The sequence below is a fragment of the Ceratotherium simum genome, chromosome 31 (genome assembly GCF_057802395.1).
Source record: "Ceratotherium simum simum isolate JZ-2026a chromosome 31, ASM5780239v1, whole genome shotgun sequence".
Lineage (NCBI taxonomy): Eukaryota > Metazoa > Chordata > Mammalia > Perissodactyla > Rhinocerotidae > Ceratotherium > Ceratotherium simum.
In genome coordinates this window covers 20,142,108-20,286,286 of record NC_141930.1, presented here as the reverse complement: position 1 = coordinate 20,286,286, position 144,179 = coordinate 20,142,108, and the positions used below count along the sequence as shown (strand labels likewise).

The following is a 144,179-nucleotide window of genomic DNA, read 5'->3' as shown; positions in this document are numbered from 1 at the left end:
AGCGGGTCCAATCCTCCCAGACCACATTTACTAAAGTTAGGCTGTCTAGCCTTATATAACACCGCATGTGGGCCACCAAGGATCCAGCCTGGAAGCACTACCACAAGCCAAATACAATTCCTTTACAGCCTTGTCCCCAGCATGCGGTGAAGAGTAGAATGCTCTTTCACACCTTACTACAGCCGGGTCTTCATTCCTGATTTCATATAAACAAATGCTTGGGCAAGAACCCATTAACACATCTCCCAAGAACAACCAGCAATTTTCAGACATAAGAAATTCTAAATCTAGATTGAGGAAAAAATTATAACTCTGCAGGAACATAATTGAGCTTAAGATACACCCAATTTCCATTACTAACTAGGCTGTTCAAAGCCTTTGCATTTGGGTTACTTCATTGCATTTTGGCCTTCTTTAAGAAAAACAGTGAGTGCTTACTTGCCCTTATACCTACACAATAAAAGGCCCATTGAAGTCATGTTTACAAAAACTGATTTAGCTGTTCGGCCCCAAAGGTAAATTCCAGTCTCTATCCCAGAGGGTGAAACTGCTTATAACTTCAAGACTGGAAGGTTTTCCAGCCTCAACCATTTTTACTATTTTAAGGCAGATTTTCAGCTTCTTCAAATATGCACTACTTTTCCAGCCTTGTCACCCAAAGTCCTCCCTCAACATCCTGTGCTCCTATCAAACAAGAGCTCTCTGCTGATCTCTGATTCTACTCCTTACTTTCTTATGTCCACTTGCGTTTGTGGGTCTCCCGTCTTGAATAGTCTCCTCATCATCCCGAGCTCTCAAAATTCTACTTAGTATTCAAAGACCTACTCAAACACCATTTCCCAATCTTCTCAACTGGGTATGATCAATCTTTCCTCTTAAAATCCCATAGCATAATAGTTGTACCTTTTTCTTTCTTATGGCAGTTATGTTCTATCTCATGTTACAGTTATTGGATTCATGTCTTATCTGTCCTACTAGGCTTTCTCGAGGTCACTGACAGAGCCATACTCATCTCGGTATCTCTTCCATCATCTGGCATGGTGCCTTGCAAATAGCAGGCATTCAAAATATGTGTAGATGTGAAATGAACTAAAACCTAGTGAATACAAGATCTCCCAGGAAACGGATAGCTCTGACTTAAATTACATCACATGGCAAATCTGAAAATATTAGTTCGAGAATGAGAGATGACATGTTTCAATCTGTTGTTAATTTGCCAACCACTGCTTTGGTTCAACATTAACACAGACAGTCGTTGTAAATAAAGACTCCCTTAAGTCAAAACTAAGGGAAATTTGATGACACAGAGTAGAACAACTGGATAAAATGATTCCTGGGTTGTAGAGCTTGAGGTTTATGAGAAAAGTCCAATCCCAGCTAAATGAAAAATAAGAAATTGCTACTGTTCTCTCTACCATTTGGTTGGCTATACTGAAAGAAAAATTAAAAGTAGAAAACAAGAATGTGGGCCGGCCCCGTGGCTTAGCAGTTAAGTGCACGCGCTCTGCTGCTGGCGGCCCGGGGTTTGGATCCCGGGCGCACACCAACGCACCACTTCTCCGGCCATGCTGAGGCCGTGTCCCACATACAGCAACTAGAACGATGTGCAGCTATGGCATACAACAATCTACTGGGGCTTTGGGGGAAATAATAATAAATAAATAAAAATTATAAAAAAAAAGAAAACAAGAATGTAATAGACTAAACAAAGATCTTTAGTGGCACATTTCTGGTGACGTTTTGGTCATTATGTCACTGTCATCAAATATAGTCAATGAAGGCCTATTAGAATGGGCTGCTGATCAGCTAATTCTATCACAATATAATGAGATGGAAAAAGTATTATATAACAAATGGTCATGGATTCCTCTTGGAGGAGAATCACTTTTCTTACGGATAAAGCCTTGAGAAGCCTGTAAAGAGTGAATACTTCCCTGTACAGTATAGGTGTCAGATGATTTGGAGTTCTCTGAGGAAAGAAGAGAGACAAAAAGAAGAATTTGTTTGCAATTAGGGTGGGGCAGAGGGAGAAGGGAGAGAGAGAAAAAGGAGGACCACGGACATAAGCAAATGCCATGTGTGGAGGAATACTATCAACTAAGCAAAGTGACTCCTCTCTGTGATCGCATGCACATTCAGGAAATTTTACAAAATCACAAAAAGCTTGAGGTGATTGGATTTCTTGTGAAAACCAATAAAGTGGGCAAGTTCTGCAGCATGGTTTTTGTGGGAAATAAAATAGACAGTCAGCTCTGGTGCAGGGGCCTGAGTCAGAGGGGATCTGGAGACCTTGAGTTGGTGAGAGTCCCCAGAAATTCTGGGGACTTCCCCACCCCTGGAAATTAGAGGCTTTGAAAAAATTTCCCCCAGAGCACAGAAATAGAGAGGCCTTTAGATAAAATCAGCATTACAGCAAGTTTAGTGGTCACAGGCTTATAATCTAATATTCTAGGGATATTAACCCATGACTTATTTACATAAACATTGCCTCTATTTATAAGAAAAGCAAATAATGCTTGAGGCAGTATAATGTAGCGTTTGTGAGCATAGACTGTGGAGCCAGATGCCTGAGTCTGATTCTTGGCTCCACTTTTTACCAGTTATGTGATCTTGGATAAGTTACTTGACCCTCTGTGCCTCGGTTTCTTCACTTGAAAAATGGGGGAAATGAAGGTACCTATCTGTGAGCAAAGGATTTAACAAAACCTATTATTTCTCTGCGAGACTTAAACATTGGTTGACCATCCAGCTCTGTTCTCCTAGCAGCCTGGAAAAAGTAGAAATGTCAACTGTGTTACTAGATATTGTTGTTTAAGGTAAAATGAACCCTGGGTGGCAAATTGCATCTGGACTGGGAGGAATTAGAAAAGAACTATAAATACCTGATGGAGACACCATGCTTTGGGCTTCCCTGAGTGTGGTGACCCTTAGAACTAGGCTTGTACCTTGCAGGATCCTTGTAGCTATGCCTATGAAAATCCTACAGGAGATATTAACATGTGATCCAGCAATCATGCTCTTTGGTATTTACCCAAATGAATTGAAAACTTATGTCCACACAAAAAACTGTACATGAATGTGTACAGCAGCTTTATTCATAATGTGAATTATGAATTATTCCAAAACTTGGAAAGCAACCAAGATGTCCTTCAGTAAGTAAATGGATAAACAAACTGTGATACATCCATGTTACGGAATATTATTTCTCCATGAAAAGAAATGAGCTATCAGGAAAAGACATGGAGGGATATCAAAAGCATATTGCTAAGTGAAAGAAGCCAGACTGAAAAGGCTACATACTGTATGATTGCAACTATATGACATTCTGGGAAAGGCAAAACTATGGAAACAGTAAAAAGATCAGTGGTTGCCAGGGGTTTGGGGGATGGAGGATGAATACATGGAATACATGGGATTTTCAAGGTAGTGAAACTACTCTGTATGATACTACAGTGGTGGATACATGATATTATGCATTTGTCAAAACCCATAGAATGCACAACACCAAGCATGAACCCTAGTATAAACTATGGACTTTAGTTAATAATAATGTATCAACACTGGTTCAGCAAGTATAATAAAGGCACCACACTAACACAAGAGGTTAATAATAAGAGAAACTGTGTGTATAAGTATAGAGAGCTGAAGGGGTATATAGGAACTCTCTGTACTTTCCGCTCAATTTTTCTGAAACCTAAAACTCCTCTAAAACATAACACCTGTTAATTAAAAGAAGAAAAATCTTACAGGAGGTATTGGCTCTGGTGGAAGCTTCTAAGCCAGGCAGATCCTGCACTTACACCATGTGGGTCTTGTTTCCTGCCCCCGAGCTGTTGGAAAGCTTCAAAAATTGCCATTGAAGAGAAATGTCTGAAGCTACCCTGCTGGAGAGCTCTCCTATGTCCTTCTGAAGTGGTTGGTGACCAGCGGTTACTTGCTGAGTCAGAGCATTTGGTTGAGCCTAAGAAGATCTCTTGGTGGGCTATGCACTATCTCCTAGAATTGTCATGAGAATTAAATAAGGTAATATTGGCAAAGCACTCAGAATAGGACTTGGGACATGTAAATGCCATATTATATATTATTATTAGTTATTATATTAGTTATTGTTATATATAGTATATATTATTTAGTTATAATTATCGCAGGAGTAGTTGTAGTTAAACATTTTAATAATTATATCTCAAAAAATTGAGTGATATGCCATCTGCAAAGTCAGATCAATATATGATGTATATATGAATATACCCATAGATATAGATATAACATACATATCATATGTATATCCACAGACATAGGTATATCATATGTAGTCATTATATAATAAAGTCTTGCACATAATTTGGTGTTTGTTTTGTATCCTTTTCCGAGAGGGTCAGTCGGGTGCGGCCACGAGAGGAGAAATAGGAAAGGCTCAGTTTATTGTACCCACAGGTCCTAAAGGCAGGAGGCATGGCACACCACACAGGGCCACGTGGGAAAACACCAATGGTGGTCAGGAGGGAGAAGACAGGAGCCAGGGGAAGGTTTAGGCCCGAACCTTCAATGGGATTTCCCTGAAAAAAGCAAGGCAAGACAGGGGATACAGTTTAGGACTAGCTAGTCTAAATAGTTTTGTGGGACTTTGGGCTATAGGAATGGTCCCTAGTTTCCTGGTACCTGGCCTTGGGATGGGTAAGGCAGAGGAATATTGCTTCCTGGGGTGGACAGACAGATAGATGGGGTCTGGCTCTGGACCAGTCAGTTTGTTTATAAAAGGCATGCTCCTGGCTGGGCCCTATGCTCTCTAAGAATTGGCTAGCCCATGGAGGGGCATTCTCTCCCCTGCTAGAAGCATTTTGTAAGATATCAAAACATCATAATAAACAGAAACCAAAAAAACATATATACAATACAGTGTTCCTCAGGAAATCCCCAAAATTCCATTATACGAAAATATTTCAGTGATTACAGATGGAATCCAAGTCAGGACTGCATCTTTAAAAAGTCCAGCCTGCTCTCAGCACAGCTGAGCTCCCCGCAAAATGAACTAACTGACCTTTTTCGGTGAATTATCTGCCTGAAATCAAAAATACAATACATTGCTATTGTATCCCAAGCACCTAACATAATGCTTTGCACATAGTCGCTTATTCATTTATCCACATGTATCGTGGGCCTTCAATGTGCCAAACACTGGGCTCGTAGTTGTTAAAACAAAAAATCCTAATTAAAAATATGAACCCTGTATTGAATGCCTTCTGTGTGCTGCCTCAGATTTTCTTGGCCTCCCTCAGCTCCTGGGCCCTCTGCTGCTCCTTCTCCTCAGCCATTTCTGCAGCAATCAGCTGCCTGCCTGAGTTCTACTCAGTTCTACACTGTTCTACTGCCTGAGGCCGATGCCCTAGTCTGGCGCCTCCCACTACTTCCTCACACGCACTTGGATGAAACACCCTGCCCTTTATCTAACCTAACACCCAGGTTAGATAAAGCTGGTTTCACACACTGAAGGTGCCAGACAGCGTCACAGATGTTTGGGGGAGTTAAGTCCGTGGGGGCACACTTTGGTCAGTGGTGACGGCCAATAAATTTCTTCTCCGTCCCTCCCTACAATGAACTGTTCTGAGGTAATGTGTTCCAGCACAGTATAGAGGAGATGGCCCCTTTATAGAAGAGGCCCTCTGTGTCCCTTCACGAAGGAGTGACACTGTCTTGTGTTTGCTTCCAGCCTCACTTCCTTTTTCCCTCACTTTTGTTGCCCTGGAATTGTACCTCCCAATGAAGCATTAGTAATTAAGTGTTGCCTCAGGCTCTGTTTTCTAGTGAACGTGGGCTAAGCCTTGCTCATAGATTCACACCCCTAATAAGCCCCATTACCAACCTTCCTGCATAGTGTACCTTGGTCCTCTCTTTGCCCCTTTCATTCAGTTCACATTCCAATTCCACTCAGCTCAGTATCGTGACTCTCCTGATTACATCTCTATTTTGACTCTGTGTACTCACATCCACCTTGGTTTATCCCAGTCCCCTTATTATCTCATGTTTGCTTTTCCAGCTTCTGTTCCTCCTTCTTACTACAGTTAACAATATTTTTATTTTTCTTGGGGAAATTACTCTTTTCTTAGCCTTAGTCCATGTGGTTCAGGGGGAGCTGAACTTCCTTCCTACACTACATAGGGATTAGTTTGGAGATAGGCATATGACTAAGCCAGTCCAATCAGAGCCAGTCCTGAGATCTTGTTGGAACTATGAGAAATAAAAGCTCTTTTTCCTTTGGAAAGAGAAAGAAAGTGAGCCTGGACATGGAGTCAGCCTGAGAATGAAGCCAGACCCAAGGGAGAGAGGAAGAGGCTGGCTTTTGATAGGGAGGTTTGAGCTACTGAATTCATTCATGCCTGATGTTTTTTACCCTCAAGCCTTTCAGTTTTCTGAGTGAATATTTTTGTACTGTAATTTTGCCTTTCTGCCCTTGCAATTGAAGGTATACACACTAATGTGATTCTCTTTCTCGGTAAATCCCAGCCTCCTGAGCATTAATATGAAAACCTGGGATACCCAACATGATACAATAGCAGAGTTCCCTAGAACCTTGTGATTTTCTATACCTTTCCACTACAGCATTGTGGAATGAGCTTAAATGAGTCATTTAGTAGAGACAAGGATTGAGTTATTGGCCCTGAGGGCAGACACTCCACATCTGGTACTCAAGTAGCCATTCTATAGTACACTCTGTCTTGTCACATCTTGCCTCTTCTCTTTTCCTCCTGACCCGTGTTTCTGTCTGAGTGCCTTGCCAGCAATCTGATGCAACTTCTTAAATTCTTAAAACTGCAGGGGAATTTTATGGCCATTCAGGCACACAGTTCTTAGGTAGAGCAGAGCAGGTGGAATTTCTGGCACCCTACCAGACTAGAGAGACAAAAGCAGGTCTCTGGCCCCAGCATGTGGGGGCAACTCTAGGAGGAACTTCCCAGCCTGACCACTCTGTGCCTTCCAAGGTTGGCTCCTGTTTATCATTTCTACTTGACTCATGTTCCTGTCTCTCCTAACTCTTGATTGATCATGCCTCTCCTCCTAATATGGTTTTACTTCTACACTTGGGCACACACTCTCACACTGCCCTGGAGAACGCTTCTTTAGCCTTGCTTGATGCTTTAGACCCTCTTCCTTCCTTTAAGATGCCCCTCTAAGAAGGCGGGTCTTATCAATTCTGTTCCAGCCTGGTACGTGGGACCTGGACACTGGTGAAGTCTAATTCCTGTGAAACAGAGCTGTTTACTCTACTCTGATTCAAGCTCAGGGTGTCCCGGTGTGTCCCCGACCAGCACTAAAGGACAACTTGGGAACTCTTCCCCCACCGTGCCAGGCTTCCAGGAGACCTCTAAAGTTTATGCGTATCCTGCTGTGTTCTCAGAGGAGTGTCCTCATGCAGTGATCAGATGTGTATTGGGCAAGGCCTATAGTTCATGCAGGGGATTTCTCCTGCTTCCATGATAAGTGAACTGCTGGTGAGTGAGGTCTTGAAGCACAGACTGAAAAATATTCCCACTCATGTAACGGGGCAATTTTCTCTGACATGTTAACCCCTTTATTCCAGGACAATTTCTGGAAATTTGCTTGGTAACCTTTGCAGCAGCCATACCCCAGTCTACTGGACATACTCTCTCGGCAACTGGTTGACTTTCAGGTAACTATGACCGCAGAATTCAGGTGTAAGATAAACGGACCAAACAAGAGCAGCAAAACATATTGAGTATCTTCTATATGCGAGGCACAGGCTAAGTGCTAGTGGCTCAAACAGCAAAACATTGAACTAAACATCATCACAAATTGTGAAATGTGCCTTGAGCAAAATGAGCAGGAGGCAGAGACAGAATAACAGGGAAGGGTGACCGTTCAGGGAAGGCCTTTCTGAGGAGGTGACATGAGGGAAGACAAAAAGATTGAGAAGGCAGTGATCATGCAAGAAGTTGAAGGAAAGGAGTGTTACAGCCAGAAAGAATAGCATATACAAACTCCCTGAGGTAGGTATGTTAAAGAAATGGGAAGAAAATCAGGGAGCTGATGGGTAATGAGAAGGGGGAGAACGGTAGAAGGTGAGAACTGAGGCATGATCAGTGGCAAGATGGAGAGCTTTAGAGAGCTTGGATGCAATTCTATGTGAACAATGAAGCCACTGAAGTGAGAGAATAACATGAAAAAGTTGAAATTCCAAGGTCATTCTTCCTTCAAAGTGCATGGAGAATGTGTTGTAAGAGGCAGAAGAGAAAGCAAGGAAACTAGTAAGGAGGCTGCTGCCCAGTGCGGTGGCCTTGGGGAGGAAGGAGGGTTTCTCCATTCATCTGGTGAGTGAATCAATATGACTCCCTGTCGGATTCAATGTGAGAAGTGAGAAAAAGAAGAAGCAGGTATGATTCTTAGATTTCTCTCTCAAGAGACTGGTGTATGGTGGTGTCACTAACTAAGATGGGGAAATCTGAGGGGAGAATGTATTTGTGAGTGCGCGGGAATCCGTTTAAGTTTTGGGATTAAGTTTCAGCTGTTTGTGAGACAGACAAATGGGGACATCCCATGGGAAGCTGGAATACACACTTGGAACCTGGGAGTCAGGGGTTGGGGAGTGCCTGATCTGGAGGCAGGGATTTGGGGGTCTTCAGCATACAGATGGCATTTAAAGCCACAGGAAAGAATGAAGTCCCCAGGAGAGGATGTGTGGTAGGAAAAAAGGAGGGCAGAGGGTCCTTGGCCCCAGTCCCTCTCCTCAAGTCTTCTCTATAAGTCCTAGCCCTTCCTTCTTTAGGCTTCATAAGCAAAAGATATAGCTCTCTTCTTTCCTCTCGTTAAGGAGCCCAATGGCCTCTAAACAAGTGAGCCAACTCGGTCATCCTCTCAGAAAGCCCAGTCCTTACGCTGTCCCCACGTTTCTTCTACTCCCTTAAGAGGAGTTTTCTCCCCTGACTCCCAAGGTAGACAAATGATCTTCATGCTAAGAGAAAAAAAGGAAGGAAGGAAGAAACCCCAAACAACACTACCATCACCACCCAGCCAAGCAACTAAACAAACAAATAAAAGTACAACATGAGATCTCAGAAAGGAGACTACCCCCTGGCCAAGTCTCGGGAGATAATTTGCTGTACAGCTGTCATCCTTGGGGTGAATCATGTTTCCAGACTGCTCTGCTTTGTCTTGGCAATCAGTTTATCCGTGTGTAGCACAGATCACGTGGAAGGCTGAAACAAGATAATCTGACAGGCTCTAGGCCAACCACAACCACTCCTGGATGAGCATATGCTCCATCAAAAATGGGTCATGAAGCTCACATGCACCTGCAAAGACATCACATGTCTTTCCATGTGGTGTATGAGCTTCAAAGACCCTATTGTGTAATTATCTGCTCTTTTTGTGTGAAATAGTCAGGATCTTCTCTTATCTCTCTGTGAATACTCTCTACTCCTGGCAGATTCACCCTCTTATCTTCTCCCACCAACAGCTCCCAGACTTGGTAGGCCAGGAACTAATTCCTGTACCAGAAAGAAGCAAACAGGAAGTGTCCTCGTTGTGGCTGTAGATTACCCACAACATTGAGGTTTCCTTTGGGGGTTTTTCACCTCTGCTTTTGTTCATTTTGCCCTGCCCCTTTCCTTCCGGCGCAGTGTCAGGCCACTTTCCTGGCCTTTCTCTGAAGTGCTTAAGACCACTTGTTTCTTACCTTCCTAACTGGTTCTTAAACCACTATTTTCCCTGACCAGTCATTGGGGTGCTGCTCAGACTGGTGACCTGATACACGACTTAACCCTGATGCTTGTTTTGTACTTGCATCTGGGCGCCTGGCTTCCTATCAGGTTGCAGACCTGCTTTGCAACCCAGATCCACAACTTCTGCATGTTCTTCACTCTTTCAGCCCCAGCTTCCTGCCTGTCGTTTTGCTGAGCCACCACCCCCACAGTTCCTCTGCTGACATATGATGCACACGTGCAGACTGCTTTAAACACCGGCACGCTGTGGTTGTGCATCCTGATTTTTATGTTGGGTGACATTTTGGCTCACTAATAACTACTCCATCTCTGATTCCTCCCCACCAAGAAGGTCTGCTTCCTGCAGCTTTCCCCTGGAGGTCAGCGTTGCTGTGTATCACTGCTCCTAAGCAGGGTTGCCACTGATTCTCAAAAGTATTTCTTTTTCCTGTCCCAGGAATGTCTGCTTCATATTAGCTCATCATTCAGAGCTCCTTGGGAAATCTGCATTCAGCCAGCATGTGCAAAGAGTAAGGCAAGGGTTAGGAATAATGAACTGATGGGGTTTCAGCCTTCATTGATGTTTAATATTGTCTGTCTTATAGGTGGCATTAACGAAATTGTTTAAGGAAAGAATGTGTGGTTGTCCTTAGTGCTGTAGACTAAATTGTTCTGGGTCTCCTGAGTCCATATGGTTTGATTATACTTCCTTTCCCCTAAAAAAAGTTAGGCATGCCCATGTGGCATGTTTTGGACAAAGAAATATGAGCATAAGTTATATGTCTTACTTCTAGGTGGAAACTTGAAGAACCAGTGTGCACTTTGGCACATCTCCTTTTTTGTGCCAAGGCCAGCACTGTCTAATAGAAACATAATGCAAGCCATCTCTGTAAGTTTAAATTTTTTAGTAGTCACATTTTTAAACAAGTAAAAAGAAAAACTTAAAATTAATTTTAATGATATATTTCATTTAACTCAATATGTGAAAATTATCATTTCCACGGGTAATCAATATTAAAAATTATTCATGAGATATTTTACATTCCTTTTTTTTCATATTAAGTCTTTGCAATCTGGTGTGTATTTTGTACTTACATTTCAATGGAGACTAGCCACATTTCAAGGGATCGATAGTCACGTATTGATACACAGTGACTACCATGTTGGACAGCACAGGCCTCAGCAATCATATATAACTCCTACTAAGATTTAAATTTTACCACCAAAAAGAATGTGAGCCAGAACTTTAAAAGTCTGTGACTTTCAAGCCTTAAAAAGACTTTGGGTCTCCACCTTTTGATGGGCAGGAGGCTAGTCCACAAGGAAGGCATATTCTCCAATGCTCACTTAAGATGTGGTCAAAGAGGATATTGAAACAGAGAATCAAATACATTCTTTGCCCCTGAATAGGAGGCCCTTACAACACTTACCCAGTGGGATTCCAGAATTCTAAGTGACTGCTCTGTGTCTATCATACTTTCCCAAATTTTAGTGGAAGGATAATATTAAGGCATGAAGAGAGAATATTGGAGCAGCTAAGGGATGGTACAGATATTGAAAACAAAGGGAATAAGAAGTTATGGATAAGCAGTTAGATTCTCTTTGGAATTATTTAAGGAATCAAGTTTGGAATTACTCTTAGATACACTGGCTACTGGGCTGATTTCCACAACATAATTCATTACAGATACTTCTCTCACGGAGGCCATGGCACTATGCGAGTTACAGTAAAACAAATGAAACCTCATTAGGACCTGCCATATCTATCCTCCACACCAGCCAGACCGATCTTCATATATGTAGATCAGACTGTGCTACTCCCCATCAAGACAGTTCAGTGGCTTCCCACTCACTCAAAGACAAAATTTAAGCTCCTTTAACGTGGTATTCAAGGCTCTTCATGACAAGACTCCTATTTTCTTTTGCAGCCTCATTTCTTTCCACTCACTTCCTAACATTTTATGCTTCAGGAACACCAGACTGTTTTGAGTTTCTTGCTCATGGCTTGATGCTTCTCTTTATTTATACTTTCCTGAAATCCTCTCCTTCCTTTCTGCCTAGCTAAATCCTACTAATTATTTAAGACTTAATTTAAGTGCCATCTCAAAGAAGCCTGTGCTGATTGCCAGGACAATTAAATGTTCATATTTGACCCACCCCAAGACCTTGCACATCTATCATTGAACTTAATCACTTTGCATTAAAATTATTTATTATGTGTAGCTTGTTCTTGGGGGCTTGGTAGATACTCAATAAATGTTTCTTGAATAAATATTTCTGGAAGACAGAGCCAGTGCCAACAGAGAAGAATGGATGAGGGAATCCTTCCTAGAAAGCAGGGTTACCAGAGGCTTAATAAATGTCTCTTGAATAAGTGGCAGTTGAACAGTTGGTTGCCGAAATAGCAGAATTAGACTATAGTTTATAGTCCTTCCCTGCATGACAGTGGTATTTCTATGCCAATAATGGGTCATAATTTCCAGAACTTCTTATTTTTTACCTGATAGGTCACTGAAATTCTGATGGTATAAGCTAGTCAGCTTTTCCTTGCCAGCATATCAGAGAAGAATCCCAAATGCCTGATCTTTTACCATAGCTTGCTGACTTCCTAGCCTGGAGACAGAGAGATTAGAAGTCAACACAATAGCTCCTGTGGTGGAGGGAGCTAGTTATGTGGTAACTGATAATGTCTTATCCTATTGTACAACCATGGCTAAGGCCTTAATGGCCCTCAACACAGCTATGACATTTAGAGTCTATTTTTGGACTACGATATGAAATAACAGACACTTGTTAAGCAATTTTTTATCAAATGCCAATATTATTAGAAATTCTGGGGACTGCCTGCCCAGGAACCCACCTCCATACCTTCTTCTTATCTTATAATTTACATTGTCTCTTCTTTGTGGCTACCTTGGAATCTTGCTACACTTTTCCATGACTCCATTGACCATAGTGGATTGATTTATGAATGGAAACATGAAGCCAGCCGAAACAATTATAAAACTCCTCAACTCCAAATCATGTTTGATTGCTACAGAGATTGTCACCTGACCTAAGACTGACAAATAAAAGCAGATTGTTGTGCTTGGGGAAAGGTTGAACGCTGTAAGATGTAAGACTTGGAAGAAAAATGTAACCAAATTGCAAAGAGAAAAGAAATGAAAGACATAGCTCCTGGTAGATTTGAGGAATACTTCCAGCTATTCCTTTGATCCAACTGCTCTTCCTACAGTTTTATCACTGTCTTTGATACAGTGAGATAACAAATTCCTAGTTTTGCTTATGTTTATTTGAATTGGATTTCTGCCAATTGCAATTGGAAAAATGTAAACTAATATATGTCAGGCACTGTGCTATGTACTAAAGACATGAAGACAAATATGCTATGATCCTTATCCTCAAGAACCCACGTTCCAGTGAACCAATAGTGTTTTAAGTCAACTCATTAATTTTACATACAATATCTCATTTATTATTTTAGCAATTCTGTGAAATAAATATTATCATTATAGTAGACTTGCACAATAGATACATGTAGAAACCTTGGGAATCCCAAAGTTGAAAATATAGTGGAAAAGTAGACTCTTCATTATATGTTTTAAATTAACAAATGGAATATTGAATTTCATGGTATACTCATTCCTGTCACAGTGTTAAGGACAGTACCAAATTAAACATCCTTATATTTTATTTATCCAAAATTTTTGTTGAAAGCTACATCTTTAGTTTTCTTTGTTTTTTTATTCCATCACTAGTAATAGCAGATAGCTTTTCTATTGAATTTTTTTCCCCTAAGAAATAAAAATTTTAAATAAACGATGAAAATTACTGCTTATGTGACATCAAGGAGAAAACAAAGCTCTACTGAGTGGTATGTAAATGTTGGTAAGTTGACTAGGCGCAGCAGCCTCACAACAAACGTGATTTAAACAGACGCCTCAGCCAAATGACAAATTATTTCATGTCGTGGACCTTCAGGATTCTAATAGAAACATAGACATGAATCTTAAATTATGGAACACTCGTATTCTTTTGTATTTACAGAGGAGGAAACGGAGAATAAGAGAAGGAAAGTGACACCAAGATAATAAATACATCTGTGAAAGAGGCTAGACTTAAGCTGCGATCATACTGGCTTGTCTTCTGATTCCAAATCCCCTGATCTGTTAAAGTATGGAGAATCTATGGTGGATTAAAGATGGCCAAAAAATCTTTGACACTTCTTCCATTGAAGGTGGAGTCTGTGTTTCCTCTACTTGAACCTAGGTGGGCTCCGTGACTGCCCTAATGGATAGAATATGGTGGAAATCACACTCCGCCAGTTTTTGGGTCCAGGCCTTAAGAGATTGACAGGTTCCACTTCCTGTGATCTGGAACACTCACTCTTGGAAGCCAGCCTCCGTGAAGAAGTATGACTACCCCAACAGTACCATCTTCTGAGAAGCCAAAGCCATGTGAAGAGGACCTGGAGGATGAGACACCATGTTGAGCAAGAGAGAGACCAAGGAGTGCTGAGATGCTAGACATATGATCCATCTTAGAAGTGGGTACCCAGCTCCAGTGACTCCAGCTGATGACAAATGGATTAGACACAAGTTGTCCAGCTGAGGTCATCCTGAATTCCCAACCTCCAAATTTTGAGCAAATAAAATAGTTGTTTAAGATACTTAATTTTGTGGTAGTTTGCTATGCAGCAATAGATTGTAGGAACAGATACAGGTGGTGCCATTACAAAGACCTAAAATATGTGGCATTGATTTTGAGACTGGACAATGGGCAAAGACTGAGAAGGCCTCAAAGAGACTGTTAATGGAGGCTAGAAGGACAGGAGGTTATTATTGAGGCTTGGCAGGAGGGCAATCCATATTGTGTAGTTGCAGAAGGTTTAGCAAAACTGTCACCTGACATATTTTGGGAATATAAAATGGACTTAATAAACTGGCAAATCTCAATAAGTTGATTTCCAGGCAGAATGTTAAAGGTGCCAGCTAGTTCTTGTATCTGCAGATGATAAAGTATAGATAGGGAGAAATAACCTGAAGAAGTTATTCAATTTTTTAGCAGAATTTAGAGGAAATATATAGGAAACAGGACTTTCTGGCTTCAAAAATAGAATTATTTCTCTTTTGTTTTCCAGCTAAGAAAACATTTTTAAAGCAAGAAATAGCCTCCAAATAAAGATCAAAACCAGGGCAATAAAACAAAAACTCAGGGCAAAGATGAAGTCAAACTACAAGCATAAATCCCCATGATAAGATCTCAGAAACATTTAAGTTGATGCCCCATGGGCCCCATCAGCCAGACAAAAGATTTTAAGAGTGTGCCTTATAATCTCTGTTAAGCAATAGAGATACTAATAATCTTAAGGATATTGTCCCATCCTTAAGCAGCTTTGCAGAGGGTCAAAGGCAGAAAACAGACTAGCTCAAAAAGATCTGTGGGCATAACTTTTATCTAACAGAATGGATTATAGTTTGATACACAGGAATCCTACAATGTTTTTAAAGGAATTATACCACCTTGGAGTGAAAGGATCAGAGGCAATATCAAATTAAAAAGAAGGCTTCGAACCTCTAAACTAATACAGGAAGAATTCAGGCTGAGAAATTTACTTAGCAGAAAACACAGGCTATTTCTTATGGAAAATGAAGAATAACTTAGCTGGCAGAACCAAGAGCCCAGTGGTCAGAACCAAGGACCACAGAGAATCATACGAAGGATGCAGGACTAGGGCTTAATCGAGGAACTGGTAACATGTGCCTAGCTGGATGTCATATTATTATGCAACAGTAACTGCTCTGCGCCTCCTGTTTTCCTCTTTTTTTTTTTTTTTTTTTTTTGTGAGGAGATCAGCCCTGTGCTAACATCCGCCAATCCTCCTCTTTTTTTTGCTGAGGAAGAGGGCCCTGGGCTAACGTCTGCGCCCATCTTCCTCCACTTTTTATATGGGAAACCGCCACAGCACGGCCTGCCAAGCAGTGCGTCAGTGTGCGCCCGGGATCTGAACCAGCGAACCCCGGGCCGCCGCAGCGGAGCGCGCGCACCCAACCGCTTGCGCCACCGGGCCGGCCCCCTGTTTTCCTCTTTTTTGAAAGGGCATATGTCTACATATGCCTGTTCCAGCATTGTATGTTAGTCTGTGTGTGTGTGTGTGCATGTGTGTGTGTGTGTGTGTGTGTGTGTGTGTCAGGGGGCAAGTAACTTATATCTTTTTATCACAAAACTTCAGATTGAGAGGACATATACCTGGGGAACCACACCCAAGGAGGTTTATCTGCACCTGGCCCTGAGATCTGCAACCTTAAGCCTAAACCTAATGACATCATGGGGTGAGACTTTTGAGGACTGCAGAAGGGGATTAGCACATTTTGCATGTGAGAAGAATATAGTTTGTGACTACAGGGCAGAGGGTCACAAATTCTTTGACTCTCCTGTCATTGATTAGTGAGGAGTCTGTGTCCACACCTTGAATCTGGTTAGATTCTGTGACTATTTCGATCAATTGAATATGGCCAAAGTGAAGCTGCACCAGTTTCTCAATCTAGGTTTTAGAAAATTGGCATCTTTCACTTCCTGTTTCTTGGAAGCCAGCCACTACTTGAGAACTACAACTCTCCTGACATCACCATGCCGTGAGAAGCCCAACCACATGGAGAGGCCCTGGAGGATGAGAATCAAGTGTGGGAAGAGAGAGGCCAAAGAGAACTGATGTGCCACATATGAGTGGAAGCGTCATCTTAGAAGCAGATCCTAGCCACCACAGCTGATGCCTCACGGATCAGAAACAAACCCTTCCAGAATTCATGATGTATAAAAATTATGAGCTAAATAAACTTGTTGTTCTAAGCCACTAAGTTTGGAGTAGTTTGTTATGCAGCCATAGTTAACCAGAACAACTTCTACTTTGAGTTCACTATTTAATCAAAAGCACTTGCTCTTTCCATTCATAGAAATTGTTTTAGTTATACAAAATTTGAATCTGTCTGACTCTATGATTTCTGGCCAATAGGCATGACAGGAGTGATAACATCTCAGTTCTGAGCCTGGGCCTCAAGAGGCTTGTGTGCTTCTGCTCTTTCTCTTGGAAACTTTGGAGCCCGAAGCAATGAATCACCCCAGCTGATCCCTGGCTGACCCCTCAGCTGACCACAGACTTATGAGCGAGCCCAGCTGAGATCAGCTGAGTCCAGCCCAGACTAGAAGAACCCACCCAGTTGGACCCAGCCTAAATTGCCAACTTGAATAATCATGGACTAAAAGATGGCTTTGTTGTTGTTTTAAGTTGTAAGTTTTGAAGTGGTTTGTTAAACATCAGTAGCTAATGGTACAACAGCCTTCTATTTGATTTATCGCTGACCAAAAAAAAAAGTGGAGAAGTATTGGTTGTTCTGTCCAGTTTTAGGTAATTTGTTTACTTTTGTTTCTTTATAAATTTGAGGATGAAACCAATAAACTAACTTTTAGCGTTTCTCTGTGGCAGGATACAATGAGAAGACAGCAGCACTGTGATATTCCTGTCCCAAATTCAAAACCTGAATCCAATTATAAGAAACATCAAAGAAACCCAAATTGAGGGACACTCTTCAAAAGTGTCAAGGTCACGAAAGACAAGGAAACATTGAGAAACTATTACAGTTTGAAGAAGACTAAAGAGACATGAGAAAAAAATGCAACACATGATTCTGGACTAGATCCTTTTACTATAAAGAGCATTTTTGGGATAATGGACAAAATTTATGTGGAGTGTCTGGATTAGATGGTAGTAGTGTATCAGTGTTAATTTACCAATTTTGAGGGTTGTAGGGCAGTTATGTAGGAAATGTCTTTGTTTACAGGAATTATGTACTAAAGTATTTGGAGGTTTGGAGGCATCATGTAGACAATTTATTCTCAATGGTTCAGTTTTTTAAAAATTAAAAGAAAAGAAAAGAAATATTACAAAAAGAATACTAATGGTAAGGCCGTTCTAGTCCCACAAGATAATAAAGAGCAGGTATCTCCCGCTTAAGTCAATAGTTTGTTTTTGATAATCAGACTTACTGCCCAAAAAGTGCTGACAAGGAACCTATTTCCCATTACTTTAAATGGGAAAAATTATATGGCTGGTACATCAATCCAAAACACCCAAGTAATTTCCCTAACATAGAATCAAAACACAGAAAAATGCTTATACATCAGAAACATCATGTTAGTACATAATATGTTTAAAACATCACTTTCTGATTACCAAGCAATTAATAAGGTTATTAACAAACTTTTGCTTTGTATGTAAAATCCCAGAGATAATCCTCCTTGCTGTTACTTAGTATGCTGTTCAAACTGGTCTACACATTATAATATCAATATGATTATGATATGCTACTAATTTTACTTGATTCAAGACTTATTATTTATCTTTATTATTCTTTATCAACTCAAGACTTAGTCTATCCGTAGTTTTGTTTAAAATGTGGTATTGAGTTTTAGGGAAAAACATAAAATTTTTCTATATAAGCAGTGGTGAAAAAATACTGTACTGAAAAATAAGTATATTCAATCAAGTGTGTGTGGTACAACCCGAGTCATTCTAATGACAAAACGTTAGCTGTGGGTAACATATGGGTTGTGCCTGTATATTATAAAACTACAATCATTTCAGCTATAAGTCTTAAACAGAAAACTCAGTAAAACAGCACAGATCGACCCTCCAATGTAAGACTTGACATCTACGCTATACAACATTATAAATATTCAGCAAATGAATGAGATTTCTGGCTAGCAATTGAGAAAATAGTCTAGACCGACACATCGTTATGAACACTAATTCCAGATAACTTAAAGAATTAAACAGAAAATCTAGAAGAAAAAATGGAATTGAATTTGTCTATTTTATGCATGGAGAAGAGTTTCCTAAGTTTAGAAGCAACAGAAGTCAATAAGGGAAAAATACACAGATATGATTACAGTGAAATTTTAAAACTCTGTGTGTATGAGTTTAAAAGTAAAATGAATACTTACAGCAAATAGGAGGCTAAAATATTAAATAGTAAGAGCTGTCACAAATCCATAAGAAAAACACTAACACACTGATAGATATGTGGAAAAGAGCACAAAAAGACAGTTTATAAGAGAAGACATACAAATAATGAACCAAATTATGGGAAAAAATAACTTTGCTAATAGTCAAAGAAATGAAAATCATAACTGGGAGCTATGATAGCCATCTATTAAATTATAGAAGTCATTAAGAATATCACAACTCCAATGACATGAAGGGTATGGTAAACTAACTGGGAACTCTGTATATAATCAGTGTCTATATAAAATAACAGAACCCTTTTGGAAAGTAATTTGGCATGCCAACCCAAGGGCTATAAATATTAATACTTTTTGACCCATTATGTTTTTGGAATTCACTATTCTTTTTGCACAGAGATGATCATTACAAAGTTGCTTATAATAGCAGAAGAAAGTGTCTGTGTTAGAGTTGGAGTGCAAACTAAATAGCTAATGGTTAAGTAGGCGTGGTGCCAACACTTTATATCATAGTATGCAGTCATTAAAATTACTCTAAAAGTGAACAAGAGTCATGATACAATGTTTAAAAAAAAAGTAGAACACAAAATTGTATACCCTGTGTAATTACCCAGCTTTGTCACTTAAGATCCAATGTGTACATATAAGTGGTGAGATTATATACCAGGATATAAACAGTGGATGTAAGAAGTGATGAGGTGATACAAGATTCTCTAAAAAAATTTTTTTCTCGGGGAATCCTCATATACTGCTGGCAGGAATGCAAACTAGTGCAGCCACTGTGGAAAACAGTATGGAGATTTCTCAAAAAATTAAAAATAGAAATACCATATGATCCAGCTATTCCACTACTGGGTATTTATTCTAAGAACATGAAATCAACAATTCAAAGAGATTTATGCACCCCTATGTTCATCACAGTATTATTCACAATAGCCAAGACGTGGAAGTACCCCAAGTGCCTGTCAATGGATGAATGGATAAAGAAAATGTGATATATTTATATATATACACAATGGAATTCTACTCAGCCATAAAAAAGACAAAATCGTGCCATTTGCAACAACATGGATGGACCTAGAGGGTATTATGTTAAGTGAAGTAAGTCAGACAGAGAAAGACAAATACTATATGATTTCACTCATATGTGGAAGATAAACAAACACATAGATAAGGAGAACCGATTAGTGGTCACCAGAGGAGGAAGGGGTGGAGGGAGGGTGAAAAGGATAAAGGGGCACATGTGTAGGGTGATGGATAAAAACTAGACTATTGGTGGTGAACACGATGCAGTCTATATAGAAACTGAAATATAATAATGTACATCTGAAATTAACACAATGTTATAAGCCAATATCACTTCAATAAAAAAATAAAAATAAACAAAAAGTTGGGGGGAAAATACGTGGCCTTGATTGGCTGTGAGGACAGAGAAAAAAGGGCTAAGTTTTATTTCCTGATGTATCACAAGTGTCTGACACATGGTCAATACGAATAAATAATTTTTAAACTTACAAAAAAAATCTTTTCTCTGTTTTTCAAATTAAACAAGAACATATATTGCCTTTATAATTAAAAAAAAATAAGGAAAGAAGAGAAGAAAGATGATGTTCCAGTGCTTATAGTCAAATGGGAAATTTTTCCTATACAACTATTCAGTGAGCATCACCCAAAGTCCATGAAACAATCATACAGATGCTGGTGACTGCACTCTGGAAAGCACATCGGGACCACAGAGCACTGTAAAAAACCGATATCCGGGGGCCGGCCCCGTGGCTTAGCGGTTAAGTGCATACTCTCCACTTCTGGCTGCCCAGGTTCGAATCCCGGGCACACACTGACGCACCGCTTCTCCAGCCATGCTGAGGCGGCGTCCCACATACAGCAACTAAAAGGATGTGCACCTATGACCTACAACTATCTACTGGGGCTTTGGGGGAAAAAAAGGAGGAAGATTGGCAATGGATGTTAGCTGAGAGCCAGTCTTCCTCAGCAAAAAGAGGAGGATTGGCACGGATGTTACTTCAGGGCTGATCTTCCTCACACACACACACACACACACAAAAATGGTATCCTACATGGAACTGATGACAACTCTAAATAAGACTGAGGTCATGTATCAGCCTGCCCAAGGAGACTTTCCATATAGTCATAGCTGCTGTAATACTTTACAGGCTTCATAAACACATCAAATGTTTACCGGCCAGGAAATAAACCTGGTAGTTAGGATTTTTGTTTATGCTCAACATAAATTGTGTCAGTGTTTTTTAACTTTTCATAAGGTTAAGGTCACAGTGTTTTTCCATTATAAAATTGCTCTTGGAGGAAAAATAATCAGCAGTGTGTTTCTAATGTAGGAGCAATCAATGGAAGGATCCCTTTTTGTTTTCTCAAAGATCATTTAAAAAGTTCAAATTGGATTTGTGCTGGTAGTATTTTAAATCAAGGAAGTACGTTGGTGATATCATTTTACTTGGAGTTTTGCTGCTTCTTAGAGTGTAGGATGTTGAACGTAAATGTAATACAGTAGGGGGTAACCGTCCATTTAGCTTTACAATTCTATCAGCAAAACGCCAGGGGAGAAGGAATAGCATGTTCTCTTTGAATTGCGTTTTTGCAACTTGAGATTCAGGTTCCGGTTTCTTGACGCACCCCTGGGCGTTGAATCTGAATTAATTGTTGTGTCCAATTTCCTCCACCTAGCCCCTAAGACAAGAGCAAACAAGCCAGCAATGGTTACCCTTATGGCCACTAAAGATCATATCAAAGCAAAGTGCAGAGCAGTACAATGTTCTGCTGGTAAGAATCTATCCATTGAGAAAGATAGAAGGGAAAATCAGAGTGGTACAAATTGAAGGCTATTGGATACACTTAATATCTTCTAGTTTAATTCACACCTTCGAGGTATGGATTAAAACACATCACAAAGAGCTTTGCTATAATGATTGAAGGAGATGGGGATTTTTTCTCTCTTTTTGTACTCTAACAGAAATTAGCCCGGCACTGTCTACAATGCGGACGCCAGGCCTCGTGCCAGGTTACGTGTGTTCTAGTTGAGTTGTCACCCATTCTTATGGGGAAAATGGCTCTTTTTGATGGGTCTGAGATTTGTCCTCCTCAAAGAATGATTCGTGAAAACAAAAAGCAGACCTAGACTTTTTTGAAGTTCCTGCTTCTTCGAAGATTTGAAAGGACTGGTATCAACTTTCAAAATGTCTTATTTCCTGTGACGTAAAGTTTCCAATAAATAATGAGTGGATTAACAGGGGAATTTCATTATTTTGCCCTCTAAAAAGCATGTACTTACTCTCAGATTATCTTTTTGTCTTGGCTGTAATTCTCCATAAAATCTATTAATGAAACACTCCTAAGGCTGGTCCTAGAGGAAGAAAAAGAGAATAGCTTTTCTTATTCTCTTTATTAGAGATATAAAGAAGAATTCCCTCCTTTTAATTCGTTTTTGGGCAGAAATTTGAGAATGACTTTGCAAATCACCTATGAGGTGACGAGAATGCCAACTGAGTTTAATTTTGTACAAGGAGTGTTTTTAAAATAAAAATAATAAATAATATGTATTACTATTAACAATAACAAATAAAATGATAAAGCTAACTGCTGGTTGTAGGGAAGTTAGGCCTTGAATATAAGTCTCTGGGTATTGCATTTTTCTGCCACAAAACATTGTGTCTGTCAGTTGTGAGATAATTCTTACAATATTTCCTTTTAAAAAATTAGAGCAGATTCAAGATTATCTCTACACTAACATAACCCTTGGTTGCCTTCCAACGTTACCTTCTTGAATCAGAAAGAAAGTTTTAGGCTTTTGGCTAACATTCTGGGGAGTTGTGGCCCATCTCATATACACCTATTGTTATGGGTTGAATTGTTTCCCCCAGAAAAGATGTGGAGAAGTTCTAACCTCCAGTACCTCATAACGTGACCCTATTTGGAAATAGTTCACTAATAGTAATTAGTTCAGATGAGATCATACTGGAGTAGGGTGGCCCCCTAACTCAATACAACTGGTGGCCTTATAAGAAAGAATGTCACGTGAAGAGGCAGAGACACACAAAAGAAGACCACCGTGTAAAGATGGAGGCAGAGATTGGAGTTATGCCTCCACAAGCCAAGGAATGCCTGGGACCACCAGAAGCTAGGAAGAGGCAAGGAAAGATCACCCCTTTAGAGGCTTTGGAGGGAGCATGGCCCTGCTGATGCCTTAATTTCAACTTCTAGACTCCAGAACTGCAAGACAATAAATTTCTGTTGTTTTAACACACTCAATCTGTGGTACTTCATTATGGCAGCCCTGGGAGACTAAGAAACCAGTGGAGGTGTGCTGTGCCTGGGTGAGTGTCATTCAGTATCATGTATGAGATACTTCTGCAGAAAGAAAACGGAGATAAAGAAAAAAACCGTTTCTTCAAAGCTGCATAGAAGTTTGTGGTTGCTGCTTAAGAAATTTTGTGCCTGGCTACACCGGAAAATTCATCACTAAGTTCTCTAATATTCACTGAGGGTCGCGATGTCTCTCACATGTAATCCGTGTCTTGATAAGGTTGTTTAAGATGGCATAAATGACTGAGGGACCAAGGCACTCAGACAGTGACCGAGGGCCTGAACCAGGAGTCCACCTCCAGAAATTGCTCCCAGAAAATCAAGATTGGGCCCTTGTAGGGCAAATGATCCTGTCTTAGCTCTGGCCTAAGGATTCTCAGTTGGAAGTGGGACCCAGGTGCGGCTTTGGGATTCTTGACTGTCCCTGTGTCGTGAGGATGTATCCTGGGCATGGCGGATGTCAGGACAAAGCACAGGATTGACAGATTGGTTCTGCTTTGGGGTTAATGCTGGAAAGGCACACGGTGGACTGATGCTGGCTGCTGAGAGCTGGGCTGTGTTGAGAAAGATTCTGATGCTGTGCCTGGGCCCAGGGAACAGAGCCGTGATGGATGGACTCTTTCATTAGTGAACTCATACAAGGGTATGGGAATGGAGAATGCTGGAGCCTCAGCCATGGATTTGCTGACTCTGGGCTAAGGCAGGTCTCCTATAGGCTAAAATAACTGATGACGGAAAATTGAAAATTACTGTTTCAATGCTGAATAATCCAAGATATTTAGCAGCTTGTTTACGATTTAGATCCCAAGAGTCCTGGTCTAGGAAAGACTCACAGCTCCCACTTGGGAACCTATAGCAGTCAGAGTCCTGAGAGGAAGGGCTCTTTCACGCTGAGTAATTGAGATAATTTTAGTACAAGAACTATTTGCAAAGGTGTGGGCAGGGTTTAGTGAAAGCAACAAAGGACATGGCTTACTTTAGGCTAGTCAGAGCAGAAAGTCATGTCTACACGTCAGTGGGAAAGGACAGGGGAAAGGGGCAGTTACCAAAGCTGGAAGATTGCTGTGTGGACAGGGCTCCTGATAGGAGCTGTGCATTTAGGAGAGGCTTGCAGGCAGACTGCGGGGGCCTGGCCAGAACAGAACCAGGGTATTAAACACCCAGCCTCACTCTCCTCCCTTCCTCCATCTCCTGCTAGTGACTCCTGTTGGAAGCAGGAGGGCAAGGGAGCCCGTGGATGCAATCCACACAGTAAGCCTTTAGGGGCACAGAGCAGGGTGGGGACATGGATGGAGGGACTGCTGAGCAAATGAGAGGTAACCAGCATAGGCATATTTTATTCAGGATCCTTCTAATTGTGAGTAACAGAACTCTATCCTAATCTAACTGAGACAAAAAAGGAGATTTATTGGAAGTCTCAGTGGAAAGTGCACGAATTCATTTGAACCTCAGGAAAAGTTAACTGGGACTTCAGCATTGCCATCTTGAGTTCTCATCTCTGCTCTTTTCCTATTTCAGCTTTATTCTGTTAAATCAGTTATTCCGTCAGCAGCTTCTACCTTTATACCTTCAATACCAAAGAGAGACTGAATCCCTTTGCCTGTGTCCAGTGTGAAAAATCTCAGGACTGGCTTGAGTCTCACACCTGCTGACTTCTAACAAGCCAGCTGTGTCCAGGGCTTCAGGATGCTGGGACCGGCGACCCACTAGACCCATGCGCTTGGAGTGGAGGGAGGAAGAGCTCCCAAAAGAAAGAGGACCAATCCCAGGAAAAGGGAAGGGTCCTGGGCAGAATAAGAGACTAGGTGTCCACTGCAGGAGGGACATGGAAGCAGGGATGAGGATAGGGAAATCAAGGGGGTGGAGGGGCATTCTGTACTATTTGCTGTGACAGGGGCTCGGGCTGAGACCTGTGGAGAAAGGCCAGGGTCGGGCTGACCCAGAAGCTGTGATCTTTGCTCAAATCATTCTCCTTCCTGCTGCTATGGCAGACAACTTACTACCTTTCAGGCAGACAAAAAGGGTGAAATTCTCAGCTAGTGTCTGCCCCTAGCCTGGCCTTCCCATTTGATCATCATCACGCCCATGCAAACTGTGGTCCTGCCTGCCAGTTTATTTACTGTTCCTCGGGAATGACCCTGCCACCATGTCTGGCTGACTCCTTTCCATGCATCTCCGTCTGTCATGATCCTACTCATGGTTCAAGACCCTGCTCCAATCTCACCATCTCCATCAGAACATCCCTGCTCCCACCTGCGGGAAAGAAGCTTTCTGTCTCTTGTTCTGCTGTTACTGTCAGAGAGCTATTTAAATATTTATCAAGGCTGGTTTTCCATCAGACATCTTTATGTATGTCAGGTTCCCTCACCATCTGGGAAAGGAAGGGGGCATGACTTCTGTGAATACCCCACACCCCCACGGCCACACCCCCACATGTACTTGTGCTTGGCACAAAACTTGTGTGTTTTTAAGTTCTTGAAAGAGCCCTGGGAGCAGCAGGAAGGAATGGGGATCTGACCCCTGTCTTGCACCCTTCCCTCCCACTTTACATTCTCCCAGTTGCTTTCTCCTTCCTCCCATTCCCCCTTTCTGCTCTTTGTTCTTCATTTGTTAGTTATAAATATGGTCACTCTTTTTATAACATTGAGATGTATTTAGGATCAGAGTTCAGCTTTCAAAAGCACGCGCCTAAAACATTGCACTCCTAACTCTACCGTGGTTAAACATGTGACAAGTGTTGTAAAGCAAATGTGACTGTACTTCCTTTTAGAAACCGATGTGCCTCATAAATGCCAGGGTTGAAATTCTTTAGGGAATGATATTTTTATAAGAACTTTTAGAAAAGTATTGATTATTAGGCCAAATTGGTCAAATGTGCAAAGGCGTCAAGCATCATTTGCCCGTACAAGGGGAGAGCTTGATCTGACCTCTGCAGCTGTTGCTACATTGTAACTCTTCTGTTCAGACTTATTGCTTGAAAACTGATCTATACTTTACTGTTGAGAAAGAGAAGTAAAACTGTTCGAGTGGATTGAAAGTCGATGGGCTTTCCTTCTTTCTTTTTTGGTGTTAACCACAGGTGTCTTTAACTCTACGTAGCCTCTCTAAATGACCCTTTCTGTTTCTATAGCTATTACTTTGTGGACTAAAGTTCAGCAGTTTGTGGGTTGGACAATTTGACTTGGTAACCCCCTAAGCACATTCTGAAAGAAAAAAAAAAAAACCTTACCATCCCTGTGAAGAGATCTGCTGAAATTTAAGTAAACAAGAAATCTTGAGTTTTATGACTACTAGTTAATAGCACATCTGTGCCGAGCCATAGTAATCAATTAAATAAAATATAGCTTCTAGTTATTAAATAAAGTTGCCATTTGTTTTTAATCAGAAGAGGTAAATGAGAGGACTTAAACATTTCTGTTACTTCTAGGACTTCAAGGCAATCCCACCTCGCTCCTCTTTTATCCATCAAACTAAAGAAAGAGGAAGGAAGGAAGAAAGGAAGGAAGGAAGGGAAAACATCCAAACATTATCAACAATCAAACAAGGAAAAATTTAATAACTTCTCAAGAATAGGTGCTATGTTTCTCAGATGAAAATTTTTAATTTAGCAGAGCAAACCAGAAACTATAACACTACTCCTCTTTTGGCTCTAAGCCCCCTTCATGACATTTTATTGAATTTCTACACTAATTACCATAATTTTTCTAGAAACAAAACAGAACTCAGTACAACAGATGTGATGACATTCAAAGTGTTCAACTGTGATGCAGGATTGACCTAAGTTACAAAGGAGGTTGGGAAAGAGGATATATAGCGTTTCCAGCATCTATAGTAGAAGATGGCAAGAGAAAAAAGGAAGTTAAGAATGACAACTAGGTTAGCCAACCAGGTGAAATAGATGGCTTGGGCACAGGCAAAGGAGTGGAATGGTCAAGGTATGTTGGAGGAAGGGCAGGTGGATGATGTCACACTGGAGCTGAGGGCAGGTCAGAACTAAGAGATGAGATTAGAGAGATAGCTTGGTACTGGTAAGGTCCTGGACCTTACCTGCCAAATAAAGAAGTTTGGAATTTATCCTTTCAGCAATGGGGACCCATTGGAAATTTGTGAGTGGAAGAGTGACATGATTAAAGCAAGTTTTAAAGCTTTAAAGTTTTAATGATTAATGCAGTGTTTGAGCATTAATAATCTGGCCAGAGCATAGAATGTATTGAAGAAGGGTGAGCCTGAGGAGGGGGCAAGGAGACCATTGCAGTGGTCCCCCCATGAAGTAACAAGACATGAATTGGAATAGTGGCAGTGTTATGGAATAAAAATTAGGACTATGGAAGAGGTTATAGAGTTTTATAGGTCAGGATTTTTTGACTAACAGAGGACCAAGGAGAGGAAGCATCAAAGATATCTAAGCAGCTTTAAGCCTGGGTAACTGAGAAAATATGTAACAGAAATAGGAAATCAAGAGCGGAGCTGGTTTTAGGAAGAAATTGACTAGTTCAAGTTTAGATGTTGAATTAGAGGTACAGGCAGCAGGATGTGCAATGGAAATACATAGCAGGCAGATCACACGCAGTCACAAGATGTTGGACGTTAAGAATAATGCTGCCCCTGGCGCTGCTCCCCAGAATATATTAGGTACAGGAAGTGTGATGGTGTTTCCTAGAGGAGAATTTACAGTGTTTCAAAGAGAGGCAAATAATTCCATATATAGTCTGTACTTGGTACAAGTGAAGCCTGAAACGTTTTTGAGATTAGTAACAATGGCCCCCAAACAAGAAGCAGTCATTCCATGGCAAGTAAGAAGAAATATCCACAAATATATCCCAAAAGCTGAGAGAAGAGACTCCAGGCTGTACAATAGCTGAGACAACCATATTAAGTGTTTTGCCACCAATTTCCGAGTGAGAAAGAGCTAGAGGGTATTCAGAATCACCTGTATGCTTATATCCAAGTTATTGTTTAGTAAACTTTAGGCGTAGTTCTCTTTCTAAAGGGTGCTGTCATTCTAACAGATCCTTTGTCAGGTCCCTAAGTTAAAGAACCTCCATAGATAATCTGCATAGATGGTAACTAACTAACGCAGTAGAGATGCTGTGCCAGCACTGACAAAATCAGGACAGGCATTTCAGAATGCTGTCTTTACAAGGCCTGTTTTGGTCTGATCATGCCTGTTGTCATAGAGCTGATATTCTCTGCAGTTTGAGTTGAGCTAAGGGTGAACTCCACGCATACAGTCATTTGTCTTGAGGTGGAGAGGACTCAATTTTAAGAAGCAGAAGAGATAAACGTTTTCTTCAAATTTTCTGCATGGAGTAGGACCACCTTTTTCCTTAGGAAAAAAAAAAGTTAGTAACCAAGAAAAACTTCTGAACCCAGAAAATAAAAATATTCTTAAAAAAATTTTTTTGAAGGAGATAGAGCAAGGTGAATGCAATTGTCCTTATAATAGTGTAGTTTTGTTAATTCAGTTTGAGTATCTGACATTCTTTCCAGGGTTTTCATCTTCTGTACACTGGATTGCCAAGGTAACCAAGAAAACATGCAGCAGAACTCAAACACCTAAACTAATTTTATGAATGCCAGCTACCAGGTTTCTTTTACCTTGTGTTATATAAAGCCCAGAGCCCAGCCTTCACATTCCACTTTGGTTTATATTTTGAACATCGTTTTCATTTCATGGATAAGAATGGTTATGAACGTATATTAGAGATCACCATATGTGGGGTTACCTGAAGCACTGTTTATGTAAGAGATGTAAGACGTACATATCCAACGTGTGGGGAAGGAAGTGTAAGTGTGCCTGTTTTTGTTTTGTTTTGTTGTTTTAGGAAGTTTAGCCCTGAGCTAACATCTGTTGCCAATCCTCCTCTTTTTCACTCAGGAAGATTGGCCCTGGGCTAATATCCATGCCCATCTTCCTCTACTTTATATGGGATGGCACCACAGCATGGCTTTGATAAACGGTGTGTATGTCCACGCCTGGGATCCGAACCTGCGAACCCCGGGGCACCAAAGCGGAGCGCGCAAACTTAACCACTAGCCACCGGGCTAGCCCCTAAGTGTGCTTGTTTTATTTGTTTATTTATTTTTTGTGAGGAAGATCAGCCCTGAGCTAACATCTATTGCCAATCTTCCTTTTTTTTCCCTTTTCCTCCCCAAAGCCCCAGTAGATAGTTGTATGTCATAGTTGCACATCCTTCTAGTTGCTGTATGTGGGACGCCACCTCAGCATGGCCCTGGCCCTACAAGCGGTGCATTGGTGTGCACCCGGGTTGTGCCTGTTTTAAAATGTAAATGAGGAAACAGCTACCGAAGAAAAAAGATCCCATAGAACAAACAATAACGACAAAAAATCTTGATTATCCACATGTGAATTAAAATTAAAGGCTAACTTTTCTGGATATTTTTCCAGAAGAAATAGACATGTCAAAAAGTCCACTCGATATCAGAGTTTTATTGGAAATGCCATTTTTCTGTGCTCTGGCACTTTCTACAATGAGAGTCCTTGTCAGTCAGGGGCATGGGGAAGGAGAGACACTGGGAAAGAGGGTGCAAATGTGAGCAACGACTGACAGAGGCTGGCCAGGAGACCCTGGGGGGTCCAGAGACGCCAATGCTGGAAAGCAGATGGGTCCTCTTCTGGTAATCAGTCAGGAACCGGGCAACTCAAGTCAACCAACCTGAGTCAACTCAAACGGTGTTGAACAATGCACATTGCCTTCGCCCTTTCAACTCATGGCCTAGCCACAACAGAAAAATGGAGATCTTTTCCTTTGGCCCTGACAAGAATGCTTAAAAACTCTCCATGCCAAGCCTTCAGTCCTAGTGACAGACGGGCTGTTTCAGCTCCTTTCTTGCTATGGGCGCCTGCTGCCTTTTACACAGATTCCTCATACTGTCTGAGATGCTTGGCTAGGATCCCTGCCTCCCAGTGCCCAAACACTTTGCCTGGTGGCTCCCTGGCCCCTCGGTTTCTTCACCTGATTCTTCCCCTTTCTCTCTCAGAGTCTGGAACTTGTCTGCCTACAAGACCTTCCTGATCCTCTCTACCATCTGGCCTTTGCCTTCTTTCTTAGCGCTCCCCCATCCCTCTTCCTAGTGTAATTCCTGGTTCTGGCCCTAAGGCCCCCCACGTAGTATCAGGAAAATGAAGAACTCAAGGAATACAAGTTCTTTAACACTATATGCTTCATCAAGGCTGGACTATGTCTGCAGTGCCCACTGTTGCTTGCCCAGCACCTGACAGAATCCACAAACGCCAGCCACACAATAGACATGAACAAAAGAAGAAAAAATTAAAATAAGTTGATTATGTTTTATTTACCCAAAGTAGGAAACTTAGGAAAATTTTTATTATGGATTGAAACAAAAAGATGTTTCTGCTTAATCACCAGTTTATTAGGAAATTAAAATAATGAAAAAGTTTATATATTTATGGTTAATTGAGATGTAAATGCTGAGTATTTCACCTCGGCCTTCTCAATGTCCCTCAAACATGCCAAGGAGTCTCCCACTTCAGGACCTTTGTATTTGCTATTCTCTCTGTCTTGGACATTCTTCTCTCAGTTACTGCAGGGCTCATGTGTTCTGGAATGTTCTTCCCTCAGTTCATTACATGGTTCATGTGTTCACTTCCTCTAGTTCTCTGCTCAAATGTCACCACAGCACAGAGGCCTTTCCCTGACCCCCCGTCTAAAATAACACCACCTCACCACTCTCTAGATCTTTTGCCTTGTTGCATTTTCTCCCCACCTGACACATCATGTATTTATGGGTCCATTTCTTCCTCCTCCCTCTAGAATTTGTAAGCTTCGTGTGGGAACACCTTTCTTTTCTTCACTGGTGTATTCTCACTCCCTGGAATGGTGCTTGGTATAAGGTAAGTGCTCAGTAACCATTTCAATGAACGAATGATTGAAGGTAGAAACTTAAATATGAAGTTTTAAATCTGATGCTTAAAACTACCTTCTCAATCAGTACTTCAGTTCAACTGAGTAACCATTATTTTGGGACCATATAATAAATTATAAATGAAAATAGTCTATTTATTACATTTAACTACAGACTAAGCTTATGTTTATAAACATTGTGACATGGGAGTACATTTTCCTCATTTTTATTTCCTCATTTGATCCTCGTTAATCTATTTTAAAATATGTCACTGCTTACTCAGCAATATTTTATCTGCAGGCTAAATTAGATAGAACATCTGTCTCCTAGATACACATAATGAATCATAAAAGTACAGACCTAGGTTAGGTATAGCAAAAGCAGACCTCTTCAAACACGTGCATGCTTAATCTGTAAATGGATCTTCTGGTAGGGCTTTTGACAATCTGATAGCCAAAGTGCATTTGTGAATTAATGTTTTTAAAGCCACTCACTACTCATTCATGGATAATTCTACAGAAAAAAATTTTTCTCGTATCAAAATGGGAAGTCCCAAGCCTTCACCATGGGAAAGTATACATCAAATGTGGGCATTTGTCATGATACCATATATTAGACACCAGATTCTAATCTTTGGTTTCCCTGCTAAGTCAGAGCACCCAGAAAGGTATACATGCACTCCTCATTCCTGGGAAGTTGATGATCAAAATGCATGTAAAAGGATTATAAACAAAGACCAGGATAATCAAGGGGGGCAGGGGACAGAGAAGAGGAGGTGATAATGGTGATCCAGAATGTCCAGAGAAAATTGTGTGGGTCCTTGAATGGTGGCCAGGTCCATAGATATTTTTTAAGCCTCTCAAGCATGATTTAAACTTTATTCTTTAGTTACTGAAACATAAGGCAGAATCTTCTGCTGCTCTTTCTCAAGTGTGAACTGATACTAAAGCTTCTACAGGGAAGCCCCGAGGGCTCTCCCTCTCTTACCAGAAGCTAGAATTAATAAAAACCCTGGTCTGGAAGCAGAAAACCACTCCCCTTGCCTTAGGAAAGGTACTCAACTTCTCCGAGCCTCAGTCGCCTCACTTGTTAAATAAAGATAATAATAATGTATCTCATAGGTCATTATAAATATTAAGTGAGACAAAAGCCTCCTGGTGGCATAGCGGTTAAGTGCATGCGCTCTGCTTCGGCTGCCCAGGGTTTGAGGGTTCGGATCCCAGGCACACACCAGCGCACTGCTTGTCAAGCCATGCTGTGGCGGCGTCCCATATAAAGTAGAGGAAGATGGGCACGGATCTTAGCCCAGGGCCAGTCTTCCTCAGCAAAAAAGGGAGGATTGGCATCGGATGTTGGCTCAGGGCTGATCTTCCTCACACACACACACAAATAATATTAAATGAGATAACGTACATAAGTGTTAAGCTGGAGAGTTGTGATTTACTAAGTACCCAATAAATTAATGTTAATGTTACTTCTTCCACATTCTTTCTGCATCCTCCTTTTTCTCTCTGCTCCATTTCCTTTTCCTTTGTTTTTCCCTCACCACAGAGCCCAATTGTAATTACTATTTGTAAATATTTATTGAGCATCAATCAATTACCATTAAACAATAGTTCAAAAGAGTCAATACGTATGTAAGGATTTACTAAGCAATTATCAGAAGCAATGAGCTGGGAGAGGCTAATGTCCTGAGTCCCTGACCAGTGGATACACAATCACACAGGCATGAATGTGGGTTGCTATCCCACAGTCTGGGGCAACACTGCTGTTGAATTGCTGATGGCAGTTGGTATTGACAGAGAGTAAAGACCTGTAGTATTTGGATTCTTAGGAAGCCCATTCCTATTTGGGAGCAAGAGGCTCTGGGTAAGCGCTTCCTGGGCTTGTTTCCCTTCTTAGAATCCCTGAGTTCAGGGGAACAGGCTCTGTGAACTCTGGGTAACGACTCTCTTGGAGCTGTTTCTGAGAAGTGAGCATATCTAGAAAAATGCTGTGTCCCACCAGAGATGTTTGGCTCAACTATAGCTAGATAGGGAGCTGCAGAAGATGTTTCATGGAACCCTTCTCTGCTCTTTCCCTGCTCCTACCTTTGGCCTGCCTGATCTGCTCCCCAGTCCTTACCACGCCCTTCACAGGAGTACCACTCCCAGCCTCCAACTTTCTACTTCAGCCATTCTGAAATCCTTACAATTTCCTGAAGGAACCTGTCTTCTCTCCTTCGTTTATTGAAGGCAGAGCTGCTTCCTCTGCCTTTAATATTCTTCTTGGTCTATCTCCTATTTGTCCTCAAGACCCAGCCCAGGTGCCACCTCTGTGCAGTCTTCTTTCATCCCCATTCTACAACAAGGTGCCCCTCAATGTGTTCCTGGGGTCTCAATGCTTGCAGCCTTCAGGCCTTCATCAGTCAGTATGTAATTGCCATGACTGTCTGCTCTTCTGTAAGTGCCTTGAGAAAAGAGACCAGATTTGTTTGTTTAATCTCTGTGTCCCTAACACATAACGTAGTGCCTGATGCTTAGAAATTGCTTACTAAATGTTGGTGGGACAAATTAATAAGAATCTCCATTACGTTCCTCCCTCCATAATCCATCTGCAAGTGAGCTGCCGACTCCTCTCCTTAAATAGTTCAATAAAATAGTGCTGCAAGAGTGTATGCTTTCACCTGCTTCCTTGGGTATTGGAATTTGGCAATGAAAGTTTTGTAAGGAGCCTTAAGTTTCTTAGAGGAAAGGGGCCATGTATGTTTTAAAATTCAATAATGACTGATTCGTGGTTATTGCCACGTCTCTTCCTGTGCTCCACTTATAGAGAATATAGGTGCACTGAACTATTTAGGAAAGTGGTACAATTTTTAAATGACAAATAATAACCATATATTACCCCACATTCTTGTCAGATAAAAGAGATATTTTTTTTTGAATGAGCAAAAAAAAAAAAAAAAAAAACCCACAACACACCAAAAACAACCATTGATTTGATTCACATACTCTCTACCCTCCAACTGGGGAAAACCAACTGGTTTTTTTTTTAAAAAAAGAGAGTGACTGCCAAACCTTTTATTTTCTTTCCTGAGATAAGACATCCAGACATCACATGCCACGTTGCCATAGGCAGCAATTACAGAAGATGAGTAGGAGACAGATTCAGAAAAGAATCCAGAATAAGGATACTCACTGGGCATCAGTGGCTGCTCTACTCGGCCTCTGAGAAATCCATAGGGAGGTCCTTGCTGAGTCACAGTCAGGGTTTATTGAACACAAAACCCTTCCCCGCAAACAACTAGCTCTACTATGTCCCTTAATTCTCTTCAAAATAAACGCTTCCATCCACCTTGCTTCAAGGTGTGCTTGGCACTGATGACTGGCCTTCCATGAGGGACAGTGGGTAGAGCTGGGGGATTCCAACTCTGGCCTACTTTCCAACAATATCACCACCTAGGATTTGTCAAATAAATGTAGAAGAAAAGCCTTTAAAAGCATGAATTTTCTGGGAAAACTTCAAAGATGAGCATACAAATAGGCAATGAAAAGAGAACGGTTGAAATGCTTCTTGCATCCCTGAGACACCTCCAAGAAAATGCCCTAAAAATGTCACCATAAGGAGAGACAACATTATCACTATCAGCAAAGAAAGTTTATGCATAACTTCTAAAGAGTGAGAAGAGCTTTGACCAGCTAGGAGGTGGTGTGATGGTTGTGAAAAAAGGTATGGGCTTTGTAGTAACAGACCAGGTTCAAACCTGCTCTGTCACTTAGCAGCTGTGTAACTTTGGGCAAATTACTTAACTTCATGAAGCCTATCTTTCCTATCTTTAATTTGGATTCCTGACTACCTCATAAATTTATTGTTCATTCATTCAAGTAATTAATAAATATTCATTTATTGAGCAATTACTAGAAACCAGACACCATGCTGGGTGCTAGAGATTCAATAATAAGATACAATGTTTTCCTTAAGGATTTCACTGTCTAGGAGCAGAAACAGTTGAATAAATAAAATAATTGCAATACATCGTGATAACTGCTTTAATTTCGGTAAGTTCAAGAAAGTACAAGGGAGAAAGTGATCAAGTTCACTTGGGACAATCAAGGAAGACTTCGAAGAAGAGATGCAGTTGAAGCATCATCTAATGTTGAGCAGAGGTGGTGAATGAAAAGACATTGAGTGCAAAAACAATAGAATGCTCAATGGCATAATGTGAAAAATCTAGAAACATCAAGAGTTCAGGCAACGTCAAGTGGCTCAGCATGTCGATATATTCAAGAAGTAGGAGAGGATTGGTAGCCATCTAGATGAGAAAGTTTAGCAAAGGGAAAGATGACACTCAGGTTTCTGATTTGAGTGACTCAGTTGAGGTTCTGATGTCCTTTATTGAAGGACATGAGAGGAGGGATATTAAGAAGAACGGATGACAAAGATAAAGAGGCAACTTTGGGACAAGTTGATTGCAAAGGTTCTGTGAAATGTCTAGATGAAATGTCTTGTGAGCAGTTCGAGGTACTGATCTGGAGCTCAGGAGAGAGAACCGACCTGGAGATTCAGGTTGGGAACCCAGAGCCTCGTGTGTAAGACCAGATGAGCACTTGGATCTTTCCTCCCACACAGGCTCGCCTCACAGCAAAGGAGGAAGTCCAGGCTGTGGGAGTGGTGTCCCAAGGGGAATCTGTGGTTCAGTTCAAGTCTTGGGGGGAGGAGTATGCTTGGGAAACCCCGTGGTCCATCCTTAGAGCAAAATTGCCATCAAAGAAAACTTTCTATAAACCAAAAAGTACTGTCAGAATTATTCAAGTTTTTATTTGCTTTCTTTAACATTTTGAGTGAATACGTAGACCACAGCAATACTTCTTAAAACTCCAGTCTCTTCCCATTTCCTTCCCTCTCATCACAAACTGCTCCTCCAACCTTTCTGCATGTCCTAAAAAGCCTTCTCCTACTTCTAGCTCTCACATCTCGTGTTTCTAGCTCCCTCCCACTTCTTCCTTATTCTACATCACAAAATCCCAAACGATGAGTCTAGTAAGACAGGAAGAGGCTCCTCTGGGGGGTAGGGGAGGAGAAGAAATGAAACCTGCAAAGTCAGGATCCTTTTAGAGGCCAGGAGGAGGGGAAAGGTTGGAAAGACTCATGCATTAATACTTCTATTCTTGTTACAGTAGACTCAAAAGCCAGGTTGAATATCTAAATAAGTCATGCATGCAAAGAGGCTTAGCAGGGAGCAAAGATCCTCTTTCCAGGAAGTGGGATGGAAACCAAACAGAGAAGAAGGTTCTAAGCCATGAGTAAAAGATTTTGCCTAAAGAAATTCCCTGGGTTGCAGGGAACTGCTGCAGCAAATCGTATAGGTTCTAGTGGTCTCTGGCACTGGGAGAAAGGAGCCATTAAAGGTCCTGGTAAGGCCTGGACATCATTGAATCATTGGAAGGAGGTATAGAGTGAGAAGAAAACAAGAGTCAGGATAGAAGCTTAGGGAACAGGTCAAAGGAGAAAGTCAATGAAGGATTCTGATGAGAATCTGTCAGGAGGTGGAAGAGAACCAGGAGTGTGTGGTGTTCTGGAAATCAGGAAACATTTCAAGGAGACAGTGTCAAATGTCCCATAATCATCAAGTTTGAGAAGGAATGAAAGATATCCATTGGATTCGGCATTTGGGAGGTCACTGGTAACCTTGGCAAAAGTATCTTTAGTGAAATGGTGAGGCAAAAGGCAAATTGCAATGTGTTCATAGAGAGTGAAAGACGAGAAACTCAGGATATAAGGACAATTGTCTTGAGAAGCCTGTCTGAAGATAAGAGACAAGACAATAGCTATAGCAGTTTGCCCCGTCCGTTCCTCTTTTCTTCTTCTCCCCTTCCCTCCCTTCCTTCCTTCCTGATAGGCAAGACTTGAACCTCTTTAAAGGCTGTTGGGTACGATCTTGTGAAAAAGAGTGTAAAAGTCCAGAAAGGAAATGATAGAAAATGGAGGGAAGGGGATAGATGGAGGGATTCAACTGGAATAAGAGAAGATGCAATAACTCTTCTGAGAAGGGAGGAAAGGAAGTAAGAATATTGGCAGATGCGGAAAGGTTTTAGTGGGAAAGCAGGAGGTGATCAATCAGGAAGTTGAGGAAGTTTCTGTCTGCTAGCCTTCAAGTTCTCTGCAAGGGAGTTGGCAAGGTCATCTGCTAAGAGTAAGGTAAGGAGGCAGAAGTTGGGTAGGGGGACACAGGGAGAGATTTGGAATAGTGACAGTAGAGAATGGGAGGGGGGACAAGATAAATAACACAAAGGGCTCATGTGTGTAGGAGCACATGTTGGAGACACCTAGTTTATTTGAGACTCATAGTATATTTTTCCCCAGCTGCAGCTGGATGAGGTACAGAGATGCCATCATGAGATGTATTCAGGGATGGTAGGTTGAGGCAGGTGAGGCATTCAACAAATATCTCCTCCCCCACTAGGAAGTGCAGGTTGGTAGTATAGAGAAACATGCAGTTGTGACTTTCCAGTGGGAAGAAATGTTTTCATTTGGTGAAGTTAAAGTCAAGGCCATGAAGGTCTTCTAAAACTGCTGGTTTCAAGTTTGGGCAGATAAACTGCAAAATATCAGGTAGTGCCACTTTGTTATTGGCCCTGGGGTTGTGACTGCCCTTATCTTGAGAATAGAACAGGAGTAATCAACTCCCTTTTTGCCCTGCTCAAGTCGGGAGACAAAAGAATTCCAACAGATCCAATCCTCTTGCCCTTGCAGACAACCTTCAACATTCCAGGAAATATTAAGGCAATGACTTTTGTGAACATGCTCACGAAGTGTCCACACACATGAGATCATTTCTTACAATTATTGCATGAAGGCAGAGATACTCTTTTCTTAGAAAAGAGACCTGAATTCAGACAAGCCAGAAGCAAATGTAAAAGAGCAAGAGTCAGAATCAAACAATCTGTCCTCTTTTGCTTGACTAAGAAAGCAAGCCAATCTTCCAGCGGAGATAGGAGTCAAAGCAGGAAAGGGAGATGGGGTAAATCAGAAAGAACATCCAAGGATTCATGGAGAAGGTCACAGCTATGCTACTCCTTGAAATTGCAATAGTTGTATGGTATTTCAGAAAGAAAGCCACACCTGAGCCAGGGCCCATCTTGTGGCATTAATTTGAGTATGAACTGGGAGCACAGTTCACATGTGTATGTGAGTGTGAGTATGAGTGTGTGATGTAGTGCAAAGGGAAAGGAAAGGAAGCTAACATTTGTTGAATACTTACTATGTGCTAACAACTCACTTTTTCTCCTTTAATTCACATATCAACCCTGTGCTGTAGATATGATTTTCTCCAGTTCATAGGGGAAAGAATGGGCCTCAGAGCAGTGTGAGAACTTGCTCAAGTCTGCATGCAGGGACCACACCCTACATGCCTCAGGCATGGAACACTGAGATAGGCACAATGGGTCTGGGGTCTTGGCTCTACCACTAACCAGCCCTGTAATTTGGGGAAACAGTTAAGTATAATAGTATCTTTATACTATCAGTTTTATAGGTTAGTTTTATGTGTAAACTTGTGAAGGCTACAGTCTCCAATTATTCAGTCAAACACTATTCCAGGTGTTGCTGTGAAGGTGTTTTGTAGGTGTGATTAAAGTCCATAATCAGTTGACTTTAAGTAAGGGAGATTATCCTGGATCACTTGGGTGGGTCTGATTTAATCAGTTGAAAGGCTTAAAAGTAGAGCTGAGGCTTCTCTGAAGAAGAAACTCTACCTGTGGACAGCAGTTCACCCTGTTCCCAAAATCCCAGCCTCCCCTTCTCTATGGATTTCTGACTTTCCTAGTCAGCCCCCTCAATCATGTAAACTTTGCAATAAATCTCTTAATATATATCTCCTACTGGTTCTGTTTCTCTGGTAGAACCCTGACTGATACAATACCTCCCTCAGATGCGTTGTGACGATTAAATGAAGTAACGTATCACTGTACAGGAAGCACCTGACACAGTACCAGGAACACTAAATAGGGTTCAAAAAATGGTAGTTACTATTATGAGAACTTGGCAAACACAAGATTGAGCCTACAACTAGTCGACTCACAACTTGACTCTTCAGTCAACAACTTGGTCAGAAACTGTAGTTACTAGTCTGGACTCTATCACTAATTCAATGTTACCTTGAGCAAGCTACCACCTCTAAGGGCTGTGGTGTCCTTTTTTTAAAATGAGGGGCTATGCACCAAATGATTTTTGTGTAAACTAACTCTTCCAGTTCTGACGTTCTCTGGGTCTGTTTTGGCCTAATTTTTTAGATTTTTATTAGGCCTGGTCTGCTTCCTCCAGCCACCAGACAATATCTATTCCATTACTGGTACAAGGCTGCTCCTACACAAATGGCCCTCTAATTACTAAGTGGTTTATGGCTCGAGAATGCAAATTAAGTTTAATATTAACCTGAGCAAAGCATTCATATTCATTTAGTCAGTGCTTATAGAACTGCTGCTCTGCCCCAGACTACAGGTCGTGGAGGACATAAAAAGCATTAAATCTGGTCCCTGCCCTCAAGGAGCATAGGAAGACATCTAAAAATCAGATACCACTAAGAAAGAGTATATAATTAAGTCTAAGCACTACAGGAGTCGAGAGAAAGGGGACAATAAGATTATTCTGAGCTGAAATGATCAGATAGACTTAGTAAAAGAAACTAGGATTTAGAGAGATGAGATGTCTATGTAAGAGATGAGAAAGAAGTTAAATCTTTCACTCTTACTGTGCGTCATGTATTCCAAAATTGAATGGGTGAAATTTGGGGAGCTCTTTACATTGCTGCTTGCCTTTGTTGGCACAGACGATAGAAAAATGGATGCTTCATTACTCCAGGCTTTCTCTCCTATCCTTCCTGGCGTGTTCTGTGCAACGATGAATGGACAGCTGGTCTAACTCCTATAATCCACGCATTTGGGGACCGCCCACAGGAGAATAAGTTCCATTAAGGTGGGGTCCATGCTTGTCTTGTCCACTGAATAGATATTTAGGGAATAAATCAATGAAATCATCATTGCTCTCCAGGATGTGGGAGACATAAAGAGGTTTCCCTATCTGAAGCTTTCAATGGCATTAAAACCCTAAAAATCACCGATTCTTAAACTTTGGAGATTCTTTGATTTTTAGTGTCAGCCCAATTTGACTCCCTGCTCCCACTCTCTGCAAAATGTTGCTTAAATCTTACTGGCAGGGTTTCTTATCCAAAGAGCCATCGATAGAACCGATGCCAAAAACTTGCTGGAGCTGAACAAAAAAACCAGTGGGTGTGGGTAGAAGAAAAGTTATGCTTGAATGACAGGCAAACACCAGAAGGATTAATTTTACAAGCTTACCTTTGAAATCAGATAAAGGCAGCTTGACTTTTTAAAGACAATATTCATTTTTATCAGTTTAATAAACAGCTCTTAGCAACATTGATAGTCATCTTTAATGGGCAGAAACAAAGAAGCCTTATGAACAGTTAAATTTAAATTGTTCACTAACCTTACTTCAGCTTATTGCTTCTTTCATGACGATCTTTTGCTAAATTAGTCTAAAAAAATAGTTGGTGATGTGTGTAAACAAGCCAGAAATTCTCAAGACTGTGGTCTAATGAAAGCAAATAAATAGGGTTTACAAAATAATTCAGAACACTGAAAGAGGCAGTGTTTGGGTATAAATATAGATTTCTACAAACAAGAAGTTAATAATCATAAGTCAACATTCATAAGCATCACTGAAAAGATTAGAAATGGAAAAAATATCCTCTAGTTTCAGAAAAGTCTAGTCAACTGTAAGAAAATTCTGTCTGTGGGTTATCAACATTTATGTTCAAAAGTTTTTGCAAACGTTTATTGAGCTCCAACTATGTGCAACAAATGCTTATCAAAACATGCTGCATCCAATCAATGCAATCAGTCATTACATATTTACCAAGGACTGGACTATAAGTAGTCTGAGTCATGTAGTGTACATATGCTGTTTTTGCCTGTCTAGCCTCTATGCGTTCCCCCTTCTTCTTTTAACAACACCTGAATTTTCCTTTGGGGAGCCACTCTGCCCCATTTCATGCTATGTATTTCTATGGGACTGATTCCACCCTCCTAACTCCAAGTGTACTCAGGTGATAATGACCTGCTCAGTTACTCTTTGGCCATAGTGATTGATTTAGAGATGGGCATTCATATACATTGAAATCGAGATGAGTTTGGTGATATAAGCCAGGCCAATGAGACTAAGTTCTGGGGTTTTGTTGGAAAAACTTGGGCAAGAAAACTTCTTTTCTCAGATTACAAGCTGTAAGGGTGAGACCCTGCTTAGAAAGACATCAACACAGAAGATGGAGAGTGAGACCAAGTCTTAATGGTGGTGATGGGTATTTTCCACTTGTCCCCAGATCTACTCTCACCTCTCTATCAACTGACTAAATGGAGCCTATCAATCTCTCTTCCCCTCTGGCTTCCAGGTGGGGATGCTGTCAGATCAGAGACATTGGATTATTTGTTTCCCAATCTCTTTCTATGAGGTCTCCTCAGGCTGTCTGTCTCTCTACTCAACACTACAGCTCCTATCAGGGGACCCTCTCCACACAACTCTCTGTCTTCAAGTTCCAGTAACCACTCTTGTTTTGCTCCTTTAGGTCTAGAGATGGAAACGATGTCCCACTGTTACTTGCTCTGATGCTTCAATATCCCTTGTAATTTTCCTAAACCCTGCTATCACCTTTGTAAGTAGTCCTCTTCTTGAAACACAGTTGGATAGAGAAATCTATTTCCTGCCAGGACTCTGACAGATAAAATGACATTGTTTGAGTTCTGGATCCAGACTTGCCTAAATACAGTGATACTCCTGAATTTTCAGTTACTTGAGCCAATAAATGCCCTTTTTCTTAAAGGCTGGTTGAATTGGGTTTTCTGCAGTTAACAACAGAGAGTCCTAATGCAGTTTGTTATGTTCTTTTGTTTGCAGAGATTCACACAAGAAACTTAAAAAAAGGGAGGGGGCACTGTTGTCGACTGAATTGGGTCCCCTCAAATTCAAATGTTGAAGTTCTAATACCCAGTACCTCAGAATGTGATTGTATTTGGAGATAGGGTCTTTAAAGAGGTAATTAAGTTAAAATGAGGCCATTAGCATGGGTCCCAATTGTGACTGGTGTCTAAATAAGAAGAGGAAATTAGGACATAGATATGCACAGAGGGAAGACACTGTGAAAACACAGGGAGAAGATGACCAACTATGAGCCGAGGAGAAACCAACTCTGCAAACACCTTGATATCAGACTTCTAGCCTGATGAGATTATGAGAAAATGTAAGAACTATGAGAAAATAAATTTACGTTGTTTTAGCCCCCTCATTTATGGTACTTTGCTATAGCAGCCCTAGCAAACTAATACAGACATTTATAAACTATAACTGAGAAAGACACTTCTAGAGACCAGCGACTCTCTCCAGCTCTCTGAGCCAGCATGGTCTCTTAGCTATGGCATCTGTGTCTCTCTGTAAATTGGTTCCATTTACCTTTATTACTCACTGGACAATCCTTCCATATTTCCCAATCCAAAGAAACCTAAACCAATTGGCTTGGCTAACTACCATCGATGCTATGGGTGTAAGACCTGTGCACTGACCCACCTCACGGGTTTCTGGCCAGCAATGGATAAACTGCCTTTGGATCACATGCCCTTGTCTGGTTCCACCAGTGGCCGCCATGTGTAAGGAAAAATTATATGCTGATTCCCTGCATAGAAGGTGGTGGGAGGGTCAGTTTCAGGGAGAAAGAGAGCCTGGAGACAGTGGGCATTTGACAAGTTCTTCATTTGGTCTCCTGGGCTAGTGGTATTAATAATTACATGGAAACATCAATACCCACACATACTGCTCAGATTTGGCTTCAATTTTTACTCTAGTAGCCAGTTCCTCAATTCAGTTGCTCACAAGGCCCACTTTCTTGATCTTGAGTTTTATGAGATACCTCAGAATCCTTACAATAACCGCACTGTTTTGCTTGAGTTAGTTTGATGTGTGTTTGTTACTGGAAAACAAAAAAGCATTGATTAAAATAGTTTCAAAAGAGAACAGCAATTTTGTCCGGGGAAGAGAGATCTGTTTATGAGTAAACATGATTTTTCTGGATTAGTCCTGACGGTGCTGTCAACTTCACGATGATGTTGGGGTCACTTCACCTCATCATGTGCAATATGAGAAATGGAAGGAATACCAAAGGATGTCTTCTACCTCCCAGGAACGCTGCCAGAGATCTTAAGAGGGTACCTCGTGAGGTCATCTACTCCTACCTCAGATAGGAATTGTTTTCTTCTAGTTTCTGGAACTCTAAAGAAGAAAATTATTTCAAATTTCTTGAAATGTTAATTTTTTTTCTCCTTCTCCACTGACTTCCCAGCAGCTCTTTCTTTGCTTGTTTCCTGATACCACAGAGACAGGATTGAGTGGGCGCAGGACCTAAGTTTCACAATGTGTGGAGCTGATATCATGTGTCTGGCAGTTTGATCACATTTTTGTCAGTAGTCACTTCCCCTTTCCGGGAGGTCAAGTGTGGTGTGTGGAGGTGCTGGGCTGGGGTGAGGGAAAGCTTGTGGGGCTCTGAGACTTTCAGGCCTACTCTGTTGCCCAGTAGGCCCGTCCAGCAGAAGGGCCAGGGCCATTTCACTTGCATCTAGGAGCCTGGAGGTGTGGGAGTCTGAGTGGGTGGGAATATTTTGGGGCAAGTAGGGGGCACATGGAAAGTCACCTTTTATTTACTAGAGACAAAATGTAAAAACATTGAAAGATTTAAGTCAAGAGAGCCACAAGATCAAATTTTCACCCTAAAAAGATCACTCTGGATTACTTTGAAAGGAGAGTGGTTTGGAGGTGGGTGGGCTGGGAGGTAGAGCTGGGCTGGAAGGCTGTTGCAGGAAGCCAGGCTAGAAGTGATGGTGGCCCAAATGAACTGGAGCCAGTGGGGACGAGGAGAGGAGGGCACTGAGAAAAATGTAGGGATTACAAGTGTGGCTAGGGCCTGCTGTCCAATACCCCAGAGGAGCAAGTGCAAAGGTACGCCTGTGGTGCTAGGACCCTTGGCTTTGGCGTTGGGGAATGGATGGGATGGTCAGGACCATGCCTGAGCAACTCTGCCTTCAGTTCTCCTCCCTGCCCAAGGCCAGGAAAGAACTTAGAGATCTATCAGGACATTGTAAACTCCTTAAAAACTCAAAAGGATCATCCCACTTAGAAGAGAGTGGTAAAAGAGAACTCTCAACTGCAGCAGAGTTACCAAGGCTGGAAAGAGGAATCTCCAGGGCATTTGGAGCTGGACACAACTGGTGATGAGCAAGACAGCAGCCCTTGGGGAGCACCAGGGAGCATTCAGGTATGGAGCTGAAAAGTCTTGTACTCCTCAGAAATTAAGTATTGATGCAGCTCAGTCCTGCTGGTCTTTTAAGGAAAGGAGTTATTTAAGGGGGAGGAAAAAGGGGATTAGAATTTTGAGTGGCAGCATATTAGAAATTTTTTTCCCTAACCATATATGCATCCTTACCCTTCCTGCTCCCTGTACATTTTAGCGACCATCTGAATGACAAATAACAGAGGCCAGACCTTTGTCTAATGAGGTAGATTGTATTATTGCCGTGTAAGTATATGTTCGCGCCTCTCCTTCTTCCATTGATGTTGAATCTAGCCATGTGACTTGCTTTGGCCAATAAAATGTGAGCAGAGGCTTAAAATGTGCTTGTGGGGTTTGGCTTGCCCTTTTGCATTCCTGCCCTCCGCCATAAAAAGAGCCCTCTCCTTCAGCCTGGATTCAGAGTGAGATCAGAGAAGCAGACCTGAACCAGTTGCAGGCTGGAGCAGAGTCACTGTAGGCAACCTCAGACCAATGAGCACCATATCTTCATTTTAGAAGTCACAGAGATCTAGGAGTTGTTAATTGCTCAGTAGTATTGCAGCAAAAGCTGACTAATAGAAATTAGTCCCCAAAAAGGCGTTGCTGCTGTGATAAAAACTTAAAATATGTGTCGTTGGCCTTGGGACTGAACAACAGGTAGCAAGAAAGTGTTGGAGACTGGAAAAATGATGATCTATCTATGTGGTAGCAAATATTTGGTAAAACTATCACCTGTGACAACTTGAAGATAGAAAATACACCTCATGAATGTGTGGTTTTCGGTGAAGAGATTTCAAGACAGACTGTTACTATCATGAGTTGGTTGCCGCCTTTCGTAAGGTCTTTCAAGCAAGAATTGACCTGCTTTCAAGAAAGCAGGGATGAAAGGGTAAAGAGTGACTCCAGAAATTCCGGGACTCGCAAATTTGAAAATAGAACTGTTTCTCATCTTCAAAGAGAAAAAGAAAAAATTGAGAAATACTTAGAGCCACAAAGGTTGATTAAGATGCTAATTAAGACCCAGTCTCAGGACAAATATCAAATAAAAATCACCATCACACTCTTTGTTAAACCTTTGAATGAATTAAGGTGGCACCGAGCAAATTCTTTCATCTCAATAAAATGGCTCATAGAAAAGAGATAAGGACAAGGTTCCACAAAGCCTGATAAGCTCAAACTATCTGTAATTAGGTATAGAGAGAGGGAGGCATGACTTGAAAATTATTGTGAATATGGCTGTTGTCTCATGGAGCTAACGTGAATCATGAAAAATTTTTTAAAATAGTTTTTGAGAGAAATTTAAGTCCTAAAGCACCCTTGCCTGGATTAAAAGAGACCGTGGCTTTTTTTCTTTTCTTTTCTTTTCTTTTTTTTGTGAGGATGATCAGCCCTGAGCTAACATCCGTGCTAATCCTCCTCTTTTTGCTGAGGAAGACCGGCTCTGAGCTAACATCTATTGCCAATCCTCCTCCCTTTTTTCCCCAAAGCCCCAGTAGATAGTTGTATGCCATAGTTGCACATCCTTTCAGTTGCTGCACGTGGGATGTGGCCTCAGCATGGCTGGAGAAGCGGTGCGTCGGTGCGCGCCCGGATCCGAACCCGGGCCGCTAGTAGCAGAGCGTGCGCACTTAACCGCCGAGTGTGGCTTTTTTTCTAAATGAGACTGTGACTCTTTGAGCCATGAAAATAGATCTTAGGATAATAATAATGTATCAATATTGGTTCATTAATTGTAACAAATATCGCGTACTAATATAAGATGTTAATAATAGGAGAAACTAGGTGTGGGGTATATGGAAACTCTCTGTACTATCTTAGCAACTTTTGTGTAATTCTAAAACTATTATCAACTAAAATTTTATTTAAAAAAAAGACCTTAGGGTCCCCAACTTTTCTTCTACAGGCAAGTAGTAGGACGAGGAAGCTGCTGGGCTGCCGAGGAGGACATATTCTCCTTCAGATGCGGCCAAGAAGGATGATGGAAAATTACCTCCCAGAAGGTGGAGCCAAGTGTCCAGAGAACAACGGAAAGAAGAGCTATTCCCAGGGAACAGAACTGGAGCCTCATCAAGGAACATTCCCTACGTCCAGGTTGGGGACTTGGCAATGTTTGCCCAGTGAGATTTCAGAATTGCTACAGACCAGTGACTGCTTCCCTGTCTGCAATGGGCTGTTTATTCTTGTTATCCTGTCTCTGTTCCACTATGGTATGTTGACTGAGGGTACTATTCAGCATATACTCACTTTTATCTCCCCTTCCTCACCTATATAAAGAGTGTCTTACCCTCTCCATTGATGTGGGGTCTGGCCATATCAGTTGTTTTGGCCAATGAATGGGAGCAGAGGTTTTGAATGTACTTGCACCATTTGACTTGACCTCTCAGCCTTTTGTGTTCCCACCCTCTACAGCAAGAAGAGTTTACCCCGGGAGCCACTGTTCCTTCAACCTGGGTCCCAGAATGAAAGACTCATACCTGTACCTGACCTACAGCTCAGAGCACGGCTGCCGCCGCTGTCCAGCCAACCTGTAGGCAACATGTACATGTTTTGTTATTGCAAACCACTGAGAATGTTTGGTACCCAGCAAAAGCCAATTAATACATCTGGCAAAGGTTCCCAAGGAACTGAGGAATGACTCTGGATGGAATTTGAGCCCAATAAACGTGAAGGAGTAGGTAGAGGAGAAAGTTGTGGAGCCTCTCCAGATGACAATCAGCAATATCTCCAAAACCAGGTTAGAGTATTCCAAACATCACATCCATAAGAGATACTAGAAATGTTCCCACATGACCAGAGTCCATAATTTTATATCAAACTTTAATAATTAGTGATACTATTAAAACCCAGACAATTATAGTCCTGAACAAGGTTCTATAATAAACTCCTTAGGAATGAGTTTGAGATATAGAATGCTAATGAATATTAGAACCTCTTAGATCATTTTTATGCAGAATACACAAATCTTAATGACACAATCTCAACTGTGTTTTTCTGATAAATATCTTGAAGGCAATTATTAAAACAGATACCTGAGACAGAAATTAACTTCTATATTTATAGAACAAGATTAAAAAAATCACTCGTTCATTTTTTGAGCCATAAATTTACACTTGTTAAAATGAACATGGGTAGAATTAAAATTCTTTTATTGCAAAATTATTTGTCTGCCAACAATGGCTTAATTAATAATAATATTGATATTTATTTTGCTGTGATACAAACTTTATATATTTAATTTCATGCTAAGCAATATTTGATATAAAATACCAACATAACAAAATAATTCAGAGTTATCCACAGAGCTGGTTTTAATAGGAATTGACCTATGTTCAATGACTGCAAACTACTTTAGCAGGTTTTACTTGTTTATCTAAGAGACATTTTTAAAAAGACATTTATTTTTCATTTTTCCTGGCATTAACTAGGGACAATCTTGCCACAATTCTACTTTACAAAACTACTAGGAAGGAACACTCAATTTGATGTTCATTTGAAATATAATTACCCACTTTTCTTCCTTTACAACATGTACTCCACAGACAAGATGACAAGCCAAGAAGTACATAATACACTGCCTGTCATTAATAACAAGTATGCTCTTTTGAAATTATTTCACAATAACGTTTATTCAAAATATACTTTACTTGCTTTTTTGAGTATTATGAATATTATAGCACCTCGACAAGTATTGCCTGTTTCAAATCAAAGATATAAATAGGAATTTATTGAATAATTGAATTGACCAGGTGCAATCGTAAATAAGTATTGTAAATTTTAACAGGTACAAAGTTTCATCTCTGCCCATGACTCTTAAGGTGGTTATACTGGCAGGCTCAGGGTCCCTATGCCAGGATTGTAGAGAGATGAGCTCCTCCATCTTGCCCTGAAGAAATATCGCACGTTCTTCAAGGTTCTTCACAAAGGCCACCTACTTAATGAAATATTTCTTGAGTCTCCCAAGCATATGTGATCTCTTCTTCCTTTAAATCTATAGATTATCTGGTTTGTCTCTCTATAATAATAATAAAGCTAAATATAGTCAAAATCACACTGACATCATTGAGAACTTCCAGTGTACTTCAACCATGCTAAACTTTACATTCATCATCTCATTTCTTCTTTGCAGCACTCCTGCAAGTTAGGTATCACTAGTCCCTTATAGATGAGGAAACTGGGCAGGGATTTGAACTCAGGATCTACCTCCAAAAATGTAGTATTACCAACTCTGCTGGAACACTGGGTTTATATTTGAATTGTGTGTGACTGCTGTCTCCCTACTCATTAGGGGAGCTCCTTCGGGCAAGTACCATATGTACCATCTCTCTAGCCCTTTATAACCCATCACAGTGTTTTGTACAGTAAGTAGGCAAAAAATATGGTATATCCTATATTCCAAAAAGCAACTCCTTTTTCTGCATTTAAATGTCTCTTAAATTGAAATGTATGCTCAATTGATGTCTTGATTTACATGGTAGTCTTTTCCTTCTTTCTTTTCCTAAAAAGCTATTATTAGCCCTTAGCTATCTCCTACCAATGCAATCTTAGGATCAAGGAGTAGTTATGGAAATAGACTTGGGTAGAGTTCAGCCCAAACTACAAAAAGAAAAAGATTAGATCACTGTAGAGGTAAATTCCTTTAGATTTCTGAATGCCACCTGAGTATTAAGCAGAAGATGAATTCAGAGGGAAATTCATTTGAGAGTGAGAGGGAAGGTAAGCAGAGGTGGCTTAATAGAAATAAAAAATTGTGAGTTCAATGATTTCAAGGGAACATACAGATTACCAAGATCTCATGAGGAGGAGGAAACTGCTGAATGCTTACATCTTTGTGATTCCCAAACCAAGGTAAGCGAAAAACACAGCTGGTGGGTAACCAGAAGTCCAGGTTCATCTGACTCTGAACTGCACATACTCCATTCCCAGTTGTCCTGGCAATGGCATTAGAAGAAGAAAAATCACATGAAAATACTATCAACAGTCTTTGAGGCAGGGACATGAGTAGTCTGTCTATGGGCTGTACCTTGAAGTAAATCCTGGGAGAATTTGGGAGTGATGTCATGAAGGAAGTCATTAAGTATAAAATATCAAGCCTGGGTACTTTTGTATCCTCCTTGTCTTGCTTTGGACATTGGCACTGTGTTTTGAAAGAAAACATAGTAGATTATTCTTTTCGTTAGCTTGGCTTGGAAAAGGAGGAAAGAGAACTGAAAGTAGCTGTGTTGGGGAAAGGGGTCTGGGGTTAAGGGAGGTTTGTGTTTTTATAAATAGAAGAGACTTGAGAAAGTTTTTATACTGAGAAGAGAGAGCTAGCAGAGAGAGACTGAGGTGGAAATTAGTTAAAGGGGATGATTAATTAAAGGAGTAAGTTCCTTGAAGTAGCAGTGTTGAATGGGGCTTGGGGTATGAAGGAAGGCATGAGCAATGGTCTGGAAGAGGGATGCCTTTTCCACTGAGCTGAAGGAGGGAGTTAAGAGAGGGTGCAGATGTGAACACCATGTTCAACGTGGTGTTGGATTGGAGTTGGAAGAAGTAATACTTAATGACTTCTGAGTTCTTTGCAGAAGAGATAAGGCTCACCTGCTAAGACTGACAGTGAAATAGGTAAGCGAGAGGACTTCAAGAGATTGGAGGAGGTTTACAATGACTGTGTAGTGGACAGTGGGAGAGCTGCCTTGTGTTGAGGGCATAATTGAGGTTGGAGACCATTCGTAGCGGCGGCAGTCTGCATGGTGTTATCAATTTCTTCAGCTGTGATAACTACTTGGGTTAAAGAAAGGGAAGAAGAGGCAGATTTATCAAGGGCTCAGCTGTTGCTGGGAGAGTTCAACAGGACAATAGAGCAAGGCATCTACAGTGTGCATGAGAGGGTGGTTGATGGCGTGATGGCATCCTAAGCTAAATAGGGTAAATTGGGAAACTTGGTATGGTCTATGGAATGTAGGCCTCTGTAAGGTTCAAAGAGAAATTTAATAGGAGTTTAATAGGAAATGGCGGTTTCAGAAGCACAGGAAGAGATGGTCAGAGAGCACCTGGATTTTAAGAATTTAGAACTGAGTGATAGCAAGATCTGGTGGACTCCACAGATGTGAATGGAACCAGCAAAGTTGAGTTGAAGGACTCTGAAGTTGAAGAGGACGGAATATTGGATTGAATCATCCATAAGACAATGAAAGCCACCTGTGACAATGGCAGGCATTAGGCATTGAGGATGACTTTTCCTTAATTTTTAAAAATGTTTAATTGAAGTATAACATAGTCTACCTTTATTTTTTTAAATAATAGACTTTAACTTTTTTTAGATCAGTTTTAGGTTTATAGAAAAATTGAGCAGAAAGTACACGCATTCCCATATAATCTTTATTTTTAACTATCCTGTTATATGTGTGGTTTAATTATACACCCTCTTAAAACCTTGGAGTGGATTACAAATAAATGCATATCTTGATTGCATTTTGTAGCACCAAGATTTTGATTTGATTAGAATTATCAATAATAGATAAATTCTAACCCAGCTGTGCCCAGAAATTCCTTCTCACCTGTCAATCTCATCTTCGTTTGCCAAAAAGTACCATCCTTCCACTCATTTCATACACCTTCCACTTCATGAAGATTTCCCTGATTGCCACAGCTGGAGGTCAGTTCTCTCTCCTTTAATATTTCATAGCACTTTGATGAGAATTCTTTTATGATACTTATACACTGCCTTCTGATAGACGTTTTTTGGTATTTAACCTATGCACCATTAGGGTCTAAACTCGCTGAGGACAACGTCTTTGTTCTGCTCATCTCCTGTAGCACCTGGCATGGACTCTTGCACAGGGTAGGTTTGCAATCAACATTTGTGGAAGTGAATGAATTATGAAGTGGAAACCTCAAATTTACAAAGGAGGCAAGCTAGGATGCTTATCTTTTCTTTCAACAAAGGGCCTGACTTTGTTTTTGTTAAATAATTAGTTCCCTTAACACATTAATATATAATTTACAAAATTTCAACTGAACTAGGAACAGTTCAGTTCTGAAACAGTTTCTTTGCAAAGAATAAAGTACGTGTATTAACCACTTACTTTGGATTTTTTGAAGCAAATCTTGCTTTCATGTTCTTGTTAACAGAAAGACTCTATGCCAAAGACCTTTGTTCAGACTTTTCACCGTCTCTTGTTTATTTGGACTCCTTCCAGAAACTCTAGCCCAGGTTTTAAGCCCAAACAGATTACCTTCTCTGATGTAGGGGAAAGTGTAAGTAACATGGCTCATTCTAGGATGATTCAGTCCGAGAGAGAGAGTACAATCTTTGAAGTCAGACATTCCTCGGGCTCAGTCTTGTCTCCCCCATTCACTCCTATGGAGCACAAGACAAATTTTACTTCTCTGAACTATGTCCTTACAGGTGAAATGGCAATCATGGTACATCTACCTTGCAAGAGGCGATGAGGACAAAATATAATATATGTCCAGTCCCTAATCACAGTACATAATATATTCCCTTATTCCTGAGACATGACCGTGTCTGCCTCTGTCATGCGTGTAAGAAATAGAAAAACTTTATGACAAGGTGGCTTGGTGGGAAAGTCAGACCACATCAGCTCCAGTTTTTGGGAAGGTAGATCTTCACAGTGTGTCTTTGTTTGGTTTAAAACACTTCCAAAAGACCAAGCAGTCATGTCCAAACGGAATTACACAAATGGATTACAAAGACAAATATAAATATTTTTTTTTGTTTCCTAAATTGTTTGTGTTATTGGTCCTATATAAAACTTTCTGATCTTCAGAGAGGAGCCACATAGCAAAGGTGGTCCTACAAGGATCACCTTACAGGATCTAAACCGAGAAGTTCCTGAGACTTTAATTATAATACAGCATAAAATATCTCTGCTAATGACTTGAGGGTTGTATTTCTTGGATCAGTGATCACTTATTATTTTAACCTTTCAAAGCCAATAATTTTAAAACATTCAACTCAAACTACTTTTATTGGGCTGGAAATGTTTTATTGCAGCGTGGCTGACATTTTCTTTTACTAATGTCATTAGCACTACTTAAAAACAAATTATGTTGGGGTATACAGTACCATCTTTGTTTTGAGAAAAATATTATGATTTTATGAGTGTGTGAGGTGGGTCTCATGGGAACAAATGTTAGCAATATATATCTTTCTGATTCTCCAGGCATGTTTACATTTCTATTAAGCATAAGTAGTTTGGGTTGGAAAAAGGCCTGGATTATGATGAATTCTCATAACATCCTTTAAAGGAGAATCTAGCTTTAGAGTCACTAAGCATTGATTAAAGTCTCTAGCACATAGTCTGTCCATATCCCCTACCTGTTTTGTAGCTTTAGCTCCTGGTAACTCTTGTTATGCTAACACTGGTGTTCAATGAGTCATTGAAATCAAATTAACGCAGGCATCTGAAAAGTCAGACATCAATGGTGTTCATTCATCAACATTCTCACATATAAAAGGTACAAAAGAAAGGAAAAGTGGTTCTGTTTAACCTTGGAGAATCCTCAGTGGATGAACATAGACTGCAAGCATTGTTGTGGAAAAAAATCCTGATTAAAGAAAATAAAAAACAAAGAACAAAATTCCTTGATACACCAATTCTTTTCTGAGTCTTTAATAGGTAAGGACTCAGGGTTCCAAAGTGCATTTCCTAGGTCTTTGGAAATGCCTTTAGAATCTCCCTAGTTTCTTAGGCTGAGCGCAGTGGTTCTCGAAGTATGGTCCCAACCCTCAGCCTCATCATCATCTGGAAACTTGTGAAAAATCTAGTTTTTGCCCTCCCCCAAGGCTTCCAGAGCCAGAAACTTGAGGCTGGGGCCAGCAATCTGTGTTTTAACAAGCCTTCCAGACACTCTGGCGTTCTCTAAATTTGGGGAACCTCTAGCCTACAGCAGTTGTTCTCAAACATTTCTGTGTAGCAGAATCCCCTGCAGGGTTTGCCTCCACATGGGTCCCTAACTCTGTCCCTGAGATTCACTGGCAGTAAATCCAGGAGTTGTGTGGGAATCTGCGTTAATTTTTTTTTTTTTTTAATAAAGTAGGTGGTTCTGGTATAGTGGTCTGTAGACCACAATGAGAAATTCTGGCTTGAAGTGGAATTTAAGTCTTGACAAGATTAATATTTTTTCCCAGAAAATTCCTCACCACAACTGAGCAAAAACTTTTGAGCTCTGACTTCTAAATGTCTGTGAGTTTCATCTAGCCTGAAGAATGCCTGCGTATGGAGATATTCCCTCACCGCAGGCCTCCCTCATCCCACTGCCAGCGGGACCTGAAAATTCTATGGGCTCCAGCTGTGAGGCTCTGCCCACCTCTTCCACAGGTGTGGCATGTGTTTCATTACAGAAGCCTACACTAAAGGAGAAGTGATGTAATCCACACATCCACAGAATGTAAAGTGTTAAGTACATGCTCGGCAAGATAAAACACAAGTGAGGATCCATTTTTCTTTTTCCTGAGATGATAGCTGGAGGAAGACCACGTTGGGAAAAGGAACCATGATCCCTGTGTATTCTACCATGAGAATACTCTGTTCTAAGCAAGGTGACATTTAAAGGAAATTTTGGGAATTATTTATTTAATCCACTGATACTACTAAAAACACTAATGAAAGTAAGGAAATTGTTGGTTCATTTTATGCTTCTTCTAATGAATCTCTGCTTGCTTTATAAGTCTTTGCACTTTGTGTGGTAGAAGGAATACGATAATGAATATTTTTGGATACCAAATAAATGAAAAGAGAACTGCACGCTGTACACTGGTCTGACACTATGCTGTTTAGCTAGTTATGATATAAAAATCTACTGTTATAATATTTCTGGTTCCACTGAGAAAGAATTGATACTCATTCACTATATTTACAAGTATATTCCTTTCAACATTTTTGTGTTTAATTTTCTACTTTATTAGACTTTTTAATAGCAAAAGTAGTAATGCTTGTTCAAGAAGTCAAACACTACAGAGATATACGTATGAATATAAATGTCCCATGCCTCTTTCCAATTTTGTCTCCTAAGTATATATATATTTCAAATAGCCTTTTTTTCTTAATTTAAGAACAAAACATGGCCATTCTAAAACATTTAGAAAAGTAGACAAGCAAAAGTGAATCACATATAGTCTCCCATTCTGATGTAAACACTTATTTTGGTGTAGATCTTTCAAATTTTTCCCGATATGTGTATTTATTAAAAATGGTACCGATTTTCTTGCAACTTATCTTTTTTGCTCACTAATACCTTGTGGGCATTCTTCTGTATCATTAAAATGGAAAATGTTGTATTTCCTAAAGTATGCTATGTAATATGTGCCACAGTTGATGCGTGAGATGATTTTTTGGTGTTATATGAACACAATTTAAACATTTCTAACAGCTGTGTTTTTTTGTTTGTGAGTAATTGAAAAAATATAACTAGTACATTAAGCTTGTAATTTTTCGGATACTGTTGCTTGTAACAAGGCTGAAGAAGGTAGCACTGTAATAATCAACGTTATGAAGAATGCATGGATTACAGTGGGATCCTCAGTTGTGCCCGTGAATGTCTCAGATAACATTGATAATTCTTGGAATTGATGAGCGGTGCTCAACCCTCTCAGATCCAGTGTTCCCTTTTAATGACAAAGTTTTAACTCCCCTTGTCCAATCCCTAACTGATAGTCATAGATAGCCTACCTATGTACATAATTTAATAAAAATCAATATAATGCCCTATCCTAGATAAAAAGGAGAAACAAAAGAAAACAACGCGTTTAAAAGAATATACATTTCAATAAGTTAAGTGCTTGGGCTTGACTACCATGGAGGACATAACAGGAGTTTTGTCGAGAATGTGAAGCTGCAAGTACAGGCAGATACAGGTGAGTTTCATGGTGACTCAGATACCACCAGCAGCATGGCCATTGGTGATGTTGATTTTCCAAAATTATGAACAACTTTTAGTAAGTTTCCAAATAAAATAAAATATGGTTTTCCCTGATGTACAAAGCAGCTGTATTTCTGGAAAAATCGACATATATTAAAGCTGTGCAAAAATTTTGCATTTAGATGTTAAATGGATTTAGGTTTGGCTTGGGTAATTATGAATTATGAATATATTTGTGTCTGGCTCAGTAGGTTTTTCACCGACTTGGATTTTCTGTAAGACATATAAAGTTACTTGGAATTACCGGTCAATTCCTGGTCATATAGGACCATGTCTGGCACTGCAGGCTGTCTAACATTTTTGGCCCCTGCCCAAAAAAGCCAGTGGTACTTCCCATCCCTAGTTATTGCAACAACCAAAAACACCCACAAATTTCTAAAATGATTCCTAGGGAGTAGCACAGTTCCTGAGAACCATTAGTGAAAATCGCTCAGAGGGCTAGTGTGGATTCTCATACACTGACTGTCTATGCGACAGCTATGCTGTTTTCTTTTTGAGGAAGATTGGCTCTGCGCTAAACCTGTTGCCAATATTCCTCTTTTTCTTTTTTCTCCCCAAAGTCTCAGTAGATAGTTGTATGTCATAGTTGTACATCCTTCTAGTTGCTCAAGTGGGATGCCACCTCAGCATGGCTTGATGAGCGGTGAGTAGGTCTGTGCCTAGGATCTGAACCAGTGAACCCTGGGCCACCGAAGCGGAGCGCACGAACTTAACGGCTACACCACCAGGCCGGGCCCTCTATGCTCTTTTCTGAGGTACATCAAAGGATCATTTTTGGAAGCTGACAATTATTTAGTACGCAAGGTATGTATAAATATACATAACTGCGATTTGGAATCAAGCACGCACTTCATTTCTTTTCCTTATAGAGCCTGTTGTACATTAGTCAATGAAAAAAGAGATTTTTAATGCAGAAAGGTGAAGTTTGTGACAGAAATAAAGAGTATTAATTGTGATTTGACTAAATCAACCATGTTCTTTGCTAGATATCAGGACTAAATCAATGCATTAATGTCATTACTCTGTTTTCTTTCTATTTGTTTTTATGGTTATCTGACACAAGATAATTATACTGTATTTTCACTTATGCAGTGATAAAAAATTACCTTTGAATACTCTTATTTCAGTAAAATGTGTGAATTAATTTAAAGGAAGTTAAGTAGATATTTGTGCAGATGGCAATATTCCAAAGATGGCACATAAATGATTGAAGTTTGGGAAATCCTCACCTACAACATTATTTTCATGAGTTAAGCATAATTCATTTTACCTCTTTTCTGATGTTGAGCTTTTAATTTGTTTTCTATTATAAACAATGCTTCAAAGAACCTCTTGTAGCTAAATATTGTTCATAGCCATGATGATTCCCTTAGGAAAATTCACAGATGTGGAATTGTCTGCTGGAAGGGCAATGGTTACATTATTTTAAAGTTTGAAATTAGTGTTCATTAACCATTTCTCTAAGTTTTTATGAAGACATTTAGGAGGTTAGTAAAGCAGTATTTATGACACTTGCAAATAATTTCTTCTTTGTTACTCAAAGGGTTTCTTAATGCATTTGCCTTCAAGCGTGTTCTGGGACCAAATGACAATTCCTCCCACCCTGGGGAAGTCCTGTGCTGGGCAAAATGCTTGGTTGGAAGATCTGGTTTGTAGTTGTTACCGTTTCCACTTAATTAGCTTTGTGATCTTGTGCAAGTCACAACCTCTCTAAGCTATAATTTTCTACACTGTTTACTTCACTGAGCTGTGAAGATTGAATGAAGTGATATATGTGAAAATGGCTTGTAAATGCTAAAGCATGATATAAAATGTTAGTTGTTGGTATCATAAAAGTGCAATATATGTTCCTCTCTTGAGGGTTTCTGAAAGCATGATTCTCTGGCTTCCCAGATACAAATCGTCTCATGAAATGCAGATAATTCTTTAATATCACATGGGGACAGTGTCTAGAGAAAGTGAAGGGTATGAAGGAGGAAAGAACTAAATTCCAGTGAGAATCTATTTCTTTACTGATTATTCCTTCTCATTCCCTCCTCAACAAACACTGGAACCTCATATGACGTTGCAGTCAACACTAATCCCAGGCTTTTGAGCTTTTCTCCTTATTGTCAAATCTCACTGAAAATGTCGTTTACTCAGAAATCATATTATTTGTTAATTTAGAATTGATCTGATAGCTCAGGATTTCTGAGTTTGGGCTGGGACCAGAGTTAGCTATTTGCTGGCACCTATAGATTGTTGGAAAAACTAATGATCTTCACTGAGACTCTGTTCTCTTCCTATAATGCAGATTATCCAAATTGTCTCTTGTTGTGGGTGGGTTCAGGTAAAAATTGTCCAAAGAGCAGCCTACCAGAAAATGATGATGTTGACAAAATCCAGAAAGAAGAGCCTGGCATGAGTACAGTGTGTTCTAGAAGGGTAGGGGGGTTAAGACTGAGGGCACCTGATTTAGCTCTGCCACTTAACCACCAGGGCCTCAATTTCCTCACCTGCAAAATAAGGGAGTTTGACTAGAATCTAGTCCCTAGGTCTCCAAGGTTTCTGCCTGCAATAATATTCTACAATTCTGTGGGTCAGTTTAGAAATTAGGAGGTTGACCCCTCACCGTCGGCAGGAGAGGAAGTGCTACAGCCAGAGGGTCTCAGCTGGGCCTTTGGGCAGAGCAATGATTCCACTCTGTGACATCACAATATCCAGCCCAGGCTCAGCCTTGGCTACTGAGAAGGTTCAGGAGGTTCAGCTATTGATATATTAGAGGCGAGACGCCACCTGACGGAGCTAGAAGGAATCAGCCAGCCATGCCTCCGGTTCAGGTACGTGACATTTGCTAAGCTCAGAACAGAAATTGCTGGAGTCTGAAGGAACAGGAGGAGAGGACCACAGGATGAGTGTGTCTCCAGGCTTAGGAATAACAGTATAAGCACAGATACTCTAGGGTAACGCAAAGATTCCAAACGCGCAGACGAAAGGCCAAAGGCGGTCCACCAGAAACAGAGCTGGGGTGCGTCCTCCCAACAGCCAGACTTATTGTTATGAAGCCAGACCACAAGGACATTTCCAAGACTGTCAGCCCCTCACTGCCCTCTCCCCAATGACTGGGAAAATGCAAAAGGCACAGGTACTTCAAGAGGTTAGTGTAAAATTACTTTCTAAAGTAGTCTACATTTGTTGCCTGCTGATGTTTATTCTTTTATCTAGGTGTTCTTCTTTTAAGAGCCTCTCCCCAGAATGACAGGGAAGAAAAACTAAGCAAAAAATAAGTTAACTGCAACAAGTATTTTAATAGAAGATAGTACAAAAAGATACAAACAAAAGTAATAAAAGGAGGAGAAAAAAATTTCTTATGGGTTAGCAACTGAAATTGATTCTAAAGTCTACTTTTGAAATTTCAAGGCTTAAAATGCAAAAGGCCACCCCCTATAAACAGTGAAAGAGAAGGGCCTTATGGTTGGGAAGCAAGTAAAACAGTTCAGCTGGAACCAGCTATAGCTCCTCCCCCTCTAAGGAACTCATGCCAGTGGAATCATCGTTGGGGATGAGGACAGTTCTGTTTTCTTTACCTTGCCTTGGGGTTTTGGCTTCTAAAGTATTTGTTTCTTCCTGGAGTCTTGGGGCCCTGAGAGGCTCCGAGTGACGGCAAATAGCTGTTCTGTTTACCAGTAGGGCGGAGTGTGGGGTGGGTGCCAGGCCCTGACTCATCTCCATTGGCCTCCCTCCGGGTCTCAGCACACTGCGACCCCAGAGCCCAGTACAGGACTGCTCTGGCAGGCACGCTGAGATTCGCCTGCAAGATCCAAGTGTTTTGCTGCGTTCCCTCAGTGGAAGCAGCAGTCCAATGTTCTGACAGGTAGATTAGTTACCCACAGGAGACCCCAATAGCAATAGGAGGGGAGACCCAATCTCTATCCACAGAACACAATTTTAAAGATTTTATTTATTTTATTTTTTCCCCCCAAAGCCCCAGTGGATAGTTGTATGTCGTAGCTGCACATCCTTCTAGTTGCTGTATGCGGGACTCGGCCTCAGGATGAACGGAGAAGTGGTGCCTCGATGCGCACCCGGGATCCGAACCCGGGCCACCAGCATCGCAGCGCGCGCACTTAACCACCAAGCCACGGGGCCGGCCCCACAGAACACAATTTTAACACTCCTTGGCCTCCAACACATCAGAAACAAATATATCTCAGCAGTAAGGCCAATACTCTCACACTATAAAAGTAGTAATAACCCAAAGCATGTAAATAAATCTAGAGGTCCAGATAAAAATAAAAAGTACTTACACATTAACTCTAGCACATATTCAACTTCCATCTAGGGAAGCCACTGTGATTTTCACAATTAGATTATGATCTAGCCTCTTAAGTCCTTGAAAATTAAAACCTTATTGGTCCAGTTTATAGACTTCATTCATTTTATAGTCATTGAAAAGTAAGTTAAACCTAAAACAATATCCACAAAACACAGAATGTTCTAACTTGCCGCATTTATATTTATTGACTATAATGCTCTCTGACCGTTGTGTTAGTCACATACCACAGAATTTTAGAGTTGGAGGGGAACGAAGAGATCATCCATTCAAATGTCCTCATTTCCAGAAGAGGAAACCAGCACAGAGAGGTTAAGTGTCTTGGCTTGGGTCATTGAGCTAGTTAGTGCTGGCCTGGGGACTAAAGCTTAAGTCCTCTCGTTCTCAGCCTGGTGGCCTCTCCAATTCTCCCTGCCCCTAATTTATGCTGAATGAACTTAATTGGTTCATATTTGAGCTATTTCAACTTCCAAGTTAGAATATTCTAAGATGAGGAAATCTCGTTTTCTCACCTTGGTGTGGTTATTGGTAAATTCATGTGCTCTATGTAGGTGACACTATTTACCAAAGATCTCACAGCTTTCACAGCTCCAAAGGAGCTTTGGTCAAGGTCAAGAAAAGGCACTCAAGACCCCGTCCGAAAGGCTGAGATGATAACGAAAAGAAAGCCAGGGAAATTGACAGGCTACTCTGCCTTGGGGCCTGATTAGAGGTAGTCCATTAAAAAAAAAACATTTATACAATTAACAAGCATTTTGCTTTATAATAAATATACAGACTTCCTACGGCCTTGCCTTTTCTAGTTTAGGTAGATCACTTTGTTGATGAGTATGTGTGTGTATCCTCTGTGATATGTATATGTGTACTCCATTAATGTCCATGTGAGTAAACACTTTATCTGGCAGGTATCAGGCTATTATACCACCTGTGGTAATTGACCCATCCATATTACCTATGTCTCCTATAAAAGCATTTCCTGACTTATCTCATGAATTAATAGTTTGTTTGGAATTATCTTGACAATTTAGGAGCTGCCTTCGATTTGTCCCGGGTTTGTTTTATGTAGAGCTGTATATGTCTTGCATCTCCAATTTGTAAGTTTGAGCCCAGACACTCCCTGGATACAGATACTCAGAGCTTTTTCCGATTGAATTCATTGCAAATATATTAATACCAGCTTAAAGTCCCCAAATCTGAAAGAAAATGAAATGAAATGAAGAATTGTTGAATTCAAGTATAGACCTCATTTTTATAATCATCAGCTCCAAAGGTCTGGTGAATATTTTCTAGGCCACTAGACTGTTTTTTAACCAACTGAAAAGTGTATATCCTGTAAGGATCTTCCATATGTTTTTGGTTTTCCACATAGATTGTCTTTAATAAAAGAGAATTATGAAATGGTTACCAACAGGAAAAAACATTCCATTATGGCGTAGGGTTTAAACACAGCTGTGGTAATATCTTTCAGCTTCCATATTAATTTCAAAAGTTGTGTAATATATTGAGTAATTTTGCACACGCTACAGCATAAAACTGCAGGAGAAAACTGATTGTGAAAAATGGAGGGATAAAAGGAGCTTTAGTTTCAGATTCTTCATCATGGGTTTTGAATTCTCAAATCTCTCCAGTAAACTGAAAAACAGGCATGCCAAGCAAACTTTTGAAACGTTTTCCGTCAGATTACCCAAGAAGATGCATCCTGACGAGTCTTATTTAACAGTCTTGGGAGAAAAAAAAGTAAAAGAAAGCTGCCTTGCCAGAGATCCTGAGTTATTTGATTCTCTCTCTTGCTGCCACCACCTGGGGTGCCTTGGCATCTGGCCACACCAGGATCTCTGACACATGCAGGACACTCCCCTTCATCCCAGCCCAGCCCCTGTGCCCACTTCCCTAAGGATTGTGCAACAAGGCCTTTGTAACCCACGGCCTGTGAAGTCTGGAAAGGAATGTGACCCAGAGCCAACAGGCGTTGCTGCCACCAGGGCTGAGAAGGAGCTCTCCTGCTGTTTACCCAGTGCCTAGGGGAACCTCAGAAGGGGAAAGGTATGCTCTAAAAGGAGAGGAAATCAAGCACTTGGCAGGATGGTGAAGCAAGCACTCCAGTGCCTTTCCCCCCTCATCTTGCCAGCCTCCAAAGGCATACTTCATGCTGCTCTCAAGAACAGATGTGGATCCACTTTTGAGCCACTTCCCTTCCTACTCCTAACGGCTCCCCCTATAGAAAGCTATGAGTTGGGGCTCCCATTCTTTCAGTGCCCCTGTACAGCGTGAAGGGTGATCCTAATGGGGGTTTCCACATTAAATAGTGATGTTAATGGGGGAGTGCCAGGTGCTAGTGGCAGAACAGCTGGAGAGATCTTTGTGATCAGAGGCCTATTGGTACTCATCAACGGACAACACAAAACAAGCTTTCTACCACTTCTCCCCACCTCCCCCACAGACATTTTCTTCCGTCATGACAAGCGCACAGTCTGGCCACTGGCAATACTTAGGGTTGTCCCTCCTCTTCTGCCCAGGGAATGGTGTCATGAGCTGAGTCATGAATACCTTTCTTTTAAGTTGCCCAAACAGCATGATGGCCACACAAGTGGACCACTAACTAAAAGGAAGTGAAAGACTTAACCCTCAGTCTTGCCATTTGAGCAGGACTGTACGGTTTAGTACAACTGAGTATAATTAACTGTAAATGACAAATTCTGTATTTTATTTCACTGATATTGCTTATAAATGAAAGGTGGTTCCAGGAAAACAGGCTTTTTAGCCAGTTGAGAAGACAACTTAATTGATGATTACAATGCCAGTATTCTCCTCCTTTCAAGCATATTTATAAAGCAAAGTCATTGTTATTAGATGAGGGGGAAAGCATTCCTTTTATGTTAGAATATATTCCTTTGTATGTTAGGAGCTGATACTCCTCCAATCATTGTCTTGTCTCTTGTTGTACCCTGTCCTTTCAAGGTGGTTATTATCCTTTCTCCTTTCTACCCCAAATGAATTCAGTGTCAGTTTCAATCCAATTTGTATTTTTTGAAAACTTAATATGTACCAGGCACTGTGACAATAACAAAATGAAACCTTTGGAATAAATTGGGCTCTTTAAGAATTAAGAATTTATTTATGGAGAAGATATACACCTGTGAAGAGTTCACAAGCAAAGAAGGAACTGCATCACTGTGTGAAAAATGTTCGCATATGGACTTGAAAGTGTCCCAGAGGCCCCATGCAGAGCAGAGGCGAAGTTGTCTCAATTGTTCAAAGTTGCTCATCACGGCAGAATTGGGACTTGAGAGGAATCTTGAAGGGAGACAAACAGAATAGTGACTGACACAAGCTTGGGGAGAAAAACAATTTTCTAGTGCAAATTTTGGCCCTTGCACAACAGGTCTTCTCCCATTCACAGACCTCATCTCCACTCTCCCTGTGCTTGTACAACTCCTTTGCATGCAAGGCAAACAACTTACATGGCTTAGCTGGGATATGGAAAACAGGAGTCATGGAAACATGCACCGCGCCAGGAAGGATGAAACAACTCTAACAGGTGGTTTCTGTGAATCGTCTTGCATGCCGTAACCAGAGTTGTGTCTGATTTTAATTATGGACAAGGGCTTCCTGACCTTACACCCTAAAGTCAACATCCTCCAAACCTAATTTATGATCTTCCTCCAAATCTGCTCTGCTCTTATAATTCCCATCTCAGCCAAGACCTCACCATATTCAGTTATTCTGGCTAGAATCGCAAGACATCTCTGACTCCAGTGTCTCTCCTCCCCTGCATTTGCTCATCAAACCCAGGTTATATCTCCACATTTCCTTTGAATCTATCACTTCCTGCAAGTTCTGCCAGCTGCTGCCCTGGGCCAGGCTCTCATCACCTTTCCCTAAGATCACCCATCTCCCCGGCTTTATTCCTCCGCACTCTGTTGGTCACGTATTTTTAAAATAAATAGTAGAGATGGTCACTCGCCAGGTTAAATACAGTTCAAGTTTTCCCATTGTTTAAAAAATGAGGACTAAACTTATTTTGGCTTTCAAGGTTGTTCACCTTCTCTAGCCTCTGCAACCCTTTCAGCCAGTCCTCCCCCATCCTTATGCACAGAGTGGATCCCTCTCCTTTCCATTCTCCCACCTGCCCAACACTTTCTTGCCTCTGTGGTTTTACTCATGCAACTCTCTTCTGACAATTGAATTCCTGCAGGATTCCTCCTCAAAGGAGTGACGGCTTTCTTCCTCCATTATTTATGATTTTCTCATGACGTTCTTATTATTTATGACCCTTTATGCTGAAGGCTTGAGCCAGATGGGGTTGGGAAACCAGAGAGAAGGGAGTAGAAGAATGTTTTAAGACAGGAAATAGAGTGTAAAGAGACTCACAAGAAAGAGAGAATGGTGTGTTCAAGGAACTGAGTAGTGTACGGTAGTTGGTGGAAATTGAGTCCGAGTGGAAAGGAAGGAATTGGGAATAGATGGCACTGGAGAAAGAGGCAGAGGCTGGCCCTGCTAAGGAGCTGGGATTTTAGCTTAAGATCAGTAGGCAGCTTTAAAGGGTTGTAAGCTGGGAAGTGATGGGATACTGTTTGCATTTTAAAAGAATGTAGTGTATGGAGAACAGATGGGAGTGGATGAAGGGCTATCAGTTAGGAGGCTGGCAGGGTAAACCAAGGAATATGAACTTGGTCTAGGGTAGTGACAGTGGGAAGAGAGGAAGGCAGCAGACTTCAGAGAGCTTTAGAAAGCAGAATTGATTAGTCCTGGTTGATTGACCAGGCAGGGATCAAGTGGAGAAAGAAAAGTGAAGGAAACAGCCATATTTCTGGCTGGGCTCAGAAATGATACCACGTGCAGTATCACTTCCCACTAATGATGCCCCACTCAGGAGACTGGACTTTATCTTACAGGAAACAAGAGGCAAGAAGGATTTCTTGGCTTAGGTGAACCTACATTTTTGAAAGACATTTTTGAAAGAGAACACTGGAAATGGTGTGGAGGATGGCCAGAAGGGAAAGACTGCTCACAGATGGACGAGAAGGCAATGCCGTTGAGATGGGGTGTGAAACGCTGACAGTGCACAGATGCTCAAAACAGTGGGCTCCTCTTAGCACTGTTGATCCTGCCCCAAACATAGTTTAATTAAAAAAAATAGTGTTTTAATTGAAAACTTATACAGTAGTCACCCCTTATCCACAGAGGATATGTTCCAAGGCCCCAAGTGGATGCCTGAAACCACAGATAGCACCAAACCCTATATATACTATGGTTTTTCCTATGCATACATACTTATGTAAAGTGTACTTTACAAATTAGGCACAGTAAGATGGTGCTTTGAGACCATTATTAAGTAAAATAAGGGTTACTTGAACACAACCCCTGTGATACCGTGACAGTCAATCTGATAACCGAGTTGGCTACTAAGTGACTAATGGGCGGGTACGGCGTGGATATGCTGGACAAAGGGATGATTCACGGCCAGGAAGACGGAGTGGGACGGTGGGAGATTTCATCATGCTACTCAGAATGGTGCTGCAATTTAAAACTTATGAATTGTTTCTTTCTGGAATTTTCCTCTTAATATTTTTGGACCACGGTTGACCGTGGATAACTGAAACTGTGGAAAGGGACACTGCAGACAAGTGGGGACTACTGTATGTGCATGTAGTAAAAAAATTTAAACAGTATAAAAAGGTTATGCTCAGAAAATCAATTTTCCCTCCCATCCCAGTCCCCAGTCCTTTTCCTCCATGGAACTTTACAAGTTCTATATACTTTCCGGAAATATTCTATGCATACACAAACGATGTCTGAGTATGTATCATGCACATGCTCTCTCCATATATGTATATCCACATATAGATCTCTTTTATGAGATTACTACACGTACTCTTTTATGGCTTGCTTTTTTTTAACTATGAAACAGTTTTGTTATACCATTTTTATATCAGCTCATGTAGATCTGCTTCATTCGTTTTGATGTCTACAAATGGATATACACCTACAGTTTTCTCACAAGCTTCCTATTGATGCACATTTAAGTCAAACATGGTTTTACAGTGCTCTTGCCTGTCCTTATCCTTATCTACCATCCTCAGCTTCTGATGTGCTCGCTGCTTTAAACCACTCATGGGCTCATCCTGGGTCACTTTCTTTTTCCACCTTTTCACACAGATCTCTTTTCAAATCAGAAGTAAGAGAATTCGCTTTGCAGCCACGTGAATTGAACGCATCCTACCTCCTTTCTTCCAAGCTGGAATCATCTATGATGGGATCGTCAATTTGGCTTATCAGATTCATATTCGTTGAGCAAGAAATCAACGAATCTTTTCTCTAAATTTGTGAAATATGCTTTGAAAGTACTGGAAAGTCCTTATCCAGCCACACCAAGGGTGTTTTAAATTCTAAAATGTCACAGTCCTGCTGCCAGTCAGCGACTAGTTCTTTTTGAGTCAGAATTAAGCTCAGAGTAACAGGGAATTTTCTTCCTTCTCAGAGGTGAAACTTTCAACAAGCTGGTCGAGAGTTCTTCACTGTGCTTTTAGAGGACACTTCAGTTGGTACCGGGCCTGGATCTCATTCATTTGTTAAACTTCCCAGGACACCTAGGTATAATTCAATAAACCTTGGTGAATAGACGTCTGTGCCTAAGTATTGTTCCCGATAGCCTTCCTACTATTTTTTTCTAAGAATTGTTGGGCATTTTATCCTGTAATCCTTTCATAGTATAAACTGTAATCGGATCCTTTCTTCCTTCCCAACTCAGATTTCAGTTGAGAGCCTTGATTGGGAGAAAGTCTCCTGCCTGCCAAGTCATTGATGGTCCGTCCTCGAAGGCCTCATACCATTTGCCAAGTCACTGATGGTCCTTGAAGGCCTCATGGCATTTGCCAAGTCATTGATGGTCCTCGAAGGCCTCATGGCATTTGCCAAGTCACTGATGGTCCTCGAAGGCCTCATGGCATTTGCCAAGTCACTGATGGTCCTCGAAGGCCTCATGGTATTTGCCAAGTCATTGACAGTCCTTGAAAGCCTCATGGCATTTGCCAGGTCATTGACAGTCCTCAAAGGCCTCATGGCATTTGCCAAGTCACTGATGGTCCTCGAAGGCCTCATGGCATTTGCCAAGTCACTGATGGTCCTCGAAGGCCTCATGGTATTTGCCAAGTCATTGATCGTCCTTGAAGGCTTCATGGCATTCCTTGCAGGGTGTCTATTGTCTGGTAGCCAAGGTCATCACCAGAAAATCAAATCGTGTCCTTTGAGACCATCCTGAGCTAGCTGTCTGCTTCCTACATTTTCCTTTCTCAAAGTCATGGCCTGTACAGAAGAGATATAATATCCCCTGGAGCCCTATGTCCTTTAGTCCCATCTGGAACAAAGTCACTGAACATATAGTTTCTTCTGACTGCATCTTTTCTTTCCTTATGAATCATTTTAAGGCCCCTTATGTCATCAGGAAGGAGCACATCTCCAGACTGACCAGCCAAGGCAGATTTGCTCTGTCCTCTCCTGCCACCATTGCTGTCCTCCTCTGTGCCTGGAATCTATGTGTGATGGTTTTCTCTGGGTCCGTGCTTGTCTTTATGTGAGAGCCCTTCACCACCTCTGCAAGCTGCGGAGAAAGAGGCAGCCATTGAGGGCTTTCTTCACCCTCTTTAGATGAAAGTCAAATTTGCATTTCAATGATTTCATCATAGTTATGATTCCTTAGTACAAATAATATATTAGGACAATAATATAATTCTTAAATTTTAGAGAGTCATACGAACAGAAGATACTTATCAATACAAATCTAAAATGTCTTTCCCAGAGTATAAGGTGATAATATTTTCAAAATTATATATATAACCATATGTAATATATAATGAACATCATAATATATACACATTATATAATATACACATGTGTATATACATATAAAATATATATGTACATATATAATGTGTATACACACATATAATATACATGTGTATATTATATAAGGTGTATATATCTTGATACACACACACACACATTGTTATAAGTGCTTGTTTTAGAAGATCAAATACATCTTCTAAACAGCACATGAATAGCAAGTGCTATTTAGGCCATTATTGGCAATTCTCCCTGTCTCTTAAACAACATAATTTCAATCAGCATTACATATAGACAACATTCTTTGCTAAGTTTTGAAATAACAGAAATAGCAATCATGAAAATAACATTTTTGGTTTCTTTAACACCTACTATATTAGGGTTCTCCAGAGAAACAGAACTAATAGGATATATATATACACACACGTATATGTATCTAGAAAGATAGATAGATACATATTTATATACAGTCACGCGTTGCTTAACAATGCGGATATGTTCTGGCGAATGTGTAGTTAGGTCATTTCGTCATTGTGTGAATATCGTAGATTGTACTTACACAAACCTAGATGGTACAGCCTACTACATACCTAGGCTATACTGTCCTAATCTTATGGGAACACCATCATTATGGGTCCATTATTGACTGAGATATTGTTCTGCAGTACATGACTGTATCTATAGATAGATAGATCTATATGAATATCTATATTTCTGATTTATTATAAGGAATTGGCTCACACAATTATGGAGGCTGACAAGTCCCAAGATCTTCAGCCAGCATGTTGGAGACCTAGGAGAGCTGACGGTGTAGTTCCAGTCCTAATGCCAGCAGGCTAGAGACCCAGGAAACGCCAATGTTTCAGTTAAAGTGTGAAGGCAGGAAAAAAATGATGTCCCAGCCCAAGGCAGTCTGGCAGAAAATTTCCTCTTACTTACAAGAAGGTCAATCTTTTTGTTTGATTCGGGCCCTCAACTGATTTGATGAGGCCCACCCACTTAGAGAGGGCAATCTGCTTTACTCAGCCTACTGATTCAAATGTTAATATCACAAAAACATCCTCACAGACACATCCAGAATAATATTTGACCAAATATCGAGGCACCTCATGGCACAGTTGACACATAAAATTAACCATAACATCTATTATGTCACCAGTAGGCTTAATAATTATCTCATTTAATTGCCACAAAGACCCATGTGGAAAGTAGACTTATTCCCATTTGCTTAATAGATGTTCATTCAACAAATGTTTGTACATTTTAGAGATGAGGAAACTGAGGTTCAGATAGTTGAAGTAACTTGTCTAAGATGGCATAGCAAGTAAATGGCAGAGCCAGGATTCTAACTTAGCTCTAAATGACTTCATCTGGTACTCAACCTGCGTGGTCACTGCCTCCCAGCACTGGTGCTGCATTCCCCACAGGTCCTGAGGCTGCCCCTTTGGGTAGGACAGGTCTGAAGGCATTAGCTGTTTGTCGGTCAAAACTCAGGGGCAGCAGTGGGGAGGACGGCTCATTTTCGTCTTCACGTCTGAATGTGTTGGACTTGAGTGCAACTTGGAGCTACTAGAAGGGGTCTGCTTTCCTTTGCCTTTGAGGTAATTCACAGAACATTAATAGTTGCTATTCTTTATTGAAAGCTACATGCTTGTGCTTTGCATGGATAATATCACTTAATGTTCACAATGACCCTGTGTTCTTCCCACCACCCTACTCTGCCGTGGGAGGGTGAGGATCACAGGGTCACCATGGGCTGCCAAGGGTGGGGACAGTGAGACATCTCTCTTAAACAACTGTCCTCAGAGCCACCAAGAGTGCCCTACATTGCCTTAAATGTCCCCGTGGACCAGTCCAATCCTGTTCCACCCCTCCCCAAAATATGCCCATAAAAACAGCCTAAAATGTGTGTGAATCAATAATTCTGCAGGTGTGTGCTGTCTGCTGATTCACCCATGGAACAGGCCTGGGCTTTCCCTTCGCTTGGTTTGCTCCTCATGGCCTGACATGTTGGTGCTCCTCACTTTCCGTCTCCACTGGCACTTTCAGGAAACGTCGTCCAGTGGCAAAGTTACTGTAAGCCCCTAAATCACTCTCATTTGAAGGAGACTCCTCTGTCCCCTCTCCCTGCAGCACTCCCTGGGCTGCTCCCGAGGAGTCCCCTTTGTCGTGACAACATAAGCAGTCATTACAGTGTTGCTGAGTCACCTTCGGCCACAGCAAACCTCTTGTCTTTGAGAGGAGGAATCCAAGATTCACAAGGGCATGTGTCTTACCCAAGCTCATGGTTAGAAGCCAACTCCTCCGTTTTCCAGTCCAGTGCTTCTGGTACACCCCATAGACATCAGTTCTGAGGGGGTGGGGGCAGGGCAGCTCCCCAGTCTGACTCAGTGGATGCAGGCTGAACAGCAGCATCTCTCAAAGGCGGCATTTGAGGAGCAGCCGTGCAGGCTGCACCAGATGACTAGGGAAGTCGGCACATCCTTTCACACGTCTGCCTCCATGTCCAACGATGTACGATGATGTAGATGCAGCACAACAAAGCAAGGTACTGTTAGAGAAACTTGGATAGGGTGGTCCTTTTTTACGAACAGAAGCAGATTCCCTTTGGTCTGCATGCTTCACTGGAAGGCCCAGGAAAGAGCTGAGATTCCTATCTGTCTGAAATTGCAGCAAGTGACTCTCTACGGCCCCTATTCCCAATGGAAGTGACTTTGGCTTGTATCATGTGTTTAGGGAAAATCAGCTCGTCTGTAAGTCCATGTGGATCTACCCAGTGGATTCTCCATGGCACCTTGTAGGCCAAAAAGGATGCATCTGGGCTCCGTGGGATGATGTTTCTAGATCAGATCCCTGGTCTGGCTCCCTCTCTCTCATTGCTGGTGTTGTTTCCAGAGCCTGCGAACCAGACGACAGGAGCTGAGGGCAAACAGGATTGTTTTAGCCAAGGCTGTGAGAACACTCTATCAGATAAACACTTTTACACAAGGAAACAATCATTGGTGGTAACCACTCTCAGAAGAAAGGAAAATAAAACTGCTTATTGCTTTCAAGACCATTCTACTTTTTAATTTTTTTAACATAAAGGGTAAATGAATTTCAGATGCCTTGAGAGCAATAGAGCCATTGTTGAGAAGGCAGCACACTCTAGAGGTGGATAAAGAATTTGGAAGGTGCCCAGAGACATGGGTGCTCATCCAGGCTGCCAAGGACTCGCTGGTGCCCTTACAAAATCATCTACTTCACTGCTTGACCCAGGATTCTTGGGACTGGGAGACCTGTGTTCCTACCCAGGCTCTATTAATAACTGTCTGATGTTGATATGAAACTCCGTTTCTTGATTTGTAAAATGGGAATCATAACATTTGCCCTGCCTACCTGTCCCGGTTGTTGTGTAGGTCAAATGAACCTATGTGGAAATACTTTGTTAAAAATAGAGTACTCTCTCTATTTTCTTTCCTGTGATGTAGGACATAAAGTCTTTCGCTGGAAGTGAGGTAGGAGATTGGAGGAGACTGGTGGAGAATGGTAAAAGAACTAGGGTCCCCCTGGACACACAGAAGTGTGTGGGGCAGGGTTGCAGCTGGGATTGGAGACCATGGGTCTGTTGTGGCAACATTCACCTCACCACTGGGTGTACGATTGAATGTTGGCTGGCGTGGTGGAAGGAATGAGGTGTACTGACAAAGGAATAGTTACAATGGTGATGCCAGAGTCTAAGCTGAAGAGGGAAAGGGTTGAAGAAAGGGACATGGCTGATGATTCGGGGAGCTGGGAAGTGTCAGTGAGATGCGAATGCCATGTGCACAGGGGAGTTAGCTGGCAAGACAGGCAACAGTGGGCAGAGAGTGCAAGGCTGGAATTCAAGGTTTGAGAGCTGGAGGACATCCAGGTAACCAAGTAGGGCAAGGAGCTGTGAGGAAGAGGATGCTGGCTGTGAGGAAGAGGACCACATGGGAGCTAAAGAGCCCAGGTCAGTGACAGGACTTGGGGTAGGAAGAGTGAGAGTTAAGTGCCAGGGTCCTGAGAGAAGATGGGTAAGTTTTCAGACCTGGGGATGGCCATGGTGACAACAGGGAACCTGTGGATGGTAGGGACATTAAAGGTGGGGGTGGGCAAAGCATCTGGAAGGACTGGGAGAATGCTGATGCTACTTCAGGGTAAGAGAGGCCCAGAAAACAGAACGGCCTGGAGGCATGCTCAGATTTAAAATTTGATATGAATTATATACAAATTGGTCATTTTACATACAGATAATCATAAGTTGTAGAGGCATCTTGGCCTCAATACGCAAATATATAAAACAAATTACGATGGATAGCTCCTTTCAGCTATTGACATTTTTATTAATATGATAGGCCCAATGGCAGGCTGGAGGCAGCTGATACCAGTGGATGAGGGCCACATATTGTTAAATTTTCTGGAATTTTGCAAGCTAGGTGTCATGTTGGTAACTTGAAATAGACCTGAGAGGGAAAAGTTAAACACCATGGAAATCTACAAACTAGGACTTTTTCTCCCCTGGAAATCTAGTTATTAAACATTTCCCAGCACACTACTGAATAGGCCTAAATATAACCTCCAAATCTGCCCAACTTTACAGTCCTGTTGTTGTGGGTTTACTTGTGTCACTAAAAGAGATTTGTCCTAACTCCTGGTACCTGTGAATGTAACCTTATTTGGAAGTAAGGTCTTTGCTGATGTAATTAAGATGTAAGTTAAGATGAGGTCGTACTAGAGTAGGGGGCGCCCTTAATCCAATACGACTGGTGTCTTTATAAGAAGAGGAGACACAGAAACAGACGCACACAGAGAGGAGAACACCATGTGAAGACACAGACACAGGGGAGATTGCCATGGCAATGGAGGCAGAGACTAAAGGATGCCAAGGGTTGCCAGCAACACTAGAAGCTAAAAGGAAGTCGTGAAACAGACTGTCCCTCAGAGCCACCAGAAGGAACCAACCCTGCTGACACCTTGATTTCAGACTTCTAGCCTCCAGAACTGTGAAAAAATACACTTCTGTTGTTTTCAGTCACCCAGTTTGTCCTCCCTTGTCACAGCAGTGTTAGGAAACTGATACGCCCATCATGCTGTCTAGTGGAAGTTCCCAATGTGAACCTCGAAGGGAAGGTCCCTGTTTCCTGTGCTCTGGCTCCCAGGGGGAACCTTTCCACCTACCTCCTCCAGCATGGGTTTTCTGTACCATCATCTGTTCCTTCTTGCTGGCTGCCTTGTATTGTGGATTATGGTTTTAAGTGTAGACATGTTGCCTCCTCTTCTAGGTGGTAACCAGAGGTTGTGAACTCAGATGCCTCATGGGTCAAAGTTGCTGAGTGTGACTCTGGGGGAACCATTTCAGACTGGAATGTGTGTTCGCCTTTAAATAAAACACTTACCCCACCCTGTTGGCCAAGGAAAACCTGACTAAGACCTGTCATTTTGGGACCTCTGCAATGTGCCCGAGAGGAGGGAACATTTCTTGGCCTTTGCCTCCCCGCCAGCAGCAGCCAGCAGGCATTTGTTCACTTTTTGTGAATTGGCTACCTGGATCTCTCAGGTCTTCTGTCCTGGCCCAGCCAACAAGTGGTTGGGTCTGAGACCTCAGAAGTTTAACAGTTGCCTCAAAGTTTCTCCCTTCAGACAGAAGCTTCAAAAACAGATTTTTGTAAGGTTATAATGTAGATCCCCAACTAACTAGCTACTCAACATGATTGCAAAACTTCAGCTTCAGAAGAATGCAACAAAAGGGCGGTGTCCCCTCCAGACGTGGCTTACCCCACCCTGATGTTTCTGCGTGTGTTTTTCTTGGCAATTCTCCTCAGGTGGCTGGGGGATAGGCGTCAGGGATACTGAAAATCAAGGGTGATTTGGTGTGAGGAGTATTTTGAAGTTGAAACTACTGTTTACAGTTCATTTCTTTTTGAACACCAGAGGGCGATACAGTCATATTGAATAGCAGGTGCACCTTCCTTTAAGACTCAAATCCTGGGAACCAATAAATTAAAAAAAATTTTTTTTCTGAACAAATGCTGAGTTGAGTATTTGTTCATTTGACTATATTGCTCAAGCCTCTAAGAAAGTTACAGAGAAGGTTTTTTAGACCACTTGTTGGATGTCCAAGCCCTGGGACCTGCAGCAGGGAGACCCACAGAAGGGTGCTGGGCAGAGTCACAGCTTCCTCTGTGGGGAAGCACTTGTCACTCACCCTCCCCCCTGTCCTGAGACTGTCCAGTTCTGGTCAGCTCTGTGAGAGGATTTGGACTGTGTCTCAGGTAAGAGCTACCTTGTGTAGGGACCCAGTTTGTTGCTTCCAGGACCAGTCCTCTTAAGCTGGTTCCATGAGACTGTTCCACTTCGTATCTGGAGGTGAGGCCTGGCCCTCAGAGAGCGGAGAGGACAGAGAGGAGACCCCTGTGAGGAGGGTAGAGGGACTGCAGAGGTCCCAACAGTTATTACCCCAACAGTAGTGAGGCTCTGGTGACAGTGGCCAGCTGACCAGTCTGTGTGTCTATGGTCTTGGCCAGCTCCTGTTAACGCCCTCTGGGAGTGAGGACTGTCTGGCAGAATGTTCATGGTTTCTGGAGAAATTCTGAAAACTCTGTACAGCTCATGGAAGAGTCTGGAAGAAGCAGGAGTAGAGCAGTTGGGTATGCCTATGGGAGGCTAGAGAGTGATGGTGAAGGCCCTGGGAAGGGGCAACTGGGCTGACATCCAGGAGAGGGCTCAGCTTTAGAGCTCCAAGGCCTGTGAGGAGAGCCCTTGTTGGACAGGTACCTGCCTAGGTGTGGGCAGCAGGAGACACCACAGCACCAGAGCCCATCTAATCTTGCATGTCTGGACCCCACAGTTGTATGTGTACAGTTGTGGAAGAATCTGTACCTGATTACACAACCAATTCAGAAAGGGGTCTGTCCACCTTGTCAAATTAATAAACAGAAAACTCATTAAATTGGAATCAAAATTCTCACACCCTATGTCTATAGCAGAGCCCAACAGGAACAAGAAAGACTTCCTCTTCTTGACTGGGAAGATGCTCAGCCAATGAGAGACTGTCACAACTCAGCCAATGAAAAGCCACTACACATTGAACTCTCAATTCTTCCAATGGACTCTTTGTTTATAATAGCCCACTCATCTTCCTCTTCTCCTCTATAAAAGAGTTTCTCCTCCCTTGCTGCTGGGGGACTTGCTCATGGCTGGCCATGGTTGCAGACCCCGAATTGAAATTCTTTGCTGATCCCAAATAAACCCATTTTCGCTGGAGAAATAACTGACTGTCTATTTGTTTTTTGTTTTTGTTTTTTGCAAAGAATATTAGCCTTGAGCTAACATTTGTTGCCAATCCTCTTTTTGCTGAGGAATATAGGCCCTGGGCTAACATCCATGCCCATCTTCCTTTACTTTATATGGGACACTGCCACAGCATGGCTTGATAAGTGGTGTGTCAGTCTGTGCCCAGATCCAAAACTGCGAACCCCAGGCCACCAAAGCGGAGCGTCCGAACTTAACCGCTACCCTACTGGGCCAGCCCCTGGCTGTCTATTTCTTCACCCCTGGGAGAGGCAGCTCAGCTTTAGCCATATAGTTCTGGGTAACTTCCAATGGCACTCGGCAGAGACCAAGACTGTTCTTAGCAAAGGTATGTTGTCAGTAGCAGAGCACCACTTACTATGCAAGATAGAAGAAGGCCTTGCAGAGCAAAAGTTGTGCTAATGGGTTGATTACAATTTAGTGGGCCTCAGCTGTTCATTGGAAAGAGAAAACTTTGACAAAATGAGAGGAGAGTGTATATCTATAATAGAGTGCACAAGGTCATTGCCATTATCCTGATGAGAAAATAGAAGTGTACCACTGACAAGATCCACTGTGGACACTAGAATTGGTGCAAGGCCATGATACCTGCTTGGTGAGGTGGGCCCAGAAGGCAGGCAGAGGACTGCTCTGCTTACCAGGCCCATCACCATTGTGGGGACTGTCTGGTCATGTACAGTAATAAGAAAGGATTCTCGTTGTCATTTACAATTTTATTGCTCAATTCAGCCTTTTTATTTAATAAGGATATAGAAGAACAAAATTTTGAAGCACAGCACTTAGATTGGACTCCAGTTCCAGCTTTTTGCCACTCATTATTGATGTTCATGTTTGGGGGAAGTCACATGACCACACTTAGCCAGCTCTCTCTCTCTCAAAATGGGCACTGAGTATCAAATAATGTATATGACATGTGAAAATGATACTGAACCTCTTAATCTCAAATTCGTGTTCCTGATGTGCAATAAGGCAATTACTGAGACACCAGTGCCTGGAGATGGAGAAAGGTCTTTTTGAATTGTCCAAAATGATACGGTGCGAGGATAGGTTCTCTCAAATCCACCTTCACAAAAGAAGAAAGCAGGGGATTTTATAGAGCTAAGGGGCTTGGGAGGAGGAGTTTTGGAGAAACAAAGGGGAAATCTGTTTCTTTCACTCCAGATAAGACTTTGGGCACTCAGACTTCTGGGCACCAATGGCAGCTGGGGACTGGTTATCTGGTGATTATAACTTCCTTGAAGGCATTCTTGCTCTTCTGCAAAACAAGCTCATAAATCCTTGTGACCCTTGAGTCACCCCTCAGGTTAAACAAGAAAACAGCAAATTAACAAGATTGAATATTGAATATTTAGAGTAACCCTCAGGTACCCAGTTTCAAAAACACTTAAGAAATTATCAAATGTGATATAAGTGCAGTTGCTAATCTCTAGAGGGAATCTTTAGCATTTCCTTCTCTTTTAAATATATGTCTGTTACCTGGGCTGGGTGAGGCTTCATTTGAAAGGGGGCTTAATTAGAGTTAAAGATATCTCTTTCGGCCAGTCCTGTTAAACTACCACTTAATGCCAAACAAATGGGAATGAAAACTATTTTGGTTTCTGTGTACTCCGTTGGTTTTGTAGGCTGCTTAGCCATATTCATGACGATTTGCAGAACAATCACTGTTTGTATTGGAAACCCTATTGAAAAGGACTTTTGCCCCGAGCAAAAGTTTTTATCTTCCATCTTTTTTTAGCTAACTAACATAAGAGACATCTTGGGCTAATGTGAACAGGGAAAACTATTGGCAAAATCAAGAATAAAGGTTCTGTTTACAGACGTTTTGCCAAATAAACAGTTCTATTGGACCTGAAGCCTCCTTGGTTTATTACAGCAATTGCTTACTGTAAGGAAGAGACAAAGTGTTTAAATTTCACACCTGTGAAATACATATTACATTTCCTAGCAGGGGATAAGACTCAGTCAATAATTTTTCGGTGACGTAGGTCTCAGATTCAGAGCTTTATTTAATCAAATAGATATTGTCCTTGATACTGAATTACAAGTTGGATCTCATTAATGAATGTGCTTATTGGTAGTTCTTTGTTTAAAGCCATTTCTCCAATTTTTTTCTTGAGCTTTAATACATATACCATCCGGCTCAGTCACAGATAGGTAAGTAAGGGAATATAAGGCAGTAGTGCCCTGGAATTAGACTGTAAAGTCCTGAAGCAAAGCTTTGTAGTAAGTTAGAGGTTGGGCAATGGAATCAGTCAGCCTGGTTTCAAAGCCTGGGTCCACTGCTTACAGGCTGGTGACCTTGAGCAACTCATTTCACCTCTCCAATCTTATATTCCTCTGTAAAATAAGGATATGAAAGTACCCACCCTATAGTTTTCTAGGATTTCAATGTAAGCTAGGTAACGTGTTAGTTACTACCAACATCATCACCATCATCACCACCTCTGAGTCCCTCACAGCCCCCAACATGGTGCCTTGCACTCTATGATGATAGGGGAACAATTTCCATTGGTTGTATACTCATTCTACCTACTGATGAATTATAGATTTGGGATGAAATCTGCCAGGACTGCACATTCAAATTCTTAAAGCGCTTCCAGTGTACTCTGTTCTGATTTTGGGAGGTAGGGAGAGAGTAACCTCTTAAAATTGCCCAAACCCCAACCCTAGAAAATAATTGTTAGATCTGTGTTTATAAAAAGTTCTAGTATAATTCTTGGCGCATTGTAGTAGACATTTGATAAAAGGTCTGAGAGATAAAAAGGGTTCATATTTTATTATTGTTTTACAGAGAAGACATAGGCTTAAAGGGACTTGCCCAAAGTCTAAGAAACAGGAGTGTTGTTTTTGGATATTCCTTCCTGAGTTAAATTATGCAAAGCCAAATTTTATTTTGTGTTTAATCACACAAATGCCAGTATCTTCAGTAAATGTTTTCTTAGGAAATCCAAGCAATGGAAAATTCTTCCAGAAGGCTGCTTGGTCCCAGGTGTTTTCCATGTTACTTAACTGAAGAGTCTCTGCCCGTCAGATCTGGTGAACAGGGAAGTGGTGAACAGTGTCTCTCAGCCCAGGCAGTTGTTTAGAACCACCCAGAGCCCTAAAAGTGCCTAAGCCTGGCCTCACTCTGAGAGATTCTGCTTTGGGATAATCTGGGTAGGGCCTAGGCTTCAGAATTCTTAAAATCTCTCCAAGTGATTCTAGAGAGAGTTTCCATCTAGTTCTTCCTCGCTAGCCTTCCAGGATTCTATGCTTTCTACATATTCACAGACTTAGGCATATTAAAATTCCATCCCCTTTGTAACTTCTCTTTATTTATTTATTTATTTTTTTGTGAGGAAGATCAGCCCTGAGCTAACACCTGCCAATCCTCCTCTTTTTTTGCTGAGGAAGACTGGCCCTGGGCTAAGATCCGTGCCCATCTTCCTCCACTTTATATGGGACGCTGCCACAGCATGGCTTGCCAAGCAGTGCATCGGTGCACGCCCGGGATCCGAACTGGGAAACCCCGGGCCACCGCAGCGGAGAGCACGCACTTAACCAATTGCGCCACTGGGCTGGCCCCTGTAACTTCTCTGTAAAAGGGACATTTTTTAACTTTAGAAAATTATGAAACATAATAGGAATTAACTAATTTGCTCTTCTGAAATGTATGAACACTTGATTTCATAAGCCAGGATTGTTCTGATTGCTCTGTCTGAGATACCACTGGCCTGGTAGCCAACAGCCTCTTCATTTTACACAATCAAAGCAATCACCTGTCTTTTTCTTTTCTAAATTCACTTAACAGAATGAAGCTTGCCCAGATGACTTTTTCCCTTTGAAATTTACAAAGTGGTGGCCTGAATTCCACATATTGTAATAATAATAACATAAACAATGTAGGGTAGGGAGGTAATAAAATTAGTAACAACGATAGCAATAATAATACCTTTGTTCATCATGTTGGGCTCTTTAGATAAGGATTTATTTGTTGGGGCTGTGTGCCCTTGCACACTGCATGTTCAAAATGAGTGGTGTTTACACCTCTCATTTGAATGAAATTTGAACGAAAGATCATGTACTCTAATTTTGATGATTGTTAGATTATTTTGGTTGAATATTCAAATTCATCTGGTACCTACTGCAGATTCTGTGCTGATGTACTAGTCATTTCCTATAATAACCTTAAGCCTACACGGTAATTGAGAGAAGGATATAAAAGATCTAGGAACACCTAAAGGAATGGCGAAGACCCCATAAATAGAATAAACAAGGAAAATTAGCATGTAAACACCCCCCCCGACACACACACACGGTTCTGTCTCCAATTTTCTACCTCACAGGCCACTGCGGTTCAATCTTCTAAGCTCTCCTCTTCAAACTTGAATGATTCAATCGGCAATGCTTTTACAATACATTCAGTGAATTTTTCATCAGGGTATTATTTATGTGCTTGCCATGAGTTATTTCCTTTTAGAAACATCAGTTGAAACTCACAACTTCTAGAAAGCCTCACCTGGTTAAGTGGAATATGATCCCATTAATCTCTGGCTATATCTTTAGATGATATATCAGAAGCCATATAGGTACAGGCATGTGCTGACATCCTATGTATAAGAGCACATGTCAGCGTGTCTTTTTTATTTCTCCAATTTAAGCGCCCAGAGCCATTGAACACGTTCTTCCACCTGCCTAGAATATATTTTGCTTCTACGAGCAACCCCTTCATCTAGGTCTTTTCAGATCTCTGCTCAGTTATTTTAGTTCGGGGAAACTTTCTCTGATCTCCCTCTGTCCCACTGATTTACATGGTCTTGTAACATCTCTCCAAAGCCTCACATTTATACTTATTTGAGTGATCATTTAGCTACTCTCTCTCTTTCTTGGGAGGTTGTAACTCTGTGACCCACAAACCCATAGTCTGTGTTTGGTTTTGTTTACCAGTATATCCTAATATTTACCCGGTGCCTGGATCCAGTAGGGGACTAATTGTTGAACGACTAGATGAATAGGAAACTGTGTTTTCTCTTTGAAATGCAGCTACAGTTCTACTTCACCCAAGAATTCTGCCATACTTAAAAAATTTTAAAACTCATGGTTTAGTCAATATTTTAAAAAAATCAAAAAATATTTAAGAAAGATGTTAATTGTACAAAAATAATGGATTTTTACTAAAAATATTTATTAAACTGATTTGAAACAAACTATAATTCTTTTTAAAAGTCACTCGTAATCTTGGGATATTAATATAGCAACTATTTTCATTTCACCAATGGACATTGTCCTTAAGCTGAAGTGATGCTGGAACTTAGTACTTAGCTCTAAATGTCTTTAGTTTCCTCCCCACCCCCTATTTCTCTGCATGATGATGGGCTGCTTGCTAAGCTCTGGCAAGAAGTCAGGATCTATGAGAAACAGCCTTTTATTCCTTTGTATCTAAAAAAACCAATGCCATCTAGAGGCGAGAGTGCTCTGAAAAGTTCACACAAAACAGCCGTAAGCTTTGCTACCTGTCATGCTAAGCAGCACACTTCAACTCCGCCTTCAGCCTCAGGAGCCAGACCCCACTGTGCCAAATTCAGGAGTAACACCTGTCTCATTTAAGGCTTCTTCAGTCTGTAGGATCTTACTCGAAATCATAAGAACTATTCTCTCATGTGACCTTTTATTTTATATGAGAGTTTGGGCATTGTTTCAACAAGAGATCTCTTAATTCTTAAAACCACCTCAGTCACCACTGTGACTCAGTGCCTCTTGACTAAAATTAAGGTAAAATGTACAGATATGAAAATAGTTGGATTAACATAATAAGCAATTACAGTTTCCCCCTTATTAATGTTACATAGTCTTTCCAGCAATTTTAAAGCAATTGATTAGTACTAGCCTTAGAACAAGAAGAAAATAAAATTTAAAAGAACCCACTTTGACACTGAATAGCCAAAGCAAGCTTGAGAAAGAAGAACAAAGCTGGAGGCATCACACTCCCTGATTTTAAACTATATTACAAAGCTATAGTAATCAAAACAGTGTGGTATTGGCCTAAAAGCAGACACACAGATCAGTGGAATAGAGTAGAAAGCCCAGAAATAAACCCACACATCTATGTTAATTAATTTACGAGAAAGAAGCCAAAAATATACAATAGGGAAAAGACAGTCTCTTCAATAAATGGCATTGGGAAAACTGGACAGCCACATGCAAAAGAATGAACTTGGACCTCCATCTTACACCGTAAGTGAAAATCAACTCAAAATGGATTAAAGATTTGAACATAAGACCTGAAACTGTAAAACTCCTAGAAGAAAATATAGGCAGTAAGCTCCTTGACATCCATCTTGGCTATGATATTTTGGATTTAACACCAAAAGCAAAGGCAACTAAAGCAAAAATAAAGTGAGACTACATCAAACTAAAAAGCTTCTGCACAGCAAAGAAAACCATCAACAAAATGAAAAGGCAACCTACCAAATGGGAGAAAATATTTGCAAATCATATATCTGATAAAGGGTTAATATCCAAAATATAAAAAGAACTTATACAACTCAATAGCAAAAATTCTCCAAACAATATGCTTAAAAAATGGGCAGATCTGAATAGACATTTTTCCGAAGAAGATATATAATGGCCAACAGGTACATGAAAAGGTGCTCAACATCGCTGATCATTAGGGAAATGCAAATCAAAACCACAATGAGATATGACCTCATACCTGTGAGAATGGCTATTATCAAAAAGACAAGAAACAAGTGTTGGTGAGGATGTGGAAAAAAGGGAACCCTTTGTCTACTGATGGTGGGAATGTAAATTGGTGCAGCCACTATGGGAAACAGTGTGGAGGTTCCTTAAAAAAATAAAAATAGAAATACCATATGATTCAGCAATTCCACTTCCGATATTTATCCAAAGAAAATGAAAACATTAACTCAAAAAGATATCTGCATCACCATGTTCATTGCAGCATTCTTTACAATAGCTAAGATATGGAAACAACCTAATTGTCCACCAGTGGATGAAAGGATAAAACAAATGGGGTATATATATACAACGGAACATCATTCAGCCGTAAAAAAGAAGGAAATCTTGCCATTTATGACAACATGGGATGGACCTTGAAGGCATTATGCTATGTGAAATAAATCAGACAAAGACAAATACCATATAATCTCACTTATATGCAGAATTTAAAAAAAACCTGAACTCATAGATACAGAGAACAGATTGGTGGTTGCCAGAGCAGGGAGTAGGGGCTGGATGAAGGTGGTAAAAAGGTACAAACTTTCAGTTTTAAAATAAATAAGTCCTGGAGATGTAATGTACAGCATGGTGAATATAGTTAATAATACTGTATTGCATATTTGAATGTTGCTAAGAAAGTAGATCTTAAAAGTTCTCATCACAGGAAAAGAATTTTGAAACTATATACAGCGATGGATGTTAACTAGATTTATTGTGGTGATCATTTAGCAGTATATACAAATATCAAATCATTGTATTGTACACCTGAAACTAATATAATGTTATATGTCAATTATATCTCAATTAAAAAAAATAAAATAACCCAGTTTGCGTGTCAGAGATTAGTATATTTTCTTAATTGAAAGTTCTGGTGGAAATGTGGAGGCAGTTCCATAGTAGTGTTTGGTTGAGCCAAGCACTAGTTGACTAACGATCAAATTAGATGTAGCGTGTATTTGGGTATCACTGGATGCTTTGTAATGGCAACCTTTATGGTCATGCATGTTTTATTCTTTCTTTGTTATGTTTTCCAGAGGGATAACCAATTGGCTGATAGAGTAACAAATGAAAAGTAACTTGAATCCACTGACCCGCTTAACCCTGCATGTGAACAATGGAAAGGAGTAGCCGTTCACTTTGAAACAGTGGAACAGGTATGAAACAGCTCATTTTGTTGTTGCCTTCTTTTATTGCTTTGCACACCTATTTCCAGACCAGTTGAAAACAGCAAGTTGTTCCTGTCTGAGAACACAGAATCGGAGGTACAGAACAGGTAGTGTGGGTTCTTTGTAACATTTGAGAGTTGCCCCCATCTTCGGGTTGCTCTTTATAAAAGTACTAGGGCAATTGAGAGACAATTGTTTTTCAATAGCAAATAAGTAATCGTGCTAGGGACAATTATTACTTTAAAACATAGGCTTAGCATTTTGGATGTATGTTTAGCTTTAAGATACAATGCTATTTGAATAAAGAGATTTTGCTCCAATAAATAGATTTCTACTAAGGAATTACAGAAGTAATAACAAAATAGTAAAGCATGTTACTGGTTTCCCCAACCACAGCCATCTAAAGTGTTTTTGCTGTGTTTAATGATATAATCTCGCCTGTCCACATTCATTTTCTCAGCCATGAAGGGACCCTGCCAAGAAAGGCATAGTTTGATTTATTCCATTTTTCAGAATTCATGTAAATAGATAAAGGTGAAGCTTCTTTTGCTTTGAAAGGAACATTTCACGTCAACGTGAAAAATTTAGAAGAGCATTTGTACGACTCCTGGTATTAGAACCTTTAAAATACATGTTTATTTTGAATCAGATGCCCATCATTGGAGTGCTGAACCTTCTGTCAATTACATCTATTTTCAAGAGACAGGTGAGCCTATGTGGTTTGGTAGTGACTGTAAATGGTCAATGCTTTAAGAAATTATGATATTAATGGGTTGTAATGCAGCTAGAAAGTAATTTAAGTTCAAAAGATTAAGTATCATGTAGTAGATGATCAAAATAAAATTACTTAACTTTGCATGACATTTTTTTCTCCATTTAATGGCTTATAGATGAGGGACTATGAATAAATAATAAAGACTTGAATTTTGCACAGGAATATTAGAATTCAAAAGTCTACTGGAAAAGAACTCATAAAAATTATATTTTATAAAAAGAATTAAATTAGGGTATAGCTCCATTATTTAAGATTATTTAAGGCGAGTTTTTAGGGGATGTTTTGACTATTACTCTGTAATTAGTATGTTCTCAGGGCATAATTTTATTTTTACACATTAAAACAACTAAAGGTTTCAATGTATTACTCTATTGAATTTGAAACTAAATGTCATCTACATCAATAATATATGAAGAGTCTGGTTTCTAGCTTAGCAAGGAGACAGAAAAAGTAGCAGGTTATTGCTACTTCATGCACAGAGAGCAAGCATGCAGTCCTTTGCTTCCTTTATGTTTCAGTTTGTAGAGTCAGTCAACTACTAACCACATTGACCAACTATTGATGAACTATCTTTCTCTTGTGTTCCAATACTGATGTAAATTGTAAATGGGCTTTTTTTTTTTTTTTTTAGTACCTTGATTAAGAGATGTTATCTGTCTGAAAGAAAATCTTTTGGGAATAGGGCAAAGACGGTGAACTAGGTAATAATTTCCAAACTCTCTATAACAACCCATTCTGAATATTGTTAATCCACACAATAAAGCAAGTCAGCTACCAGATTTCACTTAGCTGGAATAGATTACAGTGTGGTTAGATTTCTAAATGAAGAGATGATTTGAAAAAATACATAAACCAAAGGAATAGCCAGTTACCATGTCTACTTGGATGTGAGTTTCTATGTATGAAACTGTTTGAGAGATGGAACCTGCCTTCCTTTTTTTCACTGGGAAGAGGAGTGTGTAGAAGGATGGTCATGGGACAGGGAATGATGAATCCTAGGCTGTTTCCAGGATTATTCTCTGGAAGAACTATTCTCTCCAACTGACCCCGTCTCTCTTGTTCCACACCTGGGATAACTTAGAAGGAGGCAGCCTTGGGAAAAAAAAGTCCCAATCAAAAAGTCAAAATGCCATTGTGAAATGCCCCCCTCTTTCAGCCCCCAAATTCAGAAGTCCTCTTTCATGTTGATATATGCAAATAGATGACCAAGAGAGTCACTGGCCACCAAGTCCACGCAGATCCAAGATTAGGCTTAGATATGAGGGTTGTAATAGGAATATGTACCAAGCTCTACAGAAAAACGGGTGGTAGTATTGTTATCAGCTCAGACTTCATCCTCTCTGTGAAGTTCTCCCCAACATTCCCATCCAAATTAACCACTTGTTTTTTGTTTAGTTACCCATCAAACATTTATTGTGTACCTAATATGAGCCAGGTACAATGCTAGGCCTCTGGTGGCACAAAGCAGAGTCCTTGTCCTCCAGAAGATTCCTTCTTTTTCTTTTCTGCCTCTATACCCAGTACTTGTTTAAGCTCTGAACACTAGTTTCATTATTGGCTTACAGTTTTGTATCCCATATTAGTCTCCAACTTCCCTAAAGACTTGGCCTGCATTGCAGGCTTTGAATAAATAACTCAATTGTCTGCTGTGGGTGTTATCATCATCTTTTTAGCAGATTATCTTCAGTAAACTATACATCTTTTTCCTAGATTAGTGACAGCAAGACCCAAGTAGGAAGGAACCAAAGCTGGTCATGGAGCATGATGCTCACAACTGTGGAAATTGTGCATGTCTGCGCCTTGTTAAAATTGACTTCAGGACTATCTGTTGATTTATGGGAGAGCCATGATATCTCTCTTATTTCACGAGATAATGAAGAGTGAATACATTTTTCCCTCTCAAATTGAAACTGTTTCTTTTGAATGCTAAATATACAGAAAAATAGGTAAAGCAGAGATAATGATTTGCCATACTTTTATTTCTTCTTAGTTCTCTTGAACAGCTCTCCACAAACTTTCTTAACCAAAGTGTCTTGACCCAGATTTATCACTGCTCCCTTTATCCGTACTAGTAATATCTACATAATATGTCTGAATCTGTTTGGTTTGAATATCTCAGAATATCATTGTTATTTCCCTGAAATATTCATTCCCAAGTACCTGGAAGCCACATTCAGTTTAAGGAAGAGTAGGTACAGTGATTTAAGAGAAATCCACGATGGATTAGCCTGGTTTGGAGGTGCTCAGTGAACCACTACTGATGTTTAATTGAGAGAGTACATGATGCTAAGGAATCTTGTTGACAGTGATCAAAATCTAGCTAAAACATGCTCAAAAGAAAAGAATGTGTGTAAATTTGTGTATGGGGAGGAATTTTATTGGCTCAATCCAAGGAAGGGTTGATTGACAAACTGTGAGAGGGGAAGAGTTGCAAGCACACCCAGAAACAACTGGAACCAGGAGGCTGAACCCCACTGGGGTTCTCTCTCCCTCTCCTGCTGCTGCTCCTCTTCTGTGGGTTAGTTTCAATCTCTCATTTCAGGCCAGCCAACAATACTCAAATTTTAGATTTTACAGGTTTCACCATCTGAGACATTGTATGCATAACCTTCATGGCTATTTCCCCCCCTTTGGTTTTGCAGCTTGAGAAAATGGCGTGTAACATACCTAACCAAAGACAGCGGACTATGTCGACATGTGGAGAAGCTCTATATGAAATTCTTGGTCTGCAGAAGGGAGCGTCAAATGAAGAAATTAGGAAAACCTACAGGTACAGAGGAAGCTCAGTGATGACATTTTCTGTACTACTAGTGATAGTTATTTTGTGATTGGCCTCCAATTAAAGACATAAGCTTCCTGCTAAGATCAGATAATCGGAGTTTTGGAACTTGTGGTCCCTGTTCTACAATATCAGCAGTTAGGAATAGACAGGCATGATATTGATTTTATGAAAGAACTCTCTGATGATGCTGGGCCTTAGGAAAAGGGCAGCCTGTGGTCTAAGCCTGCAGTGTCAGAGAGAGAGAGAAAGAGAGAGATCACTGTGAATAACCAGGAGTTGTGATTTAACCCATATGATATAGCATCACCAAATCTCGTAGAGAGATTTTTAAAAAAAATAAACGGGGGCTTGTCACAATTGCTGTATTGTATGTTATACTTTTTAAGTCTTTAGTTTTGAGCTTTCATATCTGATCTAGTTCCAAGATAGCTATTTTCAGGAAAAATTTAAATACCCTTTTCTTTAAAGCTCCAAGGAATCTTTTTTTAAAAGGATCAAGTATAAAAATAATTTATTTATTGTAGAAAATTTGGAAATTACTAAAAATGAGGACAAGAACATTTATCCGTAATTCTACCTCTAGTGATAATTACCACTGATATTTTTTCTTCTATTTTTTTTGTCTAGATTAAACATTTTAAAATAAAATTGGATACATCTATATTCTCTACCTTTCTTTTTAACAAGGTCCTATCATGAAAATATCTCGGTGTTAAATATTCGGATTTTTAATGCCTCTAGCCTATGGCTATTCTGTAATTTAATTACTTTATGAGCCATTTTTTAACATGTAAGTTCTTTTAATTTTTCCCTATACTTAATAACTTTGTGTGTAAATCATGAGGCATATTTCTACTTATTTCCTTATTTTTTGAGGAGTAAAGAGGAAAATGAATCAAAATATAGATGAAAGGTTCAGATTTTAATCAGTCACTTCTTGATTTGGCCTTGAATTCGATTTTTAAAACTTATGGCTTTTTGTGGGGTTTTTTTATGTAAGTTTAGAATGTTTAAGTAGGCAAATTTGATAGTCATTTCCTTTATGGCTTTTGTTTTATCTGTCATGGTTTAAAAGCCTCTCCTGATAACAATATTATAAAAATATTAACCCATGTCTTCTTTTGGTACATTTATGATTTTGCTTTTATAGTAAATCTTCGATCTATTTGGAGTTACTTTGATATGAGGAGTGAAAGGAGGATTCCAGATTTATTTTTTCTCAAATCACTAACCCATCAAAATTTACTGAATTCTCCATTTTTACCTACCCATACAAAATTTTTTGGCTTCAGACTAGAACCCTCATCATGTAATAAACTGTGGGACCTAAAATGCCTTCAAGAAGCATGTGTGGAAGAATAAAGGACAGTGGTGAAATTGTCATTTGGATCCAAATAGTTCTGTGAAAATGGTAGAGTTTGATCAAAGTCAATACCAATCTTCTAGTTTATATTTCACTTAAGGTACTGGGGAGAAAGCAAGTCTTTGCTGTTTTCTTGGCCCTAGAGCTATCCAAGAGTGTGCCTGGGAGCTGCCCAGCACGCTGTGGGTGGACGTTCTTGGCTGAAGGTCACTAAACTTGAATCTTGAGGCTTTGGGCTGAGACACTGTGCTGGGGGTGGGTGGTGGGAATCAAAAGTAATTGCATTGTAAGCTTAATACCTACAAAGATGCTTCCCAAAATAAGGGGAAAAAATGATATCTAAATAACTTGTAAGTTTTAAAAGCCACTTTACTTTACAAATATGACTTTTAATTGCCTTTATTAATTTTGTAAGCTAAAATTTCAGGTCATATCCTAATTAAAGCACTAATTATGTGAGTTGTTTGCAAGTTTAATAATTACAACATGAAGTCTTTTCATGTAATCAGTGTATTGCTATTAATTTTGTTTTAATATCATACAAATATTATTTTTTCAGCTGATTAGGGTACTAGTATGCTGCCAAAAGCATCTACTTCTATCTAAATTACACATTTGTATTCTGCAAGTTGTTCAAAATGTATGAGCAGGCTGAAAATCCACTGAGAATATTATTCTTATATTCAGGGATCTGGATCAAAGCAGTCACAATATAGTGAAATTAAAAGTCGGTGAAATTTAATAAAATTACCAACTGTTGAATCCATACGCCACTTGACCTATGTTGTAATCCTTGGTTGTGCTCTTGAAAACAAGGCTGATTTAGAAGACATCTTTCTTCTTTTATATTTTATTTTTAATTTTGAATAGATAATATATTCAGCTCATTAAAATGAGAAGATACAAACAGGTATACAAAAAAAGTCTCCCTCCTACCTCATATCCCCCAGGTTCTTCCTCAGGGAAAGCAATTCCTTGTATACCCTTCTAGAGAGATATTATGCCTATATAAACATATATAGAGACCTTCTAGTATGGGCAAGATGGTGTAGGCTTCTCTTTCCATGTTCCTCCCTGCTAAGCATGACTAAAGCTTGGAAATAACACAAGAGACAACTAAAACAGAACCCTGAAAGACCAAAAGAGGGAATGAATTGGTTAGGGACCACAGGACCAAAGAAACAACACAGTAGCAGGGCACCCAAGAGAAGGTAACCCAGGCCTGGCCTTTCCCAACACCCACTCTAGCAATGGAAGGCAGCCAGGTAGCCTATTCTTCCTCCAAATTGAGTAGGAGTCCTGCTAAAAACTCTAGGCAAGCCCAACAGAAACAGCAAAGGGGCCCAACCGGATGTTCCCCTAACAATAGCTGGTCAGAGGACTTTCCCACCAGCCTGAGACTCCCCTCTCCCACCCAGAGACCTCACTTGACAGTGGACATTAACAAGAGGGATTCTGCTGCAACAAACATCCAGCCCAGGAGGTGCTTTTTGTCCTCACAGCCTGGAGATTCCCTTCCCCCACCTAAAGGCACCGGGCAACCCAGCCTGGGAAAGCTCCTTTCACTTTCTCAGCTGGTACCAACAAACACCAGTGGGGGCTCCAGAGGCAAGAGACAAACCAAACAGACCAAAATAGCCCCATAGAGGCCCTGAAAATTAGATTGTGATTGGAACCACAGCCCACAAAAGTAGGCTAGGACCCAAACAGAGTGACTGCCTGTTAAAATAAAAAATTCAAAAAGGGCCCAGAGTCTCCTAATGTAACGGCCAAATTGTCCAGATTAAAATCACTCATTGTACAAAGAACCAAGAAAATCACAATTTGCACGAGGAAAGATAATCCTCTGACTCCCACATTGAGATAACCAGATGATGGATTATCTGATAAGTATTTTAAAGTAACCATCATAAAAAAGATTCAACAAGCAATTATAATTTCTCTTTAAACAAGTGAAAGAAATAGAAATTTCAACAAAGAAATAGAAGTTATAAAAAAGAACCAAAAGAAAATTATAGAACCAAAAAATAACAGAAATAATACAACTAACTGGATAAGCTCAGTAGTAGAGATGACGGAGGATAGAACCAGCGAAGCTGAAGACAGATCAATAGAATTTACCCAATCTGAACAACGGAGAGAAGATAAACTGAAAACAACCAAGCCTCAGGAACCTGTGAGACCATAACAAAAGATCCAACATTTATAGGATTGGAGTCCTAAAGGGGGAGGAGGAAGAGAGTAGGACTGAAAGAGTATTCAATGAAATAATGACTGAAAATTCCCCAAACTTGGCAAGACATGTAAACCTACAGATCAAGAAGCTGAGTGAATCCCCAAATAGGATAAATCTAAAGAAATCCATGCTAAGACACATCATAATTAAACTTCTGAAAACTGAAAACAAAGAAAATGTCTTGAAAGCAGACCAAGAAACACTACATTACCTATATGGGAATACCAATTCAAATGACAGCAGATTTCTCATCTTGAAACAACAGAGGCCAGAAAGAAGTGACACAACGGTTTTCAAGTGCTAAAAGAAAAGAACTGTCAACTGTGAATTCTATATCTGATGAAACTATACTTCAGGAATTAAGAGGAAATAAAGATATTATCAGATGAAAAATAACTAAAAGGATTCATCACTAGCAGATCTTCTTTTAAAGAATGACTAAAGGACATTCTTCAAAAAAAGGGAAATGATAGGGAAAGGAATCTTGGATCATCAGGAAGGAAGAAAGAACAATGAAGAATGCAGAAATTTGGGTAAATACAATGGACTATCCTTCTTCTCATGAGTTTCCTAAATTATATATGATGATTGGTATAAAAATTATCATCTAATACTCAAGATAATGATATTTAAAAGTGGGAAAGATAATGGGAACTAACCGGGAGTAAGGTTTCTGCACTTCACTCAAATGGTGAAACGTTGATGTCAGTAGATTGTGATAAGTCCTATATACATATACCCAACCACTAAGAAGACTATACAGAGTAATATACTCCAAAAAACTACAAGTAAATCAAGATGGAATTTTTTTAAGTGTTCAAATAACCCACAGGAAGATAAGAAAAGGGAAATGGGGGAATGAGAAACAGAAGAAACAAACAGAAAACAAATAAAATGATAGACTTATGCCCTTACATATTAATAATTATATTAAATGTAAGTAGTCTCAGAATATGATATATTTTTCCTTTCTTGTTATGCAAATGGCATTGCACTATCACTTCTATCCTATACTTTGCATTCTTCTCTTAGCAATATATCTAGGAGATCATTCTAAAGAATGATCAGTTCATAAAAAGTTTCATTCTTTTCACACTGTTGTGTAGTATTCCAGGACATAGAAGTCCCATGATTTAATCAGTTCCCTGTTAGATATTTAGATTGTTTTCCATCAAAGCTGCCTTTCTAAACCAACTCAGAGTTTCTCAGAGAGGGAAACCCCGAGGTCCCAGAAAGGTAAATAGAGATGGGAAGAGGGACACTATCTTGGTTCCTATCCACTTTCCAGTTTTTGCTAAGTCCCAATTCCAAATTCCTGAAGCAAGAATCTAACGGATCCAGCTGGATCAGATGCTCACCCAAGTCTAGCTGGCTCTGACTAGGGATCTGGAATCACAAACCCCCACTACCACTTAGCAAGTACTGTGGGATCCAACTCTACAGGAAGGAAAAGGGACAATGTTCTCTAAGAGGGGATACCAAGTTGGGAAGGAAATTATTAGCATCTCTAGTTCTTTATTCCTTTAGATAATTACCATAAATAGCAGCCTTACAGACCTATCTCAGTCTCTTCCTATGTCTATTTATAAATTTTTTTCATAGAATCTTTCTGTGAATAAAGCATCTTTTTTCCTACATCATTGTTTTTCCTACATTAGTACAACCATACTTCATTAGTCAGCCGATAAATTGGAATCCCCAGCTACCTCAAAGCCCAGCTGGGAAGAATGACAAGGGGAAGGTTTCTACTGTGTCAATCTATCATGTACTGAAGCTCTTGCCTCATTGAGATTTTGTAAAGAGAAATGAGATCATTTTTTAAAACTGTGTGGAGCCCTTTGTGGAAAAGCACAATGAAATACCAGGTACTGTTGTGAATGGACAGATATCCTCATCACCCTTAGAAGTCTAAAATTATCCTGCCATTTGGTGTTACTGTTCAAAAACCTTTTATCTAGCATAAGGTGAGCTTTTGCTCCATGTCAACAGGGCCATATCGTAGAGTGAGACTCATCCAGGCCTTCATTATGGAATAAATCTGTCTTTGGTATTACAGAGCATAATCATCCCAAGGAGTTTAAGTCTAAGCCTCATTTAATCTAATTTGCTCATTGCTAGGTCATGTCACTTAATCCTACCAGTGTTTGCATGAGATGAGCAAATATTTTTTCCTATTCTCCCATAGCCTAAAAGTCTTTACTCCTCCTTTCCATGCTGTCTGAAGGAGACTCCAATTTGAGTTAATCTTTTAAAGTTCAGATATACCTGGAATGGCTAAAAAGTTACCCATATTTCACATGTTTGTGTAACTTTAAGCTCTCATGTTTTCCCCTCTTACCTAAGCAGTCTCTTTGAGCCAACAGGAATTTTGAGTTAGGAAGCTGGTGAGGGAGGATAGGAGGAGAGAGACACCAGAGAATGGTGAGACAATTGGGGAGATGACAGGCTGTTGAAATGAGAGATTCGAAGATTGTTCTCACATAACCCCCAATATCAGGCTTTGGCGCCTTTTAAATGACTCAAGAACTTAGGTTCCCTCCAAAGTCTCCACCACCCACGTCCTTCTAGGAGTCTCCCCTGGGAAAGTCTCCTAAGACCCAGGAGCCAGTTCATTCCCATGTAGTAGCATTGCTCCACCAATGCAAGTTTCCACCCTGTCGTTGATATCTGCTTTTCCATCCACTCAGTGGGCATGTCCACAGCCACTGCTAGGCACAATTCTAGGCATGCTAGGCTCTGCTGCTGCAGCTCCACTGGTTCTCAGCTGGGTATAGCTGCTCTGCTGCTATTCTGTGCCATCTTACCAGGCCTGGCAGGCGTAGCAGGTTGTCCTTGCTAAGTACTCGATGCCCAAGTCGTCTGATCACTCCTCTAGGCCAAGAAGCTGCCTCTGCTATTTATTTTGAGACTTGAGGGAGTCGCCAATGCCTGCTGGGCTGTGCCACTGGGAGGCTGGATGTAGGGAATGGTCCCTCCTTTTTGTGATACCCTCTGTTAGAGGCCCCAGTGAGTGTCAAAGTTTGGTGGAAAAGCTCCTTCCATCTTTTCTTATAGATCTCTTTTTCTACAGGACCCAGACATGTGCTCAGGGGTGAGCCAGAGACTAGCAGTAATGATGCTATATTTAGAATCTCCATCCTCTCTGACAGATAAAGCTTTGCTCCCAGATCAAGCTCATCATGCCTAGCTCTTTCTTCCCTAAGATGCATTCTTTTCCAGAAGACCCTGGAGTTTCCATACCACCCCCAGATAGGCTTCTGTCAAGCTGCCCTACCAGTTTGTCAAATTTACCCAGCTGTGGCTATGCCAGCAGGGTATACTGTTTGAATTCCTTTCTGGAAGGCTCTTTGGCCCTGGGGGACTTCTGGGAGGCTGTAGCCACCAGGCTTCCAATCATGCCCAGATGTGCTCAAACTCCCAGGCCTGAATGGTAGGCTGTGATGGCTCAGGAGGCATCCCTATCATAGCCCGACAACAAGGCTACCTGAATCCATGTTCTCCTTAGTAACTTGAATGAAGTAAATATAGTTTGCCATTTTACTGCTGCTTAGTACACACTTTAGGTGTGTGATTAGATTTTTCTTTTCTTGATACCGACTGGCACATAAAAACACTTCACTCCAAAATCAAATGGTTGATCTGTACCTTATACTGCTACCCAATTAAAGCATAAGTCAGGGAGGCTGATCAGAGCACTTAGCAACCACTCGTATGACTAGCTCTCACAGTCTTAATGGCTTTATGGAAGCAAGTCTTGTTCATTATTCAACAAGTATTTATTGAGCACCTACTAGGTGTTGAGCACTGTTTTAGGAACTGAGAAAATAGCATCGAAAAAAACAGAGAAAATCCCTGTACTCTGGAAGGCTACATTCTGGGGTAGGGGAGGGGGGAGGCTTAACAATAAATAAATGAGAAAACAGGCAGTCCATCAGATGTTGGTAAGTGCTGTGGAGAAAAGCAAGGCAGGTAGGAGGGTAGGGAATGTAATAACATCCAGAGGGTGCTGGAAGTTATTCTCTTTGGGTGTTCCACACAGATTTAACACTAAAATCCCTCGGTTGCAGTGAAGTCTAAGTATAAAGTAGCAGGTAAGAGTGCAGAGTATAAAGTCAGAAACACCCAGACCCAAACCCCTTCTCTTAGCTTCATTTTCTTCATAAGTAAAATGCAGATAATGATACTGACGTCGGAGGGTTGCTGAGGATTAAATGAGATGACACATGTAAAGTGTTCAGCCAAGGTCTGGCACATGGGTACTAGGTGCATCGGGATACATCAGGAGTCAGAGAAACAGCCCTGTGGAGCAGCATTCTTCAAATTTTGCTGAGGCATGGGCACAAGGAGACTCTCCAAGAAATGTGTATGTGTGAGAGTGAGTATGTATGGGAGTATTTAGATTCTGTGACATTTAAATTCTACTGAATACATTTAAAATAGTGTTATGTTTTATTTCAACATGCCAATGTTTGTAATACACTGAAAATTACACCTTTGCATCTGTTCACTCTTAACATAAAAAAATTTTAGATACCAAATTAAGAACGTGGAGAGTACAACTTCTCAAAATTATTTTAAGGGACATCTAAGCCAAAACTTAGAATCTAATTGAGGGAGAGAAGAAACCCAAACATCACACCCCAAAGGACTACAAGGGGCCATTTAGGTGGGTTGGGGGGTGACCTGTGGGGGGCCTTCCTTGAGGCCCTCTATGTGCTCCATGGTCCCTTGTGCTGTCCCATAAGAGCATCAAGTCCTCACAGGTTGTAATCCCTCTTTTCTTTTCCGCCCCTCCCACTCCATCAATTCCCTGAGGGCAGGCACTGTGCTTCTTCTTTTTTTTTTTTTTCCCCCATTGCACTTCCAGCTCTAGCACCATGCTAATATTTACCAAATGCAAGAATGAATTGGTCAGCAAATAGATTTTGCCTGTGGGTTTTCCCTTTGATTATATTCTCAGCTTCTTCAGGATCATTTCTCAAATGTTTGGTCACCTAGCTGAATGGGGAGTCATTTGCTAACCAGTAAATAGAGAGGGGCCCATCAGCAAGGAAAGATCATAGTTTGAGTTTGGAACATGGCGCATTTTGTATAGTTGTGGGACCTTCACGTTAGAAGTAGCTAGGGGATAAGGAAGGGAAAACTCTGTAGAAAATAGAGCCAGTTATGCAATTTAGAGAACGTGAGTCTTGAGTATTCAAAATCTCATACGTAACTTAAATGTTAGTTTATTTATTTACACTGATGTGTACATTTTTGAAGTTAGGTAGAAACAAGATTAATGATGCCCAAAAGGAGGCTGACTGGTTTCCCAAGTGTTCTAGGTACAAGAGCCTAACAAAATGCTGGCCTACTGCATGAGAAATCAGATAAAGATCTAGCTCTTAGCTCTTCAGAGAACCACAAAATCAGAGTGAACCAGTTTTGTACATCAGCACCTGGGTCTTTGTGCCTTATTTGTTGTTAGTGCCATCAGGTCCATTCCAACTCCTAGCACCCTGTGTACAGCAGAGTGGAACCCTGCCAGATCTTTTTGCACCATCCTCTCCCCTTACTGCCAATACGTTGTCTGTATGAGACAATGCTCTGCTGCTATTCATAGGATTTTCACAGCCAATTTTTCAGGAAGTGGGTGGCCAGTTCCTTCTTCCCAGCCAATTTTAGTCTGGAAGCTTCACTGAAACCTGCCCTCCATGGGTGATCCTGCTGGTGGCATAGCTTTCAGCATCACAGTAACACGCAGTCACCACAGTATGACAAACAACAGACAGGAGGTGTGGTTCCCTGACTGGGAAATGAACCTGGGCTGTGGTGGTGAGAACACAGAATCTTAACCACTAGACCACAAGGACTGGCTCTGTACCTTGTGGATGAGCTTAATTTCTCCTTGTTGACAAGGCACCAAATATCCTGGTTCACAAGCCAGCAGGGACTCAATCGATTCTCCTATTTCATTCAATTTTACATGGAACTTTCTGGAAATCATCTTCCATCTCTGAAGAGGTGAGTTGCCTCAGAGTAGATCAAAGTGAGGCAAATGCTGTTTTCACAAGGAGCAGGAAAGAGTGTCATTTCCATAGTGATCTGTGGCAACCCCGATCTGTGGTGCTTTTACCCATCTTTATTAGCAATTACAGGTCATAACAGAGGCTGCTTATGAATAAAGTGTAAATGTCAGGGGAATGCATAGCTAATAGAAGAATTGTAAATATTTACAAGGCAAAGTGATGATTCAAGCTCACAAGATAAATTGAAATTAATCTCTATCAAGCACTAATTTGCTTCCTGAATTCTAAAACCTTCCACTAAAAAGAAGAGTATATGAGGCTATGTCACAGTTATCTACCAGGTTAGCGGCATAACCTCCCTTCTCCCGTGCAAATCTTCCACTTGATCCTCTTAGTTCTTCATGCAGCTTCAACTTCAGTCTTTCCTGGACACTAGAATCATTATGATCAATGACTTTTTTTTTTCACTCGTTCACTCAATATATGTTTAGTATTGGATGCTTATTTATATTATACTGTGGGAGATGAATATACATATCTATCTCTATCTATGTCTATCGATATCTATTTATATTTATATATAAATATATCTATATATATTTTATAGATATATTTTATATATTTTATATAATAATATATATATTATTAAAAATAAATATATATTTATATATAAATTTATATATAAATGGTACATCTATATCTGTACCATTTAAAGAGCTTACCTTATGAAGACTTAGATTTAGTAAAGTTTAAAAGATACATACTGAAAGACAAGCAAAACATGGGAGACTGTGGTGAGTGGAATACACTAACTTGACCATAGGATTCATGTTAATCATTTAAATGAAAGTGAATGCTTCATTCCATCATTCACTCCTGTCCCAGGCACTATGCTGGATTCTGGGGATATAATTACAAGCAAACCATGGTCACTGATCTCATGTAACTTGAGGTCTAGTGGAGGAAACAGAAATTAATCAAATGATGACAAAAATGAGTATATAATTACCAATGAGATAAAGTGCTCTGGAGGAGAAAGTATGGTTCCATGAGAGTATATAACAAAGACAACTGATCTGGACTAGAGATTAGAGAGCTCTTTCCCCAAGAAAGTGAATGCAGTTTTAATTTTATTACAGTTTACGCTAAATCATATTGAAGGTAATCAAAGAAAAGCCAGAAGAACAAGTCCAAGAACCCCAATGAGTGATTAAGAATAAGAATAATAAAAATAACCAACATATATGGAATGCTTACTATGTGCCAGGCACTATGCTTAGTGATTTGTATTCATTACTCTATTTAATTCTCACATCTCTGTATTGTAGGTATTATTATTATCTTCATTTTACACTTGAGGAAACTGAGGCTTAGAAAGGTAGGTTAAGCAGCTGTCCAAAGTCACACAGCAGTAAGTGGTGGAGTTAATACTGGCACTTGGGTTGCCATACTCCAGAGCCCACTGCTCTTAACCATTATATCTCTAATTTTAGAACAGCTACCATGAGTCCACAGGATTCAAAGAGCAGAATCTGAGTGATGGGCCATCCTGGAGGATGGAGCAAAGGTCAATGTCTGAGAAGGAGGCTGGGGATGAAATTCAGGTTTCTTAGGCCCAAGTTGGGATTTAAAGACAGAAGAACTAGGGAGAGGCATCCAAAATGAGCATAGAGCTTTAAGTTCCAGACAGTGTGGGGAAGTGGGTCCACCATCAGCACACCCAGGAGACGAGTACACATCCCAGCTAATATCACGTCTGTCGTTGCACTGGGTAGAAGTAGCTTTTTGTATTTACTAGAAAGATTCTATACATCTGATAGCTGAAAGAGCAAGATGTGCAAAGATGTCATAGGTCCTAAGGTAATGTAATGTACCTCTTTGTGGCAATACTAACTGTTAAGTTCAACTAGACTAGTTCTTAAGTCATCTGTTGATAAAATAAAATCATGGTATCATTCAGCTTATGTTACCTGCTACATACCCTGCACCTATAGCTATATTGATGGACTAGGTGCTTAATAAATAATTTGTGAACAAATGCATGTATAAAAGCATGAATGAATAAAGCAGTGAGAAAAGGCAATGATTGTCTTCCTAGGTGCTTTAGCAATGGGCATCAAGCCAAATAATCTAATACAGTAATTGAAAGAAATTATGTAAATATAAATTTAAAAGCAAGAGTATGAAGGTACAACACTATCTGATCTCATTGAAAATTATTACATCTATTACGTACCAATATGTTTCTTAAGTCTGCTTTATGTCTATCAGTATTCTTGAAACAAAGCATAAATAATTTAAGTATACTTTCAAAGGGATATGTTTTCTATAAACTTTAACACATTTTACTGAAATTGGTATAGATATTAAAAGCAATGATAGGTGATGATGTTAGTGAAAATGGTGGGGTAAGGAAGTCTAAAAGTCTGTTCCTCCATAAAAGCAACTAAAAATCTAAAAACAACTGTCAGAATCAACCTTTTCGGAATCTGAAAACTAGCCAAAAGCTTGTGGCAATTGGAGTGCAGTCATTTTTTTTTTTAAAGTTAGATCTTGTTAACAACAGTGAACTTCATGGCATTTTAAGTTGCCCTAGTCCTATACCTACTTCTCAGCTCAGTGGTAACCTTGAAAATAACTTCCTTCATTCCCAGTACCAGTACCATTACTGGTATCAGAGGGAGCAGAAAAGATCTCATTTGCAAATAATTGTCATTGGTTGATCTGTCTGATGGCTCCCTGGAAGATCTGCTCAAAAGACTTGTTTTATCTCACCTAAATAAAAATTTATCCAGTGCTAAAGCTTCTATGAAAGGAACGGGAGCATTTGTTGAAAACATTTATAGGCAAATGTTTTAGTCATTGCTGTCTGAGGTAAGGGATAACAGCTGGGGCAACAGTAGATTCACTAAAAAAATTTGGGAGGAAAGGCTGGGGAATGAGATTCTTTGGGGAAGAAGGGCTTTGACATATTCCTGGAAATCGAGAAGCTATTCACATGCCCAGTGCTATGTGCATGCTCAGAAAAGACTTGAGAAAGCCCTAAGTTCTCACTTCTAGCTGACCTTGAAGAGCTGTGCAAGCAGGAAATGAAGGCTAAGGCAGAATTGTAAACTGCCAGACTGAGTGTTGAAGATGTGCCCTAACACACACACAGAACCCATCTGCAAGGACCAGGAGATTTTTGGTTCCAGGTATGTATGAAAATCTCTGTCTAATCCTTAGCTTGCTTTTAAGCTAATGGAACAGAGACTTTAGTGGCCACACATGACTATGAATACTGACTTTACAAAATTAGTTCAGAAAAGTCACTAAACAAATGACAGTTACATCAGGCAGCAACTAAAAACCATGGGGAAAGGGGAGAATCTGATTTGTAGAGTTGCCAAATTATAACATTCAAAATGTCCAGTTTTAAAAAAATGAGGCAGGGGCCGGCCCCGTGGCTTAGAAGTTAAGTGCGCACGCTCCGCTACTGGCGGCCAGGGTTCGGATCCCAGGTGCGCACTGATGCACCGCTTCTCCAGCCATGCTGAGGCCTCGTCCCACATACAGCAACTAGAAGGATGTGCAACTATGACATACAACTATATACTGGGGCTTTGGGGAAAAAAAAAGTAGGAGGAGGATTGGCAATAAATGTTAGCTCAGAGCCAGTCTTCCTCAGCAAAAAAAGAGGAGGATTAGCATGGATGTTAGCTCAGGGCTGATCTTCCTCACAAAAAAAAAAAAAAATGAGGCATGCAAAGAAACAAGAAAGTAAGCCCTGTATGGAGGGAAAAAATCAATAGAAACTGTTCCTGAGGAAGCTCCAAATTTGGACATACTAGACAAAGACTTTAAATAAGCTAAATATGTTCTAAGCCTAAAGGAAACCATGTCTAAAGAACTAAAAGAGAGGATGTAAATGATGTCTCACCAAATAGGGTATATGAATTAAAAAGTAGAAATTATATAAAGGAACCAAAATAGAGATTCTGGAGTTGAAAAGTACAATAACTGAAAGGAAAATTTCACTAGAGGGGCTCAATAGGAGATTTGAGCACACAGAAGGAAGAATCAGTAGAATTGAAAATAAGCCAATTAAGATTATACAGTCTGAGTAACAGAGAGATTAAAAAAGAAGAAAAATGAACAGAGTCTGAGAGACCTGCAAACACCACCATGCATATCAACATATACATAATAGGAGTCCCAGAGGAGAGGGGAAAGAGAGAGAAAGGGGTAGAAAGAATATTTAAAGAAATAATGGCTGAAACTTCCCAAATTTGATGAAAAATATTAATCTACACCTCCAAGAAGTTCCATGAACTCCAAGTAGCATAAATTCAAGAAAATCCTCACTGAGACACATCATAATCAACTGTTCAAAGCCAACGAATATATTGAAAGCAGCAAGAGAGAAGCAACTCATCATGTATAAGGGATCCTCAATAAGATTACAGCTGATTTCTCATTAGAAACCATGAGGCCAGAAGGCAGTAAGATGATATACTTAAAGTGCTGAATAAATATGTCAATCAAGAATTCTATATTTAGCAAAACTATCCTTCAAAAATGAAGGAGAAATCAAGACATTTTTAGATAAATAAATAACAGAGTCATTAGCAGACCTTCTCAATAAGAAATGCTAAAAGGAGTCCTTCAGGCTGAAATGAAAACACACTAGACAGACAGTAACTTGAATCTGCATGAAGAATTAGAGAACAGCAGTAAAAGTAACTTCATAAGTAAATATAAAACAATTAATGTATTAATTCTGTTTATTTGTAACTCCTCTTTTTTCTTATCTGATTTAAAAGACAACTGCATAAAGCAATAATTATAAATCTATGTTGATGTTGAACACACACGATGTATAAGGATGTAATTTGTGACAATAGCAGCATAAATGGGGAGGTGGAACTATATAGAAGCAAAATTTTTATATACTTTTGACAGTAAATTATATTAATCTGAACTAGACTAAGAAGTTAATTGTAATACCAAGGGCAACCATAAAAAAAATCCTTCAAAAATATATAGTAAAAGAAATGATAAGGGAATTATAACATCACAAAAAAGGCAGTAATGAGTAATGGAGGAATTGAGGAACAAAAAAGATATAAGACATAAGAATACAAATAGCAAAATGGCAGAGGTCCTTCGTTATCAGTAATTACCCTAAATACAAATGGATTAAACTCTCACACTAAAAGGCAGATATTGGTAAATGGATTTAAAAGAAAATCAACTATGTGCTGTCTACAAAAAAAAAAAAAAAACCTCACTTTAGATTCAAAGACAAATAGGATGAAAGTAAAAGGATAGAAAAAGATATTTTATGGAAACAGTAACCTAAAGAGAGCTGGAGTGGCTATACTAGTATCAGACAAAATAGACTTTAAGGCAAAGTTACCAGAGACAAAGAAGGGCATTTTATAATGAAAAAAAGGCCAATCTTTCAAGAAGATATAGCAATTAGAAACATATATGTGCCTAACAACAGAACCCCAAAATAATGCAGCAAAAACTGATGGAATTGACAAGAGAAATAGATGATTCAACAATACTAACTGAAAACTTCAATGCCTCACTTTTAACAGTGAATAGAACAACTAGACAGAAGATGAGCAAGGAAACAGAAGGTTTTTGCAACACTATAAACCAACTAGAACTAATGGACATCTGTAGAACTTACTACCCAATAACACAAGTGCATATGGAATATTCTCTGTGTTAGACCATATGTTAGACCACAAAACAAGTATCAATAAATTCAGAAACACTGAAATCATACAAAATATGTGCTCTAGTCACAATGGAATGAAATTTGAAATCAATAAATAGAGAGAAATGTGGAAAATTCAGAAACCTGTAGAAATTAAACAACACACTCCTAAGTAATCAATGGGTCAAAGAAGAAATCACAAGGGAAATTGGAAAATACTTAGAGATCAATGAAAGCAAAAATACAACATATCAAAACTTATGGGGTGCAGTGAAAACAATGTTCAGAAGGGAATTTAAAATGGCAAAAGCCTACATTAAAAAAGGAAGAAAGATCTCAAATTAATAGTCTAAACTTCCACCTTAAGAAACTAGAAAAAGAAAAGCAAACTAGACCAAAAGCAAGAGAAATAAAAGGAATAGTAAATATCTGAGTGGAAATAAATGAAATTGAGAATAGAAAAATAATACAGAAAATCCACAAAACCAAAAGTTGATTCTTTGAAGGATATCAACAAGATTGTCAAACCTTTAGCTAGACTGACTAAGAAAAAGAGAAAGCTCAAATTACTAAAATAATAAATAAAAGCAGGGACATCACAACTGACCTTACAGAAAAAAGAATTATAAAAGAATACTACAAACATTTATTTACGCAAAAAATTAGACAACCTAGATAAAGTGGAAAAAATCTTAGAAACACACCAACTACCAAAATTGACTTGATTAACACTAATCCTTCTCAAACTATTCCAAAAAAAGTAGAGGAGGGGACACTCCCTAACTCTTTCTATGAGGTCAAATTTACCCTGATATCAAAGTCAGACAAAGACACCATAAGAAAATAAAACTACAGAACAATAGATCTTATGAATATAGATGCAAAAATCCTCAAAATACTAGCAAACTGAATTCAACAACATATTAAAAAGATTATACCCCATGACAAGTAAGATTTATTCCACGAATGCAAGGTTGGTTCAATATATGAACATCCATGTAATACATTATATTATTAGAATAAAGGAAAAAACTGTATATTCATCTTGATAGATGTAGAAAAGGCATTTGACAAAATCCAACACCCTCTTGTGACAAAAATACTCAACAAACTAGCAAGAGAAGAGAACTTCCTCAACTCAATAAAAGGCATCTATGAAAAATCCATATCTATCACCATACTTAAGAGGTAAAGGCTTAAAACATTCCTCATAAGATCTGGAACTAGACAAGGATGTCTACTCTTACTGCTTCCTTCGACATTGTATTGGAAGTTCTACTAGGGCAATTAGGCAAGAATAAGAAAGAGAAAGCATCCAAATTGGAAAGAAATAAAACTCTCTATTCACAGATGACATCATCTTATACATTAAAAAACCTAATTAATACACACACACACGTGATTAGAGTTAATAAATGGATTTAGCAAAGTTTTAGGACTTAAGTTCAATATGCAAAAATCTATACACTAGCACATTCTGAAAATAAAATTAAGAAAACAATTCTATGCATAATAGCATCAAAAAGAATAAAATACTTAGGAATAAATTTAACCAAGGAGGCAAAAGACTTGTTCACTGAAAGCTACAAAACACTGCTGAAAGAAATTAAAGGCCTAAATAAATGGGAAAACATTCCATGTTCACGGATTAAGACTAAGTATTATTAAGATGAATCTATAGATTTGATGCAATCCTATCAAAATTCCAACCACTTTTTTCACAGGATTAGATAAAGTAATCCTAAAATTCATATGGAAATGCAATGCAAAGGACCCCAAATAGCAAAAAAAAAAAAAAAAATTCTTGAAAAAGGTGAACAAAGTTGAAGGTCTCAACACTTCCTGATTTCAAAACTCATTACAAATATATGGTAATCAAAATAGTGTCGTACTGACATAAAGATAGACATATAGAAAAATAGAATAGAATTAAGAGCCCAGAAACTAACCCATACAGCTACAGTCAAGTGAAACTCAACAAGGTTGTCCCAGACCATCCAATGAGAGAGAGAAAAATCATTTCAACAAATGGTGTTGGGACAAGTGGATATCCACATGCAAAAGAGTGAATTTGGACCCCTACCTCACACTGTATACAAAATTAATTCAAAATGGATCAAAGATCTAACTGTAAGAGTTAAAACTATAGAATTCAGAAGGAAACATAGGTGTAAATCTTCATGACCTTGGATTAAGCAATTGTTTCTTAAATATGACGGAAAAGTACAAGCAACAAAAGAAAAAATAGATAAATTGAACTTCATCAAAATTAAAAACTTTTGTGCACCAAAGGACACCATCAGGAAAGTAAAAAGACAACTTACAGAATGGAAGAAAATATTTCCAAATCAAACATCTGATAAGTGTCTAGTATCCAGAACATATAAAGAATACCTACAACTCAGCAACAAAAAGACAACCCAATTGAAAATGGGCAAAGAGTTTGAATAGATATTTTTCCAAAGAAGATATAAAAATGGCTAATAATCACCTGAAAAAAATCATTAGTCATCAGGAAAATGCACATCAAAATCACAATAAGATACCACTTCACTTTTAGTAGGTTGGCTATCATAAAAAAAATGGTGGGAAGGATGTGGAGAAATTGGACCCCTCATACATTTCTTGTGGGAATGTAAAATGCTGCATCAACTGTGAAAAAGTCTAGCAGTTTCTTAAAAAGTTAAAGATACATTACATATTACCCCACAATTCTTCACCTAGGTATATTCTCAAGAGAATTGAAAACATATGTTCACACAAACCTGTCATGAATATTCATATCAGCATTATTCATAATAGCCAAAACACAGAAACAACTCAAATGTCAATTACACTAATGAAAGTGTAAACAAAATATGGTACAGCCATATAATGGTATATTATTCAGCCACAAGAAGAAATGAAGTGCTCTTACTTGTTATGACATGGATAAACCTTGGAAACATGCTAAATAAAAGAAGCCAGACACAAAAGAGCACATATTGTATGATTCCATTCATGTGAAATGTCCATAGAGTAAATCAGTAGAGACAGAAAGTAGATTACTGGTTGCCAGGGAATGGAGATGTGAGGGGATTAGGAGGCAAAGAGTTTCTTTTTAGCATAATGAAAATAATCTGGAATTAAATTGTGATGTTTGCACAACATTGTGAACATACTAAAAACCACTGAATTGTATGCTTCAAAATGGTCAAAATAGATAAAATTTACATAATATAAATAATTGTTTACATTATGTTTATTTTATCTCAATTAAAAAAAACTATCGGAAGTTTATTGGATGAATGTTTGTTTCTGATCATGATCTTAAAATAAATTGAGCATATTACCTAGATTAGAATATTCACTCAATTTAAAAAGCCATTCACATATAAATGCTGTTCAATGAGCATCATTTATCTTTTTATTCCTGAGTAAGGTATAAAGTTCAAAGAATTGTGAATTGTCAGCTAGAGTCAGTATTAGCATTCTGTAGCAGGGGAAACTATAAGATGTCAAAGACTAGACCTAAACAGATACTCCTACTACTCTGTTCGGGTTGGGGAAACAATGGGAGCTCATTGGAGATTTTGCTAGTTCAGTTTAGACAATTCCAGAATCTAGGGAATATGAATGCTTCCCTTGAGCAAAAGACATGATTGTTTTTTCCTCTTCAGGATATCTCAAAAGGGAACTGTGGAGGTAGATAGAAACATCACGCTGTGTTGTTTTGCTAGTTCAGTTATTTATTCATTCATTCCACACAATATTTCATGAGTACTGACTTTGTGGCAGCCTTATGCTAAGCTTGGGGACACAATAAGGAATAAAATATGTCTTCATTTAGGAAGGTATAAAACAGATAATACAGCACAATCCAGATACAAAGATAGAAGAAGTACCACGAGAGAAGACAAGAAGTTCAGGGTAAGTTTTCCCATAGAAGTAGATGCTTTGAGATGGCTATTTGATCATGAGTAAAGATACATAGCTGGCCAAAAAAATGTAGAAGTTAGGGAAAGAATGTAAGGTTAGCAAGGATAGGCGTGCCAGACAGAGGGGATAGACTAATCAAAGATGGGGAGCAAAAGCCATAGAGTCTGTTTGAAAAACTACCAATAATGTGGTCATATCAGAGCACAATATACAAGCTGTGAGTGGAGGACATGAGACACAAGGCAGCCCATGGTGTGATTGTGGGAGTTTTGTAACCATATTGAGAACCCTAGACTTTTGTAGGCAGGTAGATCAATGTGTTTCAGATTTGACTAACATGTCATTGGACCCTACAGAAGAGAAAACAAGTCTTGTGAACTCTCAATATTAGGGTGAAAGAGCTTTATGTTACAAACATAAATCTGAAGATAAATCTTGAATGCAAACATAAAACAAACCAAATTCAACAAAATAAAGAATAAAAATCATATGATCATCTCAATAGATGCAGAAAAAACATGTGACAAAATTCAACATCCATTTATGATAAAAACTCTGAACAAAGTGCATATAGAAGGAATGTACCTCAACATAAAAAAGACCATATATGACAAGCCAACAGCTAACATCATACTCAACAGTGAAAAGCTGAAACCTTTTCTTCTAAAATCGGGAACAAGACAAGGATGAGCACTCTCACCACTTTTATTCGACATAGTATTGGAAGTCCTAGCCAGAGCAATTAGGCAAGAAAAATAAATAGAAGGCATCCAAATTGGAAAGGAAGAAATAAAATCATCATTATTTGCAGATGACATGATTTTATATGTGGAAAACACTAAAGACTCCACCAAAAAACTGTTAGAACTAATAAAAAAATTCAGTAAAGTTGCAGGACACAAAATCAATATACAAAAGTCTGTTGCACTTCTGTACACTAACAATGAAATATCAGAAAGAGAAATTAAGAAAACAATCCCATTTATGATTGCATCAAAAAGAATAAAATACCTAGGAATAGATCTAACCAAAGAGGTGAATGATCTGTACACTGAAAACTATAAGACATTGATGAAAGAAATTGAAAAAGATGCAAATAAATGGAAAGATATTTCATGCTCGTGGATCAGAAGAATTAATATTGTTAAAATGTCCATATTGCCCAAAGCAATCTACGGATTCAATACAATCCCTATCAAAATTCCAATAGCATTTTTCACAGAAATAGAACAAAGAATCCTAAAATTTGGATGAAACCACGAAAGTCCCGAATAGCTAAAGCAATCCTCAGAAAGAAGAACAAATTTCAAACCCTATTATCAAAACAATATGGTATTGCATAAAAACAAACATATAGATCAATTGAACAGAATAGGTAGCCCAGAAATAAACCCACACTTGTATGGTCAATTAATTTATGATGAAGGAGCCAATAATACACAATGGGGAAAAGACAGTGTCTTCAATAAATGATGTTGGGAAAATTGGACAGCCACATGCAAAAGAATGAAAAATCAACTTGAAATGGATTAAAGATTTGAGCATGAGACTTGAAACCATAAAACTCCTAGATGAAAATATAGGCAGGAAGCTCCTTGACATTGGTCTTGGTGATGATTTTTTTGGATTTGACACCATAAGCAAAGGCAACTAAAGCAAAAATAAACAAGCAGGACTACATCAAATTAAAAACCTTCTTCACAGCAAAGGAAACTATCAACAAAATGAAAGAGCAACCTACAAAATGGAAGAAAATATTTTCAAATCATATATTTGATAAGGAGTTAATATTCAAAATATATAAAGAACTCACACAACATAAAGCAAAAAAATAAAGAGTGCAATCAGAAAATGGGCAGAGGATCTGAAGAGACATTTTTCCAAAGAAGAAATACAGATGGTTAACAGATATATGAAAGGGTGCTCAACATCACTAATCATTAGGGAAATTCAAATTAAAACCACAACGAGATATCACCTCACAGCTGCTAGAATGGCTATTATCAAAAAGACAAAAAATAAGAAGTGTTGGTGAGGATGTGGAGAAAAGGGAACTCTTTGTGCACTGTTGGTGGGAAAGTAAATTGGTGCAGCTACCACGAAAACAGTATGAAGGTTCCTCAAAAAATTGAAAATAGAACTACTATATGATCCAGGAAGCTCACTTCTGGGTATTTCTCTGAAGGAAATGAAAACACTAACTTGAAAGGATATCTGCACCTCCATGTTCATTGCATCATTATTTACAATAGCCAAGATATGGAAACAACCTAAGTGTCCATCAGTGGATGAATGGATACAGAAAATGTGGTATATATACAATGGAATATTATTCAGCCACATAAAAAGAAGGAAAACTTGCCATTTGTGACAACATGGATGGACCTTGAGGGCATTATGCTAAGTCAAATAAGTCAGACAGAGAAAGACAAATACCATATGATCTCACTTATATGTGAAATCTAAAAAACAAAGCTGAACTCATAGATACAGAGAACAGACTGGTGGTTGCCAGAGGCAGAGGTGGGGTGGTGGAAAATGGGTGAAGGTGGTCAATGGATAAAAACTTCCACTTTCAAAATAAATAAGTCCTGGGGAAAAAATAAAAAAGAGAAAAACAAAAGAAACAGGTTATATACGTTTTTATAGAGATCAAATTGCCATAACATGGTGTTGTGTGTGTATAATGCTTTGCCATAAATATTGCTTGGTGTGTTTAACTATTTATCATAGGGAAAAAATCAAATAATTAATAGTATAACAGCATTCCAACAAAGCTTTTAAAAAATATTAAATAGGTATAAAGCTAGCAATTCAGGAACACATTTAAAAAAAAAACCAAAAAACTCATATTCTATCTACAGTAGTCAAACTCATAGAAATAAAGTAGAATTGTGATTTCCAGGGGGTGAGAGGAGGAGGAAATGGAAGTAGTCCAATAGACATAGAGTACAGTTTTGCAAGATAAAACAGTTCTAGAGATCTGTTGCACAATAATGTGAATACAGTTAATGCTATTCAAGTGTACACTTAAAAATGGTTAAGATGGTAAATTTTATGTTGTGTTTTTTACCACAAGAAAGAAAGAAAGAAAGAGAGACACAGAGAGAGAAAGAGAGAGAGTGGGAGGGAGGGAGGGGGGGAGAAAGGAAGGTAGGAAGGAAGGACGGAAGGAAAGGAGAGGAGAGGAAAGGAAAGGATCGTGTTCCAAATAGAATAACAGCAAAAATTCAAAACCACTGGTTCGCAGCCTTTGGTGCACAACCAAATCCACTGTGGAGCTTTTGCAGACACGCAGATGCCCCAGACCTACAGAATTAGAACCTCCAAGAGCAGAGCCATGACATATGAGTTTTTAAAAACAACACCCTTTCACAGATGATTCTTAGCACCAGTTGTTGAAAACCACTGATTTAACTGGTGGGCAGAGGAGAAATGGTAAGCATAGATGACCATAGTAACACAGTCAGATTGTCTACTCTGTTCTTGGTCCTTTTATGAGAAGGTTCCCTCCTCTGGTTTGTAGCAAGTAAATAAAACCCTGTTTCTGATGTGTCCACTCTGCTCTCAAGTTCTTGTTCATGGCTTCCCTCTTCTTTGTCTGTCCTATCCTTACTTGAGGTTTGAAACTCACTTGCTTTTGGTGCACTGGTCACTTTGGATAAGACATACTCCTTCTGCCAACCTTGGCCCCAAGGGACTCACATATGTCTGCATTACCTTGCCTAGCCTCCTAGCCAGGCTAGGGCAAGAATCAGGAGGACATCCCAGAAGCCAAGGGAAAAGAAGGGCTGGTCAACAAGCCTTGCAGAAAGGTCAAACAGAACGAGGGCTGAAAATAGGCTGTTGGATGTTTCCGTTAGGATGTCATGGAATGGAGAGCAAGTTCAGTAGAGAACTAGAAGTAGAAGTCAGATTACACCGGGTTGAAGAGTGAATGGACATTGAGGATGCAACATTTTTGTGTAAACTATGCTTTGAAGAAGTGTTTGGGGAAGGGAAGGAGGAGATAATAACACTCTAATAATTTGAAAGGGAGGCCAGGACAAAAAATATTTTCCCTTTTTAAAAAATGACGGGTGTGTTTGCTTGCTGAGGAGAAGGAGCTAGTGGAGACGTTATTGAAGATACTGGAGTTGGGGGTAGGAGCTAGGATTCAGGAAGGTAGATAGATTCTAGAACACATTGACAAGAGGAGATTCTTAAAGAGGAGTAAAGGAAGTGAAGTAGTGGGTAGCCAGAGTCATCTCTTTGGGGGTATGACAGGAAATAAGGATGTTTAAGGAAATGAATGAGTTGGTTTGAGTAGCACTCATGTGCATGACCACGAGGTTCAGAGTCAGTGAGACTGACAGTCTGGACGAACAGGTCCTGGTATGTTTAAAAAATGGGTTTAGGGCAAAAATGGGTTTAAGGAGAATAAGAAAGTGAGTGCTTAACACAAAGATGTATCAGGGGGTTACGCTATATGTTTTTGCACTGAGGACTAGAGACACTGGGAGCTCTACCAGAGCTACCTGCCAGGCCTGCCACTGGTAATTGCCAGAAGCTGCTTGTAGCTTTGACATGATTCACCATCATGAGAGTTTGAGCCCGGGGGGCAGCAGGAGGAAGGCCTACAGCGAGCAAGTGCCTGCTGAAGGCTTTGACTAGCACCAGTGGTGGGAGCTGCTGTTGGAAGTAGGAGACAAGGTTTGTATAGCCATTTCTCCTACATCCCAGTCTTATTCTCCCTTGATGTTCAGAGTTCAGTGGAGACTGTTGGCTTTGAAAAAAGAAGAATGTGGGGCCGGCCCGGTGGCGCAAGCGGTTGGGTGTGCGCACTCCACTGCGGCTGCCCGGGGTTCGCTGGTTCGGATCCCTGGTGCGCACCGATGCACTGCTTGTCAAGGCATGCTGTGGCGGTGTCCCGTATAGAGCGGAGAAAGATGGGCACAGATGTTGGCCCAGGGCCAGTCTTCCTCAGCAAAAAAAAGAGGAGGATTGGCAGATGTTAGCACAGGGCTGATCTTCTCACAAAAAAAAAAAAAACAAAAAGAAGAATGGAAAATTTTCCCCAGGAAATGTAATAAGGTTAGAGGCCCAAAAGCTTTTGTTGGGAACCTGAGCTAGATACAGAGATCTTGACTTGTATGCAGCTCTCAGATTCTGGGTGAGCTGTGGGCGTAGGGGGAACAGGATTAAAATATAGCACACAAAGATCTTAGTGGCCTGCTGAAGGCTGTCAGTGGCCTGCTGGTGTCAGAACTTCAGGTCCTCAGTCCCAAAAGTAGTACTTTTATGATTGGTGTAGACAAATACTTCTAATATTGGACACATTTTATCTACTGTGTTTGCACAAATATTCTAGTCTAATCTACCTCATTAGGGAGGGTCAAGAACCGGCTCTTAAAATTAGCCATAGAAAAGAATTGTAGTGACCAGAAAACTATTTAAAACAAAGCTTTATGAATTGGCATTTGAACTTTTCAAACGTTGAGGTATTTTTAACTCTCATATTAAAAAATACTCAAGCATGATGCCTCATAAGTCATTATTACACATTCTCTTAAAAATTGGTGAAGATTATTTGCCAAGGCATCGTTGAAGTACAGTGGTATCACTGTCTCGACTGCCAGCAGAGGTCACCACTGACTCTTGATGTGGTTCCATATGAGGGAAAAGACCAGTTCTCTGAAACGGATCATCATCTATGGTTGCTGCTGTTGTCGCATGCAATCTCTCTCGAATCACAAATGTGACTGTGGATCCCAGAAAACTAGACAACATCCTAACAATTGCTGCAGTGAGCTGCTTAGACGCTGCATCTGTAAACGTGAGGAAATCATAGGACTGTGTAATGTGGCCTTCAGAGGGCCCTGGGTGAGGCCTTGGTGGTCAGAATACATAAATCATACGCTATGGTAGCAGGTGTTTCAGAAATAATTACACAGCAGGGGTCGTATTGGCGTCATTATTTGCAAATTGAAGCCAAATGGTGCCCTGACCTTGCTATTCTATACCTTGACTCTACACTAATCCTTGCCCAGTGGCTCCTGCTTCCTTGAGCCCCACTAACACTCTCATTCCAGCTTTCTCTCAGCAGCATACTATAGTAAAGCTTCTTGTGGGGAGGAAAACTGTACTGTGTACAAATGTGCAAAATAGTTGTAGGGGGTTTGAGAGGTTTGGGGGCTGACCAAAGGAAATGATATGACCCTGAGAGCTGGTAACACACAAGAAGCTTTACTGGGCTGTGCTTGAACAGGATTGCATGAGAGGGGAAGTCCCTCACAGCAAGAGACCATCCAGAGGCTTGGGACCACCTTCAGTAGGGAAGGAGGGCAAGGGAACTTCCAGGGGATAGAGGGGATGGAAAGGGGGCTTACATGTCTAGGTGATGTCACTCAGGAGCATAGTGGGGTGTCTTTGAGTCAGAGAGCTCCAAAGGGCCATAGCAGCTTAGCGTCTTATAATCACAAGGTTCTGTCTTATCAATGGCTGGCAGGTGTGGGGTGAGGTCTTGCAGGTATATAAAGCACGCAGGCTCTAAATGGTTAACAATCTGCTTGCTTGGGCTATTTTTAAAATGACTGAATATGCAAAACTTTGAATTTGGCACCAGTGGGCTTTTGAGCTAATGGGTCTCAGCCTGCAGTAAAGAAATAAACAACGTAGGGGTCAATACACAGAGGCTATCTTTGGCTCGTTTATATAAAAATTGTATAAAGCCTTTTCTGGAATTCACAAATACTTGAAAGAAGAGAATATAAACATAAAAGATAACCAGGAGCTTCTGAATAAGGAGTTTCCACTTATCACTGACTAGGTAATTTGTACCAGTTCTCCCTTTTGCTGAGAACAACTGGAAAAACTGAAAGAAAATTATATTTTTATATATATATATATATCTAAAAAGCATTTGGGAGTAAAGAATTACTGCTGACTAGGTCATGATATGGAAAAAGAGAAGCTGAGATGCTGAGCAGGACTCTACAGAAGGGGGAAAAAACTTGGACCCTGGCCCAACAAGAATGGGAGTCCTGCGATTCTATTTAGACTTCGAGAGCTGCACCCCAGGAGAAAAGGCAGTAAACCATCTGTGGTTGACAATTACTTTGGTGGTCCTCCATAAACCGTCTCCCCTGGTATTCATGTCCTTGTGTAGTCCTCTTGAATCTGGGCTGGCTCTCTGACCTAATTTAACCAATAGAACGTTGCAGAAGTGCTGTTGTACCTAAATCTTACAAAAGCCTAGAAGCTTCTGCTTTTGCAATCTGGTTTAAGCTAGCCACCATTTAAGATATATAACTACCCTGAGACCATCATGCTGTGAGGCACCTCACCTGGCCGTGTGGAGAAGCCATAAGGAAGAGAACAGAGTCCCCAGACAACAGCCCTAGCTGAGCTCCCAGACACGGCCAGCACCAACTTACCAGCAGGTCAGTGAAGCCATCCTGGAAAGCAGATCCTTCAGCTCCAATTGAGTTGTCCCAGCAAAAGCCAAATAGAACAGAGAAAAACTGTCCCCACCAAGTCCTACCCAAATTACAACATTGTAGGCAAATAAATAAACGATGTGTTGTTTTAAGCTACTAAATGTTACTGTAGCTTATTACACAGCAATAGACAATGGGAACATCAGTGTTGTATGGACTGTAACTGAACTTTGAGCCATCTGAGTGATTGAGAAAATCTCAATCCTTAATGGTGGATTAAGATGATCTCAGTTTTGCAAGTGCCTCCAGACATCTAAAAGTAGGAAATAAAAATGCTCTCTGGTGTAAGATAACATCTTTTTCATCCTCCAGTTATTTCTTTAAAAGTTTTTTCCAGTTTTATTGAGAAATGATTGACATACATCACTGTATAAGTTAAAGGCATACAGCATGATAGTTTGATTTACATATATTGTGAAATGATTATCATGGTTGGTTCAGCTAACATCCATCATCTAATATAGATAAAATATAAAGGAAAGAAAGAAAAAAATGTTCTCCTTGTGATGAGAACTCTTAGGATTTACTCTGTTAACAACTTTCCTATATGTCATACTCTTTAAAAGTTTTTAAAATACAGTATCTGGCAGACAGAGATAATGAAGCACAGGAGTCAAGACAATATGAGCAAGAATCAGCAGAAATGAGCCAACAGAAACAGAACCATAGAAAACCTCAGGTATTAGAATTATCAGAAACAGATTTTAAAAGAACTATGATCAAGAAGATAAAATACAAGATTGAGAACTTCACGGAGAACTTAAAATTATGAAAAGGGATATTTCAGATTTTTTAAAATAAAAAGATAAATTTTACAACTGAAAAAATACAACAACCAAACTCAAGAAACTCAAAGATAGGGTTTAAGAGGTTAGAGACCTGACTGGAAGATAGGCCAAAAGAAAATAGCCAGAAAGAATTACAAAAGGACAGAAAACAATGCAAGAAGATAAAATACATAAAGGATCCATTAAGGAGGTCTTAGATAAATACAATTGGAGTCTGAAAAGGAGAGTGGAAAAAGAATGAGGGGAAAGCTATTTGAAAATATAATGTATGTGAATTTTCCAGGTTCATGAAAGGTATCAATCCATATATACCAGAAGCCCAATAAAAGCCAAACAGAATAAATAAAAAGAAATCCACAGCCAAGCACATCACAGAAAAACTGTTGAAAACCAAAGATGGAAAGCCTTTATGGCAACCAGAGAAAAAATACAGACTACTTTCAAAAAACAACAGTTAGACTTACAGCAGATTTTTCAACTGAGATAATGGAAGCAAGAAGACAATGGACTGAAATCTTCAGTGTGGTGAAAGAAAACAATTGATAGCCTACACTTCTATATCCAGGGAAAATACCCTTCAAAAATGAAGGTGAAATAAATCCATTTTTAAGCTAAACAAAAACTGTAAGAATTAATCATCAGCAGATCTGCACTAACAGAGATATTAAAGAGTATTCATAGGCAGAAGGCAAATGATCCCAGATGGATGGTCAGAGATGCAGAAAATAACTAGTGGCAATAAAATTGGAAAATACGTGAGTAAATGTAAACAAATACTAATTGTATAAAATATCATTAAATACTAATTGTGTTAAATAATAATTCTTGAGGGCTTAAGAGACTTAGAGAATTTAGGTACATGCTACCAACAACACTTAAGATGGGAGGAGAGTAATAGCGTTAGTGTTCTAAGATTTTTGTATTGTCTTAGAGGAAGACAAAAGTACATTGATATTAGACTTTGATAAGTCAAAGATTTTGTAATCTCTAGGAGGACCCCAAAAGGAATAATAAACGAATGCATAATTTCCAAAGCAACAAAGGGAAAAAAATAGAATAATGAAAAAGAGTCAATACAAAAAAGGCAAAAAGGAGAGGAAAGGAAATATATTTTAGATGAGACAAAAGAACATAAGGAAGTGGTAGATTTAACCTGATATACATCAATAATTATATTTAAAAAAAACATAGCTAAGTGCTTCAATTAAAGGAAAAGATTGTCATTGTGAATAAAAAACCAAAACTATATGATGCTTACAACAGACACATCCAATATATAAGGATACAGAAAATTTGAAAATAAAAGGAGAGAAAAATACATTCTATGTAGATGCCTACCCAAAGAAAGCTGGTGTAGCTTTATTAACATCAAAGTAAAGATAAAAAGTATTACTACAGATAAAGAGGTATATTTCATAATAATAAAAGTTCAATTCACCAGGAATATATAATAGTCATGAATTTAGCATGGCCTAAAATACACAAAGCAAAAAGTGACAGAACTATAAGACGAAATATGCAAACCTATTGTCATAGTGGGAGATTTTAACATACCCTGCTTGATAGATCAGTAAAATTGCTAAGAATATAGAAGATTTGAACAAAAAAAAATAGTAAACAAAATTTGATGCTCTTATATAATAACAAGGCACCCAATATGTATAGAATATATATTCTTTAAAGTACATATGGAACATTTACAAAAATTGAACATATAATGAGACATAAAGCAGGTCTCAAATTTTGCAGGATTTAAATCATAGAGAATATATTCTCTTACTGCAGTGAAATCAAGCTAGAGAGCAAAAATAACAATATAACTACAAAATTTCCATATGTCTGAAAATAGGGAGGCACAACTTAAAATAACTCAAGGGTAAAATAAACCACAATTAAAATTAGAAAATATCTAGAACTGAATGTTTCGTATTAAAACTTGTGGAATGCAGTTAAAGTAGTACTTAGAGGAAAATTTATAGAATTAAATTCATATATTGGAAAACTGAGTCCAGCAATAAATTAAAAATAATGCATAATGACCAAGTTGAGTTTATCCCAGGAACATAAGCTTCCTTTAACACTAGAAAATCAATCAATCACATTACAGATTAAAAGAGGAAAAACACATCTTCTCAACAGATGCAGAAAAAGCATTTGATAAAATTCAACATCCCTTCACTCTTGGTGAATTAGTGAAAGAAGAAAGGAAGAAGAATGCCTGCTATAGTCAATTTTATTTGACATCATACTGGATGTCTTAGCCAGCACAATAAGATAGAGAAAAATGTAAATGATATAAGGATTGGAAAGAAAGAAAACCAGTTATTATTTGCAGATTACATGATTGTGCATGTAGAAAATGCAAAAAAACTACAACTTATTAAAATTAATAAATGAGCTTAAGTTTGTAGGATAAAAACCATCAAAATATAAAAATCTTTTATATCTGCAATGAATTGAGAAAAAAATTTTAAATGTCAAAACCACACATAAAAAATTAAGTTCCTAGGAATAAATATAGTAAAATATATGTAGGACCTAAATGGTAAAATTATAAAACTTTGAGAATCATTTAAAAGTTCTAAATAAGTGGGCATATTGCACAAATGTCAATCTCCAAATGAATCTATAGAGTCAATGCAATTGCAATAAAAATCCCAATAGAGTGTATGTGTGTATGTGTGTGTAAACTGACAACCTAATTCTAAAATTTATGTGAAAATACAGAGGGCCCAGAATAGCCACAGAACTCTTGAAGAACAACGATACGGAAGAACTTGCTCTTTAAGATACTAAGACATATTTTTAAAGGTGTTGTATTTAAGACTGTTATTGGCCCAGAAATAGCCAAACAGACCAGTGGAACAGGACAGATAGCCTAGAAATACAGAGAAAAGATTTTATTTTTTTAATAAATAGTGCTAGGACAGTTGGATATCTATATTTTAAAAATTGGACTGGATGCCTACCTTCTGCCTCATTAAAAAGTCAGCTGCGGGCCGGCCCCGTGGCTTAGTGGTTAAGTGCGTGCTCTCCGCTGCCGGCGGCCCGGGTTCGGATCCTGGGTGCGCACCGAGGCACCGCTCCTCCGGCCATGCTGAGGCCGCGTCCCACATACAGCAACTGGAAGGATGTGCAGCTATGGCAGACAACTATGTACTGGGGCCTTGGGGGAAAAATAAATAAAATCTTTAAAAAAAAAAAAAAAAGTCAGCTGCAAATGGGTCATTGACTTTCATGTGAAAGGCAAATGTATAAAGATTTTAGAGTTATAGAGTCTATAGGACAAATCTTCCTAAATTCAGGAAAAGATTGATTAATTCAACTAAATTAAAATTAAGAATTTCTGTTCATCAATAAATTCCATACAGAAACTAACAACAAAAAGTCCCCAGAAAGGGAAAATATACATGCAATACATAAAACTGACAAAGGATTCATATACAAAATATGTAATTTTTAAAAATACTACAAATTAATTTTAAACATCAAACTAAAAATTGGTAAAAGACTAATATGCACTTAGTGGATTTCCAAATAACATATATATGCCTTATTGGTAATTAGGAAAATGCAAATTAAACCACAAAGTGGTATATATACAAACCACCAGACTGTCAAACATCAAAATGTCTGTCAATACCAAATGTCAGGGAAATGAACTCATATATTGGTTTCTTATATTTTCACTTGGGTGTTGCCTGAATCAAAGAGGGCACGGGAGTTCCACCGAACCTCCAGTATTGTGACACGCTATCAGGTTCCATAGTTGCAACACTTGCCATACACCTAGGGGTTACTAATCTAGGGTTTGTTTCCACCTGCAAACTCTGGTTTATAGCAGTTCCTTTTCCTATCTACCACCAGTCTCCTTCCCATCACAGCCAATTTTTTCTAGACAGAATAGTCTATATTTCACATGAGCTCAGATTTTGCTTTCTTTCGCTACTTTTGCAGTAGATGCTGGCTCTGCCATGAAGGTAATTTTAAATGTTCTAGGATATAGGAAGAAATCAGTGCCTCACCCTCCCTCTTCTACTCCTTTGTCTTAGACAGCAGGTGGCTTGCTTTTGGGACATTGGCGGGGCAATAAACTTTGTGGCTGATGAAGGTTAGCAGAAAACACAGAGCAATGGGGAAATCTTTAAAACAGGAAGCAACAGAAGGTAATTGGAGAAAGCATCTGGAAACGTCTTGAGTAGGGAAAGGCAGCTATAGACACAGCCATACCGTTGGAGGTACTTAGTTCCCTGAGGCTCGGAATCCAGCCCTCCCAAACGAGAAAGTCTCCTCTGACATTCCAACCCCATCTGAGATAGATTTGGCCTAGAGCTGGGGCAACATGGTCAGAATCAGGTTTTAGCTAACTCAGAGCCTGGTAGAGAGTGGTACCTAGACCTTATCTGAGTGTTAAATTTTTTTTTTTTTTTAATTTTCCCCCCAAAGCCCCAGTAGATAGTTGTATATCATAGTTGCACATCCTTCTAGTTGCTGTATGTGGGACGCAGCCTCAGCATGGTCGGAGAAGCGGTACGTCAGTGCACGCCCGGGATCCGAACCCTGGGCCGCCAGCAGCGGAGCATGTGCACTTAACCGCTAAGCCACGGGGCCGGCCCTTATCTGAGTGTTAGATGTGGCAAGGAAGAGAACTGGGCAGAACATTACAATTCTTAGAATTCCACTGCCTCAAAATAGGTAGATCTTAGAGGCCTTAGGTAACTGTAACTATAAACCCCATGTTTATCTTATCTGTCACTCACTGGATTCACTATACATTTCATTTGACAGCTGTCATTGGATTTCAAAGTGGAAATTAGAGGCATTGTTGCTATTTCCAAAGTTATTTATAGCCATACCAGATTAACAGGTGACTGAGAGTATAAAAAGATTTAGAATTAAAGGTTCACATTCTTGTTGAATAATATGTCACTTTTAAGCATAAAGTGAGAAATTATAAGAAAGATCTTTAAAATGAATAAGTAAATATTATATTTAAATGTACTCCAAGCAGTTTCTTTCACCCTAAATTCTATACGTGTTTTCTTGCTCTGTAGACAATTCCCAAGGGAGTGGGTCATTGATCAACCACCTCCTTGTGCAGTTGTGTAATTTTGGCAGCTGCCTCTGCTAGCCACATTTCCTGAGGATTCCTCAGAGCCAAAAGTATCTGCCAAGAGGAGTCAAAATGCTGCTGACCACCAGGAATTGGATTTGTTGCAAATGGAGCTGCTCCAGCCCTCTGAATTTGCCAACTCCATTGTTGGAGGAATGTGAAAATGGTTGAGTGCATCTGCCCTTCTGAGCTGACACAGATCCAAGCAGCTTAAAATATGGCAAGAAGCCAGGCTTCTCTGGCTGAGTCCTGGACGGTGTGTATCAGTCTACAACTGAACCCGAGAAACAAGGAAATGTAAAGAGATATTTTCCAGGGATTTCTTTCTTTCAACGCAGAAATAACAGCCCTTGCATTTGATTGGCCTGTGGAACTAGTAGGGGACAATGCTGCAATTGTACTTCAGGGCATGGAGTGAGAATTCCAGGAATATTGTGTCCTTAAAATTCATGTGCTTAAAGAAGCGACTTGAGACTTTTTGATGATAGTCATTGTATCACTGCAGTTTGAGGACTTTTCTTCTTTCTTTCTTCCTTTTTATTCCCTCTCTAATGTGACAATGAGTCATTTAAGGGAGCAAACTCTAAACTATCAGCTATTAAAAGAGAACAAAATTTGTAACTGGAGCTTTAAAATGCTTAGGGAAAGAAACCACACAAGTAACATGTATATTTTTTTATAACAAGCAAAACAAAACAAAGAGTCACTCACAATCCCAATGTGTAGCTATAAGCACTAATTGTGGTTATAACCTTCCATTTTCCTCTTTCTTTTCTCCTTATTTTTCTGTTTTCGTTTTCCCTATATAAAGACATATATACAATTGTCTGCATGTGTGTGTACATATGTGTGTTGTATATGTGTGTGTGTGTGCATGTGTGTGTATTCATGTGTTTGTGTGTGTCAAGGTCACCAAAGATTTCCATATCACTAACCCCAGTGGTCAGTTCTTAGTTCTCATCGTACATGACCTGTCAGTGGCATTTGACATAAGTGACCACTCTCCTCCTTGAAATACTTGGATCACAAGACCCCATATTCTCCAGATTTTTCCTTCTGTATCATTGGTCTGTCTTTATTATCTCCTTTGCTGGCTCTTCCTTCCCAAAGCTCAGTCCTTAGAATCTCTTGGACCCACTTTCTTGGGAATCTTTTCCAGTTCCATGGCTCTAAATACCATCTACCTGCCAAGAACTCTGAAACGTACATCTCCCACAATAATTCTCATCTGAACAGAAGGCTCTTATATCTATCTACCTCCATCTCTCCACTTGGAAGTCTAATAGGCATCTCAAACATGTCCAAAATAGAACTCCTGAATCCTAGCAAACCATTTCTTACTTCCAAAAAAAAAAAAAAAATCTCTCGCCATCTCATTAAATAGTAACTCCAAACTTCCAGTTGCTCAGGCTAAAACTTTGGTGCCATCCATGATTCCCCTTTTTCTTTTCCACTCCATATCCAATCCATCAGCTAGCCCTCGAAATATACCCAAACTCCAACTACTTCTCTCTGTATCCTCCACGATCACACTGGTCTCAACTACCAAGAGCTTCTCCTAAAAGAGTCTCCCTGCCTTGGCCTTTGTACCCCCCAAGACTGAGTGATCCTTCTAAAACTAAAGTCAGGTCACACCACTCTTCTCAAAACATTCCAATAGCTTCCCATGTCACCTAGACCAAAAGCTAAAGTCTTTACCATGGCCTACTAACATTCTGTGTGCCTTACTCTTTAAATTAAAAAATATAAACATAGAAGGCAGCATAGTGGTGGTTAAGAGCATGTGCTCAGAGTCAAATTGCCCATGTTCAAAGCCTGGCTCTAATTATTAGCTGTGTAACATTGGGCAAGTTACTTAACCTCTCGGTGGCTAAATTTCCTCATTTGTAAGATGGGATCATTATAATACTACCTCATAAGGTTGTGGTAAAGATTAATGAATTAATATTTATAACATGATAGTTCTGGCATATAGTAAACATTATAAAATGTTTATAAACATTAAAAATGACAATAAATTGTCATTGTAAAAAATGACACAATAGGCATTTTGTGCTATTAGCACAAGATTTCGTCATAAATTCTGCATGTAAAAAAACATGTCTCCAGTGGTCCCATCTATAAGAATTTATAGATACCCTAAACATCTCTCAAAAAGGAGGATGAAAAATGTTTTGGTTAAACAAATTTAAAATGAACCATCATTATTTTATTCTTTTTAATTATTCTGAGTTCAGAGTTAGAACGGATTATACACCACAATTTATACTTGTAAATATTTTGGTACTTTTTAAGCCTCCTGATGCTGAGCTGGTTAACTCTTCACCTACATCATAACCAGTAATACTTTAATTCTTAAAAAGGGTGTGATTTTTTTCAGTTTATCATGTAGATTAATTTATAAGGTATATTTTACTTTTATGCTCTACTTATGGACTTTTATTAGTGCATTAAAATGAAACAATTTGGGGCCGGCTCCGTGGCTTAGCGGTTAAGTGTGCGCGCTCTGATGCTGGCGGCCCGGGTTCGGATCCCGGGAGCGCCCCGAGGCACCACTTCTCCGTCCAACGTGAGGCCGAGTCCCACGTACAGCAACTAGAAGGATGTGAACCTATGACATACAACTATCTACTGGGGCTTTGGGGGGAAAAAACTGAATAAATAAAATCTTTAAAAAAAAAAAAAAAAAAAACAATTTGATTTAAACTAATACAATAGACAAAAGCTTAAAGGTGTATTCTTACCTACGCCTATATGGGCACAGTCGGGAGAACAGACTGTGTAAAATTTCCAGTAGAGAGTCACAAAATTAATGGACTTTGTAGTGGAAAAAACACCACAGAATCAATTTTGAACGTGGCTTTAATCATTATTTAAATCATCTGTAGAGGGAAATGAGGGAAATGGCCACTAGCTAGTGCCTGACTATCATAGCTTGGTTCTTATATCCATTTTACGGTTTCCTTTTTATACTTGACTGCAACCGAAGAATAAAGGATACCTCCAAATCAGCCCCCAACACACACATATACACACACAATGCAACACAAACATATACTCACACCTTTCAGAAATTGCTTTACGATCCACAGAGGAGAGAAGGCCTTGTATTCACGATTAAATTTCTGGATATTTATCCAAAGAACACGAAAACACAAATGTGTAAAGATATCTGCACCCTGTGTTCATTGCAGCATTATTCACAATAGCCAAGACTTGGAAACAACTTAAGTGCCCATCAACAGATGAATGGATAAAGAAGATGTGGTATATATATACAATGGAATTCTACTCAGCTATAAAACAAGATGACATTTGCAACAATACGGATGGACCTTGATTACCGGAATAAAAAAAGAAATAATAAAAATAATAGAAAGTAACAAAAAATTTCTAGATTATTTGAAGTGGGAAGACCTATTTGAAAAGAGGTCAAAGATGTATTTAAATACAAGGAAAGTCACAGTGTTTGTTCAGAAAAACAAAGGGAGTTAGGATTTGTGGAAGATTTGTGAGGGGGTCATAACGTTTATTCAAAAGAGTATAAATTAGAATTTTTTTTTGATAATTGACTTTAACTTTGAGAATATGTGGTGTGAAGTTTTGTTAATTCTGGAAAATTCTTCCAGTTCTAGATGGAATTTTGGTGTAAATTGGTCCTGTTGCTGGAACTCTTAAAGGCCTCTGCATGTTGGGGTGGACTACTGATCAGCTCACATGTAAAAATAAACTTCACATATTTGCCAACAGCAAAATGTCTCAGATTCGACAACTACGCAGCTGCTGAGAATTCTTTTGAGGATGTAAGGGGAGAAACAATACTATAGTGCCTGCATATTAGAGACAAGAGACAACTTTTCATGAAAACTTGCTTAGTTAAATCTGCATTAGTGTGAAACGTTATTTAACGGTATTTGCTTGTATAAAGGATGTACAAATGAATAGCGCCCTTCTAAAATGTCATTGCAATTCTTGTCAAATAACACTTTTTCTCACTTTTTTTTATTTTAAAAGAAAATTGGCCCTGAAACACCATCCAGACAAGAATCCAGATGATCCAGCTGCTGCTGAGAAGTTTAAAGAAATCAACAAGGCCCACACAATACTTACCGACATGTCAAAGAGAAATATATATGACAAATATGGATCTCTGGGACTCTATGTGGCCGAGCAATTTGGAGATGAAAATGTTAATACCTACTTTATGCTGTCAAGCTGGTGGGCAAAGGTGAATTATATTTTTTTCCTTCAAAAACAGTTTCCTGGAAGATCATGATATTATTCACTCTTTTAGACTCGATCTCAAAGAAAGACTAACCTTACTATATTATTAAATTCTTGTAAATAAAAGGAGGTAGCTTCAACCGAAAGCTGTTATTGGAGGATCATTTTTGCTTTAGCTCATCAAAGAGTTATAAAATACAGCATAACTTAAAATACTTTTAGGCTAATTATATTTGAATTTGAAGCTTCAGGTTCATTCTGACTGCCCTCCCTCATCCCATAATGACTAATTAAGTGCTGACTCATTGCTCAAAACCAAAAATAATTTATTAGTGTGACAACTGTTTAATAAATTACTATGGGACAAATTTAGCCATGTACTTTACTATCTATAGCATAGGTACATCAGTAAGCACAATACCTAGGAGAATGGTAATTATGTCATAGGCTCACGTGCAGTCTGCTGTGAGGTAGTGGAGAAGGAAATGAAGGGAAAAGGTGAGAATTAAGGAGTGGAGGACAGGGAGTTGGAGAGACAGAGAGAGGAAGAGAGAGAGAAAAAAGATATCTGATCAAGAAAAAGGCAACATTTTTAAAGACTTTGTACAATCAGAATTGACTTTTGACAGTACATTTTGTGTGTTTTCCTAGGAATCCCTGGTATATGTATGTTTGGTGATGCTTTTATATTTGTTTATGAGTTTTAATATTCTTATCTTCTGATAAAAGTATGTTTACATATGTACTATACATATAGTCCACATATGAGTTGTGGTTAATAATTTAAAAAACTGCAAATTTCCAAAGAGGAAATTTCATGTTCAGTAGTCTTCTGATTGCTGTTTCTTTCACTAAAATAAATTTTGCTAAATATGGGGCTGGCCCAGTGGCGCAAATGGTTAAGTGCATGTACTCCGCTTCGGTGGCCCGGGGTTCGCAGGTTCGGATCCCGGGCATGCACTGATGCACTGCTTGTCATGCCATGCTGTGGCGGTGTCCCATATAAACTAGAGGAAGATGGGCACAGACGTTAGCTCAGGGCCAATCTTCCTCAGCAAAAAAGAGGAGGGTCAGCATTGGAAGTTAGCTCAGGGCTGATCTTCTTCACAAAAAAAGAAAAATAAATAAATTTTACTAAATAGAAGAGTTTTATGCATGCAGGAAGAGAGAGAATGTGTTTTTGTACATAAGCATGGAGAGAGTCTGCAACCTAAAGCCTCATTTCCTTCTGCAGTCTCCAGAATTCCTTTCCTTGGCAATAACAGAGATTCCCACTGAAACCCCCTTTCCATATTGTTGAAGACTTGGCAAGGAGATGAGTTCCTGCCAAGCAGATTTGGAAGTAGAATGCAAGAGTACATACTGACAATGTCATTTATGATGACAGATTGAACATTCATACAACAATATGGGCTTTTGTGGGCTTGCCTGGGAACCTCACCTCCAGGCATGACACTCTTTCCATGGGAGGGTACATCTGGCGTTCTCCATAACCTACACTAGCGCTCGATTACACGTTGGGGCCTGCCCGCATAAAAATGAGACTAGGTTTCCTTGCCCAGGAAGTTGACAAAACTGATTGAAATTCATATAGACAAGCGTCAGCTGTCCAGTAGTATAAGAGATATATAAAATAATTCCTGATGTGGCTCTTTAAAAATAAGGCTACAAAAAATCTACCTTCCCTTCTGCTTGTGCCAAAGCCTGTGCCAAAGCCTGATTGTACAGTGCCCATTAGAGTGGCTGGGCACACAGTGATCATGTATTAAGTAGCATTGCATGAATGAATCAGTGTACCATTGAAAACGTATTTATAAACTATCGGATACTTGTGCTTGGTACTGTGCTGCTAAGCACTGTAAGAGATAAGGCAAGGTTGTTTCTGTAATAGGCTAACAATCTAGTTGGAATAATTAAAGAACACAACAGTATATTAATTAAAAGAAATTTTCAAGAGAGTAATATGGGAATTGCATAGTAAAAACCAAAAGGACAAAAGTGGGTAAAGAAAGGGGGAGCTTGCTGGGGCACTGGCTCAGGAACACTGCACAGCAGGGTCCGGGAGGCAAGGGGTGCTGCAGTTTTGTTTTCAGAGTACTTTACCCAAGTCCACGAAAATGCAGAGTAACCACAGCAAAAAGGTTATAGGTGTGAACGTGTGACTGAAGTTCTCTCACTCCAAGCCACCCGCAGGCTCCACCCCACAACTAGGGCCAGAATCAGATGCACGGAGTCATAGGCCAGGAAGCGGGAATGGGGCAGGTGACATTCGTCACCATCAAAGGTTTCTGCCTTGAGTTATTGAAGAACTGCAGACACACGAGGTGATCGTTATCCTCTTCCCTCCCTTTATTAGATAAAATCTGCATTCTGATTCAAAGGTGTATAAACCACTTCTTTTCTATTTCAAATAACATATTTTTAATAAAATCATAAATTTATTTTGCTCAGTTAACAAAAATTGGCTTATTTTAACTTCAAATTGAGATGTTGTGAGAGTTTCTTTTTGTCTTTAGCTATGGCAAACTTAGTGAGCAAACCTTTTATATGCTTGCGAGGAGATCTCGGTGCTGTTCACCAGGAGAAACAAATCATTTGTTTATCTATTAATTACTTGATACATTCATTAATTCAGTAGGTATGTGTTAAGTGTCTGCCACATGCCAGGTACTAAATCCTTAGGTAGGAGGGATTGAAAATGGCTAACATATAGTTCTAACCTTCAAGAAACTCACAGTCTAATAAGAGACAGATCTATAAATAATCAACGTCCTAAAGTATAAACAAAAAGAGCACTGTAGTGGAGTTTGTATGGAGTACAATTGAGGCACAAAGGAGGGAGTAATTGTTCTGGGGCAGGGATCAGGAAAGATGTCAGAGAGAGGATCTTTGAGATGAATCTTAAACACTGAGTGGGTATTTGTTAGATGACTGGGGAATGGGAGGGGGACATCTAGGCAGATGAATTCACAGGGAGAGCGAAGCTGTGGCAGGTATGGCGGGAACAGGGCCGTGCTAGTGGCTAGGAGGGGTTGGCAGAGGCCAGATGGCCATTAATAAGGAGCTCCGGCCTTTTCTAAGAGGCAGGAGAGTGGCTGCATGGGTTCCAGAGAATACGAATTTCAGAAAGCTCCAGCAGCAGTGTGTAGAGTGGATTAGGAGGCAAGAGCAGAGGCAGGGAGGCCAGCTAGGAAGCTACTGAAGTATGCAGAGTAGAGATCATGGGATCTGTTCTAAAGCCCTACCTGGCAGGATAGAGCTGAGGGGGAGGGTGTGAGAGATCTTGAGGAGAGAGACTCTGCAGGACTTGGTGACTAAGAGGAAGGTGGGGGTGGTAGGGGGAGCTATCAATAGCTCTTCTTTGCTAAGAACGATTCTGTTCCCTTAGCTCATTTGACCTGTAGAGGTTGTGTTTGTTTGTTTGTTTGTTGTTTTGTTGGCTCTAGTCTTAATGATGATCACTATAGCTTAAGAATAAAGAAGAAAATGTCATACTTCGTTATTTTGGCTACAAGTCATTTCCTCCTGGCTAAACTTGTTAGGCATACTTTATGAGGAATTTGTTTCCAAGGAAACTGAAAAGATAGTTTTTGCATGTGATAAGGAAGAGGGTGAATGTGTGGTCTTTCTGGTGAACTGCAATGTCTTCAGGTCTCTGGAGGTGCGTGGTGCACACTTAATTTCTGGGGTTCTCCCACACCTACTACCCCTCACCCACTACCCCTCATCCCTATTTTTCTTTGCCTCTGTTTCCCCTAGACCCTGTTTGTCATCATTGGCCTCTTGACGGGCTGCTATTGTTGCTGCTGTCTGTGCTGCTGTTGCAACTGCTGCTGTGGACGCTGCCGGCCCAAATCATCGGTGCCAGAAGAGGATTTCTATGTGTCCCCAGAGGATCTTGAGGAGCAGATCAAGACTGACATGGAAAAAGGTGGAGTAAGATGAGAGCAGAGGTAGTGGGTATCCCTTCATAGGCCTGACTAAACACCAGGTCCCAGGACGATGGTTATAACTAAAGTGAGAGAGACCCAAAAACCAAATGGGGGAAATCTCAGAGACTGTCAGCTTGGGTACCTCTTTTGGAGAGGATGAAAGGACAGCTACCTTTACCAGGCACAGAGAAAAGCAGAAACTGACACCGTTAGAAAGAAATCATGAAATATGCCTGATCACAAAGCAAAGGTAGTACAATTCACGGTCTCATTACAAGAGTGAGCTCTGGGTTCAAGGAGGTTTGGGTGGGAGTGCCAAGGATAGGAGAACTGAGATAAAAATTTCTTCTAGGAAAAGCATTTCAGCCTGTAACTTTAGGATTTCTATTCAAATGGAAGGGAATGGACATCAAGAAAAGTCAACAGCCCTTGACTTTTCTATTTTTTGGCTACTTGACAATGAGTTTTGGGTAGAACTGGAGGAAGGTATCTTTCTGCCCTAGAAATGCAGCTTCCTTCCAAATCCACACATTCAGAGCCAGCCTCAAACAGTATCCAGAATATTGTCCTATGAAAATGGGAGTATTTGCTTTGCTAAGCCACCTCCACGTGTCTGTCTGTGTGCATGGCCATGATATACTACTTGATTCTTAAGTTCATTCTACCCAGAAATGCTAAAGAAAAATGTAAAAAAGAGATAAAATCTCACAGAATTCACAACACCAGGAATACTTTATGTTCTCTGAGAAATGCCTTTGTTTAAACAAGCTGGAGTCAAACCTGCCATTGTCCTCTCGGTCTTGCAGCCATAGTCCTCCTGTCATTTTCTCCTGGAGAAGGCATCCTTATTCTGAATTACAGACTTTATCACTAAATCACAAAGAACCCAGGATAGCCAAATAAAAGAATTACTTGATAATTTGGAGAGTGGCCCATTGTTGTCAGAAGTGCTGAAAACGAAATGGTGCACTTTTCTGGACTGTGCCATACTCTGATTCTTTTGATCACAATGAAACAGAAATTCCACGACATCAAGCACAGAGACTGTCTAAAGGCTTCCTCCACACACCTTTTATTCCCTACCAAATGTGATGCTAAGTAATATTGTTATTAACCACCCTGACTTCAGCTTGAAGGAAGGAGTCTTCAATCATGTGAATCGTACTTAGTCTCAGACCATTTTAGGATTGGGAGGTTGAAGAGGACAGAAGAGATTTTCCTGCAACCTGTGACCCCTTCCTATGGGGACACTGGGTGGCCAGTCTAGCAAACAGGGGTTGCTCTTACAATTTTTTATTACTGCCCTTGGAGCCAAATTGTGGGCCCATGGTGAAATACAATTACAATTTTCTTTTGCCTAATTTGGGATATAAAAGGACAAATTAATTTTTTAATGGGGCATACATACCAAAAAGAGAAAGCAAGCAGGATTACTCATACATGGGTTAAACAGAGAGAGAGATATATATGTAAACTCTTCAGGGAAGGGCCAGTGAGCTTGACATAACTTGCTTAAGAATGATGATCCCAGTGCGTTAATCCCATCTGCTCTTACGAGTAAGATAAATTGTTATAAGGTCATGTCAGGGGTCACTGGCCCCGTTGTCCGTAGGATCTCCCATAACATCTGTCAGTCCAGTCCAGTACTCAGTCACCGACAGAGGATAGGAAGGGATAGTGAAATAGGAGAGTATTGTCATCATCATCCACCGTGTCAACTTTATCTTAACTTTTCCTTGATAGTGCAGAAACCAAAACTAGGTGAATTGAACCTAGATATCCCAAATCCAGCGTTTCACACTTCTCTGAAAAGCCTCAAAGTCTTTCCTGTTTTAAATTAGATAAAAGCTCCACCAGATCATTCCAACAGACCTTCTTTGCAGATTTCTTTTCTGGAACAGAAATTCCTACTTGATGCCAAATTCCACCCAGGTTTCCTTCCTGCAGGGTGACTGGTGATAAATCTATGTGCTTCTCACTATTAGTTCTGATACCCCAGAGCTTCCAATTCCATTGCAGAGGTCGGATTCTAGACTAAGTCAGTCATGATCCCATTAGACTGTGTTACTAAGAGGCCGTAACTAAAAGGGAAGCTTTATCCCATTCCTAAATGTTTAAAAGCTCCTATGCAGAGACTTAATTTTGTATAAGTCTGAAAGTATATATTTATTTAGAATGAGACAAAGAAATCATAACAAATTGCAAAGCTTAAAAACTGACAAATACAATAAATATTACAAAATCTAGGAAAATAGCAATAGTTTAATTAACTCCCTGGCACATCTTTATAATATTTTTCCTCTATGCTTTCTGGGTGCATATTCTTTGATTGCCTCTTCATTTAACACTGATTTTGTAGTGTCATTCTGTGTAGGAAGAATAGGAAAATAATTCTGTCTTTCCTATAGCATGTTTGATCAAATTTTGTTTTTTATTATTGGTAGATTAGAAAAGTTTCTTTGGGTTTTACAACTCATTATTGATAATGTCTAAATTTTTAGGGATTGTTGTCAAATGTGGGAAAGCTCCTCTCTAGTCTATTTCATATATAAGATATAAGATTTGGAAGAATTTTCCACAGATCTCTTTTCGACCCTGCACATTTCAAACCTTGTTGCCCCTACATCACCCAGTACTTCCAAGATCAGAGGCCATTGGGCACCTTCATATAGTGTGACACCACCTCTGGCGTGGATCTTCATGTCCCCTCAGCAAGCGAATTGGCGTAGTGAGCTATAAGAGTATTCCTAAAGCCATTTGTATGCCAGTATGGCTAGCAATAATTAACTATACACAGAGTTGCCCTAAACCACAAAAACATATCCCACTAAATTCAAACGAAACCTATCCCCAACTCATTTCTCCTTAACCGAATCCTCAAAATGTCCATAGCCCCTCTGTTGCCACTCATCAAGAAAAGCATAATAGAGGGAAAGTCAAAGTGGAAAGAGACAGTGTTGTTGATTATGGTTAAAATATCGTACTTTTGCAAATCAACAAAAATGTAGACACATTCCTAGGCCCCAACAGACCCTCAAGGGTCTGCACAGATAAAGGTCCATGAAACTTAAATTTCATTAACTCTGCAGTAAATCTACCACTGCTCTTCAGTCTAACATTTCACTATGAGAATTTGCCGTTAGGTGCATTAGTTAGTTTCAGATTTACTCCACTAAATCAGAGACTTAATGTAGTTTACAGGTAAAATTAAGGTAAGTTAAGGCTTGTAAGGAAGTAAAGCAGATTTCATGTGAAGACTATGCTTTCTGGATTGTGATCCAATAAATGGACTGCGGTTTCCTCTGTTCTGCAAAAGAAGGGGACCCACTTAAAGTTGTTTAAGAAAATACACTTGAAAGGGGCTACTAGTCACTCAGGTATCAAGTTACTCCCAGCAAATGATAAGCAGCATACATCAAGATTTGAGCCCATTAGAAGGCACCTGGGAGACATTGGGGCTTTGAGAATTTTATTTCAGCGATTCTGAAATTAAATAAAATATGGCAAACATTTTCTCACTTAGGGGATTTTTAATTATCTTATGTTGGATCTAATCACAAAATCCTAGGATTTTAGAGTTGGAAGGAATCCAAGGAGTCAACCCTTATCTCCCCACAGCTTTTCTAGTAGACTTCTGTCCAACCTCATTGGAAAGCTGCCAATGGTGAGGAGCTTTGGGACCTTGTAGGAAAGTAAGAAATACTCATAAAAATTCAATCACCACAGGGGAGTATAGAGTCAAAGGTAACGTCTACACCAACCTCCTGGCACCAGCTCTCCAAAGATAACAAAACTTTGTAAAATTTTTGTGTAAATATTTATGGGGTTTTGTTTTACAAAAATGTCATCATATCTACATACTATTTTTTTTTTTTGCTGCTTCTTTACAGAGGAAAAATTTTGATAAAAAAATTCATAAATTTTTTTATGGATTGTGCTTTTAATGTCGTATCTAAGAACTCTTACCCTAACCCTGTCGTTAAGATTTTCTCCAATATTTTCTTTTTTTTTTTTTTTTTTTAAGATTTTATTTATTTATTTTTTTCCCCCCAAAGCCCCAGTAGATAGTTGTATGTCACAGCTGCACATCCTTCTAGCTGCTGTACGTGGGACGCGGCCTAAGCATAGCCGGAGAAGTGGCGTGTCAGTGCGCGCCCGGGATCCGAACCCGGGCCGCCAGCAGCAGAGCGCGAGCACTTAACCGCTAAGCCACGGGGCCGGCCCTCCAATATTTTCTAAAAGTTTTATAGTTTTACATTTAGATCTATGACCCATTTTGAGTTCATTTTTGTATAAGGTATGAGGTTTAGGTTGAGACTTTTTGTTTTTTTTTTTTGGCATATGGAGTTTAATTGTTCCAACACCATTTGTTGAAAAGGTATCCATTCTCCATTGAATTGTCTGCACCTTTGTCAAGAATCAATTGGCCATATCTCTATGGGTCTATTTATGGACTCTATTTTGTTCATTAATCTAAGTGTCTATCCCTTCACCAATAACACACTGTCTTGCTTTCTGCAGCTTTAAAGTAAGTCTTAAAATCAGCTAGTATGATTCTTTTTCAAAATTGTTTTGGCTATTCTAGTTTCTTTGCCTTTCCATATAAATTTTATTTTATTTTATTTATTTATTTTTGTGTGTGTGAGGAAGGTCAGCCCTGAGCTAACATCCGTGCTAATCTTCCTCTTTTTGCTGAGGGAGACCGGCTCTGAGCTAACATCTATTGCCAATCCTCCTCCTTTTTTTTTTTTTTTCCCCCAAAGCCCCAGTAGATAGTTGTATGTCACAGTGGCACATCCTTCTAGTTGCTGTATGTGGGACACGGCCTCAGCATGGCCGGAGAAGCGTACGTCGGTGCGCGCCCGGGATCTGAACCCGGGCCGCAGTAGCGGAGCGCACGCACTTAACCGCTAAGCCACGAGGCCAGCCCCTAAGTTTTAAATCTACAGAGCAATACTGCTGATTTTTTTTTATTGGAATTGCATTAAATTTGTAGATCAGTTTGGGAAGAATTGACATCTTGACTGTGTGGAACTTTCCAATTCACCAACATGGTATATGTCTCCACTTATTTAGGTCTCATTTGATTTCTTTTACGAGTATTGTGTAGTTTTGAGCACACAGAGCTGGTACATGTTTTGTTAGATGGATACCTAAGTACTTCATTTCTGGGGGAGCTATTGTAAATGGCATTGGTTTTTAATTTTGGTTTCCAATAGTTCATCACAAGTATTTACAATCATTTTTGTGTGTTGATTTTGCATCCTGTGTTCTTGTTAAGCTCAATTATTAATTTGTATTTTTGTGTAGGTATGAATTCCTTGGGATGTTTTTATGTTGACAATCATGCCATCTGCAAGTACAGTTAGTCTTATTTCTTCCAGTTCAATCTGTATGCCATTTATTTTATTTTTTCTTCCCTAATAAGCACTGAGTAGGATTTCCAACATTTGGTTTATTGCTCCACTGTCACTATCTTGAAATTCTTAGATTTTGAATCAGGTATACTACACTTTCATTTTGCACTGGGTTTTGCAAATTATATAGTCAGTACTGTTAGAATATTTCCCCATATGGGTTATAAATCTGGATTTCAAGCTTGATACTCACTGACAAGGAATAGGACAAAATGCCTCCAGAACATAGCACTCTGTTTTTAGGCAAGAGGGAAGCTGATTGAGATGATAGGGTGAGGTGGAGAGGAATGGGTGGAGCAGGAGATTTATATTAATTATCCGTCTAAACGGTATGCTGCAGAATGTACTGTGCTTAGGGATTTGGCCAGTAATTGAAGATTACAACTGGAAATTTATTTTTCACATATGAGTATTGATTTTTAAAGTATGGTTAGCATCTCTTTCTTATATTATTCTCTCTGACTTTCCAGAAATGCCAAGATACAAAGTATAATAAAACTAATATGAGATAATCCTCCCTCCAGAATAAAAGTTATAGCTGCTTAATACTTTACAGTCACCTTATGCCTTTCAAGACTAATAAAAAGAGGAGAGAACACGAGCTAACTAGAGAAATACATTTCTGATTTGAATTCAGTGACTAAACACCTCTAATTTCGTTTTTAAGGACATTGTAGATATTTCTTAATTTATGAAAATCCAAATTTGAAATATCAAACCCTTTTTTTAACCAATTGACTTATAAAAAAACATTAGAAATGTTTTTTTCACCTGCTTTGAGATAGTTTAATAATTCTAGTTCTATGTCTAAAGCTTATCATTTTTCTTGGATATTTTTTATGTGCGTATTTCAAACATGCCTACCCTTGACACTAACTAAAGCCTAAGATACCTTTGATGCTGTAACATGGTACCAATCTCTCTTCGAGTGTAGTGGTATAGGGTGGGATTTGGTAGTAGAGAGAAGAGATTTGCTTGGGTTATTGTGTCTCTTTCAACTGTGTGAAAGGGTATAATCCAGCTTCTACCCTTCAGAAACAAAGGGCAGAAAGCTCAAAACAGTGGCATCTTCAATGTTCACTGGAAACTACAGAACTCGTAAACTGGTTCCCATCTCTTTCTCAAAATAAAAATATACTCCTAGTGGGATCTTAGGAACATAGGGAATTCTATTATTCTTATGAATCAGTCAAGATCAAATCGAAGACAGATAGTGTCTTGGGCAGGGGGAGCCCGTCCCCTTTTTTTTGTCTTGGAAAATTTGAAACTTGAAAGGTAAAGGCAATGGATATGAGATTATTTCCCTTCCTTTCAAATGTTCGCAAATTAGAAGTTCCACTTTGTGAAATGTTGAGTGGTGTATTTAAAACAAGCTCATTTAGACTTTCTACTCCTCTGTTAGCTGAAGGCCACAACGAAATCAGAATTCCACTAGCCAAGAGAGGTTTATAGACCATCTTGAGATCAAACCTGGGACTGTGTGTCTGTGTGTGTCTGTGTGTCTGTGAGACAGTGTAAGAAGGTACAGAAGCAAGAGCATAAATGGAAACTAGTTATCTCCAAACACCCTGGCAAAGCAAACCAAAAATACAGGAGCTAAATTCAGTTTCTTCTTTCTAAGCTGAAGGCAGTGGGCTGAAAATTCCCAGTTAAACTCTAAAAATTTCTAGTGGAGTCATGATTTCCCCATTTTTTTGAAGGAAAGGGAATAAGCATCTAAAGGAAAAGAGTTTATACTGTTGACCTTGGATCTAAAAATGTGAGATTCCATGCATAGAAAAATCTGTTGATTGCTTAACGTTTCTTGCTAGTCACCTGGATGAAACCCAAATAAATTCACAACCACTGAGCTGAAGAGGCCATATGGCTTGTAATTAGACTCTTGCTCTTGGCCAAGATATTGAGATATTTATTACATTTGCTGTTCAGTATTCATCACACTCTACTGCCCAGGAAAAGTGCACCAAGGTAGAGATTAAATTCATCCTACCTCTTTTTACCAACCCCCACTCAATCTCTTTTCTACCCCCTTTTCTCCAGTCAAAAGGAATCGATTTCTAAAAATAATTCATGGAAAATAATTCTTGCAACTAGCCCAGAGTCCTTTTTTCTGCTTTATATGAATATGTCAAGTAAGCATCATCAAGGCTCTGGGACAGGGGAGCAAGATGCATGAGTCAGCTTAGAATGCTACCCCAAAAGCAGCTCAAAGTGGACCCAAGCCTTCTTCAATTTTTGGCTGCCAACGTTCAGTGAGCAAATTTACTAGACAGGTGTATCAAGATTGCCTTTCAACAACAAACATTTATTTAGCACTTAAAATTTGCCTGACACTATGCTAGGGGCTAGAGAAAAGAAAGACATGCTTCCTGCTGTCTTGGACCTTACGATCCAGCAGAGAAGATGCGGAGACAAAGAGTAAACAATCACACAAAGAGCTAGTTAATTTACAGGTATAATAAGCCTGCCAAAAGAGAGGCACAGGGGCTGTGATAGTGAACACTGGGGGGACCTGACCTGGATGCAGGTGAGGACAGCTTCCCTGAGGAAGAGACAATTAAAGCTGAAGACTTAAAGAATGAGGAGGAGTTAAGGGGAAGGAGATTATGGGGATGGAGAACCCTAGAAGGGATGAATCTTGATACCAGAGAAGCATTTGGCACGGTATCTCCCTATATCCTGTGGATAAGACTGCAAATGGTGCTCTAGATGCCAGGCAAGGCAGGTGTCGTCCTATTGGGATGTTCTACTGAATAGTTTTATCAAGGAATTGAATGAAGCAGAAGTTGTGCAGAGATCATATCCGCGTAACCCCAAACTGGGATATGACCAGACAAGGGCTCGTACCATCGATGTGAAATGTGATAGGTAGAAAGCAGCTGGAATCCTGGACAGTATGCTAGAGAAGACCAAGAGCAGTAGGATTTAACTAGGAAGAGGGGAAAAGGAATTAAGAAAAACCCAGGAGGCTCTGAGGAGTAACATGCAAAAAAGCAGAGGAGAGGTGAAATATTATTCGGCCATAAAAAAAGAATGAAGTACTGATACATGCTACAGTGTGGACGAACCTGGAACATTATGCTAAGTGAAAGGAGCCAGACACAAAAGGACAAATATTGTGTGATTCCATTTCTTTGAGATATCCAGAATAGGTAAATCCGTAGAGGCAGAAAGCAGACTGGTAGTTGCCAGGGCCTGGGAGGAAGGGAGGAACAGGGAGCAACTGCCTAATGGGTTCTGGGTTTTCTTTTGGGGAAATGTTTTACAACTAGATAGAGGTGGTGAATTATACATTTAGTACACTGTGAATGTACTAAATGCTACTAAATTGTTCACTTTAAAATGATTAATTTTATGTTATGTGAATCTCACTTCAATTTAAAAATATACATAGTAGAGGAGAGGGGTAGACCAAGATTTGACTAGAGAAGGAAACTAAACATCCTTCCCTCAGAAAAGGAGAAGGTTCTTTGTTCCCTGCCAATTCACCCAAGTGGAGGATGCCACAGGTCTAAGCAAGGCCCCAATATTCACAAAGAGTGGGGAAATGAGAAAATTGAATATCAGCCTTTTATGCCAGCGAGCAGTACACTGCTAGTGGCTAGGACAGAGGGCTTTGGAGCCAGACAGTCCCATTTCAAGCCCTAACTCTATTAGCTACTGGTTGAACTTTTGGGGGTAATTCACTTAACTCCTTTATCTGCTATTGTTTTTATTAAATATTAAATACATACAAATATTATGACCTGATTTTCTACCTTTCAGAAAAGAAATATTGCCATTACCTTATAAGTTCTGTGTTTGCTTTTCCCTCTTCAGAAGTAACTGCTATCTTAAATCATTTGTAGTCATTTTCTTTTTTTTCTTTCAGTTTTATTGAGGTATTTAATTGACATACAGCGCTGTATAAGTGTAAGATGTACAGTATAATGACTTGACTTACATATATTGTGAAATGATTACCATACTAAGTTTAGTTAACACCTGTCATCTCATATAGATAAAAAAAAGAAGAAAATGTTTTTTCTTGTGATGAGAACTTCTAGGATTTACTCTCAGCAATTTTCAAATATACCGTACAGCAGTGTTAACTATAGTGATTATATTGTACATTATATCCCCGGTACTTATTTATCTTATAACTGGAATTTTGTACCTTTTAATCAACTTCATCCAATTTCCCCTCTCCTCACCTCTGGTAAACACGAATCTGATCTCTTTTTCTATGAGTTTGGTTTTTTGTTTGTTTTTTTTTTAGATTCACATATAAGTGAGATCGTGTAGCATTTGTCTTTCTTTGACTTATTTCACTTGGCATAATACACTCAAGGTCCATTCCTGTTGTTGCAAATGGCAGGATTTTCTTTTTTTTTTAATAGCTGAATAATATTCCATTGTATATATACACCATATTTTCTTTATCCACTCACCCATCAATGGACACTTTGGGGTTGTTTACATCCATGTCTTGACTATTGCAATGTAATCATTTTCTTACTATTCTTTTTAGTATTACAACTACATATATTTATATTCCTAATCAGTATATTGCTTTGTTTTGCATATTTTTGAACTTTAAATGAATGGACTTATACTCAACAATTATACTTCAATTTTATTTTTTTTCACTCAGTGTCATATTTCTGAGATTCATTCAGATCGTGACTGTCTTTCATTCATTCTCGCTGTTATATGGTATTTTTCTGTGAGAACATCCTATAATTTATTTATCCATTCTGCTGCTAATGGATATTTGGATAATTTCCACTTTTTTACCATTACAAACAGTGCTGTTATGAATGTTCTTGTACATGTCTCCTGGTGCATGAATGCTAGAGTTTTTAAGGTATATATACAGGAGTGGAATACCTGAGTCAAAGGGTATGCACATCTACAACTTACTAGATAACATCAAGTTGTTCTGCAAATTTGTTGCACTGATTTCCATTCCCAGTTTCCATTCTAACAGCTAATGAGAATTCCCGTTGCTCCACATCCTTACCAACACTTGACATCACCAGACTGAAAATGTGTGCCACTCTGGTGATTGGGAAATGGTACACCACTGTGGTACTAATTTTTATCTCTTTGATCACTAGTAAAGTTGAACATCTTTTCATATGCTTATTGATCATTTGGGTTTCTCCTATGAAATGTTTAAATCTTTTGCAGGTTTTTTATTACATCATCTGCCTTTCACTTACTGATTTTTTATGTTTGGGTATTAACTCTTTGTTGATTATGTTTGTTTAAAATATATTCTGCCAGTCTATGACTTGGTATATCACTCTTTATGGTGTCTTTTAATAAACCAAAGTTCTTAATTTTAATGTAGACAAAATGTCAATCTTTGCATTTATGTTTATTGATTTTTGGTTTTTTGATTAAGAAATCTTTCCCTATCCTAAGGATAAAAAGGTATGCTCCTATACAGTCTTCTCAAAGTTTTATAGTTTTGTTTTTCACATTTACATGTTTAATCACCTGAAATTGATTTTTGCACATGGTATGATATAGGATTCCATTTCATTTTTTTCCATATAGAAAACAAATTGTCCCAGCACACTGATTTCTAGTCTTGGTTTTGGTATACATTAAGTTTCAGTAGATATATGGAGCAGTTTCCGGGCTTTTTGTTCTGGTCCATTGGTCATTTTGTCTATCTGTATGCAGTACCAGGCCCAATTATAACAACTCCTAATACTGTTTACGCAAGTCCTCCTAACTTGTCCTTCAAGAAAGTCTCATATATCCTTGGCCTTTTGCTTTTCCATATAAATTTTAGAATCAGCTTTGTCAAGTTCTTTAACAAAAATTCTCTGAACAAAACCTTTGGGATCTTGGTTAGAATTGCAGTGCCACTGTAGATTAGGTAGAATTGACATCTTTAAGAATGTGGACCTTCTAATACATGACGAGGTATATCTCTCCATTTATTTAGGTCTTCTTCATTGGCTTTCACTAAAGATATATCTTATATATCTTTGGTTACATTTATCCATTTTTATACAATTATAAATAAATAAATTATACATATTAGTTTTTTACTTGTATTTTGTATATAGAAATCTTTTTTTTAAAACATTGATTTTGAATCCAAGAAACTAGCTAAACTCTCTAATTCTTTATCTATAAATTCTTTAGGGTTTCTACATAACTATTTATATCATTTGTGAATAGTGATAGTTTTGATTCTTTCTTCCGATTTCTTATCATTTTTTTCTCTTTTTTTTTTTTTTTTGCCTTTCTGTGTTTGCTGAGACTACCAGTAAAATGTTGAAGATGCTTTCAAGATTGCATCATAATTATGAGGTTTGCTGTCAGTTTTTGATCAGGTTAAGAAAGTTTTGTCTTCTATTCCTATTTTGTTAGAAATTTATGATGGGTGTGAAATTTTATCAAATACTCTTTTCTTAATCAATTCAGATGAGCATGATTTTTCCCCTTTAATTCTGTTAATGTGAAGAATTATATGAATTGGTTTTCCAACATTAAAACAAGCTTGTATTCCTGAGATAAATTCCATGCAGTCTTGGTGTATTAATTTTATTTTTTGATGAAATGGGTTTGCTAATATTTTGTTTTAGATGTTTGTGTCTATGTTAATGAGTGAGACTGGCCTATAATTTTCCTTTCTCAAACTTTCCTTGTGGGTTCTATATCAAATTATGCCTCATGAAAGAAATTAGGAAGGATTCCTTTTCTAACTTTTCTTGAAGAGTCTGTATATTATTGGATTTCTTTTTTTCTACAGGATTTTGTAGAACTTTCTGGGCTAATTTGTGATTGTACAAATTTTTAATTACTGACTCAATGTATTTAATGTTTATAGCTCATTTAGATTTCCTTTCTTCATTATTAAAAAATTACTTCTTTAAAATTTCCTCTTATTACTTTTATGCATCTATAGTATATGCATTATTGTTCCATTTTTATTCCTTATACTGGCTATTTCTGCTTTCTTTTTTTTAGTCTTTCTCATCAGATTTTGAAAATTTTGTCAATTTTCTCAAATAAATAACTTTTGGTTTTGGTGATTCTCTTATGTGTTTTTACATAATTAATTTCTGTTCTTTACTATTTCTAAATTTATTATTTTGTTAATTTTCTAACTTCTTAATTTTTATACTTTTTAATATTCAGCCTTCTTATTTTCTGATATTAAGCATTTAAGGCTATAAATTTTCCTATAAGTATCACTTTAGTTTCATACATACATACACATATATGTTCTTATAATCTGAGTTCTAAATATTTTCTAATTTCCATTATGATTTTTTGATCTCTAAGTTAGGCCTATATGTGTCTGAATTTGTAAACCTGTGGGGATTTTCCAGGTTCTTTTTTTTTTTTTTTGCTGAGGAAGATTCGCCCTGAGCTAACATCTGTGCCAGTCTTCCTCTATTTTATATGTGGGTCACTGCCACAGCATGGCTGCTGATGAATGGTGTACATCTGTGCCTGGGCCCAAACCCAGGCCACCGAAGCGGAGTGTGCAGAACTTAACCACTAGGCCATGGGGCTGACCCCTCAGGGTCTTTATCATTGTTTGTGTCTAACTTAACTGCTCTGTGATCAGAAAATGTGGACAGCATGATACAATACTTTGAAATGTCTTGAGGCTTGCGTTACAGCCTAGAACTGAATCAGTTTTTGTAAATATTCCACATGGCTTCAAAACAATATGTTCTGTGTTTGTTAGGTTCACTGTTTCATATATGACTATTAAATAAAGCTAATTTATTATATGTATTACTTTGCTAGCGCTGCTGTAGCAACATACCATAGATTGGCTGGCTTGAACAATAGGAATTTATTCTTTCACAATTCTGGAGGTTAGAAGTCAAAGATCAAGGTGTCACAGGGTTGGTTGGTTTCCTCTGAGGCCTCTCTTCTTGGCATGTAGGTGGCCATTTTCTCCCTGTGTCTTCACATGGTCTTCTCTCTGTGTGTGTCTGTATCCTAACATCCTCTTCTTATATAGACACCAGTCATATTGGATTAAGGCCCACCCTGAGGACCTCATTTTAACTTAATTACCTCTTTAAAGACCCTCTCTCCAAATATGGTCACATTCTGAGGTACTAGGGCTTAGAAATTCAACAGATGAATTTAGGGGAAGGGTGGACACAAGTTAGTCCACAACACTGTACTTTTCAAATTCTTTATATCCTTAAAGGTTTTTTTGCTTGCTTCATCAGTCCATTACTGATGGAGAGAAGCATTCAAATCTTCCACTATGATGATGGATTTTTCTATTTCTCTATAAAGTTCTGTCAATTTTTGCTTCATATATTTTGAGGCTATGTTATTAGTGTATATAAGTTTAGAATTTTTATAGCTATTTGGTGAATTGAATATTTTATTATTACGTACTTACCCTTTAGCAATGCTTTTTGTCATATTTTATTTTGTCTGTTAAAATGTAGTTCCATTAGCTTTCTTCCTGTATTTGTGTGGTAAATGTTTCCATCTTTTTACTCTCAACTTTTTTTGTCCTTATGTTTTTTGATGTGTCTTTTATAAAGAGCATAGAGCTGGAGGGATTTATTTAGTATGACAATATTTTTCTTTTAAATAGAGTATTAAGTCCATTTGTATATATTATAATTAATGATATATTTTGATTTTTCTCTACTAACTTACTCTTTTGTGAGAGACAGTATAGCATAGTATTTAAGAGAACAGACTCTAAGAAATATTGCCTGGGTTCGAATACCAGCTCTATTACTTACCACCTGTGTAACTGAGGCTAGTCACTTACAACACTCTGTGTTGTAAGTGTCCTTATCTGCAAAATGGCTACAATAATAATCCTACCTTGTAGTGCTGCTATTAAGTGAGTTAATATACATAAAGTGCTGAGAACAGTGCTAGGCATATAATAAGCACTATATACAAGCTCTCTGTTAATATTTTATTATTATAATTATCACTTTAAATTGACATATTTTTTTCTGTTTCTCTTTTCTTTCCCTTTTTTCTTTCTTTTGTATTGATAGATTTTTTTTCATATTTCATTTCTTGCCTTCCTCCAGTTTGGAAATTATATTCTCTGTTCTATTCTTTTAGGGTTACCCCAGACATTTATCAAGCATACTTATCAAAGTTTAAAGTTAATTATTATCTTTACCCCTTCCTGAGCAATACAAGAACTTTATAACAGTTTAACTCTGAACACCTCCTTTCTCATTTATACACTATTGCTGTTTTCTAGTTTTATGTTAATTGTAAGCCTCATAAATTATTATTATTGGCTTATATAGTCAATAATCATTTAGTTTTACTCACATATCTGCCATTTTCTTTATGAATCTTTCCTTTTTACAGCACAAATTTTCCATCTGGTAACACTTTCTTTCTGTTGAATTATGTCTTTTAAATTGGGTCTGCTGGTGGCACAATTTCTGTTTTTATTGTCTGAAAATACCTTTATATCATGCTTTAAAAAAATGTAAAAATAAGAGGGTTTGTCAACAAATTTAGGTTGACAGATATCTTTTTTTAGCATAGTAAAAATATAATTCTGTAGTTTTCTCGCTTCCATATTTACTATTGAGAAGTATTCCTTTAAAAATCATTGTCTTTGGTGTTCTTCAATGTCACTAAGATGTTTTAAATATGAGTTTCTCTTTAATTTATCCTGGCTGGTTCTTAAATCTGTGGATTGGTGTCTTGCTAGGAAATTTGCAGCCATTAAGTCTTCAAATATTCCTTCTAATCTTCTTTTCTTTTCATTTCTTTATGAAAGTCTTATTATATATAAGTTAGACCTTATCAATCTATTCTTCAGGTCTTTTAACCTCTTTCATATTTTATCTCTTTGTTTCTCCATGTTACTTTCTGATTAATCTCCTCAGATCTGTCTTACATTTCATTAATTCTCTCTTTAGCTGTTAAACTCATCCATCAAATTTTTAAAATTTCATATGTTTTAATACTTAGAAGTTCTTTTTTATTAATTTCAAAATAGACTTGCTCATTTAAAAAAATTAATTTTTTTTATTCTGTGTCTAATAAGTGAAAGATTTGAAGTCTTTCCAGGTCTGATTTCGCCTTCTGTTGTTGCTACTGGCTCTCACTTTGTGTGCATTGTTTCTATGTGTACTCTTTCCCTCCCTCTTCCTCAATCTCTCTCCTATGTCTCTATTTGATTCACTGAGTTCATGTTTATTGCAATTTTTTTAGTGCTTTTATTTTGAGGTCTGGGTTGAAGCTGGGGCCATTCACTTCTGCTATGTGCTTGGGAACACATCTTGTACTGGACCATTTTAAACTAAATTATCAGCTTGAGATTTCTTGGAAGACACAGTATTGTAAATTTGGCCTGCCAGTATGTGTGCTCACTTGCTTGCCATTACACATTTTTAGGGGAGCACTTTCCTCCCTCAACTCAGCACCAAAACTCAAGACTAACAATTTAAATGTAGATTTAGGGTTATGGTTATTTAGAGAGTGCATAACCATTTTGGGTACTAGCTTTATGCAGGGAGCTTCCTACTAGACCCTTCACCTAAGCAAGCTCCGGGTTTTGACCTCTCTCGTAACAGGGCCATATACGCAATTGTGCACTGCACAATTCTAGGGGGCATTTTTCATATAGATATACACTAGAGTTTATATGACATATCTGGTGGCCCTGTCATCATCCCCACAAGATGGTGAAACTAAAGCTTAAGTTCACCAGGTTCAGCAATTGCCTCAGGGTGAAAGCTGGTTCAGTGCTTTGATTTTATAATTCTATAACTGATAGAACTTAAATGAAGAGTAAAGACGGTGTCTTCTCACTTTTGAAGTCCTTTAAAGGATAGGCATCCTCAGTATCTTATGAACTGAGTTGATTTGCCAATCATCATTTTAACAAAAACATCCATCACTTGCCCCATTAAAGAAAAGGTAACATGATAAGAGGGTGTTTATTGCTTTGCTTTGTTTATTTGTAGATGCGGACTTGCCAGTTGTTCTCCAGCCTGCAAATGCAAATGAGAAAACACAGCTAATCAGAGAAGAACCTCGAAGTTATTGCATGGGCTCATAATATTGAGCCCACTGAGGGTTCCCAGTACCTCCTCTTGGTTCAGCCATGTCTCCAAGTGGTTATGGGGGGAAGGGCATGTAGCATGAAATGCTGTGAACTTTTCCACATTTGTATTTAATTCTTAGGTTAGGGAATACGATTGCTACATAATTTTCTCAGTATGCAGTCTCACTCTGAGTAGAATTCCTGATGAAACACATTCCATTTTGATGAATAAAGGCCTGAAGAGTTGTTTTATGCTCCTTGCATGAGGTAAGACAGTGGCACCGGACAGGCTTTCTGAGCCTGGCTTTTGTGTGAGGCAGACTTCATTCCTTACAGACTAAAGCAGTATTCCAAACAGAAGCCACGTTTCATCTGTTTAACTAAATACAATATTCATACTTGTCACAATTATCATCAGCAAAATACACATGAGAATTTAGGAGGAATTTTGTGTGTATATGGAGATTTTCTCTGTCAATGTTCATTCTGGCTACAGAAATATTTTAAGAGGCAGGAAGAAATTATTAGGTAAAAAGACAAATCACATTATTTTAAAGTATTTTTTTGAAAGATTAAAAATTGTCATTTACTGAAAACTGACAAGTAAAACCAGGAAGAAACAGGTTTTGTGTGTACTTTTAAACTGGCATAAAAACAAAACTTCAACCTGGTTAAATGTTATAAATGATCCAGAAAATCATCCTGAGCCCAAACCAGCCCCAAGAAATGTGCTGACCATTTTTAAGTAAAAGTAATTTTTGTACAATTGGCCTAGATTAGACAGACTAAGGAAAAGAAACACATGAGGTAAAG

At 39.3% G+C, this 144,179-nt stretch overlaps 1 protein-coding gene across 1 annotated transcript; it reads left to right on the top strand.

Moving 5' to 3' along the window:
- Positions 1–86,025: 86,025 nt before the first annotated feature.
- Positions 86,026–143,381, top strand: DNAJC5B (DnaJ heat shock protein family (Hsp40) member C5 beta). Its single transcript, XM_014791561.2, has 4 exons — positions 86,026–86,144; positions 122,785–122,998; positions 126,754–126,925; positions 143,287–143,381. Exons 1-4 carry the CDS (start codon positions 86,026–86,028, stop codon positions 143,379–143,381), a joined length of 600 nt encoding a protein of 199 aa, XP_014647047.2.
- Positions 143,382–144,179: the final 798 nt, after the last annotated feature.

Bases quoted from the DNA above. Each gene is read 5' to 3' on its own strand.
- DNAJC5B (XM_014791561.2), top strand. From the start codon at position 86,026: ATGGCGTGTAACATACCTAACCAAAGACAGCGGACTATGTCGACATGT. The intron at 86,145-122,784 runs GTACAGAGGAAG...TTATTTTAAAAG, and splicing joins GAAATTAGGAAAACCTACAG to AAAATTGGCCCTGAAACACC. The intron at 126,926-143,286 runs GTGGAGTAAGAT...GTTTATTTGTAG, and splicing joins CAAGACTGACATGGAAAAAG to ATGCGGACTTGCCAGTTGTT.